The sequence below is a fragment of the Cervus elaphus genome, chromosome 9 (assembly GCF_910594005.1).
Source record: "Cervus elaphus chromosome 9, mCerEla1.1, whole genome shotgun sequence".
Taxonomy (NCBI): Eukaryota; Metazoa; Chordata; class Mammalia; order Artiodactyla; family Cervidae; genus Cervus; species Cervus elaphus.
Window position 1 is genome coordinate 99,557,530 of NC_057823.1, and position 144,179 is coordinate 99,701,708.

Here is a 144,179-nt window from a genome sequence, read left to right on the forward strand (position 1 = left end):
GTAATGGGACTGGATGCCATGATCTTAGTTTTTTGAAGTTGAGTTTTAAGACAGCATTTTCACTATCCTCTTTCACTTTCATCAAGAGGCTCTTTAGTTCTTCTTGATTTTCTGTCGTAAGTGTGGTATCATATGCTTATCTGAGGTTATTGATATTTCTTGACTCCAGCTTGTGCTTCATCCAGCCCTGCATTTCCCATAATATACTCTACATATAAGTTAAATAAGCAGGGTGACAATATACAGCCTTGTCGTACTCCTTTCCCAGTTTGGAACCAGTTGATTGTTCCATGTCAGGTTCTAACTGTTGCTTCCTGACCTGTATACAGATTTCCCAAGAGGCAGGTCAGGTAGTCTGGTAGTCCCATCTCTTTCAGAATTTTCTACAGCTTTTTCTTGTGAACCACACACTCAAAGACTGTGGTATAGTCAATAAAGCAGTAGATGTTTTTCTGGAACTCTCTTGCTTTTTTGATGATCCAGCAGATGTTGGCAATTTGATCTCTGGTTCCTCTTCCTTTTCTAAATCCAGCTTGAACATCTGGAAGTTCTTGTTTCACATACTCTTGAAGCCTCGCTTGGAGAATTTTGAGCATTACTTTGCTAGCCTGTGAGATGAGTGCAATTGTGGAGTAGTTTGAACGTTCTTTGGCATTGCCTTTCTTTGGGATTGGAATGAAAACTGACTTTTTCCAGTCCTGTGGCCACTGCTGAGTTTTCCAAATTTGCTGGCATATTGAGTGCAGCACTTTCACAGCATCATCTTCTAGGACTTGAAATAGCTCAACTGGAATTGCTCACATCCACTAGCTTTCTTTGTACTGATGTTTCCTAAGGCCCTAGACCATTCAGGTGTGACCTAAATCAAATCCCTTATGACTATACAGTGGAAGTGAGAAATAGATTTAAGAGACTAGAACCGATAGACCGAGTGCCTGATGAACTATGGACGGAGGTTCATGACGTTGTACAGGAGACAGGGATCAAGACCATCCCCATGGAAAAGAAATGCAAAAAGGCAAAATGGTTTTCTGAGGAGGTCTTACAAACAGCTGTGAAAAGAAGACAAGCGAAAAGCAAAGGAGAAAAGGAAAGATATTCCCATTTGAATGCAGAGTTCCAAAGAATAGCAAGGAGAGATAAGAAAGCCTTCCTCAGTGATCAATGCAAAGAAATAGAGGAAAACAACAAAATGGGAAAGACTAGCGATCTCTTCAAGAAAAGTAGAGATATCAAGGGAACATTTCAGGCAAAGATGGGTTCGATAAAGGACAGAAATGGTATGGACCTAACAGAAGCAGAAGATATTAAGAAGAGGTGGCAAGAATACACAGAACTGTACAAAAAAGATCTTCACGAACCAGATAATCACGATGGTGTGATCACTCACCTAGACATTCCAGACATTCTGGAATGTGAAGTCGGGTGGGCCATAGAACGCATCACTATGAACAAAGCTAGTGGAGGTGATGGAATTCCAGTTGAGCTATTTCAAATCCTGAAAGATGATACTGTGAAAGTGCTACACTCAATATGCCAGAAAATGTGGAAAACTCAGCAGTGGCCACAGGACTCAAAAAGGAAGTTTGCATTCCAATCCCAAAGAAAGGCAATGCCAAAGAATGCTCAAACTACTGCACAATTGCACTCATCTCACACACTAGTAAAGTAATGCTCAAAATTCTCCAAGCCAGGCTTCAGCAATATGTGAACTGTGAACTTCCAGATGTTCAAGCTGGTTTTAGAAAAGGTAGAGGAACCAGAGATCAAATTGCCAACATCCATTGGATCATTGAAAAAGCAAGAGAGTTCCAGAAAAACATCTATTTTTGCTTTATTGACTATTCCAACCTTTGACTGTGTGGATCACAATAAACTGTGGAAAATTCTGAAAGAGATGGGAATACCAGACCACCTCACCCACCTCTTGAGAAACCTATATGCAGGTCAGGAAGCAACAGTTAGAACTGGACATGGACCTACAGACTGGTTCTAAATAGGAAAAGGAGTACGTCAAGGCTGTATATTGTCACCCTGCTTATTTAACTTATATGCAGAGTACATCATGAAAAACACTGGACTGGATGAAGCACAAGCTGGAATCAAGATTGCTGGGAGAAATATCAGTAACCTCAGATATGCAGATGACACCACCCTTATGGAAGAACGGGAAGAGGAACTAAAAAGCCTCTTGATGAAAGTGAAAGAGGAGAGTGAAAAAGTTGGCTTAAAGCTCAACATTCAGAAAACTAAGATCATGGCATCTGGTCCCATCACTTCTTGGGAAATAGATGGGGAAACAGTGGAAGCAGTGTCAGACTTTATTTTCTTGGGCTCCAAAATCACTGTAGATGGTGATTGCAGCCATGAAATTAAAAGATGCTTACTCCTTGGAAGGAAAGTTATGACCAACCTAGATAGCATATTAAAAAGCAGAGACATTACTTTGCCAACAAAGGTCTGTCTGGTCAAGGCTATGGTTTTTCCAGTGGTCATGTATGGATGTGAGAGTTGGACTGTGAAGAAAGCTGATCACTGAAAAATTGATGCTTTTGAACTGTGGTGTTGGAGAAGACTCTTGAGAGTCCCTTGGACTGCAAGGAGATCCAACCAGTCCATCCTAAAGATCAGTCCCGGGTGTTCATTGGAAGGACTGATGCTGAAGCTGAAACTCCAATACTTTGGCCACCTCATGCGAAGAGTTGACTCACTGGAAAAGACCCTGATGCTGAGAGGGATTGGGGGCAGGAGGAGAAGGGAACAACAGAGGACAAGATGGCTGGATGGCATCACTGACTCAGTGGACATGAGTTTGTGTTAAACTCCGAGATTTGGTGATGGACAGGGAGGCCTGGCCTGCTGTGATTCATGGGGTCGCAAAGAGTCGGATACGACTGAGCAACTGAACTGAACTGAACTGAAGGCCCACTTGACTTAGGACTCCAAGAATGTCTCATTTCTAGGTGAGTGATCACACCATCTTGGTTATCTGCATCATTAAAATCTTTTTTTGTCTCATGCATCCAACCTGGGCTGGTGATCTGTTTCACACTTGATAGTATAGTTGTTTCAATGCTGTTCTCTCAGAACATCCCACCCTTGCCTTCTCCCACAGAGTCTAAAAGTCTGTTCTGTACATCTGTGTCTCTTTTTCTGTTTTGCATATAGGGTTATCATTGCCATCTTTTTAAATTCCATATATATGCGTTAGTATGGAAGACCCAGAGGGATGGGATGGAGAGGGAGGCAGGAGGGGAGATCGGAATGGGGAACACATGTAAATCCATGGCTGATTCATGTCAATGTATGGCAAAAACCACTACAATATTACAAAGTATTTAGCCTCCAACTAATAAAAATAAATGGAAAAAAATCTTTTTTTTTTGTACAGTTCTTTTGTGTATTCTTGCCACCTCTTCTTAATATCTTCCACTTCTGTTAGGTCCATAACATTTCTGTCCTTTATCATGCCCATCTTTGCCTGAAATATTCCCTTGATATATCTAATTTTCTTGAAGAGATCTTTAGTCTTTCCCTTTCTATTGTTTTCCTCTATTTCTTTTCATTGATCACTGAGGAAGGCTTTCTTATCTCTCCTTGCTATTCTTTGGAACTCACCATTCAGATGGGTATATGTTTCTTTTTCTCCTTTGCCTTTAGCATCTCTTATTTTCTCAGCTGTTTGTAAGGCCTCCTCAGCAACCTTTTGCCTTTTTGCATTTCTTCTTCTTGAGGATGGCCTTGATCACTGCCTCCTGTACAATGTCATGAACCTCTGTCCATAGTTCTTCAGGCACTCTTTCTATCAGATCTAATCCCTTGAATCTATTTGTCTCTTCCACTGTATAATCATAAGGGATTGGATTTATGTCATACTTGATCAATTCTGGTAACTAACTGTGACTCAGATCATGAACTTCTTTGCAAAATTCAGGCTTAAATTAAAGAAAGTAGGGAAAACACCAGACTATTCAGGTATTTACAGATATAAATCTCTCTAAAGCGATGATAAGGCTTCACTGGTGGCTCGGTGTTAGAGAATCCACTTGCCAATGCAGACACAGGTTCCATCCCTGGGTTGAGAAGATCCCCTGGAGAAGGAAATGGTAACCCATTACACTGTTCTTGCCTGTGAAATCCCATGGACAGAGGACCTGGTGGGCTACAGTCCATGGGCTGCAAAAGAGTAGAGTACCACTTGGTGACAACAGAACAGAGAGATGACAAGGTTAAATGAGGTCATTCGTGGGCCTAATCCAGTACCGCTGGTGTCCTAATAAGGCTGGAAAGTTAGCGCACACACGTGCACAGAGGGAAGACCACGTGAAGGCTCGGGGAGAAGATAGCCATCTCAACGCAAGGAAGAATGGTCTTAGAACTCAGCACTGCTGACTGCTTGATCTCAGACTTCTCGCTTCCAGAATTGCGAGAACGTAAGCTTCTGTTATCAGTATTTCTGCCATCCAATGTGCAGTAAATTTTTGTTACAACAGCCCTGAAAAGCTAATACAGATTGCAACAAGGCATTTTGATAAATCAAGTAAAAAGATAATTGCCATGTAAGTAATAAACTCTTCTGCCCTAGATCCATTTCTGTCCTTGATATAAATCTGCTAAAATGGAATTGCCAGCCAGGAGTTCTCAATTCTAGACCCAATTTTTACATAAAATTCTAATTCACATTACGTGTTTGTTAAAGGAACATACACATAAAATATACAGCAATTATGCGAGACATGAACATTCTTTGGCCTTAAGTTCCAATTTTCAGATCACTATATACTTCTGAATATTTCTTTCCAGTCTTTATATTTGCATATTATCAACTTCTTTTATATTATCTTTTAGGTCATTCTGTATTTTCACATAGAGATTGTCTTGAAAGTGACACTTTACCATCTGTGGAAAAATACAGAATTACTATTTCTAAAATTCATAATTTGACATGTTTATAAAATAAAAATACAATTCTTCTTTTCTTTTAAAATTTCATATATTTATGAGTATAATACATTTTATTTTTTAAATAGTAAGGGAAGATGGCATACAAACTGTAATAAGACTGAAGATAATAGCAGCACTAGTCATTATACAGGAGAAGGGAAATCATAGAAGCATAAAATCATTAAATCACATAAATTCTACTCTATAACTTTTCCGACTTCCTGAATCCCATTTGATACTATTTTATCCTCCAGCTCAGGAGATATTGGTGAAACAAAGCCTTTGTAAAAGCCTGGAGTTTTGAAATCATGTTGCTGAAACACAGGTTATACATGCATTAAATTAATTTAATTTTTTACTTGTTTTCCCATAAATAAATTTCTGCTCCAGGGACACTAGTCAGTCTACAGAATTCTATGTATATTGGCAACACAGCACTTCATCTAAATCAGAATGCTCCCCACTTCCTCTATCATCTGTCTGAATCCTACTTAACCTTCCAGACTCTGCTAAATTCTTATTTCTTCCAGAAGCTACCCCACCTGGTGTTGAGAACACGTAAGGTTTTCACTCCTCTGACCATCAAGCCTCCAGAGTCTCTAAGGCTTAAAGTAGTGCTAGATGGCTTCATTTGTCACAGAACTTCACCCATGAGCTTCTAAGTAGTCCTGGGAGAGATGAAAAATATCTTTTAAAGAATACATTTCGTGATGCCTCAGAGTGATGTCAGCAAAATGAAGGGGTAGGCAGCTCCCAGCTCTCATCTATTCACAGAAACATTGAAAAACAAATGTAAACTGTCAAAACAAGCTTTGTCAAAACTCTGGAAAATAGTTACAGGGTGTTTTTACTGCTTTTGCCACACCAAGTCCCTGGCGCAGCAGTGCTCTTAAAGGGGCAGCAGCCCATGGTTCTAGTGCTGGTGCTTCATCTCCAGTTCCAGAGAAAGCAGAGCAGACCTCATTAGCAAGTTATTGTGTAAGTCTGTGCTGATTCATCTGGAGGGATTCCTGAATGAATGACAGGCAGTGTTTGTCTCTAGTTTGTATAACTCCGAACTCAGACTGAAAAAGTAATATGGCATTGCTACACAGAGTAATGGACTAACAACAGGTTAATGGAACAGAAGATGTAAGTATTACATGATATAACTTACATACAGATTATAAAAAGCCAAATTCAGACTAACGGAGAGTATAACGGTGGTTACCAGGGACTGGGAGGTGGGGGAAATGGGATGTTGTTGCTCCAAGAGCACATACTTACAGTTACAAAATAAGTAAGTTTGAAGGATATAATATGCATGGTGAATATAGTCAACAACATTGTATCACACACGTGAAAGTATTTATGAGAGCAGATCGTAACTGTTTTCACCAAAAAAAAAAAACCCTCATTTTCACACTTTTTAAACTTGAGAAGAGCTGTTTTGTTGTGGATATGATATATCACATATATATGATCACAATGGAATGAAGCACAAGCTGGAATCAAGATTTCAGGAGAAATATCAATAACTTCAGATATGCAGATGACACCACCCTTATGGCAGAAAGCGAAGAAGAACTAAAGATCCTCTTGATGAAAGTGAAAGAGGAGAGTGAAAAAGTTGGCTGAAAAGTCAACTTCCAGAAAACTAAGATCCTGGCATCTGGTTCCACCACTTCATGGTAAATAGATGGGGAAACAATGGAAACAATGAGAGATGTATTTTCTTGGTCTCCAAAATCATTGCAGATGGTGACTGCAGCCATGAAATTAAAATATTCTTTCTCCTTTAGAGGAAAACTATGACCAACCTAGACAGCATATGAAAAAACAGAGACATTACTTTGCCAACAAAGATCCATCTAGTTAAAATTATGGTTTTTCCAGTAGTCATGTATGGATGTGAGAGTTGGACTATAAAGAAAGCTGAACACTGAAGAATTGATAATTTTGAACTGTGGTGTTGGAGAAGACTCTTGAGAGTCCCTTGGACTGCAAGGAGATTAAGCCAGTCAATCCTAAAGGAAATCCATTCTGAATATTCATTGGAAGGTCTGATGCTAAAGCTGAATTTCTAATCATTTGTCCACCTAATGTGAAGAACTGACTCTGGAAAAGACCCTGATGCTGGGAAAAATTGAGGGCTGGAGGAGAAGTGGATGACAGAGGATGAGATGATTGGATGGCATCACTGACTCGATGGACATGAGTTTGAACAGGTTCTGGGAGTTGGTGATGGACAGGGAAGCCTGGTGTGCTACAGTCCATGGTGTCACAGAGAGTCGGACATGACTGAGCAAATGAACTGAGGTGAAATGTTGATATAGCAGGTAAAAACAAAAAAAATTCAGGGCATCATATGGGTTGATTTTCATGTCATTGGCTTTGCAATTGATTCTTTTGTATGTGTGTGTGTGTACATAGGGTGCTTTATTCTCCACAGAGTGATACATGCTAAGGTGGGTTGGGCTTGGGCTGATGTCCCCATATGTACAGAACTGAATAAAGTGGGTCTCTGAGAAGAAGTCTGATTTGCCTTGATGTGGAGGGGAGCCGGGGAGGATGGAGATGGAGTGACAACCAGGATATGTTCAGTCCTGTGCTGGTTCTGGCCTGGAATGCAGGGAGTTACGGCAGCTCTCAGGGTGGTCACTTCCAGGCAGGGGCAGCCTGCTGGGCTTGGAGGGCCTTCTGTACCACATCTTCCCACTGGGCATCTGATATCTCACGAGCCCAGGCAGGAACCCCTGGTGCAGGCAGGCTTATGCCAGCCATCATCCTTTTCACCAGCTCTACATGTTCTGGGTCCATGGGAATAGAGCTATGGTTGTTCAATGCTGTAGCTCCCTGCTCATCTTCATCCTCACTTTCTAGCGGTGGGTCCGGCAAATGAAGTCCCAGGGCCTGGATCCGATCCTGGATATCAGCAACTACATCTTCTCCATCCCCCACTGGTGCTAGTTCCACCTCCTCTTCTTCAGGATCTTGGTTCAGAGGCTGGTAGGAGTAGCCATCTGGTCCTGCCCCTGTTTCCTCTTGTTCTTCCTCTGGTTCCTCACTGCTCCAATCCCCAGTGCCTTCCGTGGGGCCCTGATGTGGCCCGAGTTCCTCAGTCTGATTGGGGAAGATACGTTCAGGACCCACGGTGTCTCCTCCTAGAACTACTGCTGCCATCGGGCAGGGGCCACTCAGAGCCCGCGACCCTGCAATTGATTCTTATATATGATACCAAGAGCCTGAGCAGCAAAGAAAAAACACCAGATAAATTGGATTTCACAAACTTAAAGACTTAGAAGGAAAACAAAAATATAAAAACTTCTGTGTATCAAAGGGCATTGTCAAGGGAATTAGAAAACAAACTACAGAATAGGAAAATATTTGCATTTCTTATGTCTGAGAAATGCTTATATTCAGAATACTTCTATAGAACTGTTGAACTTTTGTAATTCTCCTTGGTCTTTGAGGTTTCTGTAATATAAGTACCATAGATTGGGTGACTTAAAGAACATTTATTTTCTCATAATTCTGAAGCTCCAGAAGTCAAGATCAAGATTCTGGCAAATTTAATCTCTGGTGAGGTTCCACTTTCTGGTGTTATCAATGTCTTTTCTCTGTGTCATCACATAGATGAAAGGACATTGGAACTCTCTGGGGTTTCTTCTTTAAAGGCAGTAATTGCATTGATGAGGGCTGTATTCTTATGACCTAACCATCTCCCAAAGTCTTATCTCTAAATACCATCGTATAGAGGATTATGCTTCAACATATGTTCTTGCAGATGAGGCACATTCAGTCTGTTTAGCTAACTAAACAACAAAAAAGACAATCTAATTTTAAAAATGAGCAAAGTTGAATGGACAGTTCTTCAAAGAAGATATACAAATGGTTAGTAAGCATATGAAGAGTTGCTAATCACTGTGTGTTGTGTTAAGTCACTTTAGTTGTGCCGGCTCTTTGCGACCCCATGGATTGTAACCCGCTAGGCTACCCTGTCCTTGAGATTCTTCAGGCAAGAATGCTGAAGTGGGTTGCTATTTCCTCCTTCAGGGGATCTTCCCTAATGAAGGATCAAACCCATGTCTTTTATGTCTCCTGCATTGGTGGGTGGGTTCTTTACTAACTATGCCACATGGGAAGTGGAAATGCAAATTAAAGCTGCAGTGAGATAACACTTCATATCCATCAGGATGACTTTTTTACAAAAGCAACAAACAAAATAACAAGTGCTGCTGAATGCCTAAAGAAATTGGAATCCTGGCACAATTTGGTAGAATATTAAATAGGGCAGCCACTGTGGAAGACACTTGAGGAGTTCCTCAAAATTCTTAAAGAGATGGGAAGACCAGACCACCTTACCTGTCTTCTGAGAAACCTGTATGCCGGTCAAGAAGAAACAGTTAGAACTGGACATGGAACAACAGATTGTTTCAGGATTGGGAAAGGAGTACGACATGACTTTAATTGTCACCCTGCTTATTTAACTTATATGCAGAGCCATCATGTGAAATGCCATGCTGGATGAGTTGCAAACTGGACTCAAGATTGCCAAGAGAAATATCAACAATCTCAGATACAGGGATGATACCACTCTAATGGCAGAAAGTGAAGAGGAACTACAGAGCCTCTTGTTGAGAGTGAAGGAGGAGAGTGAAAAAGCCTTCTTAAAACGCAATATTAAAAAAAAAAAAAAAACTAAGATCATGACATCCAGTGCCATCACTTCATGGCAAATAAAAAGGGAAAAGGTGGAAGCAATGACAGATTTCCTCTTCTTGGGCTCTAAACTCACTGCAGATGGTGACTGCAGCCATGAAATTAGAAGACTGCTTCTTGGCAGGAAAGTTTTGACAAACTGAGACAGTGTGTTAAAAAGAAAAGACATCATTTTGCTGACAGAAATCCATGTAATCAAGACTATGGTCTTTCCAGTAGTCATGTACAGATATAAGACCTGGAAAATAAAGAAGGCAGAGCACCAAAGAAATTGATACTTTTGAACTGTGGTGCTGGAGAGACTGTTGAGAGTCTCCTGGAAAGCAAGGAGATCACTACAATCCATCCTAAAGGAAATCAGTCCTGAATATTCATTGGAAGGACTGATGCTGAAGCTGAAGCTCCAATACTTTGGCCACCTGATGCGAAGAGCTGGCTCATTTGAAAATACTCTCATGCTCAGAAAGATTGAAGGCAGAAGGAGAAGAGGGCAACAGTAGATGAGATAGTTAGATGGCATCACTGATTCAATGGAAATGAACGTGGGCAAACTCTACGAGATGGTGAGGGACAAGGAAGTCTTGCGTGCTGCAGTTCATGGCATTGCAGAGAGTCAGACACAATTGGGTGACTTAACAACAGCAACAGATGTTTCTTCCAGTAGTCATGTTTGGATATGAAAGTTGGACCATAAAGAAGGCTAAGCACCTAAGAATGGATGCTTTCAAACTGTGATGCTGGAAAAGACTCTTGTGAGTCCCTTGGATAGCAAGGAGATCAATTAGTCAATTCTAAAGGAATTCAACCCTGAATATTCATTGGAAGGACTCATGCTGAAGCTCCAATACTTTGGTCACCTGATGGCAAGAGTTGACTCACTGGGAAAGACCCTGATTCTAGGAAAGATTGAAGGCAAAAGGAGAAGGAGGTGGCAGAGGATGAGATGGTTTGATAGCATCACTGACACAATGGACATGAGTTTGAGCAAACTCTGGGACACAGTGAAGGGTGGGAAAGCCTGGCATGCTACAGTCTGTGAGTTCTCAGAGTCAGACATGACTTAGTGACAGTAACAGCAATACTCTACAAGCCAAGGAATGCCAAGGATGACTGGCAAACACTAGAAGCTAGGAAAAGGCAAGAAGGGATTCTTCCTTGGAAACTTCAGAGGAAACAGGCCTGCAGACTCCTTAATTCCATACTCTGGCCTCCAGAACTGTGAGAGAATAAATTTCTGTTGTTTTAATGCACTTCATTTGTGGTACTTTGTTATCGCAACCCAAAAAAACTAATAAGGTATATCAAAGTATATATGCCCTTTTTATTAATTAATTTAGAATTCTAAAATTCTTTTAGTTCAACAGTATTACCTTAAAATTAACAGGAACTTTGGAACAAACAAACAGAAAAACTCAACAAACAAGGAAGCAGCGCTGAGTGTCTCCCAGCTGACCTCGCATCAACACCTTGTCTCAGTGCTTCCCAGGGCACAGATTTGAAAAATAAGGAATCCAGTGTAGTGTTCTTATTTGACTTAAGAATAAGTGTGGAAACTGAGGCTTAAAGAAATTTCTTCTCTGATGGACAGTGGTGGCAGACCACTCCCACTCAAATGTGTATTTGATTTCTTATTGCTTCATACTGTCCTATACTCTACTGGGCTTTGATTTTTAAAATAGCTCATTGATTTTCCCGTCATAAAATTAATACATTTTATCACAAAAATTTATTAAATCAAAACAGTAAAAAGATGAAATTACTGGTCTAATGAACACTTTATAAAAGAGCCCTAAACACTTGGTGGATTTACATATAAGCATTTAACTCCCAAATTAAACCCTGTAGCCTCTGCCGGCTACTCTCTGCAGTCAATGGAATAAAATCAATCCAGCAGACAGAAGCTACTTACACAGAAATAATGTTTTCTTTCTTTCTCCTTTAAAAAAAAAAATCTACAACTGTGAAAATTTTCTTTCCCTATCACTCCATTCTTATATTGCTCTCTTACACTCTGTAGCCACTAAGCATCTTTATTCTCCTGTTTTACTTTCCACAACTTATATTATTTCCTCTCAGCACAAACCTTACCCTTTTCCCCCGCCTTTCTCATTTAATGTCTCTCTCTCGTTCTCCAGTTTCTTTATTAGAAGACTTAGGAGATGTCATCATAGAAAATAATTTAAACAGAATATGGAAATAACCTAAGCATACATATTTTATCTGATCCTGTTGTTTATGTACATACACATATACTAGTTTGTCAAACTTCAATGAGAAGAATTTTCTATTTTCACTATTTTCTCCTAAAGATTAGTTGTGTTCATACCTTTATACTTTTTTCTATTATAAAGTTAACAAATATAGACATTATATTTTATATGAAAAATTAAGCAGATGCATTTGTGCTAGATACTTATTTAAAAAATATATATCAAGGTTATTTTAAATAAATAAATGCAGTATATAGTATTTTAAAAAATTAAATCATAGAATACTGAAAAAATGAGACTTCTCTCTTCATGTACTGGCTATAGAAAGCTTTAAGGTGTTTTACTCCCATACTTACAATAAAAAAGAACAAAAATAAACATTCAATTGTGACTTGTTTTGAACCTATTATAAAACTAAGTTCACAGAAAAACCAGTGCTCCAAAATCTAGTAAGAGACAGCAACATGCAAAAAGAAAAGAGGTGAGCACTGATTCATGTGGTACAGATGCAAATGGATACTTGCAACAGTAGTTCAATGTGAGTAACTGATCAACTGCTGAAAGCTGTGTTGGGACCCACGGAACACTGTGATGCCCCTGAGACTGGAGGTCTCAGAGGACTCCACCCTGTTGAAGTCACTTATAACAAATCTCACTGGGCATTCACAGAAAAGATCAGAGCGAGCCCTAAGAAAGTTTCCATGGTAGTGCAATGGAGAAAGGTAACAGCAGTTATATGGGATGGACCCATCTCTTCTATACCCACCATGGAACAAAGGCCTTAATCCGTAACAGAGGTGGACAAAGTTTACAACCAGGAGAAGGAAACACAGGAAAGATTCTACTCCTGAGGAAGTAGAAGACCATGAACTGGGCGCAAAACTAAACTGAGGGAGGAAGAGAAAAAAAAGAAGATAACTTTCCCCAAACTGAGGATAGTGTGACTGCCTAATGCTACAGCTTAGGCACAGAATGTCCCTCAAGTCTCCACATCCAAGAGTTAAGCCCTGAAAAATAACTAATGGCAAAAACCGGAGAAAGAAGGACAGGAGAGCATGAAAAAAGAGCTTTTCTGAGGAACAGAGCAAAAAGAAGATCAAGGCTCAGGGTTGCACAAACATCCTAAACACACAGTATTGTACATGAACTTATAGCCAATTTTGCAGTCATAATACATCACCACAGCCAAAACTCCAAGTTGATTAACTCAAAAACTTGTACTGTAAGGAAATGTGTACCCATTTCAAGGGCTAAAAACTATTGCGTTTCTATTGCTGTATACAATAAGGCAGACTTTCAACAAAAACTATAAGACATAGAACAGTGTATGAGAAAACACACACTTCAGTTATAGAGTAATAATCAAAAGCCAACTAGAAGATAACAGAGATGTCAGAATTAATGATAGGAAATAGAAAATTGCCATAATTAATATATTTAAAGTCTAATGGGAAAGATTGACAACAAGCAGTGTTACACTGGCAATTTCAACAGAAAATGGAAACAAAAAGAATCAAATGAAAACACTACAAGTTAAAAGCACAGAAATGGAGAGATAATGTCTTTGACAGACTCATCTGTAGACTTAACATAGCTGAGCGATCATTCAGTGAACTAGAAAATAGGTCAATAGAAGTTATTCAAATTGAAAGGTAAAGAGGAAAAAAAAAGAAAAATACAGGCATATTGATAGAAACTGTGGATTCAATATCTATCATACTGAATCATATGGGAAATAACAATATGGGAGATACTGTGGATTCAGTTTCAGACCACAGAAATAAGTTGCTATCACAGTAAACTAGATCACAGAAATATTTTGGTTTCCTAGTGCATATAGACGTTTTTGTTTTGTTTTGTTTTGTTTTGCTTTTTGCTGTTATTGAGTCACTAAGTCATGTCCAACTCTTTGTGACTCTATGGACTGCACATGCCAGGCTCCTCTGTCCTCCACTGTCTCCCAGAATTTACTCAAGTTCATGTCTGTTGAGTTGGTGATGCTATCTAACCATCTCATCCTCTGCTGCCCTCTTCTCCTCCTGCCTTCAATCTTTCACAACAGCAGGGTCTTTTCCAATGAGTCAGCTCTTCGCATCAGGTGGCCAAAGTATTGAGAGCTTCAGCTTCATCATCATTCCTTACAATGAATTTCAGGGTTGATTTCCTTTGGGGTTGACTGGTTTGATCTCCTTGCAGTCCAAGGGACTCTTGAGAGTCTCCTCCAGTACTGCAGTTCAAAAGCATCAATTCTTAAGTCCTCAACCTTCTTTGTGGTTCAGCTCTCACATCTGTACATGACTACTAGAAAAACCGTAGCTTTGACTATATCAACCTTTGTCAGCAAAGTGACATCTCTGATTTTTAATATACTGTCTATGTTTCTCATAGCTTTGTTTCCAAGGATCAAGCATCTTTTACTTTCATGGCTCACTTACTGCAGTGATTTTGAGCCCAAGAAAATAAAATCTGTAACTGTTTCCATTTCTCCCCTTCTATTTGCCATGAAGTGATGGAACTGGATGCCACAATCTTAGTTTTTTTAATGGTGAGTTTCAAGGCAACTTTTTCACTCTCCTCTTGAACCTCATCAAGAGGCTCTTTAGTTCCTCTTAACTTTCTGCCATTAGAGTGGTATCATCTGCATATCTAAAGTTACTGGCAATCTTGATTTCAGCTTTTGATTCATCCAGCCCAGTATTTCGCCTAATGTAACCTGCACAGAAGTTAAATAAGCATGTAACAACATATAGTTTTGTGGTACTCCTTTCCCAATTTTGAACCAGTCAGTTGTTCCCTGTCCAGTTTTGTTGCTTCTTGACCTGCATAAAGGTTTCTCAGAAGACAAGTAAGGTAGTTTGGTACTCCCACCTCTTTAAGAATTTTTCTAGAAATGTGAAATGCATTTTTTACTCCCTCAAATGATTGTATACTATCTTATCTCTATGATTAAGATAGCCTAAATTATTGGTATATTGATAGTTAATAAAAATTGGGATGCTAGGAAACACATGATGTAATGACCTAAAATTTTAAAGATAGTTTTCAAAAGAACAGAGATTTTATATAAAATACAAATTTCAAGGAAATAACTCCTATGTTTTAACTTTTCTGTCTTATTGAATCATTAATCACACTTTCAGTGATTCAGCTGATACGAGGCAGATTAGCTACAGAAGTACAACATAAAACTTTCAAAAGTTTATAGACTTTTCTCTGATTCCTGGCAAATGTGAATGTTTGCTTACAGAGGTAGTTTGTTTTCTAGTACCATGACACCAGACAATTTTAACGTGAACATTGGGTCTTAAATTCTGTCTGTAAATACCTTTGACCCATCCCCATCAAGATATTTAGACCATCCCATTCTTTGAATCTGAATGAGTCTTTATGACTGCCATCTCAAATAATACACTATAGAAGTGATACTCAGTGACTTTTGAAGCTAGAATAGAATATGCCTTGTACTTTCTGGGAGCCTCAGTCTTGATATAAGAAGGTCAGTGACTATGTAGCCACTATAAAAAAAGAAAGGGACTACATAGACAAAGAAAGAGAGAGTGAGAACACTACTGAAGAGCTCCAGCTTTCAGTGTCTAGCTGAGATGTTTCTCAGCCAGGTGCAAGATGAGTGAGAGGTGAACCCTTCAGGAGGACTGTAGGCACATCTGACTACAACTGTCTAGGTTAACCACAGAGAACTGCCCATCTGATTCTAGGCAGCATCCAGACAAAATAAGTGATTGATATTGTTTAATGTCACTGACTTGGGTCAGTGTGTTTGGTAGCCATAGATAAGTGAGAGTGAATTTATTTAGAATTATCCCCAGAAGTGTTACTGCATTTGGATACACAATCTTCTGTCCCAACTAAGTTAATAAATAGCCTTGTATCTTAAACTCCTTGAAATGATAATGTTTCTGTGATCTCTTTGTATTTTTTCTGAGATGATCTTTCTGTGTATCTCAGAGCCTTTAGCTTTATTGACAACTAAATTTGTCAAAATTCCTCTTTCTTCATGAATTCAATTGAGTTGCTTATAGCAGTGTAAAACAGCTTTGCATGAATCATCTTTCTGAAGCCTTCAATTAAGCAAGTTTCTGAGTAAATCTCCTTCATTTGCTTGGGTGTCTTGACAGAAGAAATTTGAACTGTGATGTTCAAGTCAATACTGTGCTCTATATTTTAAATAGCAAGAAAAATGTGAATCAAATTTTTAAATAACTATAGACTAGGTGAGAGGATGAGACAGTTGGATGGCATCACCAGCTTGATGGATAAGAGTCTGAGCAAGCTCCAGGAGCTGGTGAGGGACAGGGAAGCCTGGCATGCTGCAGTCCATGGGGTCACAGAGTCGGACACGACTGAGCAACTGAATTGAACTGACTGATAGAATATTATTTTCATTTCTTGGTCATCCTTGTCCTTTCAGAATCTGAGACAAACTTTGTAGTATCAAATTGTTCCTATCAAGCAATAGGGACACCGGAATCCATATTACTAAATTGTGTTTAGAGTCTTACTACTGATCCATTGTAAGAAACTGGAAAAACTGCTTAAACTTTCAGGTCAGGGCATAAAGTAATACATCTAAGAAATATGTCCTTCATTTACACCAGTACTTATTCTTCCAAAATTAACCTCTTAGTATATTTGAGAAATGTTTATAGAAATGCCTAAGAGTTGAAGTATAACTTCAGAAATGTGATATAATCTCAAATCTAGAAAGCTGAAACCGAAGTAGACACTCCAGCCAAGAAGTTCAGGGGAAAAAAAAGTACCAATTGCACATAGGGGCTTTCCAGGTGGCACAGTGGTAAGAACCTGCCTGCCAATGTGGAAGACACAAGAGAGGCGGGTTTGATCCTTGGGTTGGAAGATCACCTAAAGGAAAAAATGGCAACCTGCTCCAGTATTCTTGCTGGAAGTTCCATGGGCAGACGAGTCTGGCGGCTGCAGTCCAAGGGGTCGCAAGAGTCAGGCACGACTGAAGCGGATGAACACACAGGCGCGCACACACATAGAAGTCACTGAGAGCTGCCATTAAACAAACGAGGAGGCAAACTTAGCTCTCCTCCTTTCACCCCGAGGTGACTTGGTTCTCAGAATATTCTCTCCTTACAAGATTTTTTTGTTTTGGCTCTCTCCTGCCTTCTGACATCACAAATTACAGGCAGAAAAGGAGAAAGAATGCTTAAGTAATAGTGTCAGGAAAGGGCAGTAAATTTGTACTTTAACAGATATACGTCATATGCTTAGTCAAATAAAACCCAAATTAAAATAGGAAACATATTTCATAATGTTGCCCTTTATTCTCATATTCCAAATTGATGTTAGATATATTAAGATTTTAAACATTCCTTGATAGATTCATTTAGTGATTTAATCAACCCTCTCCTTAGCCAGTGTGTTAATTATGCCAACTTTTAACAATGGGCTATCTGAAGATTCTAGGAAATGAAAATAGGATGCAAGTAGTTATAGTTATTTCCATCAAATTGTGCTAGTGAGCCTGGGGTGGCTGAGGATGCTAAGAGCTCTATTAAAAAAAAAAATAAAAAATTGTCCTACAAAAATTTTAAACAAGGCAAAAACAATTAAATACCCATAAAGTCATAACAATTACTACTTCATTCTCAAGCGTGAAATTCCTTCAAATTCTGGAAAATCATAAGCAACCTAGAGATCAAACAATTATGACTTAATTAAATTTCAGTATCCAGATGTAATCAAGTAGTCATCCATTAAGTGATTAAACAAATATGCATTCACATGAAATAATATTCATTGCATACAAAGTGAAAAATTTTAACATTTTAAAACAAAAATGAATTATACCACTCTCTGTTATATAATGAAATAGCAGAGACTAGCTTTACTCTCCAACATTAAAATGAAAACCAGAAGCTGTACAAAATATATGAAAGAGCAGTTTTTAGACACTGGACATCATGCAGAAAAGGACTGTGGTATCTAGAGAAAGGCTTAAAGGCAAACCCAAAAACTATTAAACTGATGATTAAGTATTCAAACTTTTGCTTAGTCTGGACATGCCATACAATGTCCAAACTAATTCAAAGAATACAACAGAAACCTGGAACCAACAATGTAAAATCACAAAGTATATTATCCAATCAAAAGTTACCAGGCATGCAAAGAAACAAAAAGAAAAAATATGTGTTTCAAACCAAGAGAAAGTCAATTATTATAATTAGAGTCAAAATGATAGAGATAATAGAGTTATCAAACAAAGATATGTGTACAAAACGCTTTTATAAATATATTCTACATATTTAAGAAGGTAGAGGAAAAGATGAATATGATGATGAGTGACATATAAGGCATGTGAAAAAATTCAAATCAGCTACCATAGATTGAAAATTTATTAAATGAATTATTACACTGTATTGAATTGACAACAGATGAGACACTGCAGAAGAGCTAGTATTATTGAAGACAAGACGATGGAAAATATCCAAAATGAAACATGGATAAAACTGGATTTAAGAAAATAAACAAAACTCTGTTAATCAATGGTACGATATTTCATCATCCAATATCTATATATACTTGCAGTAAAAGAAGAAAGGTATAAGAGGACAAAAATAAAGTTGAAGAAATATAAACTTTAGAAGTTATTTATTTGAAGATAATATGGTGGTCTATATAGAAAGTCTTAGGTAATTTACAAAAAAGCCTTGAAAAATAGTAAATGCTTTAACTGGGTTGTGGGACACAAATAAATGAAACTTTAAATTTACAAAAATCAGCATTAAAAACAGCAGCATCTGAAACATGAGAGAAAATCATAAAGAGAAAATAACATGTGGAGTCTCCTAAAAAATTCAAATGCAAAGAGGATTATCTTAAGCAACATATTTTAATGTCCCATAAAGAAATATGAGACATAAAAGATCTTCTATACAAAAAAGATCTTCAGGACCTAGATAACCATGATGGTGTGATCACTCATCTAGAGCCAGACTTCCTGGAAGGAGAAGTCAAATGGACTTTAGGAAGCATCGCTAAGAACAAAGCTAGTGGAGGTGATGGAATTCCAGCTGAGCTATTTCAAGTCCTAAAAGATGATGCTGTGAAAGTGCTGCACTCAGTATGCCAGCAAATCTTGAAAACTCAGCAGTGGCCACAGGACTGAAGAAGGTCAGTTTTCATCCCAATCCCAAAGAAGGGCAATGCCAAAGAATATTCAAACTACTGCACAATTGCACACATCTCACAGGTTAGCAAATAATGTTCAAAGTTCTCCAAGCCAGGCTTCAACAGTACTTGAACAGATAGTTCAAGCTGGATTTACAAAAATCAGAGGAACCAGGGATCAAATTGCCAACATCTGATGGAGCATCGATAAAGCAAGAGAGTTGCAGAAAAACATCTACTTCTGCCTTATTGATGATGCCAAAGGCTTTGACTGTGTGGATAACAATAAACTGTAGAAAATTCTGAAAGAGATGGGAATGCCAGGCTACCTGACCTGCCTCTTGAGGAATCTGTATGCAGGTCAAGAAACAACACAAAGAACTGTACATGGAACAAGAGACTGGTTCCAAATTGGGAAAGGAGTACGTCAAGGCTGTATATTGTCTCCCTGCTTATTTAACTTTTATACAGAGCACATCATGCTAAACCCCAGGCTGGATGAAGCACAAGCTGGAATCAAGATTGCAAGGAGAAATATTAATAACCTCAGATATGCAGATGACACCACCCTTATGGCAGAAAGTGAAGAAGAACTAAAGAGCCTCTTGATGAAAGTGAAAGAGGAGAGTGAAAAAGTTGGCTTAAAACTCAACATTCAGAAAACTCATCCCATCCTCTCCTTACCCTCCTGCTGTGACCACAGACCTATTCTTTATGTCTGCATCTCTATTTCTGCCCTGCAAAATAGGTTCCATTTTTCTAAATAGATTTCACATATATGTGCTAACATGAGTGCTTTTATTTTATTTTTTTTTTATTTTTTAATTTTTTTTAATTTTTTTTATTAGTTGGAGGCTAATTACTTCACAACATTTCAGTGGGTTTTGTCATACATTGATATGAATCAGCCATAGATTTACACTTATTCCCCATCCCGATCCCCCCTCCCACCTCCCTCTTCACCCGACTCCTCTGGGTCTTCCCAGTGCACCAGGCCCGAGCACTTGTCTCATGCATCCCACCTGGGCTGGTGATCTGTTTCACCATAGATAGTATACATGCTGTTCTTTTGAAACATCCCACCCTCACATTCTCCCACAGAGTTCAAAAGTCTGTTCTGTATTTCTGTGTCTCTTTTTCTGTTTTGCATATAGGGTTATCATTACCATCTTTCTAAATTCCATATATATGTGTTAGTATGCTGTAATGTTCTTTATCTTTCTGGCTTACTTCACTCTGTATAATGGGCTCCAGTTTCATCCATCTCATTAGGACTGATTCAAATGAATTCTTTTTGACAGCTGAGTAATATTCCATGGTGTATATGTACCACAGCTTCCTTATCCATTCATCTGCTGATGGGCATCTAGGTTGCTTCCATGTCCTGGCTATTATAAACAGTGCTGCAATGAACATTGGGGTGCACGTGTCTCTTTCAGATCTGGTTTCCTCAGTGTGTATGCCCAAAAGTGGGATTGCTGGGTCATATGGCAGTTCTATTTCCAGTTTTTTAAGGAATCTCCACACTGTTCTCCATAGTGGCTGTACTAGTTTGCATTCCCACCAACAGTGTAAGAGGGTTCCCTCTTCTCCACACCCTCTCCAGCATTTATTGCTTGTAGTCTTTTGGATAGCAGCCATCCTGACTGGCGTGTAATGGTACCTCATTGTGGTTTTGATTTGCATTTCTCTAATAATGAGTGATGTTGAGCACCTTTTCATGTGTTTGTTAGCCATCTGTATGTCTTCTTTGGAGAAATGTCTGTTTAGTTCTTTGGCCCATTTTTTGATTGGGTCATTTATTTTTCTGGAATTGAGCTTCAGGAGTTGCTTGTATATTTTTGAGATTAATCCTTTGTCTGTTTCTTCATTTGCTATTATTTTCTCCCAATCTGATGGCTGTCTTTTCACCTTACTTATAGTTTCCTTTGTAGTGCAAAAGCTTTTAAGTTTCATTAGATCCCATTTGTTTAGTTTTGCTTTTATTTCCAATATTCTGGGAGGTGGGTCATAGAGGATCTTGCTGTGATTTATGTCAGAGAGTGTTTTGCCTATGTTCTCCTCTAGGAGTTTTATAGTTTCTGGTCTTACATTTAGATCTTTAATCCATTTTGAGTTTATTTTTGTGTATGGTGTTAGAAAGTGTTCTAGTTTCATTCTTTTACAAGTGGTTGACCAGTTTTCCCAGCACCACTTGTTAAAGAGGTTGTCTTTTTTCCATTGTATATCCTTGCCTCCTTTGTCAAAGATAAGGTGTCCATAGGTTCGTGGATTTATCTCTGGGCTTTCTATTCTGTTCCGTTGGTCTATATTTCTGTCTTTGTGCCAGTACCATACTGTCTTGATGACTGTGGCTTTGTAGTAGAGTCTGAAGTCAGGCAGGTTGATTCCTCCAGTTCCATTCTTCTTTCTCAAGATTACTTTGGCTATTCGAGGTTTTTTGTATTTCCATACAAATTGTGAAATTCTTTGGTCTAGTTCTGTGAAAAATACCGTTGGTAGCTTGATAGGGATTGCATTGAATCTATAGATTGCTTTGGGTAGAATAGCCATTTTGACAATATTGATTCTTCCAACCCATGAACACGGTATGTTTCTCCATCTGTTTGTGTCCTCTTTGATTTCTTTCATCAGTGTTTTATAGTTTTCTATGTATAGGTCTTTTGTTTCTTTGGGTAGATATACTCCTAAGTATTTTATTCTTTTTGTTGCAATGGTGAATGGTATTGTTTCCTTAATTTCTCTTTCTGTTTTTTCATTGTTAGTATATAGGAATGCAAGGGATTTCTGTGTGTTAATTTTATATCCTGCAACTTTACTATATTCATTGATTAGTTCTAGTAATTTTCTGGTAGAGTCTTTAGGGTTTTCTATGTAGAGGATCATGTCATCTGCAAAACCTATGGGACACTGTAAAAGCAGTGCTAAGGGGAAAGTTCATAGCATTACAGGCTTACATCAAGAAACAAGAAAAAAGCCAAATAAATAACCTAACTCTACACCTAAAGCAATTAGAGAAGGAAGAAATGAAGAACCCCAGGGTTAGCAGAAGGAAAGAAATCTTAAAAATCAGGGCAGAAATAAATGCAAAAGAAACTAAAGAGACCATAGCAAAAATCAACAAAGCTAAAAGCTGGTTTTTTGAAAAAATAAACAAAATTGACAAACCATTAGCAAGACTCATTAAGAAGCAAAGAGAGAAGAACCAAATTAACAAAATTAGAAATGAAAATGGAGAGATCACAACAGACAACACTGAAATACAAAGGATCATAAGAGACTACTACCAGCAGCTCTATGCCAATAAAATGGACAACTTGGATGAAATGGACAAATTCTTAGAAAAGTATAACTTTCCAAAACTGAACCAGGAAGAAATAGAAAATCTTAACAGACCCATCACAGGCAAGGAAATCGAAAGTGTAATCAAAAATCTTCCAGCAAACAAAAGCCCAGGACCAGATGGCTTCACAGCTGAATTCTACCAAAAATTTAGAGAAGAGCTAACACCTACCTTACTCAAACTCTTCCAGAAAATTGCAGAAGAAGGTAAACTTCCAAACTCATTCTATGAGGCCACCATCACCCTAATTCCAAAACCAGACAAAGATGCCACAAAAAAAGAAAACTACAGGCCAATATCACTGATGAACATAGATGCAAAAATCCTTAACAAAATTCTAGCAAACAGAATCCAACAACATATTAAAAAAATCATACACCACGACCAAGTGGGCTTTATCCCAGGAATGCAAGGATTCTTCAATATCCGCAAATCAATCAACGTAATACACCACATTAACAAATTGAAAGATAAAAACCATATGATTATCTCAATAGATGCAGAGAAAGCCTTTGACAAAATTCAACATCCATTTATGATTAAAACTCTCCAAAAAGCAGGAATAGAAGGAACATACCTCAACATTATAAAAGCCATATATGACAAACCCACAGCAAGCATCACCCTCAATGGTGAAAAATTGAAAGCATTCCCCCTGAAATCAGGAACAAGACAAGGGTGCCCACTGTCACCACTACTGTTCAACATAGTGTTGGAAGTTTTGGCCACAGCAATCAGAGCAGAAAAAGAAGTAAAAGGAATCCAGATAGGAAAAGAAGAAGTGAAACTCTCACTGTTTGCAGATGACGTGATCCTCAACATGAGTGCTTTTAAAAAACGCTCTTCCATTTAGTGAGACTTTCACCTTCCATATACATTTAAGAATAACTGTAACAAACATTCCTCTGAAAATCTTGCTGGAGTGTTTCTTGAAATTGCATTAAATTTATCAATTGGGGAGAACTGACATCTTTAAAATGTTCATATGTTCTTTTCCATATACATTGTTTTCTCTACTTTTAAGGTGTAAAAGTAAAGTGGAAGCTTCACTTAAATAACAGCGTAATTTTAAAATTATATCTTTAAAGATCTTGTGTATTTTTTATTATGTGAATTTCTACATATTAATAAATTCCTCCTATGGTAAAACAAACAAACAAACAAACAAAACTCAACATTCAGTAAACTAAGACCATGGCATCTGGTCCCATCACTCCATGGCAAATAGATGGAGAAATAATGGAAACAGTGAGAGATTTTATTTTGGGGGGCTCCAAAATCACTGCAGCTGGTGACTGCAGCCATGAAATTAAAAGACGCTTGTCCCTTGGAAGAAAAACTATGACCAACTTAGACAGCATATTAAAAAGCAGAGACCTTACTTTGTCGACAAGTGTTGAGACCAACTTGACAAGCAGGGTTTCTGAAAGCGTGATGTGATGGGAGAAGGAGAAACAGGACACAAGAGTTCAGCGAAAAGCGAGGATCAGGGGACCAACACGCTCCAAGGTGAAGGCGCTGAAACTGAATCTAGGCCAGCTTTATTATACTCTCAGCCATGAAGGGAAGAATATGTGGGCAGTTAAGCTATAACTCATGTGGCCTTTAGGGTCAAGAACAAAGTTATCATTAACCACTGAGTAACTAAAAAACAGTAATCAATAATAAATCAGTAACTAAGACTAATATTCTTATCTATAGGTTGTCCTCCAGATGTGTAAAACATGTGACTCTGAGATGCCTGTTGGGAAATAGTCTGGGGTCAGTTTTCTGACCCCAAGATCATATCTTGTTTTCAAGAATATGAACAGATCCCTCTGGACTTGTTCCAAGAGACTCATGCCTTATAGCATCCAGTTTATCAATAATTATAAATTCCTTTTGTGGCCCTTGCTGGGGCCTACTTTTCTTTTATTCTTTCTGTCTCCTGCAGACAAAAGTCCATATAGTCAAAGCCAAAAATAAACTAAAACAAAATAAAAAATAAAACTATCAAAAAATAAAATTATAGTGGAATATCTCTAATTAATATAGATGCAAAAATTCTCAACAACATATTAGCAAATCGAATCCAGCAACACATAAAAAAGACCATACACCAAAACTGTGTTGGATTCATCCCAGGTTCACAAGGATGCTCAACATATGCAAATAAATAAACATGTTATATAACATTAAAAAAAAATGACAAAAGCCACATGACCATCTCAACAGATTCAGAAAACACATTTGATAAAATTCAACATCCATTCATGAAAAAAAACTCTTACAATTGAATGTAGAGTAAACATATCTCAAACTAATAAAAGCTATTTATGACAGACCAACAGCCAACATAATGCTCAATGGTGGAAAGTTGAAAACTTTCCTCTAAAATATGAAATAGAACAAGAATGCCCAATCTCACCATTTCTATTCAACATAGTATTGGAAGACCTACCTACAGCAATCAGACAAGGAAAATAAATAAAAAGTATCCAAACTGGAAAAGAAGAGGTAAAATTGACATTATAAGCAGATGACATGATACAATATACAGAAATTCTGAAAGAGTCTACACATAAAATACTAGAATTGTTAAATTCAGCAAGTTATCAAGATACAAGATTAATATTCAGAAATCTGTTGCTTTTCTTTACATTAACAATGAAATACCAGAAAGCAAAAGTAAAAAAAAAAAAATCTTTTTTAAAAATCACATCAAAAAATAAAATACTTAAAAATAAACCTTACCAAAGAGGTGAAGGATTTACATACTGAGAGCTATAAAACACCGATAAAGGAAACCGAAGGTGATTCAAAAAACTGGAAAGCTATCCCATACTTTTGGATTGGAAGAATTAATATTTTGAAAATGGCCACATTACCCAAAGCAATCTGCATATTTAATGCAATCCCTATTAAATCACCCATGACACTTTTCACAGAACTAGAACAAATAATCCTAAAATTTATGTGGACTCATAAAAGACCCAAAATTGCCAGAGCCAACCTGAGGAAAAAGAACAAAGCAAGAGGCACACACCTCTCAGAATTCAGACAATACTACAAAGCTACAGTAATCAAACAGTGAAGTACTGGCACAAAAACAGATACATGGATCAATGGAACAAAATAAAGACCCCTAGAAATAATCCCACACAACTATGGTCAGCTAACATTGGACAAAGGAGGCAAGAATTTACAATGGAGAAAAGAGAGTCTCTTTAGCAAGTAGTGTTGGGAAAGCTGGACAGCTACATATAAATCAATGAAGTTAGAACATTCCCTCACACCAGATACAAAGATAAACTCAAAATGACTTAAAGACTTAAATATAAGAAAGGACACCATAAAACTTTGAGAAGAGAACACAGGAAAAACATTCTCTGTCATAAATAATACCAATGCTTTCTTAGATCAGCCACCCAAAGACAAAATTAACAAGTGAGACCTAATCAAACTTAGAAGCTTTTGCACCACAAAGGAAACCATAAACAAAATGAAAATATAACATACAGTACAGGAGAAAATATCTTCAATGATAATGACCAACAGGGGCTTACTGTCAAAATATAAAAATAGTTCACACAACTCAATAACAAGGAAAAAAACTAAAATATAGGCAAAAGACCTAAATAGACATTTTTCTAAAGACAAACAGAGGCCAACAAGCACATGAAAAGCTGTTCAACATCACTAATTATTAGAGAAATGCAAATCAAAACTACAATAGAATGTCACCTCACTCCAGTCAGAATTGCCAGCATCAAAAAGTTTACAGACAATAAATGCTGGAGAGGTATGGAGAAAGGGTACCTTCCTAGAGTGTTGGTGGGAACATAAATTGGTGCAGGCAATATGAAAACAGTATGGAGGTTCCTTACAAAACTGAAAATAAGGGTTATTGTATGACCCAGCAATCCCACTACTGGATATGTATCTGGACAAAACTATACTTCAAAAATATATGTGCACCCCTATGTTCACAACAGCTCTGTTACAGTAAGACCCAGAAGCCACCTAAATGTCCATTAACAAGTGAATAAAGGAGAGTTGTTTGTGGGCACACACACGACCCCACAGGAATACTACTCAGTCATGAAAAAGAAACACACAGCAACACGAATTAACTTAAAGATTATCATACTAACTGAAGTCAGTCAGAGAAATAGAAATATATAATGTCACTTACTTGTAAATCTAAAATATGATAGCAATCAACTTATTTAGAGAACAGAAACAGATCTGCAAACAGAAAAAAAAACCAACTCTGGTTACAAGTGGGAAAGCGGAGGTGGGGCTAAATTAAGATTTTGGAATTAGCAGATAAAACCTATCAATAGTATATACAAGATAGATATACAAGGTCAAATTGTACACCACAGCACAGGGATTGGTATTCGGTATCTGCAATGACCTATAGTGGAAAATAATACATATATTTATATATTAAATACACACACACACACATATATATATATATATATATTTATACATGTATATATAAAACTCGATCACTTTGCAGTGTATCAGAAACTAATACAAGCATAAATCAACTATACTTCAATTTAGAAATGAAAAAAATCACTAATTCAGGAAAAAAATAATACTTCAAGGAAAGCTCTAGAGATAACAAAGAAACCTTTGAAATTTGGAAAATACAGCATAAGATTCTAGAAGAATATCACTTCAGTTCAGTCACTCAGTCATGTCCTACTATTTACAACCTCATGGACTAGAGCATGCCAGGCTTCCCTGCCTGTCACCAACATCAGAGGTTGCTCAACTCATGTCCATCAATTTGGTGATGCCATCCAACCATCTCATTCTCTGTCATCCCCTTCTTCTCTGCCTTCAATCTTTCCCAGCATCAGGGTCTTATCAAATGAGTCAGTTCTTTGCATCAGGTGGCCAAAGTATTGGCGATTCAGCTTCAGCATCAGTCCTTCCAATGAGTGTTCAGGACTGATCTCCTTTAGGATGGACTGGTCGGATATCCTTGCAGTCCAAGGGGCTCTCAAGAGTCTTCTCCAACACCACAGTTCAAAAGCATCAATTCTTCAATGCTCAGCTTTCTTTATAGTCCAACTCTCACATCCATACATGACTACTGCAAAAACCATAGCTTTGACTATATGGACCTTTGGTGGGAAAGTAATGTCTCTGCTTTTTAATATGCTGTCTAGGTTGGTCATAGCTTTTCTTCTAAGAGGCAAGCGTCTTTTAATTTCATGGCTGCAGTCACCATCTGCAGTGATTTTGGAGCCTAAAGAAATAAAGCATGTATATTATCTATGGTGAAACAGATCACCAGCCCAGGTGGGATGCATGAGACAAGTGCTCCGACCTGGTGCACTGGGAAGACCCAGAGGAATCGGGTGGAGAGGGAGGTGGGAGGGGGGATCAGGATGGGGAATACGTGTAAATCTATGGCTGATTCATATCAATGTATGACAAAACCCACTGAAATGTTGTGAAGTAATTAGCCTCCAACTAATAAAAAAAAAAAAAAAAAAAAAAAAAACACAACGCACACAAACCCATTAAAAAAAAAATAAAAGAAAGAAAGTCTTCACTGTTTCCATTGTTTCCCCATCTATTTGACATGAAGTGATGGAACCAGATGCCATGAGCTCAGTTTTCTGAATGTTGAGTTTTAGCCAACTTTTTCACTCTCCTCTTTCACTTTCATCAAGAGGCTCTTTAGTTCTTCTTTGCTTTCTGCTGTAAGGGTGGTGTCATCTGCATATCCGAGGTTACTGATATTTCTCTCGGCAATCTTGATTCCAGCTTGTGCTTCATCCAGCCTGGCATTTCTCATGATGTACTCTGAATATAAGTTAAATAAGCAGGGTAACAATATACAGCCTTGAAGTACTCCTTTCCTGATTTCCAACCAGTCTGTTGTTCCATGTCCAGCTCTAACTGTTGCTTCCTTACCAGGATACAGATTTCTCAGGAGGAAGGTCAGGTGGTGTGGTATTCCCATCCCTTTAAGAATTTTCCACAGTTTGTTGTGATTCACACAGTCAAAGATTTTGGCATAATCAATAAAGTAGAAGTAGACATTCTACTGGAACTCTCTTGCTTTTTCTATGATCCAATGGATGTTGGTAGTTTTATCTCTGGTTCCTCTGCTTTTTTCTAAATCCAGTTGGAACATCTGGAAGTTCTCGGTTCATGTACTGTTGAAGCCTGGCTTGGAGAATTTTGAGCATTACTTTGCTAGTGTATGAGATAAGTGCAATCGTGCAGTAGTTTGAACATTCTTTGGCATTGCCTTTCTCCTGGATTGGAATGAAAACTGACCTTTTCCAGTCCTGTCGCCACTGCTGAGTTGTCCAAATTTGCCAGCATATTGAGTGCAGCACTTTCACAGCACCATCTTTTAGAATTTGGAATAGCTCAGCTGGAGTTCTGTCACCATCACTAGCTTTTTCCATAGTGATGCTTCCTAAGGTCCACTTGACTTCACATTCCAGAATGTCTGGCTCTAGATCAGTGATCACACCATCATGATTATCTGGGACATGGAGAACTTTTTTGTATATTCTGTGTATTCTTGCTACCTCTTCTTAATATCTTCTGCTTCTGTTAGGTCCATACCATTTTTGTCCTTTATTGGGCCCATCTTTGCATGAAATTTTCCCTTGATATCTCTAATTTTCTTGAAGAGATCTCTAGTCTTTCCCATTATATTGTTTTCCTGTATTTCTTTGCACTGATACCTGAGGAAAGCTTTCTTATCTCTCCTTGCTATTTTTTGGAACTCTGCATTTAAATGGGTATGTCTTTCATTTTTTTCTTTGCCTTTAGCTTCTCTTATTTTCTCAGCTGTTTGTAAGACCACCTCAGATAACCATTCTGCTCTTTTGCATTTCTTCTTCTTGGGGATGGTCTTGATCACTGCCTCCTGTACAATGTCATGAACCCCCATCTGTAGTTCTTCAGGCACTCTATCAAATCTAGTTCCTTAAATCTATTTCTCACTTCCACTAGGTAATCATAAGGGATTTGATTTAGGTCATACCTGAATGGTCTAGTGGTTTTCCCTACTTTCTTCAATTTAAGTCTGAATTTGGTAATAAGGAGTTCATGAATTGAGCCATAGTCAGCTCCAAGTCTTGTTTTTGCTGACTGTATAGAGCATCTCCATCTTTGGCTGCAAAGAATATAATCAGTCTTATTTTGTTGTTGACCATCTGGTGATGTCCATGTGTAGAGTCTTCTCTTGTGTTGTTGGAAGAGGGTGTTTGCTGTGACCAGTGCATTCTCTTGAAAAAGCTCTGTTAGCCTTTACCCTGTTTCATTTTGTACTCCAAGGCCAAACTTGCTTGTTACTCCAGGTATCTCTTGACTTTCTAGTTGCATTCCTGTCCCTTATAATGAAAAGGACATTTTTGTGGGCGTTAGTTCTAGAATGTCTTGTCAGTCTTCATAGAACCGTACAAATTCAGCTTCTTCAGCATTACTGGTTGGGGCATAGACTTAGATTACTGTGATATTGAATGGTTTGCCTTGGAAATGAACAGAGATCATGCTGTTGTTTTTGAGATTGCAACCAAGTACTGCATTTCAGAATCTTTTGCTGACTATGAGGGCTAGTCCATTTCTTCTAAGGGATTCTTGCCCACAGTAGTAGATATAATGGTCATTTGAGTTAAATTTACCCATTCCAGTCCATTTTAGTTCACTGATTCCTAAAATGTCCACGTTCACTCTTGCTACCTCCCATTTGACCACTTCCTATTTGCCTTGATTCATGGGCCTAATATTCCACGTTCCTGTGCAATATTGCTCTTTACAGCATCAGACTTACTTCCATCACCAGTCACATCCACAACTGGGTGTTGCTTTTGCTTTGGCTCCATCTCTTCTATCTTTCTGGAGTTATTTCTCCACTGTTCTCTAGCAGCATATTGGGCACCTACCAAGCTGAGGAGTTCATCTTTCAGTGTCCTATCTTTTTGCCTTTTCATACTGTTCATGGGGTTCTCAAGGCAAGAATACTGAAGTGGTTTGCTCTTACCTTCTCCAGTGCACCACGTTTTACCATAACTCTCCACCATGGCCTGGCAGTCTTGAGTGGCACTATAGTTTCATTTCCAAATTTCCAAATTTGCTGGCATATTGAGTGCAGCACTTTCACAGCATCATCTATAAGGATTTGAAATAGATCAGCTGGAATTCCATTACATCCACTAGCTTTGTTTGTAGTGATGCTTTCTAAGGCCCACTTGACTCCATATTCCAGGATGTCTGGCTCTAGGTCAGTGATCACACCATTGTGATTACCTGGGTCGTGAAGATCTTTTTTGTACAGTTCTTCTGTGTATTCTTGCCACCTCTTCTTAATATCTTCTGCTTCTGTTAGGTCCATACCATTTCTGTCCTTTATTGAGCCCATTTTTGCATGAAATATTCCCTTGGTATCTCTAATTTTCTTAAAGAGATCACTAGTCTTTCCCATTCTGTTGTTTTCTTCTATTTCTTTGCATTGATTGCTGAGGAAGGCTTTCTTATCTCTCCTGGCTAGTCTTTGGAACTCTGCATTCAAATGGGAATATCTTTCCTTTTCTCCTTTGCTTTTCACTTCTCTTCTTTTCTCAGCTATTTGTAAGGCCTCCTCAGACAATCATTTTGCCTTTTTGCATTTCTTTTCCATGGAAATGGTCTTGATCCCTGTCTCCTGTACAATGTCACAAACCTCCATCCATAGTTCATCACACTCTCTATCAGAGCTAATCCCTTAAATCTATTTCTCACTTCCACTGTATAGTCATTAGGGATTTGATTTATGTCATACCTGAATGGTCTAGTGGTTATCCCTACTTTCTTCAATTGAAGTCTGAATTTGGCAATAAAGGAGTTCATGATCTGAGTCACAGTCAGCTCCCAGTCTTGTTTTTTCTGACTGAATAGAGCTTCTCCATCTTTGGCTGCAAAGAATATAATCAATCTGATTTTGGTGTTTGCCACCTGGTGATGTCCATGTGTAGAGTCTTCTCTTGTGTTGTTGGAAGAGGGTGTTTGCTATGACCAGTGCATTCTCTTGGCAAAACTCTGTTAGCCTTTGCCCTGCTTCATTCCATACTTCAAGGCCAAATTTGCCCGTTTCCAGGTGTTTCTTGACTACCTACTTTTGCATTCCAGTCCCCTATAATGAAAAGGACATCTTTTTTGGGTGTTAGTTCTAAAAGGTCTTGTTGTTCTTCATAGAACCGTTCAACTTCAGCTTCTTCAGCATTACTGGTTGGCGCATAGGCTTGGATTACCGTGATATTGAATGGTTTGCCTTGGAAACAAACAGAGATCATTCTGTCATTTTTGAGATTGCATTCAAGTACTGCATTTCAGACTATTTTGTTGACAATGATGACTACTCCATTTCTTCTAAGGGATTCCTGCCCACAGTTGTAGATATAATGGTCATCTGAGTAAATTCACCCATTCCAGTCCATTTTAGTTCACTGATTCCTAGAATATCGACATTCACTCTTGCCATCTCCTGTTTGACCACTTCCAATTTGCCTTGATTCAAGGACCTAACATTCCAGGTTCCTATGCAATATTGCTCTTTACAGCATCAGACCTTGCTTCTATCACCAGTCCCATCCACAACTGGGTATTGTTTTTGCTTTGGCTCCATCCCTTCATTCTTTCTGGAGTTATTTCTCCACTGATCTCCGGTAGCATATTGGGCACCTACCAACCTGGGGAGTTCCTCTTTCAGTATCCTATCATTTTGCCTTCTCATACTGTTCATGGGGTTCTCAAGGCAAGAATACTGAAGTGGTTTGCCATTCCCTTCTCCAGTGGACCACATTCTGTCATACCTTTCCACCATGACCCGAATGTCTTGGGTGGCCCCACACAGCATGGCTTAGTTTCATTGATTTAGACAAGACTATGGTCCATGTGATCAGATTGGCTAGTTTTCTGTGATTATGGTTTTAGTGTGTCTGCCCTCTGATGCCCTCTCGCAACACCTACCATCTTACTTGGGTTTCTCTTACCTTGAATGTGGGGTATGTCTTCATGGCTACTCCAGCAAAGCACAGCCACTGCAGATGGTGACTGCAGCCATGAAATTTAAAAGATGCTTACTCCTTGGAAGGAAAGTTATGACCAACCGAGATAGCATATTAAAAAGCAGAGACATTACTTTGCCAACAAAGGTCCATCTGGTCAAGGCTATGGTTTTTCCAGTGGTCATGTATGGCTGTGAGAGTTGGACTGTGAAGAAAGCTGAGCGCTGAAAAATTGATGCTTTTGAACTATGGTGTTGGAGAAGACTCTTGAGAGTCCCTTGGACTGCAAGGAGATCCAACCAGTCCATCCTGAAGGAGATAAGTCCTGGGTGTTCATTGGAAGGACTGATGCTGAAGCTGAAACTCCAATACTTTGGGCAGCTCATGCGAAGAATTGACTTGTTGGAAAAGACCCTGATGCTGGGAGGGGTTGGGGGCAGGAGGAGAAGGAGACGGCAGAGGATGAGATGGCTGGATGGCATCACCGACTCAATGGGCATGAGTTTGAGTAAACTCCGGGAATTTGTATTGGACAGGGAGGCCTGGCATGCTGCGATTCATGGGGTCGCAAAGAGTCAGACACGACTGAGCAACTGAACTGAACTGACAGTTTCATTTAGCTAGACAAGGCTGCGGTCCATGTGATCAGTTTGATTAGTTTATTGTGATTGTGGTTTTCATTCTGTCTGCCCTCTGCTGGATAAGCATAAGAGGCTTATGCAATCTCCTGATGGGTGAGACTGACTTAGTAGGAAACTGGGTCTGTTCTGATGGGCAGAGCCATGCTCAGTAAATCTTTAATCCAATTTTCGGTTGATGGGCTGGGCTGTGTTCCCTCCCTTTTGCTTGACTTGAGGCCAAACTCTGGTGGAGGTAATGAAGATAATGGTGACCTCCCTCAAAAGGTCCAGTGCACATTGCTGCCCTTGATGCCCCTGACCCTGCAACAGGCCACTGCCGACCCAAGCTTACACTGGAGACTCCTGGACCCTCACAGGCAAGTCTGGGTTAGTCTCTTTTAGGGTCACTGCTTCTTTCTCGTAGGTCCTGGTATGCAAAATGTTTTGTTTGTGCCCTCCAAGAGTCTGTTTCCCCAGTCGTGTGTAAGTTCTGGCAAGTCTATGGTGGGTTAATGGCGACCTCTTCCAAGAGTGCTTATGCCATACCCAGGTCTGCTGCACCAGAACCCTGCCCCTGCAACAGGCCACTGCTGACCCATACCTCCACAGGAGACACTCAAATACTCAAAGGCATGTCTGACTCAGCCTGTAGGGTCTCTTGGTACCCACAAGGTTTTGTTTGAGCCTTCTGAGCACCTCTGGCAGGTATGGGTTTTGATTCTAAATGCAATTTCACCCCTCCTACCATCTTGCTGGGGTTTCTCCTTTGTCCTTGGGCGTGGCATATCTCTTTTTGGTGGGATCCACATTCTCCTGGTGAAGGTTGTTCAGCAACGAACTGTAATTTTGTAGTTCTCGCAGAAGTTGAGTGCAGGTCCTACTCCACCATCTTATATTCCTAGCAGAAAAGAAAAAAAAGATTGGTGAACTTTTATGCATAAATATTGAAACTACCCAACATGAATTGCAAAGAAAACATATTGAAAGATAAAAAGCATCAGTGAACTGTGGAATAACTTCATATGTGAAATTTATATGTGGATTTCAGACAAGAATAGGTTTTGTTAAATAAATAATGGCTGTTTTTTTTTTTTTGTTTTGTTTTGTTTTTTAATTTTGATAAAAACTACAAATTCAGAATTCTAGGAAGTTCAAGGAATCTCAAGAACAGGAAATGTAAGTAATCACATCAATGTATATTTCCTAAAACAAGTGATAACAAATTTAATTGCATCTACAGCAACACTAGGTGGCTTCTCAGATGGCGCAATGGTAAACAATCTGTCTGCCAATGCAGGAGACACAAGAGACCCAAGTTTGATCCGAGTCCAGAAGATTCCCTGGAGGAGGAAATAGCAACCCATTCCAGTATTCTTACCTAAAAATCCCATGGACAGAGGAGCCTGGTGGGCTATAGTCTGTGGGGTTGAAAAGTCAGACATGACTGAGTGACTGTGCATACACACACACACACACACACACACACACACACAATAATGACAACAGCAGAGGTTTGTTGTCATGAACAATGAAGCAAATATATCTAAAGTAGTGAAGGCAAAAATAGGTCAACTAGCTCACTCTATACTCAACAAAAATGTGTTTTGAAATTTAAGGCAAAATAAAAACTTACCAAATGTACAAAAACTGAAAGAATTCGTTACCAACAGATATTTGCTATCAGAATTGTTAAGGGGAGTAATCCAGTCAGCATCATTAACAATAAGATCAAAATCCAACATAATTAAATATAAAGCTGACAAATTATAAGAATGTCCTGTACACTGAAAACTGCAAAACAATGCACAAAGAAATTAAAAAAAAAATAATAGGACAGTTATATTGTGTTTAGTGATTGGAAGACTATTGTTATTCCCAAATTGATCTATAAATTAAATGTAATTTCAATTCTCACCAGCAGGCAGTTGAAAATTTTTATCTCATTTAAAAACTCACATGGAAATGAAATTAAAATTAAATAGTCAGAGCAACTTTGAAAAAGGAAAGTAAGCCAGGAAGACTTACACTGCCTGATTTCTATACTGAGCTACTCTTAAAAAAAAAAAGAAGAAGAAGAAAGATATACATGTGCTTTTAAATTAATACACTAAAGTCAGGACATGTAAAATGTAGGCTCTATTAGTGGTTATCTCTAAGGAGGAGAATATGATTGCAAGAGGACTCAAAAAAGCTTCCATTTTATTAAGAAGGTCTGACTTTTTTAAATAGGAAATTGTGTGTGCACACTATTTGAGTAATTATAAATACACTTGAAGTAAAATACAATGTCTTAAATGCCATTTTTCTTATCATAATTACTTTGATTTGAAACTGTAGTTATTTAGCAAAGATTGGATAAGGTTTCATATTCATTTGACAGTTGAAAAGGAAAAATACTGATGCCAAAACTTCATATTACTGAAGGTATTGAAGATATTGGGTTATTTTTATTTTATTCTGTAAGTCAGAGTCAACATGCTATGGTAGTTTCTTGAACAGATTGGAAAGCATTTCACAAAACTGTACATGAGAGGATTGCAGTTCTAGGTGGTACTGCATGAATATTTTACCAACTGGAAATTCTTGAGACCTCCATTAATGTATTAGCAATATACTGCAAGTTCCTGTAATATAAAAGGGGATGGGGGAGTCAGGAAAGACTTACCCTAAAATCACAAATAACAATTCAAAGGAATGCACTTTTAATTTCAACTGCTCCCTAACTTTTGTTCTGATGAGTACTGATTATTTAAAGTACTTTCAACCATGTTTGATTTTAATGTATGACAAGTGTTTGATTTTGCTATTCATCTTGCTATATAATAACTTTCTGAAGGCCATAAAATGCATCTATTTTAGAGTCTCAAATATCAGTCATAAACTCAAGTTATTAAAACTCAGAGAGATAAAATTTTCTATATAGATTATTATAATACAAAAGGCAAATGGTTCCATAGCCTGGTTGTAAGATAAGCTCTACATTTGGGAACAGGCTTAGAGGCTTTAGCAGCATTGATGCATTTCACATTGCTTCCCACAGAGGAGAAATTGCCATAGTAAACCTCTGGAAAGTAAATGAGACATAGGCTACATCCATGCATTTTAAAAATGCCAAGTTTAAAAGATGTTAAAAGCTGTTCGATTTAATTAATAATGAAGCAAAATCTTTCTTTTTTGTCTATGATTGCAGCCGGTTTCCTTTCTATTTCCTAGGAGAAGTAAAGCCTAGTGTGATATTCTCACTTTAAGGAGAGAAATTATTACAGGTTCATTAATGTCTGCTTCAGAAAAACTCTTAGAGCTTAGTTTTCTCATCTCCACATTTTACAATTTGGAAATTAAAAATACCTTTTCTTCAAAAGGCAATGATTCCCCTTATTTTACCTAATCATTATTCGGAAAACCTTGGCTAGCTCCAAAAGATTGCATCGTTTTCTTGGTTACACGTACAGGTGACTCACCACTCAGTCCTGAAGTACCGGAAAGGATCAGCTGAAGGACTCTAAGAGCTAGTAAACATGCAGATCATAACTCAATGCAGAATAAGGCTTTTATCATTTTTCTTCTGGGAACAGGTTACCAAGGATCCAGAAAAACAACAACAGCAAAAATAAATAAACAGAGTAACAAAAGAGGAAAGGAGTACTGTTTCCGCAAATAATCCTCAATAGTCAGGACTCTATTGTTCACAGTGAAAAGTATATATTATAGAGGAACATGATATTCTGTGGTTTTGAATGCCATGACCATTTTTTTTTTTTTTTAGATTTTTTAGTTAGATTCCTCTAATGTTGTTGTACCATATATTCTTAGATTCTATGGCAACAGATATTTATGTTCAAGAATGGCATTTGAAAAAAACAATAACAAATACTACAATTAAAGATGTTTTCAGGTGATGCTGAGAAGTGTGAAATATTACACAAGGCTGGATCAAGCATACAGCCACACCATTGATGAGCTGCCTGACCATCACTGAGATCCTCAGAGCGTTGTCTTTGTTAGAACACAGCCATGCTGCATTAAAGCTGGCATAATGAATAAGGGAATGTGAAAGGTGCTAGGCAGGATGCCCACAACTCAACTGCTAGACACCCTCCTAGCCACTGTACAGTCCCAGCCAGTGAGCTACTGTTAATATGACAGACACACCCTTAAATAAAGTAGGAAAGGGAAACTCATTTCTAAAAGAGAACATAATGGAACTCTGTGCTGTTGTCAAGGTAAAAACCCCATGGCAGTATAAAATAGAAAAGATCTAATTAGAATGTGCAGTCTAACTTCTTACTAACTTAAGATGAAGGTCCCAGGGAGGAAACTTAATCCCTAATTTTAGTCAAAGGGCAAATGTACAATTAAGCTAACACAAATGCTTCAGCCAATCATTTGGGAGAATTCTATTAGCCCTGGACTCCCGAACACTCCACAGCTTAATAAGAAGTTCCAGCTGCACCAAATTGCTGTTTGTCAGACTGAAAAGAGCACAACCCAATGCACTGCCCTGCAGACTCGTCGGCCTGATCAGAATGTGAATATGGAGTATGGCATGCATAGTTGCTGGAACTGAACACACACTGTTTTCTCCTTCATGCATGGAAAATATCTCATTATTCCCAATCCCTAAATTCCCTGCCAGGCACTGCTGGAGCCACCACATATAGTGAGGCTTTGCGACCAAATGAATTTGAAAATAAACAAGTATGTGAAATCACAGGCTTAACTGAAAAAGCTTCCAGAATAAGGAAGTTCATAATTATAGGAATGCTTGTGCCAGGAGCTCTGGTGGCCTGAGTCTCCTTTTGTGTTAGCAGAAAGAGGTATTTCTAATCTACAGAATTGCTGAGAGGCTGAGTACTGTCAGTTCACAAAGCTTGCTCAGGTGAATAAGTAGCTTGTCCTGCCTGATGCTGAAGCTTGTCTTTTGACTGGTAAGGGTTCACTAGCCCCTCTTCACCTCTTGCAAAGGGCCCTTCAGGAAAAGACAATAATGAGAGAGCTTTGGAAATGAACCTAATTTAAGAAAATGGTCTGGCCTTAGCTAATATGATACACTGCTTCATATCCTCTACTCAACCATTTAAATTTCAACTCAATTGCACTCAATTACATTTATCCAGTACTTTTAACATCCACAATATTAAGGTTGATCTCATCAAGGTTTCTGGGAATGCACGAGAAAGCAAAACAGACTCTACACTCAAACTCCTAGTTTATTCATGAAACTTAAAAGTTCACAAATAAGAATACTTCAAAAGAAGAATCTAAAACTACAAATGGTAGAAACAACATGTCAAGATGAATAAAAAGACATCAGACCCGCAATCATGCATATCTGACTCCCCCCTCCAAACTGGACACACCGTACTAGAAAAGTTGGTTCCTTGCTCAAAACACGCTACTTTCCCTTGCTTAACATTTGTCACAAAAATCTATCATTTTTCCACATTATCAATGTGAAGGTACCTCTAGAGTTGCACTCATATTTCAGAGACATGGAATTTTAAAAAGTAGTTTTAAAATGTGTCATCATTTGAAGATAATATCATTTACTTAGAAAATCTAAGTGGTGATTACTGACAAACTATAAGAATTGCTCTGGATTTCAAAAAGATGGTAGTTTACAGGTTAATACGCTATGTATTACTGTCAGAATTGTACCTGGAAAAAAAAGTCTAGTTACACAGGCAAGATATTTGTGTGTTTTTTTGGCAAAACTGTCAGGTAGTAACAAACTAATCTTTCCAATGACCATATTAGACAATGGAAGTTATTCAATATTCAACTATTTACCAAGTTTTTGTTGAATGTTTATTCTGTTTTGTTACTTTAGAAGGGCAACAGTAGTTAATTACAATACAATCCAAGAATGAGTTACTGACTCCAAAGGCCAAAGGCCAACTGCTCCTATGCATAGATATATGCTCTGACTAAAATCTACATGAAACCGGTGTGTGTATGTGTGTGTTTCTGTCATTTATAATAGTTTGCATGATACATTTCCTAATCAGGAACTGAAGGAACAAATAAAAAAGAGATGCATTTTTTTCTCATTTAAATTATTCTTGGAAGACTGCTAGAGTGAGATTTTTGTTTTCTTTTTATTTTCTTTGTGATTGGCAAAATTTTGTTACTCAAACTTCAGGTTGTCATATTATTAATTTTAGGCTTCACAAAGATAAAAACAATGATTATCATAAAATTATTGAGTCTTCTATTAATATAGTGGTAAAATAGGCATAGTAGTTATATCACAGGCTTTAGGTATTCTTTAGTGGTTTTTTTGTTTGCTTTCTGGCTGTGGCCTGAGGCATCTGGGATCTTACTTCACTGATGAAGCATCAAATCTGTGCCTCCTATAGTGGAAGCTGAGTCTTAACCACTGGTCCAGGGAAGTATTCACATTAATTTCTAACCTTTTCACACTAATTTCTAAATGGTTTTTGCATTCCTAACTTGACATTTCTAGGCCCTTAGCCAGATATGAAGGGTACAGTCCCTCTGGTCTAGATTTCTCTTCTTGTGCCATCTAGACCATGTCTTCCTTGCCTTTACTTTAAGTACTAAGTTATTGTTACACATGAATCTATGCAAGAATGTTATTTTTTGCAGGGTAATTATTTATTTTTTTTTTAATTTTTTTTATTATTATTATTATTTTTTTCCAGTGGGTTTTGTCATACATTGATATGAATCAGCCATGGATTTACATGTATTCCCAATCCCGATCCCCCCTCCCACCTCCCTCTCCACCCGATTCCTCTGGGTCTTCCCAGTGCACCAGGCCCGAGCACTTGTCTCATGCATCCCACCTGGGCTGGTGATCTGTTTCACCATAGATAGTATACATGCTGTTCTTTTGAAATATCCCACCCTCACATTCTCCCACAAAGTTCAAAAGTCTGTTCTGTATTTCTGTGTCTCTTTTTCTGTTTTGCATATAGGGTTATCGTTATCACCTTTCTAAATTCCATATATATGTGTTAGTATGCTGTAATGTTCTTTATCTTTCTGGCTTACTTCACTCTGTATAATGGGCTCCAGCTTCATCCATCTCATTAGGACTGGTTCAAATGAATTCTTTTTAATGGCTGAGTAATATTCCATGGTGTATATGTACCACAGCTTCCTTATCCATTCATCTGCTGATGGGCATCTAGGTTGCTTCCATGTCCTGGCTATTATAAACAGTGCTGCGATGAACATTGGGGTGCACGTGTCTCTTTCAGATCTGGTTTCCTCAGTGTGTATGCCCAGAAGTGGGATTGCTGGGTCATATGAAGCATAACATTATTTAAAAATCTTGTGTGCAATCAGGTTTCACATTCTTAATTGTTTTATTTTTGAATCAGGTGAATTTTTAAGAGGACACTGCTTCTCTTTATTACCCTATTGAACACCTGCTATTTTCTATTTTAAGAAAAATATTTGTCTCTTGGTTAACCAGCAAACTTTGGTCTTCAGCTGGCTGCTTCTCAGTTTTGTGTCTCTATTCCAATCCCATATTATGTTTGCACATATATGTGAGGGATGATGTAGGGAAGAGAGAGGGACATTTTGTCATGGATTTAGTCCATGGATTTAGTATCCTGGTTTCTAGAAGAAAGTAGAAGTAGGTCTAGAATCCATTCACATTGAATGTAAATCTTTGATCTGGCCAGAACTGAAGACACCATAATGTCACATTATTTTTATTATTATTATTATTATTTGTTGTTGTTGTTCAGTCACCAAGTTGTGTTCAACTCTTCAGGACCCCATGGACTGCAGCATGCAAGGCTTCCCTGCCTCTCACCATCTCCCGGAGTATGCCCAAATTCATGTCCATTGAATTGGTGATGCCATCCAACCATCTCATCCTCCATTGCCCTCTTCTTCTGCCTTCCATCTTTCCCAGCATCAAAGGTCTTTTTCAATAAGTCAGTTTTTCACAACAGGAAGCCAAAGTATTAGAGCTTCAGCTTCAGCATCATTCTCTCAAAGAATATTCAGGGTTGACTTCCTTTAAGACTGACTGGTTTGATCTCCTTGCTTTCCAAGGGACTCTCAAGAGTCCACATTATTATACTTAACATTATTATACATTCTTAGAAGTAAGGGTCAGGTGCTCAGTCAATTTAGTTGTGTCTGACTCTTTGCAATCCTATGAAATGTAGCCCACCAGGTTCCTCTGTTCATGATATTTTCCCAGTAAGAAAACTGGAGTGGGTTGCCATGCCCTCCCCCCGACCCCCACCCCGGGATCTTCCCGACCCAGGGATTGAACCCACCACAACCCAGGGATATCTTCTGCATCCCCTGCATTGCAGGTGGATTTTTTACTTCTGAGCCACTGGGAAAGCCCCAATGGCTAAGATTTGAGGCCAAAGTGAAATTTTCTACTGCTTACTCCTGAATCTAACCTGGTGTTAGATTTGTGGGGTTAGGAATTTACTCACCTGGTCATCTGGAAAAATCTCTGCCTGCTTCACAAACCTGGAATCAGAGCTGCCTTATAACTTCTGTGAGGCCTAGACAGATTGCCTTTATGGCAACATTTGACTGCATCAATATAAATGTAAATATACTATGTGTTCATGTGCTCAGTCATGTCCAACTCTTGTGCAGAATCATAAACTATAGCCCACCAGGCTGTTCTGTCCATGGAATTTTCCAAGCAAGAATACTACAGCAGGTTGCCATTTCCTACTCCAGGAAATGTACTGTACTGTGTGTTAAAATATTTCCTTCAGCTTAAAATTTATTATTTTCTTCCAATTTTAAAAGAAGTGAAGACAGTTTTTTTGCGGGCTCCTAGAAGTACTGTATGCCCTAGACAATGCAACTACTGTGCTTAATAGATAATTCAGTCCTTCCTGGAAGAACAGAGATTTTCAGAGAAGGTTCTTGTTTTGTGTATTGTTTTCCTTTGTGTGTGGGGCGGGGGGGGTGGAGAGGAAACTTTTCATTGATTAACATGGCCCAATGGGTGTCTGGTTCTCATCCTAACATCATAGCTTCTCCTCTGAAAAAAAAAAAAATATGGCTTCCCTTACAGAGAGGAGAAAGTGAGAGGATTGGAAGGACGAAAAATGCTCATTTCTATACTACATTGCCCTGGTAGACAGAGCGAAGTTCCCCTTCTTTCAAAGGGAAGCTCTGCAGCAATGGGTACGCCTCCCCTCAAAGGTAGGATGGTCTACATTTGACCCTCCCCAGTTCATTGGAAGGACTGATGTTGAAGCTGAAACTCCAACACTTTAGCCACCTGATGTGAATAGCTGACTCATTTGAAAAGAACCTGATGCTGGGAAAGATTGAGGGCAGGAGGAGAAGGGGGACAACAGAGGATGAGATGGTTGGATGGCATCACCAACTCGATGGACATGGGTTTGGGTAAACTCTGGGAGTTGGTGATGGACAGGGAGGCCTGGTGTGCTGTGGTTCACGGGGTCGCAAAGAGTCAGATATGACTGAGCGACTGAGCTGGAACTGGAACTTCTATAGAAAACTTTAGACACAGCAGGTTAGACATGGCTATCATTTATGTGAAAATATATGTAAGTCACATTTGATACTTTCAGAGGAATGTGGGGTTTCTGCTTTTTTCTACTTTTAAGAGTGAATGTCTTCCTTCAAATTATTGAATGCTAGTCCCTAACATCATATTTGACACTGTAGTTACTTCAGCTCTCCTGTGAGATTAGTTGTCAAATTATAGAGTCTTTCTTGACCATCTCTAACACCTATATATCTTCATTTTTAAACCCATTAAAATATTTTTCTAATTAATTTATTGTAGATTACAGGTTATTATTTAGTTGCTAAGTTTTGTCCAACTCTTTGTGACCCCATGGACTGTAACCCACCATGTTCCTTTGTCCATAATATTTCACAGGCAAGAATATTGGAGTGAGTTGCCATTTCCTTCTCCAGGGAATCTTCCTGACCCTGGGATCAAACCACATCTCTTGAAATGACAAGCAGATTCTTTGCCACTGAGCCACCTGGGAAGCCCCAAATTGTAAGAACAAGACCAAAAACTCTAATGAATTCTATCAAAGATATCATGTTGTAGGAACAATGTTCACTTCCTTATCATGAGAAAGATATTCTAGATTACAAATCCAAAGTTAGTTGTAAACCAGCCTTCTGGGAGAAACAGTTAGGACCAAAAATTTTCGAAAGGGGGAAAATGAAATGGGATCCCAGTATCAAGATAAAGCCCCTCAAACGAACTTCTTGTTGTCTTAATTATTATCCCTCCAGTAGTCAAATCCTTAAAGAATTGGGAATTCTGGGGAAAACTAGGTGCTATGGTCAAACTGGTAGTGATTTCAAGTTTACAAGGTAACTTAAGGCTGCTTGGATGGCATTGGCCTAGGAACAAACCTGGTCTCATAGCCTAGTAAGGGATTAAACCTACTGCTGGAGGTTAATTAGTTGCACTGTGAAAGGTACAGGAACTTGAGGTAGGAAGTCTGCATCTTTCTGGTCTCTACTTCTATGTCACATTATAAAACAAATACGCCTCAGAAGTTACTCCTGTGTTTTTCATTCTATGAAAGTGAAAGTGAAGTCATTCAGTCGTGTCCGACTCTTGGCAACCCCATAGACTGTAGCCTACCATAGACTGTAGCCTACCATAGACTGTAGCTTACAGGCTTCTACATCCATGGGATTTTCCAGGCAAAGTGCCAGAGTGGGTTGCCATTTCCTTCTCCAGGGGGATCTTCCCAACCCAGGGATCAAACCCAGGTCTCCTGCACTGCAGGCAGATGCTTTACCCTCTGCGCCACCAGGGAAGCCCAGTGAAAGTCACTCAGTCGTGTCAGACTCTTTGCGACCCCATATACTATACAGTCCATGGGATTCTCCAGGCCACAATACTGGAGTGGATAGCCTTTCCCTCCTCCAGAGGATCTTCCCAACCCAGGAATCGAACCCAGGTCTCCTGCATTGCAGGTGGATTCTTTACCAACTGAGCCACAAGAGAAGTCCTCTTATTCTATAGGCCAATATATATTTTTCTTAATTGTGAATAATTATGCTCAGGCAAAAGCCTCCAATTTTATCTCAGTGTTTTAAAAGACTCAACATTGTCCTGCATTTAATGTACATTTCATTGTCTACATTTAATGTATAGTGTTTTGAAAGTATATTTTTAATTTATTAACTTTTTATTCATTCATTTGAGAAATATTTGTTGAGCACATGTTCCTTGTGAATACCACAGTGAGCAAGACTGAGGACCCCTTCCCTTATGGAATTAATAATGGAAATAACTGAAATGGAAACAACTCCCTACTAATCCCATGTCCTGAGATAGGAAGTGCTGCAGCACTTGGTTTTCTTAACCAGGTACCTACAGAAAATAATAATAATAAAAACAGTTATTAGTCACTTTATATTTTGCTTACAATTTCCCAGTCATAATCTTACTTAATTATTTACCACAACCAGGTAATAAATGCAATACAAATCTCTGAGAAATTAACTAACTTGCCTCAACTCAAGAGTCAGGAATTTCCAATGCACAACTGAGATCCAGGCCCCCTGCTTAATTAATACAATATACTTGGCCTATTCATTTTCACACACAGATGTTTGGACAGCATGGACTCTGCTTTATACATCCATTAAGATTATATTGTAAAGTAATTTGGCTCCAACTAATAAAAATAAATGAAAAAAAAAAAACACCAAAAAAAAAAAAAAGATTATATTGACTGAATCATCAGGTAAACAGCACATGTCATAATATGTAGCTCTAAACAAATTCATTACTGTTTGAGGGAGTCCACTTTCAGTTAGGTTACAAACATTTTAGAAATCATAGAAGAAAGTCAAAGGTACAGACATTAATGGTGAATAAAATGTCCCTGGAGAATTAAAGTGGTAATTTACCTTAAAACAAGTAATTTATATTTCCAAATTACCTTTCTCATTACAAAGAACAATTTGTAAAGGGTTCATTCTATGTAACTCAATGGATCCTAACAGTCAAATAAATAAGAGTGATTTTACTACTGAGATTTCTTTTATATTTCTTTATTGCTCCAATAGCACAAAAATTAGGACTTTTCTTTCAATTAAAATCACTGTCTTTATTCATTGAAAAGTCTCTATTGTTGCTTTGATAAAATGTCAAAATTCAACTTTTTGCCTATTAAAAATAACATTTTAGTCCACAGAATGGCTTGTCTCAAATCAGCAGAAAAAATAATGCCTAAAAACACTACCAGGCTTCCCTGGTGGCTCAGTTGGTAAAGAATGTGTCTGCAATGCAGGAGACCTGGGTTCGATTCTTGGGTCAGGAAGATCCCCTGGAGAAGGAAATGGCAACCCACTCCAGGATTCTTGCCTGGAGAATCCCATGGACAGAGGAGCGTGGCAGGCTACAGTCCATGTGGTCAAAAGAGTCAGACACGACTTGGCAACTAAGCCACCCACCACCAGAAACAGTACCAAAAAACTTCCTTTTTCTTGTTAAGCATTTCAAAATAAAAGCCTCAATTTCAAGTGACTAAATTCTTCAAATTTTAGGCGTGAAAAATATGATCCTATATATATAACCTAAACCACCACTTACCCTCTGAATTATTGCTCCTAAACATTTAATTGTGACCCAAATAAATGTTCTAACATTTTAGAAGCCATTTTCTTTTGAACGGTAGCAGCAATAAGATTCAGGTAACTGGAGAACACTCACAATAGATGGCTCCTAATTAAATGCTGGTACCCTTGAAACACAAAACCCTTTTGTGTTTAAGCAGCAGGGTGGAAGTTATTTATTAGTCATACACTGTCCATTCTAAAATGAGGAGGTCAGACCATTGCACAGTACACTCACTGTTAAATTTCTGCTTTTTGAAAACAGGTATGTTGAGCATCAGGACAGTGACAAAGAAAACCATTTATAGGTAATCATCAGGAACCTGGCACCAAATGGGTATAAAATAGACATATTTCATCTGTGGAACTTTACCCCTTATTTCCAGCACAGCTCTCGTTGTTAGGATCTCCATGAATATTGTATGATTACTGCTTTTCACACAGTTCAAAGAAGCAACCGTGTGGCATCACGAAAGCGCTTCTGTGAAGAAACTTAGAAAGAATCCCCAAAGGGGAACACCGATAAAGGGACGGATGAGAATAGGTGTTAGAGGGAGACTTGTCTAGAAAAGCTAAGGTCAGATAACCTTTACTCATGTGGCTAGGAAAAAAAAAATGTGTGCATATCAAAAAGCCATTCAAAGTTTCCCTTTACCATTCTTGACATTTTTCATGTAGACATTTAAGCTCACTGAGACTCAATTAAATAAAAAACTCTGAATTTCTCACCTGGCTTCTCATTCAGAGTAATGGAAAAAAAGCCAACCATGTTCATTATTTGCCCTGTCTGATTCATGCCTAGATAAGTCCATGGGAGTGGGTACATACATAAATTCTTTCTAGCCATAGTTATTTATTTAAAAATATATAGTGATAAATAAAAGGATGCCTTTAGTAGTATAAATATATATTTATGCTGTATGGTGAAATTCTTATTCACTTGATAATTCTAATGAGTTCTCTCATGAACAGTTTTAATAAATTGCTTGAAACTCTCACATGTAACTCATATAACAGAAGTGCTTACAAGGTAGCATAATTTTTATGTTAGTTTTTAGTTATTGACCATATTAGAGTCATGACTAACAACTGTCATGATGATTTGAATGCTGACATTTGATTCCTTTAAGTACCATTGATATCAGGAAATATGGGAAATCCCAGAAGAGTTTAGGCATTCAGAGCACCTGGCAACATTTTCCCACAAACAGTAATTCAAGATGAACTTTCTTATATTAATATAGGTTTGTATTCAGACACGACAACCAGGAAATCAATTAAAGATGTATGAGATAACAGAAACCAGTAAGACCACAAAATAAAGTGACTGTTCCTTCTAAAGGAACATACATGAACCCATACAATTATAACTAAATATCTCTATGTGAAATTCAAGTTACAGACAATAGCAGAGGGAGAAGGGAGAGAGCTGTGAAGGGTGTGAGTGGGGCTTCTTAGAAGCCTAAGAAATAAGTAAGATACATATAAGTGAAGAGCAATGGAATCCCACTGGAAGCAAGTCTAAGAGGTGAAAGTGGATTTGCATATTAAAAAAATCCTATTGACTGCAATGATTGGCAATTAGGAGACAGGAAATTCAGGAAATTTTGAGAAACAAGTTCAAAGTTATCCTGAATACTAAACTAAATAGTACAACCTTTCCTGTCAAAATATGAGGTTGTATTGATGTTGCATGTATGTGTATGTAAGAGAACAGCATGAAGAAATTATTGTCTTCAGTTCAGTTCAGTTCAGTTCAGTTCAGTCACTCAGTCGTGTCCAACTCTTTGCAACCCTATGAACCGCAGCATCCCAGGCCTCCCTGTCCATCACCAACTCCTGGAGTTTACCCAACCTCATGTCCACTGAGTTGGTGATGCCATCCAACCACCTCATCCTCTGTCATCCCCTTTTCCTCCTGTCCTCAATCCCTCCCAGCATCAGGGTCTTTTCAAATGAGTCAGCTCTTCGCATGAGGTGGCCAAAGTATTGGAGTTTCAGCTTCAGCATCAGTCCTTCCAATGAGCACTGAGGACTGATCTCCTTTAGGATGGACTGGTTGGATCTCCTTGCAGTCTAAGGGGCTCTCAAGAGTCTTCTCCAACACCACAGTTCAAAAGCATCAATTTTTCTGTGCTCAGCTTTCTTTATAGTCCAACTGTCACATGCAAATCCATTCTGTTTTGCAGCAAAACAGAATGGATTTGGATGTATGAAGAAACTACTTTGGTGGTTAGGACAGAAGTGATAGGATCTTTACTACAGTGGTTTTCATGCAGAAGGATATTTTAGACAGAGATTATATTAAGAAAAAAAGGGCTTCCCTGGTAGCTTAGCTGGTAAAGAATCTGCCTGCAAAGCAGGAGACTCTGGTTCAATTCCTGGGTTGGGAAGATCCCCTGAAGAAGGGCATTGCAACCCCCTCCTGTATTCTTGCCCGGAGAATCCCCATGGACAGAGGAGCCTGGCAGGCTATAGTCCATGGGGCTGCAGAGAGTTGGACATGACTAAGCAGCTGAGTGGACAGCACATATTAAGAAAGAGGACGATGAAAGACTGTAGGGTTAGTCAGTTATATAGAATAATGGAGGTACATGTTATAGATTTTGCTTGCCTGATTTATGAGCCATTTAATCATGAAAACCAAGAAAAGTGAAGTTGCTCAGTCATGTCTGACTCCTTGCAAACCCCAAGGACTGTAGCCTACCAGGCTCCTCGGTCCATGGAAATTTTCCAGGCAAGAGTACTGGAGTGGGTTGCCATTTCCTTCTCCAGGGCATCTTCCTGACCCAGGGATCAAACCCGGGTCTCCCACATTGCAAATCCATCTTTACCCGTCTTAGACTCACTTTACCATCTAAGCCACCAGGGAAGCCCATGAAAAAACCAAGAGAAAGCTTTATTCATTTTTTCCAGACCATATCTGCCTTAACATAAGGCAAAACTTCCCCATCCACTGCTAATTCAGAAAATAAATAAATAAACTGGACAAATAAAGGAACATCTAAAAAAGAAATAAACAAATAAGCAAACAAACTAAATAAACATCTGAAAAGCATTAACTGTTAAAGTGATAATGGCAATCTATTATGACATATTGCATAAATCATTTGACCCTAACTTTATCCAATGTCTTTCAGTTAATTACTCAATTACAATACATTTCTTTTTGTTGGAAGGTGGCTGGTTACTCATGCTACTACACAACTGGAATCAAGCAAGATGATTTCAGATACTTTTCTAAGTAAGTGTCTAAGTGCTATAAGGCATCTCTCATAGTTTCGTAATATGTAGTTGCTTTGCTTATCCCCCTTCCAAGGAGAGTTTCATTATGTTCAGGTCACTATACACTTGCTAAATCTTAATCTTTTAGCACCTTCAAGGTTATTTAGTCATATGACTTAATATTTAGCCTGGGCAGGGAAATCCCTACTCTGAAGTTACCAACTTCTTTGAGGCCCAATTGTTTCACCTATAAAATGTATACAATGACCTTGAATCTGACATTTCTTAAAGGCAACAAATGAAGGAAAATATGTAAGGAAGAGTTGGCATACCAAGAATGTAGAGGTAATAAATGAGAAAGATAATATTTATCATTAAATGTGTATATTCATTGAGAGAATATATGGATTTAAATTTCTATTGTGCCACTCATTAATTTCATGACTTTAGTAAGTTATCTGTAAATTATTTCAATCTCATCCTTGGGAAAATATAATGCATTGTTTTCTCTGGTATAAGGTATATTTCAGTAAATAGTATTTCATGTTTGTTGTACATACAATTCAGAAGTAAAATGATTCTATCATTGAATCACTTTTTAATGCTGTCCTTGGCACTCATGTGACCATTAGCCATCATTAGCATTAAAGGGATTTCTTAAGGCATCTTGGAAATACACGCTTAGATAGCAACTTGCTTCCTTTAAACATGATATATAAGCAAAAATAAAATTACATTTTTTGCCTTTAAAGATGTGTTTAAAGTTTCTATATCATTAAAATGGCATAACTGAAGAAAGAAATGGCAGCCCATTCCAGTATTCTTGCCTGGGAAATCCCATGGATGGAGGAACCTGGTAGGCTACAGTCCATGGGGTTGCAAAGAGTTGGACACGACTGAGTAACTTCACTCACTCAAAATGGCATAACATTCCTTCACCCCTTGAAATAACAACAGTATTCCATGGACTTTGGTGGTGGTTTAGTCACTAAGTTGTGTCCAACTCTTGCAACCCCATGGACCGTAGCCCACCAGGCTCCTCGTCCATGGGATTCTCCAGGCAATAATACTAGAGTGGGGAGCCTTTCCTTTTTCCAGGTGATCTTCCTGACCCAGGAATAGAACCCAGGTCTCCTGCATTGCAGGCAGATTCTTTATCAACTGAGCTACAGCAGTAAAGCTCCATGGACTTTAGCTTTCCTTGATCATAACTAGGACAGCTGTGTATGAGGTAGCTTTAGTTACTAAAATAGTTGCTTTAGTTTTGTTGCTTTAGTTACTAAAATAGATATATGGAGAGGAGGACAATAGGAAAATATTAAAATTTATGTAACAGATATGTAAAAGATAATACAATAAGGGTAAACAAAAGTATGCATTTAATTTCCAAAATTTGCAAAGTGTTATTCTAAGCAATCTAGAATTTATATTATTGTTACTATTTCATATCAAAAATATTTGCAATTATATGAGCTAGTTAATTGTGTTTACTTTTTCTCACTATTTTATATATTTTGAACCCACAAAGTACAATATAAAATATATCCATTACTATATCAGGAAGAAAAGACAATTTAGAACAAATAGTGTAACTAATTCTTTGCAGACAATAGGGTGTATCTGGGAAGCAAAGTTAAAAAAAGTGCATTCCTCTTTACAAAATGTTGAATTCTAAAATATTTTATATATTACAATGCATATATAAAATGAATTTTTCCAATTATCAATATACTCAAGTAAAGTATGATATAAAATATATATTCTGGTTAACATATTTCCTTTCCATTTTTTGGAGGTACAGTTGTATATAATATCACACACTACACTATTGTCAAAGAAATAAATCAAATATGACCAATACAGATTTATGATGCTGATGAAGACAATAATGTAGTAGGAAAAATAATCTTTTGTACTGTGCAAATAACCAATATTTAATATGTTTGCATCAGTTAAATCATAGCAGTGACAAAAAATCATATAAATTCAAGTTATTAATGAAAACATTGGAAAAACAGAGCTTTGAAAGTTCAAAGGAGAAATCAAGGTGACTATCACAATAAGCAATTCACTTTTAACACAAAAGTTCAATGATATTCAGAAAGAATTAGAAAGAAAAGGACTTCAAAGGTCTCATAAGCATAAAGAAGTCAAAGAAGGTCAATCTTGAAATAGCTGCTGGAAGGGATCACAGAGATAAAACTTAAACCTCATAATTACTGTTAGAAAATTAAAGGAATAAAAATGGCCAACATCAAATCAAAAGCTTTCAAAGTGGAAGAGGAGATTCCTGAGAAATTGCAGTAAAACCCATCTGGACATTATGCTCAGAATTCATATTAAAAGGTGATTAAAGAAAAAGTAGCCTTTATCAATATACTATCAAGAAAGCCCTGAGGAATCATTCAATGTAAATAGTCAGTGACAGAAAACAGAAAAAAATGACTTTTTCTTGAGTCATAGAGAATTGAAAACCTTGAGAAAAATAGTTAAAATTCTGAATTTGAAATCTAACATGACTAACAATGAGCTCCTAAGTGGTGTTAGCAAATTCAACTGAAGCAGCTCTGATTTTGTTGACAAATGGTCCAGTGATAAAGTAGATCAGAAAAATTTTAATATACATGGCTCTTTGAGATAATTTCAGCTTCCCAGGTGGCACCATTGGTAAAGAACCTGCCTGCCACTACAGGAGATGTAAGAAATGAGGATTCAATCCTTGAGTCTGGAAGATCCCCTGGAAAAGAAAATGGCAAGCCACTCCAGTATTCTTGACTGGAAAATTCCAAGGACAGAAGAGCCTGGTGGGCTACAGTCCTTGGGGCTGCAAAGAGTCAGACACTACTGGGCAACTTAGCATGCTTGATTGAGATAATTTGCATACCGTTCTCAGTAATCAAGTTTAGAAACTATGAATCAATATGAGTTTTTCTGCTTTCTGAGTATATTCCATCAAAAAGCATTCATATCAATAGGAAATTATACTTAATAAAAATCTTAAGTAGTGTGAATTCATTTTGATAAAAATTGATTGCTGGGGAACTGTGGTGCTGGAGAAGACTCTTGAGAGTCCCTTGGACAGCAAGGAGATCAAACAAGTCTATCCTAAAGGAAATTAGTCCTGAATATTCATTGGAAGGACTGATGCTGAAGCTAAAGCTCCAATACTCTGGCCACCTGATGCAAAGAAATGACTCCTTGGTAAAGACCCTGATGCTGGGAAAGATTGAAGACAGGAGGAAAAGGGGACCACAGAGGATGAGATGGTTGTATGGCATCACTGACTCAATGGACATGCATTTGAGCAAGCTACGGGAGTTGGTGATGAACAGGGAAGCCTGGCATGTTGCAGTCCATGGTTTCACAAAGAGTCAGACATGACTGAGTGACTGAACTGAACTGAAATCAATAATGGCAGCGAACAGACCTATTTCCTTGTGTACAAGAATAAATTTGCATAATACTTCATATTCAAGGAGGTAGAGCATAATTCTCTATCCTTTTAAGTGTGGGCTGTGCAAAGAGGCTTTCATCCAAAGAGTAAAGTGTGTAATGGGGGACTGGAGAGTCACGTTACAGTGGAGAAACCTAACAATACTACCTGAGTCAGATAATCAAAGTCAACATCATCAGTGGTAAGTTATATTGATAGTGTTTACCCTTGACAGGATGTAATGAGAATGAGGCCTGGCCTCTGTGTTCTTCTTCCCAAAACCATAAATATAGTTTAATCATGAAGAAGACATCAAGCAAATTCCAACTGAGAGACATTCTATAAAATATCTGGCCAGTGTACCTTAAGCTACCAAGATCATCCAAAACAAGTAAAATGTGAAAAATTGTCACAACTTAGAAGAGAAAGTGACACATGGCAATGTACTGCAATGTGCTATCTTGAGTGGGATCCTGGAATAGAAAAAGGAAGAGAGGTAAAATCTAAGGAAAACTGAAGAGTATGGACATCAGTTAATTAAAACAAACAAACAAACATAAACCTTATTAGGGTGATAAAAATTATATAAAATAGCTTCATTGTTTAAAAGCTATTCACATATACAGGCAGTTACCACTGTAAGTCTTAAAGATTAGGCTATAACCAAATGTTCATATTGTAGTGGAAGGGCACAGACATCTCTGATTTCATTCATTCATTTATTCATTCACATTTATTCATTCACTTTAGGTTGTTTGCCATTACTATAATGATAAAGTATATCAGTAGAATGTTGAAACAGAGATTCAAAAATTGAGAGGTCAAAATAGAGTAAATTATAAGCACATAAATTTTATCACCTGTCTTGGGTTTTTCATCAAAATGATTTAAATAGTTTCTAAATAGTAATTAACAAATATACTGGTGGATGCATACATTAGTTAATAGTATTCTTAAAACTTGGTGAGAAAAACTGTTAAGTTTTTACATACAGCCTGTTTAACAGAATTGCTTCTGGAAAGTAACTCAAACTACACACACACACACACTCACACACACACAGCAACTAAACAGCAACAACAACTATATATTGAAACAAGGAAGCCTAAAAGAGTGGTTACATTGCTCCAATAAGAATAACAGATTTCTCTATTTCTCCTTTCAGTTCTATATGTTTTTACTATGAAATATCCTTTTAATGCCTGATAATTTTCCTTGTTCTGAAGTCTTTTTGTTGAAGTATTGCAAAGTAGGCTCAACTATATGTCTACAAAAGACCTCTTTTAAATATAAAGAATCAGATAAGCTAAAAGAAGTATAAACTATACATTTTGTTGTTCAGCGGCTAAGTTGCGTTTAACTCTTGGGACCCCAGGGATCTGGAGCCCACCAGCCCAGTCCATGGGATTTCCAAGGCAAGAATACTGGAGTGTGTTGTCACTTCCTTCTCCAGGGAATATACACAGGTATTTTGTTTTCAATTATTAACACATGATTCTATTAACCATCAGCCACTTGGAGCATCTGGAAAGTATGTTTTATCTTTATCTTTAATGGTGGGTTCTGTGATAGATACACTATTTTACTCTCATGTTGATGCTATTAACCAAGGTGTTAGCACATACCAATAATACTATGGAGATTCCTTAAAAAAACTGGGAGTAAAACTACCGTACGACCCAGGAAACCCACTACTGGACATAAACCCTGAGAAAACTGTAATTCAAAAACACACGTACCCTGATATTCATTGCAGCACTATTTACAATAGCCAGGATATGGAAGCAATCTAGATGTCTATCAACAGATGAACAGATAAAGAAATTGTGGTACACATACACAACGGAATATTACTCAACCATAGAAGGAACAGATATGAGTCAACTGAACTGATGTCGATGAACCTAGATGAACCTGTTACACAGAGTGAAGTAAGTCAGAAAAACCTGTATCGTATATTAATGCATTTATATGGAATCTAGAAAAATAGTACTGATACACTTACTTGCAGGGTAGGAATAGAGATGCAGGCATAGAGAGCAGACTCGTGGACAAAACAGGGTAAGGGATGAGCTGAAAAAGCAGCACTGACATATATGCACTACCGTATGTGAACATGTGTAAACATGTGTAAACATATGTGAGACAGATAGCCGGGAGGAAGCTGCTCTACAACACAGGGAGCCCTGCCTGGTATTCTGTGACGACCAGGAGGGGTGGGCTGGAGGGCGGGGCTGGGAGCCCAGGATACACACACACACACACGTATACACACACACACATGTATACACATACACAAACATGTATACACACACATGTACACACAACGTATACACACACGTATACACACACACACGTATATACACACACACACAGAGTTATGACTGGTTTGCATTGTTTTATGACAGACACCAACACAACACTATAAAGTAATCATCCTCCAATTAAAAATAAATAAATAAAAATAAAATAAGGTCATGTGGAAAAATCTAGTTAAGGTATGTCCAATCTGGTATTGAGTGTAAGAATGACTAAAAGTAGTATCTAAGAAAATGTGCTAGGATAAATTTCTGTAAACATTTTAAAACTGAAAGTTATAAATGCTCTTCTAATACAAAAACACTGAAAAATTTTATAGACGTGAAATTTAGTTTTGAAGAAAACACTCTAATCAACTATTATAAAATAAAGTGGTCAACAAATTGAAAGTTATTTGTAAACATGTGATCAAATATAACTATATCCTCAGAAAGTATTAAGAAATACTAACAATTCAAATGCGACTTCTCTATCAAGCCAGCCTCACCCTTCAAATGATTTACTGTGGTAGCATTCCAAATGTTCTTCTTACTTCCACGTTTGCCTTCCTGAAACTATTTTCACGAAAGAGCCCTGAGTGATCTTGGTAAAATACTAGTTGGATCATCTCACATCTCTGCTGACAGCTCTCTGATAGCTGCTGGCTTCTCTCAGCTGTGTTGTGCTCAGTCATGTCTGACTCTCTGCAGCCCCATGGACTGTAGCCCGCCAGGCTCTTCTGTCCACAGAATTTTTCAGGCAGGAATACTGGAGTGGGTTGCCATTTCCTGCCCCAGGGGATATTCTCCACCCAGAGATGGAACCTGCATCTCTCACATCTCTGGCACTGGCAGGCAGATTCTTTACCACTAGATTCTTTACAACCTGGGAAGCCCACTTCTCTCAGAGTGGAGGCCAAAATCCTAACAAAGTTTAGAAGGCCCAGTGGACACCAGCCGTTAATGAACTCAGAGGTAACTACTCTCCCTCTTTCTAGTCCCCTTACTCTAAGTCGTTTTACTCCATCCATGCGGAACATCTCACTTGAATCTGGTCCTTTTTCATTTATATGCTCAGAAATCTAAAATGGAAGTTATTAGAACCTTGAAAAGGAAACTGAATGGAGTCATGCAATAAGGTAAAAGAGTCATTAAAGAACATGTATCTAAGATCCTACTAAAATGGAAGGTAACTTGGCAACCAAAGAAGAACTAAGGGAACTTTATAACTAGGATACGCTGATGTCTACGCAGTAAAACAGGAAAGGAATCTTTCAGGCCCTACACTCTACCCATGAAAACTAGAGCATTTAAAGCAAACCTGATGAGATGACAGGTTCTGGACCCGTACTTCCTGGCTTGGAATTCCTGCTTCTTTGCTTTAAGAACAAGATATTTTACTCATATTGCTTCAGTGACTCCATGTGTAGAATGGAAATGGAGCTTTAAACATTTGTATAGTGATTCCAATGGTGCCTATCTTTGCCAGATTTTTCTATCTTTCTTAGAATTACTTCAGAAAAGGACTAGAATATTTTCTTTACACTTTCTGAAAGTTGTCCCATCATCTCCTGGCTTGCTGAAATTCATCTTATCTAGTCTTCTTGATTAGGGATTAGCAAAAATATTTTCTCTGTTTGCATAGATTCAGGACTGTTGTCATAGCAATTTTGTGTAAAAGATAAGCCAAATATGAAATAATATTCTTGCTTTGTCTTTCTTTCCTTGAGTGAGTTTGCAGATGTTTCAATAATTGAATGTGTTTACTGAGAACTCTGAAACTCAAATTGATATCTTTTATTTTATAAGTGAAAAAATTTTGTTTTATTATGTAAGCAATTTGATGTTCTAAAAACACAATAGGTTATGCCAAGGTGTTGACTTTTTATTGAGACTCCAAACAATTTGTTTTGTAACACACCATGCCCTTCTAATAAGTCTAATAATTATCCTTTTTATTGCAGAGAACTTCTTTAAAAATACATCTTTAGTACTTGGTTACTTTAAGTATTCTGGTTTTCTCTATTTATGTACTCATATTAAATTCCCTTTAGGTTGACTGCATTTTAAAATATTTTTAACCCATCATTTATTTCTGATGCATGAATTTGAGTCCCTCCTGTACTGTTTCTGGGCTAGCAACAAGACAGGATAGAAATATCAACCTGTCAATAAAATCAAATGTTAGAAACAAACTCAAAAGTGATCCAAATAATTATGCTTAGTAGATGACTAAGTAGATTAGTAGATTAGCTTAGTAGATTAACTAAGTCAATATGTTAAAAAACAAATAATTCAAAATATTTAAAGCAAAAACTTGACAGAATTGAAAGGAGGAAAAAGGGTATATTCATCATTAATATAGGAGACTTTAGCACTTCTCAATATGTAATAGAAAAAAAAAGTCAAAGAATAAGAGTGCAGTAGGTAAGAAAAATAGAATATATTAGAAAAATATATTATTAAAACCTAACCTATTAGATAAGAAGAGAGATTAAAATTCAGTTATTTAAGTTGAAAGTAAGTTTAGAAATGACCAAGAAATCAGTCAGAAGAAAGTAGAAGAAAACAGAAATCAAACAATAGAAATCAGTAAATTAAAAATAGATACACACAATATACAGCGCAATAGACACAAATCACCCAAAAGTTTATGTCAATTCTTCAGAAATAATACAATTGCTAAACCCCTATAAATATTGATCCAAAAGAGATGTAAAACACAAGTTCTTAATATTAATAATGAAAAAAGTGGACTTTAAATCATACGCTCATGAGAACAACGATAGAATAAAATAGTTACAACTTGGTGTAAATGACTTTGGTAATATAATGAAATGTGAAAATTTCTTGAAAACCAGGATTTATAAAAGCTAACAACTGTCTCCTGCATTGCAGGCGGATTCTTTACCGACTGAGCCACAAGGGAAGCCCAAGGACACTGGAGTGGGTAGCCTATCCCTTCTCCAGGGGATCTTCCCGACTCAGGAATCAAACCAGGGTCTCCTGCATTGCAAGCAGATTCTTTACCAACTGAGCTATCAGGGAAGACTCTAAATGAAATGGGAAAATTGCTTGAAAACCAGAATTTATAAAAGCTAACAATAGAAAAATCACAATAGCATTACACTCTTTAAAGATATAAGTACTGTTTCCATTTTTGTTGAGTTTCTTGATCATTTTTCAGTCTGTTCAGTTCAGTTGCTCAGCCGTATCCGAATTTTTGCAATCCCATGGACTGCAGCATGCCAGGCTTCCCTGTCCATCATCATATCTTAGAGTTTACTCAAACTCATGTCCATGGAGTCAGTGAAGCCATCCAATCATCTCATCCTCAGTCGTCCCCTTCTCCTCCAGCCTTCCATCTTTCCCAGCATCAAGGTCTTTTCTAAGGAGTCAGTTCTTTGCATCAGGTGGCCAAAATATTGGAGCTTTAGCCTCAGCTTCAGTCCTTCCAATGAATATTCAGGACTGATCTCCTTTAGGATGGACTGGTTGGGTCTCCTTGCAGTCCAAGGGACCCTCATGAGTCTTCTCCAACACCACAGTTCAAAAGCATCAGTTCTTTGGCACTCAGCCTTCTATCTGGTCAACTCTAACATCCATACGTGACTACTGGAAAAACCATAGGTTTGACTAGATGGAACTGTGTCAGCAAAGTAACGTCTCTGCTTTTTAATATGCTCTCTAGTTCGGTCATAGTTCGCCCCCCCCCCCCCAAGAAGTAAGTGTCTTTTAATTTCATGGCTGCAGTCATCATCTGCAGTGATTTTGGAGCCCAAAAAATAAAGTCTCTCACTGTTTCCATTGTTTCCCCATCTATTTGCCATGAAGGGATGGTACCGGATGCCATGATCTTAGTTTTATGAATGTTGAGTTTTAAGCCAACATTTTCACTCTTTTTCATTTTCATCAAGAGGCTCCTTAGTTCTTCTTCTCTTTCTGCCATAACGGTGGTGTCATCTGCATGTCTGAGGCTACTGATATTTCTCCCAGCAATCTTGATTCCAGCTTCTGCTTCATAGAACTCAGCATTTCTCATGATGTTCTCTGCATGTAAGTTAAATAAGCAGGGTGACAATATACAGCCTTCACGTACTCCTTTCCCAATTTGGAACCAGTCTGTTGTTCCATATCCAATTCCAACAGTTGCTTCTTGACCTGCATGCAGATTTCTCAGGAGGCAGGTCAGGGGGTCTCATATTCCCATCTCTTGAAAAATTTTCAAGTTTGTTGTGATCCACACAGTCAAAGGCTTTAGCTTAGTTAATGAAGCAGAAGTAGATGTTTTTCTGTAGATCATTCCTATTGCTGTGTAATTTATTTACAATAAACTACAACCCTATGAAGTTTACAATGGATTGAACTTTGAGAATTGTATGTAGCTACAGATCTCTTTTCAGAATTAAGAACAGCTTGATCATCCCTAAAGTTTCCTCATTTCCCTTTGCATTCCATCATTTACTCTCCTCCTGGCTTCAAACAAGCAGTGATCTCATTTTGTCACAATAGATTAATTTTATTTTCTAGAAGTTTATATAAATGGAACCCAAGTTAATATATTCTTCTTGTCTGGATTATTTCACTCAGCATAATAACTTTTAGATTCATCCATATTATATCAGTAGTTTGTTCCTTTGTCACTAAAGAATATCATTCAACTGTGGTAAATGTCACAAAGTCCTTATGAATTCAGCTATGGTTGGTTTAGTTATTTCTAATTTGGAGCTGCTGTGTATAAAGCTTCTAACAGTTGTATTTGAGTCATTCCCTGGAATGTATTCCTTTTCTTTGCTACAAGTGTACCTAAGAGAAGAATGGATGGTATGGTGGATATAAGCTTAACTTTTAAAAATTCGGTCAATTTTTCAGTGTTTATAGCATCCGTAGTCACACTAGCAGTCTGAGGGTTTCATTATATTATACAAACTGTTAATACTTTAAAAAAGCTTTTCTATTTATATTCATTTTAAAGAGTTTTAGTGAAATTTTATTATGATTTTAACTTTAATATCCCTGATGATAATGAGGGATATTGTCGAGCATCTCTGTATGTGTTATTGGCTTGCTGTACACCTACTCAGTAAGTTTCTGTTCAAATATTTTGCAATTTTAAAATTGGGTTGTTTACTTTCTTAATAAGTTGTATGAGTTCTTATACATTCTGGATTCTGTCCTCTGACAAAGTATTTCTCTTGCAGTAATTTTCTCTTTCTTTCTTTGGCTTTTCTTTCTATTTGACTAAGAAAACAAAATCCATAGGTCATTATAAGTAACAAAAGTCCATTATCAATGATAATCAGAGCAAGAGTGCAGGTAAAATATAATAAAATGCAGGTAAAAATATATTAAATATGTATTTCTACCTCAGTTGTCAAGACTAATTATTTTTAATTAAATGTTTCTATCATTTCAAAGTTCAAGGAAAACTAGAGTTGCCAAGAGATTAAAAAATTGTGCATAGTATCAGCATGCATGGGATGATAGGAAAGCAGATGATAATTTTATATTCGTTTAATATATGAAAAGAATGTTCTAGTATCAGAATTATCCAAAGACTAATCTTTTTAAAATAATTCATTCACTACCTATTAAAAAACTCACTCTTAAAATATTCAAAATATTTTCAGAAACAAAATAATTTTTTGAGAACAGTAACCTTGTTTTAGTTTTATTTTTTTTTCTTTGATCTGGTTTACTGTAAGACAGTGGTATTTTCATATAAGGATCTACATTAATATGTTATAGTACATGGTTCCAGTTGAAATGTACAATGAAAATCCATCATGACTTTTCAGATAATTGTGGATATTCCTCTTTGATACTTCCCCAATATGTTAGGTGCAATGTGGTGCTTCCTGCAATAATGTTTAACTCTGAGGAAAGAATGGAGGGAAATAGAAAGGGAAGAATAGCAGGGAGTGAAAGTAGATTCAAAGATCTTATACTTACCTGTAATATTCTGTATATTTTACTTTAAAAATCTGGAGAATATCTGAAAAAAATACTGATGAAGTCTCAAAAATCAGTGTCATAGATCTCTGTGTAAATCTTCTCAAAATAATGTTTTAAAACATGACCCAGAGGGAGGAGATGGGGAGGGATGTAGGAGGGGGGTTCAGGATGGGGAACACATGTAAATCCATGGCTGATTCTGATTCATGTCAATGTATGGCAAAAACCACTATAATATTGTAAAGTAATTAGCCTCCAACTAATAAAAATAAATGAAAAAAAAAACATGACTGTTATTTCAAAGGTAAATCAGTAATTATTTCAGAAAAATGTTCCTTGAATTTTAATATTGACAATTTACATAAGAAATTTACCCTGTTTTGTAATAATAAAGAAAGTTAATTGCAATGAATTAAAAACAAAACCCTGAGGTAATGAAAATACAGGTAAGTATAATAGCATTGACAAAAGAAGTTTAAATTCTGAATATGAAAACATGGAGAGATACAGATTAATGTACATATATATATATATAAATTGAAAACACCACAAAACTGAAAATAAGATTTTCTTTTAGATGATATATACAAGAGCAATTGATAAAATTAAATTTTAACACTATATGAAAAACCAACCAGTAGGAAGAACAGGACCAGCTGTAATGAAATGACTGTCCAACTTTCAGGGCTGGCTAGGTGTGTGACTTGGATGACCTGTCGTCTGCTTCTAACAGGTTCTGAAGCAATTGGGACAAATCATTGGAGTTATGAGTCCTTATGTGTCCAGGAGTAAGTTGATCACTGCTAGATCTAAATAATGAATTAATTTCACAGTGTTATGTGCACCTGGAATTTATGCACCCTGGAATCCTAATTTATTTTCCTCTTTCCCCTTTAACAAAGGAGAATAAAAACGTTGATTAGTTTGTTAAAAGTTCACATCCCTACACCAGAGCCAGACAGGCAGTTTAAGAGTGAGGCCTACTCCCACAAGCTCCTCCCCCTTGCACATTAATTCCTTATCCCCAATACCAGAATTGTATCTGTGTCTATTCTATGAAATTGGTGTGCAATGCTTCTGGGAGAACACTTACCCTATACGTAGGCAAGAAATCTTTGAAAATTGTTATTTTTTGTATCTCTCTTCTCATTGTTACTTGACAGGTAGAAGGATTTGAGGCATTTACCTATTTTGGTGGAGAACTTAAGCGATCACTTCGATTAACGATGTCAATAGAATTTCACTTTTGTTAACATTTTAATGCTTTCAAGTGCTTTTACCTACATTATTTCATTTGCTTTTTATCACATCTCTGGGGTGGAGATGAATTTATTTTAAAATTTAGGAGAATAAGACATTTAGAGACTTGCAGAAGCTCCTAAGGAAACACTAACAAAAGAAGAACTTGAATCTCAGTTATTCTGACCCTTTTCAAACACTCTACCTAAGATACCTTGTTTCTCATGATAAGCAGTGCCAGGGGCACTTGAAATAATACTTCTTAAAAATAATAACTCCAGTAGAATGTTGCTCTAGAAACATCACTTGTAAACAAAGACATTAATTCAGAATTTATCTTTCAATAGACAATCACATCAAATCATAATTAATGAATCTGTATATTAAATTTCCCCTGTTTAATCTAGTGTGTGGTTTCTACTTCTTGATTAGACAGACCCAGACTGCTAGAGCTCTCAATTCACATAGTGTGGATGTGTCAAACTTGTCAAATAAGGGTAATTCCAGGCACTTGTTTAAATCCAAAAATATAGAATTTTTTTCAATAAATTCATTGCTTTCTCTCTCTCCTTTGCTCCAGGGGTACTATCTACACACGAGGCATACTAATGGATTCTCATAGCTTAAGAGCAAATACTCTGTTTGATATTAGCATCTGTTTAAACTTAGGCATCTATTCAATTATGCACTTTCAAGAAATTCCAAATTCTTCTTTTACTGTCTTACTTTTCTTTCTCTGCAGGAAACATTCAGCAAATATGTGTGGAAAGAATACATAATGAACCATTGAACTCTATTGTGTATGCTTGGGCCCACCTTCCATAGTCATTAAAAATGATAGAAATTGCAGGAAAACCGTTACAGATTCTCATTAAATACTTAAAGAATTTTCCTAATAACTGACCATATTAATGATTTGAAAGAGAATACATATACCCTAGGTTTATTCTTTCCTTGATCATCCTCCATGACACGTATTTATCTTTTTACTTGAAAAGAAATTATTTTTTGAAAAAAATGAAAGAACATACTTTTTGTTCATGTCCCATACTACATGCACACACTTAAGGTACCTAGAAAAAATGCAATGCTAAAATAACAATGCATTTGATGTGTGTATATATTTAGCCACCTCCCATAGTTTTGACTAGCTTATTGACTACTTTAAATCAAACCACTTAAATCATTTAACAAACATCCACCTACCTACTCACTTGAACTATGTTACTATGTATTTGTGTTCTAAGAATTAAGCTACTGAATTCACTGAGTTATTTGAAATTTTTCAGAATTAGAAGGTATTAAAACAATTTTAATTTATTTTAATTGATTTATTTCAACACTGGCTTTATGTTTGTATCAAACAATATTTCCCTTTAAAACATTCTTTTATTAACATTGAAATTTTCGACTAAATAAGAGATAGAAACTTCATTACTCCCTTATAAGAACTCCTTTCCTCATCTTAATGTTTAAGGATGACAATATTGCTTTGATAAGATTTTAATCAAACCTACATACATGAGACTCATGTCTGGTACTCAGAAGAGATGGCCATATCTAAATTTTTCCTTGAACAACTACTTCCATGATATGTGCCCTTAAGATGGGTGTCAATGTTTTAGATATAGAAATTAGTGTTTCTCTTGGCCTGGAAATGTCCAATTATATTAAAATAGTATACATGAGGTTTAAAATACCCTGTGGTGTGTGTGTGTGTGTGTGTGTATGTGTGTTCAGTTGCTCAGTTTTGTCTGACTTCTGTTACCCCATCGACTGTAGCCTGCCAGGTTTCCCTGTCCATGGAATTTTCCAGGCAACAATAGTGTAATGAGTTGCCATTTCCTATTCCAAGGGATATTCCCAACCCAGAAACTGAACTGCATCTCTTGTGTCTACTGCATTGGCAGGCAAATTCTTTACCACTAGCGCCACCTGGGAGTCCTAAGATTTCATTAAATAGTTCAATATTTATTCTTTATGTATATTCATGAAAAGAGTAGGTTACTTTTAGAATGCTGTATATCATTTACATGATTTATCAAAGGTATATATGTCTGTAATATGTAGACTAATTTTCTTGCTTGGAATATTCCATGTGAAAAATTATAGCGGAAAATTGATATATCAATACATTAACATCACTAAGACTGAGACTTTACATTTTAAATGATCTAATCAGCTAAATTCTCCAGTAAATCACTTAAAGCTTGGAGTAAGTCACTTAAGTCATCCTGTTAGTTCTTTTAAGCCATTACAGGTTCCATTTCTGCTCAACAGGCTTATTAGAAGAAATAGTAGAATTCTTTTATGATTAAGTTTTTGCTGCCTATGCCTCTTCACTGTTTGTTCTTGCTCTCTACTTGACTGTGAACTATGGAGGACATGGAAGACCCCCCAAGAATACTTCACTAAAATCTTAGGTGTGAACCCAATTCAACATAAAGAAAAACAACAACAACAAAAAATAGGCAAAAGACCTGAACAGACATTTTTCCAAGAAGACAGACAGCCAACAGGAACATAAAAAAAGTTCATATCACTAATCATCAGAAAAATGTAAACCAAAACCACAATGAGTTATCACCTCACAGCTGTTAGAATTCCCATCATTAAAAAGTCTACAAATAACAAACATTGGCAAGGATATGGAGTACAAAGTATCTTTGTATACTGTTGGTGGGAATGTAAATTAGTGCAACCACTGGGGAAAGTAATAGGGAGGTTCCTCACAAAGCTAAAATTATAACTAACATATAGTCCAGCGATTCCTCTCAGAATATATACCCAAAGGAATCAAAAACACCAATTCAAAAAGATACATGCATTGCAATATTCATAACAGTGTTATTTACAATAAGCAAGATACAGAAGCAGCCTAAATGTCCATCAACAGATGAATGGATAAAGGAGGTGGTGTGTGTGTGTGTGTGTGTGTGTATTTATACAATGAAATAGTACTCATTCATAAAAAAGAATGAAAGTTTGCCATTTGCAACAACATGGATGGACCTGGAGGATATTATGCTTTGTGAAAGAAGTCAGACCAAGGAAGATGAATATTGAATGTTATCACTGGTATGTGGAATCTAAAATATAAAATAAACTGGTGAATATAACAAAAAAAGAAACAAATTTGCAGATATAGAGAACAGACTAGTGGTTACCAGTTGGGGGAGAAAAGTGGAGAGAAGCAGGATAGGGGTAGGGAATTAAGAGACACAAACAACTGTATACAAAATAAATTCATTACAGGGATATATTGTATAACACAGAGCAAACAATATTTTATTAAAAAATATTTAAACGGAGTAAAAACTATAAAAACTTTGAATCGCTATTTTATACAAATGAAATTAGTATTGTAAGTCAACTACACCTCAATAAAAAATAAAAAAATTATATATATATTATATTACACATATATATGGCATGGCTGGTATGCTGCTGTCCATGGAGTCACAAAGAGTCGGACACGACTGGGCAACTGAACAACAAAAATAACATACAACAGCAACAAAAAACTTAACAATCTTAGGTGTTAAGTTTTTCATGCTGGATTTCCAAAGTCTTCCTACCATGTTACCAGATAAATGTAAATTTCACTTTTCCCTTATATAACCTATTTACAGTACTGGTACACAGCACATTTTAGTAAGAGGCCTAAATTTTTCATGAAGAGGTTTGCTCCTTTTAATTAGAAGGTCCTTGAAATGGAGAGAGTAAATTGTAGTAATAAAGTATACTGCATTATAAACCCATCTGTGCTTTAAGGTGTGTGTGTGAAAGTCGCTCAGTCATGTCTGACTCTTTGTGACCCCATGGACTGTAGCCCACCAGGCTCCTCTGTCCACAGAATTCTCCAGGCCAGAGTAATGGAGTGAGTTGCCATTCCCTTCACCAGGGGATCTTCCCAACCTGGGGATCGAATCCAGGTCTCCTGCATTGCAGGTTGACTCTTTACCAGCTGAGCCACCAGGGAAGCCTAAGAATACTGGAGTGGGTAGCCTATCCCTTCTCCAGGGGATCTTCCTGACCCAGGAATTGAACCGGGGTCTCCTGCATTGCAGGTGGATTCTTTACCAGCTGAGCTAGCAAGTTCTTTATCTAGATCTACCTTGGCTTTTTCTGTCATTCCCTTCAGATATTTGCTCAAATACTACCTTTCCAGTGAAGTCTTCCATAACTAACTTACCTAAAATTATAATCCCTTCTCCCTGATATTTCCTATTCTGATTACTGAATATATTTTTCTCCATTGCATTTGCCATGTTCCAATACAGTTTGTGTGTGCGTGTGTGTGTGTGTGTATGTGTGAGTGTTAATGTTACCAGATAAAAAGGAGGATTCATGTTAAATTTTATTTTGAGATATAAGTATGTCCAAATACTGCCTGGGATATAATCATAACATTATTTGTTGTTTATCAAAATTCATATTTAGATGCATTTTAATATGTAATATATGGAACATACATTTAAAACAATATATTGTATATTCTTTAACTACACAATATTTTGGATGTATTTATACTAAAATTTATTTGCTATTTATCTGAAATTAAAATTTAACTGGGTATTTTGAATATTTTAAATAAATTTAGCCATCTGTGGGTGCATGTGTGTTACTAACATAGTGTTATGAACTAGAATGTAATTTCTACAAAGGAATTTTTGCTGTTTTGTTCTCTGATGAAGTGAACAAATAAACAGAGGTGCTCAGGAATACCTATTTAAGAGTGAATTAAGTTTCTTAACCCTTTATAATCTATATTTTAATATATGTTAAATTAGAACATTAATATCTACCTACAGGTATTTTGTATTATTTGAAAGAAATAATTTATGCAAATAGTTTTTCACAATATCTAGCAAGGTATTAAGTAACTTTTCTTTTTTTTTTTTTCATTCAGGTTTGCATTTATTTCCACGTTCAGCCTTTCAAAAGCCTTCTGAGAGAATGGTAGTAAGTATCTGATGATTTTTCCTTCTTTTGTATTTAAAGAATGCATTATTATTTAATGAATTAATAGATAGTCATTATTTTTGCCATTGTTCTCAATCCCAACAAGGACCCCTGAATATTCAGGGTAAAGTTTTCTCAAAATCTTAATTTTTTTTTTGTATTAAAAATGTAATTAACTGCTTTCTGTAACATTGAGCTCAATGGAGATTCACTTTGCTTTTGAAGGACATATTTAGCATTTATTAAGTCACTGTTGGAGTTCAAGAATTTTTGTATTTTTTTGAAGAATGTAAAAATAACATATTTATTTTATTTTGTCATTTGTGAAAAAATAAGATTGGCCAAAGAAATCTATAAAGGTCTGGACTGAACCTATAAAATGACACTCTCAAATGTAGTTTTTCTATTTCAAGCAGAAGTCTGTTATAGACAGGAGGAAGGTATAGGTGGCGGGAATGGCTTAAAAAGCAACTGCAAACTATTTTTAAACAGCACCATGTCAAAACTTTCAATTTCCTTGTTCTCTGAAATAAGTCTGATAAGAGATCAACACATCAAATGCACTTTAATACATTAAGTGCTGGTTCTCTTTTATAAGGACACTCATCTAAAGAGCTGAGAGTCCTGTGATGGGGCAGGGTTGGGTCCTCTGGAAAACAGAGTGCCACCTCCTCTTTCACTAATAATATAGAGGCATGGGCTTGTATATCTGACAGACATTTTGGCTTTTTTTTTTCAGCTCATCATTTGTGGCTTCTTCAGAAATCTGGTTTACATAAGTTTAAGCAATAGGCACATGATGGAAAATAAGAAATATTCTGGGATTTCATAACTTAAATGTTTTGTAAATCTGGACATTCACAAAGTGATTTTATTTTTCATGATTGGAATACAACTGGTAAGCATCAGAAAGAGTTAAAGCCAGATATGACAATTTTGTTGTGATTATATCATTAATAAAATTAAACAGATATTTAATGTCCCATTTGGTAACATGCATCATTAATAATATTCTATTGAACAAAAGATACCAAATTAAAAAGGGATATACTACACCCTGTTGGCTCAGGCAGTAAAGAATCTGCCTGCAATGTGGGAGACCCAGGTTGATCCCTGGGTCAGGATTATCCCTTGGCGGAGCAAATGGCAACCCACTCCAGTATTTTTGCCTGGGAAATCCCAAGGACAGAGGAGCCTGGTGGGTTATAATCCATGGGATTGCAAAGAGTCAGACATAATTGAGCAGCTAACACTTTGACTTTGATACTATAAAGACTCATTTTTGCATTTTTACAAGTACACTTACATATCAGAATCCTCATGGTCCCTAATTTGGTATAAAAATAAATATACACTTGAGTTCTCACACAAATGACCTTAATAACAGACATTCAGAAGCACCCTATTCCTGAATTTTCCAGTACCTAGTCCCTGTGGTCGAAGCAAATGAACAGAGGTTATGAGCATGCACTTCAGACTCCTGTTTAGTCCCTTCCTACTCATATAATTCTGCAAAAGCCACTTATTATCAAAATCTGACGTTATGGGGGAGTATAACAGTATCAGACTCAAAGACATTTTGTGACGATAGAGTGATGTAGTTCATGCAGGGTGCTTACCACCAAACTTCTTATGTAGTATGTGTGCAGGCGTGCTGAGTCGCTTCAGTTGTGTTCGACTCTTTGCCAACCTATGGACTGTAGCCTGCCAGGCTCCTCTGTCCATGGGGATTCTCCAGGCAAGAACACTGGGTGGGTTGCCATGCTCTTCCCCAGGGGATCTTCCTGGCCCAGGGATCGAACCTGTGTCTCTTACGCCCCTTGCATTGGTAGGCAGGTTCTTTACCACTAGTGCCACCTGGGAAGCCCTTTATATAGTATAAAGAACAATTGCAATTCTTAGTATCATTTTACATCATATGTACATAACCCCTGTAGGGGAGCAAAATTTAACACCCAAAAATATCTCGTTGGTATGAGAATTATTTCAATCGGAAACAACCAAGGCCCCAAGAGACTCAGGAAGAAACTTTGGCCTTCCCCTTAAATGTCTGAAAGAATGTAGCTGCCGCTGCTGCTAAGTCGCTTCAGTCGTGTCCGACTCTGTGCGACCCCATAGACGGCAGCCCACCAGGCTCCCCCGTCCCTGGGGTTCTCCGGGCAAGAACACTGGAGTGGGCTGCCATTTCCTTCTCCAATGCATGCATGCATGCTGAGTCGCTTCAGTCATGTCTGACTCTGTGCGACCCCATGGACTGGTGTAGCCCACCAAGCTCCTCTGTGCACAGGATTCTCTAGGCAAGAGTACTGGAGTGGGCTGCCATTTCCTTCTCCAGAAACAATGCAGATGGAGCCCCGATTCCAGGGAGGGGGTTGTCACTACAGACAAGGACAGTATGAACTAGGTGTGACAACAGGGAACCCCGAGCAGTCTGTGTGCTGTGAGGCCTCTCTGAGTTCATTGCCCCACCTGGCTCAGCAAACTTCCCTTCACCAGATACTTCCTTTTCCGTCTCTATGTGGATTGCCTATTTCCTCTTTGAAGTCCTAAACCACTGTCCCCAGCATCCTCTTTTGTCTTTAGCTCAAGATGATATTCAAGGTGAGGATCTGGGCCATTTTGGCAAGTATTCAGTTCTCCTGGGTCTCTCTCATGTATGCGTGTTATAAACTTTCATTTGATTTTCTCCTCTTAAAGTGTCCCATGCTAAATTAATACTTTGACCAGCAAGTAAAACCTAGAATGGTCTTCCTCCCAACCCCACTCTGAGTATGAACTCATGACCCCTTTGGCAGTTATTACTATTACTTTTATCTCACTAGTTTAGTTATTATTAAAGATACTAATGTTTTCATGTTACAGATGATCCTTCACACTACACAAATATATATGTATATGTTCCATTCTACACACACATATCTTTTACATGCCATGCTTACATTTTTGAGATGAGAATTGTCATAGATTTTAATAGCATTTTCATATTTTAAAGTAGGACAAATAGACTGTTTAAAATTACTTATATCCATGTAGTTTGCAGAATGGTGAGTCCTACTCTTTAGTGAGTAGAAGTTTTATACTTTGTGTAACTTTACTGTGCTTACAAAAACTTGTGATTTAAGTAACATATGTAAATGAACTTAAGTGGTATTTGCATACTATGACTCATTTAATCATAATATTCATAATCAAGTAAAAATCACTTTAGGTAAGTGAGGCTTTAATGAATGTAGTAAATTAGCTTTAATTTTCAAATGAAGGCTTTTAAAATTTCAGTAGGAAATAGAAAAAAATCATTGATCATTCTTTTCCAATTTTAAAGAAAATATTGGAAGCTGACTAGTTTAGTTCAACCACTCTTTGTCTCTGAACATAAAGTTTTATAATACCTTACTGACCTAATGTATAATAAATAACAGTGTAATAAATAATATTGATAGTCTGTGTTAATTAGTCAAATGACTGACAGCCTTTTAAAATGATAAAATTTTAACTTCCAGTTAGTAACCATCTGATATATAAAAGCACATTCAACTGAAAATAAATCATACAACTTACATTTCCTGGAAAAATGGATCAAGCATATGCATGAATATAATGTATATTGGTTTCTTATACTCAGTTCATCAAGAAAATTAGTAATATGAACTCACAGTTTCTAATTCTTTTTGAAACAAAGCAAAGATTTAAAAAATAATTCAACTTAATAAGGCATAACTCATTTTATTGTACTTCACCTTATTGCTTTTTTCCAGACACTGCATTTTTAAAACAAATTTAATGTTTGTGGCACTCTGCTCAAGCAAATCTATTGATGTTATTTTTCCAACAGCATTTGCTTACTTCCTGTCTCTGCCACATTTTGGTAACCCTTGCAATATTTCAAACCTTTTCATTATTATTTTATTTCATATAGTGGTCTGTGATAAGTAATATTTGATGCCACTACTGTAACTGTTGGGGGCGCCATGAACCATGTTCTTATAAGACAACAAACTTAATTAATAAATGTGTGTATTCTGACTGCTCCACCAACCAACCAGTCATTCCTCTCTCTCTTTCTGCATGGGCCTCTGTATTCCCTGAGACACATTATCAAAAGTAGGCTAGTAACCAACCATACAGCGACCTCTAAGATTTCAAGTGAAAGGAGGAATCACACATCTCACTTTAAATCAAAAGCTGGGAAAGATTAAGTTTTGTAAGAAAGGCATGTCAAAAGCCAAGATAGACCAAAGTCTAGGCTTCTTGTGACAAACGGTTGGTCAAGCTGTGAATGCAAAAGTAAAGTTCTTAAGAAAATTTAAAGTGTTACTCCAGTGAACAAACAAATGATTAAAAAAAATAATTGAAACACCTTATTGCTGATATGGGGAAAGTTTCAGTTGTCTGAATAGAATATCAAACCAGACACAACATCTCTGTAAGCCAAAGCATAGTCCACAGCAAGGCCCTAACTCCTTTCAACTATAGGAAGGCACAGAGAGGTTAGGAAAAAACCTGCAGAAGAAAAGTTAGAAGCTGGCATAGACTGACTTATGAGGTTTGAAGAAAAATGCCAACACCAGAACACCAAAGTGCAAGGTGAAACAGTATGAATTGGTGTGAAAATTGCAGCAAGTTATTCAGAAGATCAAGCTAAAATAATGAATAATAGTGGCTACACTAAAAAAAAAAAAAAAAAAAAAAAAGATTTTCAATGTAGATAAAATAACCCTCTGTTTGAAGAAGATGCCATCCAGGACTTTCATGGTGAGAGAGAAGCCAATGCCTGGCTTCACAGTTTCAAAGGACAGACTAACTGTTTTGTTACGGGCTAATGTAACTGGTGACTTAAAGCTGAAGCCAAAATTTCTGGGGTTCCTAAGGATGCTAGTAAATGTATTCTGCCTCTGGTCTAAAAATGAAACAACAAAGCCTGGATCACAGCACATCTGTTTACAACATGATTTACTAAGTATTTTAAGTCTACTATTGAGATCTACAACTCAAAAAAGAAGTATTTCAAAAGATTACTGTTCATTGAAAATGCACCTGGTCACTCAAGAGCTCTGATGGAGCTATACGATAAGATTCATGTTATTTTCATGCCTGCACACAACATCCATTCTGCAGCCCATGGATCAAGTAGTAATTTTGACTTTGAAGTCTCATGACTTAAGAAATACATTTCATAAGGCTATAGCTGCCATAGATCATGACTCCTCTGATGGATCTGGCCAAAGTCAATTGAAAACCTTCTGAGAAGGCTTCACCATTCCAGATGCCATGAAGATCATTGGTGATGCAAGGTAAGATGTCAAAATAGCAACATAAACAGAAGTTTGGAAAAAGTTGATTCCAGTTCTCGTGAATGACTTTCAGGAGTTTAACACTTACTTCAGTGAAGGAAGTCATTACAGATGTGGTAGAAGCAGCAAGACAAATAGAAGTGGAGCTTGAAGATGTGACTGAATCACGGCAATCTCACGATAAAACCTTAATGGATGAGGAGTTGCTTCTTACGGATGAGCAAAGAAAGCAGTTTCTTGAGATAGAATCTACTCCTGGTGAAGACGCTATAAAGACTATTGAAATGACAACAAAAGATCTCGAATACTACATAAACTTAGGTGATAAAACAGCAGCAGATTTTGAAAGAACTGACTTCAATTCTGAAAGAAGTTCTGAGGGCAAAATGCTATCAAACAGAACTGCACATTACAGAGAAATTGTTCTCGAAAGGAACAATTGATTGATGTATAGGAGACTTATTGTTGTCTTATTTTAAGAAATTGCCATAGTCTCCCCAACCTTCAGCAACTACCACCCTGATCAGGCCACAGCCATCAATACTGAGGCAAGACCCTTCTCCAACAAAAAGATTCTGACTCACTGACGGCTCAAATGATGATTAGCAATTTTTAGCAATAAAACATTTTTAAATTAAGGTTTGTACATTTTGTAGGCATAATGCTATTTCATACTTAATAGACTACAATATTATGTACTCATAACTTTTATAGGCAATAAGAAACTGAAAAATTAGTGTTACTTATTTTATAGCAACATTAAATGTATTAAAATATTAGATTTATTGCAGTGCCATGCCCAATCCACAGTACTTCCAAGGTATGCCTATATATTGTAGCCACCTGTCTATATGTGGTGGTAAGAATATAATTTTTAAGAATATGGATAGCTGAGTCAGAAGACATGTTTCAATTCTGGAAACACAGTTGCTCTGTGAGCTTGAGTAAATTATTTAACTTATTTAATACCCACTTTTCTCATCTTCAAAATAGCAATGATAACAGTACCTAACTCATAGATTGATTGAATTATGTAATATCATGCTTGACGATCTTTTAAAAAAATAAAAGTACGTAAAACACATTAGCTATTGTCATTATCAGTACTATTATTTGCTGGAAGGAAAAGCATATCTTTATGAATATACTTCTTGTTATTTTGTGCACTAATATGGGACTTGTTTAAGAAAAGAATTACAGGGTATGGAGAACCTCCCATATCAACCACAAGTAGATAAATAATCTCCTTTATATCCACTCCACAAAAGTCATATAAACCCTGTAGCTTCCAAACTTGAGACTGCTGGCTTGTCACAGATTAAATTATAGGTGCCTAGAGTTCTTAGCTAACAAACATGTGTCCCATAAAACTATTGTGGCTCTCTACCACCTCTAACTTCCTCACTGTGAAACCTAATTTTCATACCCGTATTTAGATGTTACTCTAGTCCAGTGGTCAATCCACTCTGCAAAAAAGCAGATACCTGTAAGGAGACAACCCAGTTTCCTATACTTTTTTTTTTTTTTTAAATTTTTTTTATTAGTTGGAGGCTAATTACTTCACAACATTTCAGTGGGTTTTGTCATACATTGATATGAATCAGCCATAGATTTACACTTATTCCCCATCCCGATCCCCCCTCCCATCTCCCTCTCCACCCGATTCCTCTGGGTCTTCCCAGTGCACCAGGCCCAAGCACTTGTCTCATGCATCCCACCTGGGCTGGTGATCTGTTTCACCATAGATAGTATACATGGTGTTCTTTTGAAACATCCCACCCTCACCTTCTCCCACAGAGTTCAAAAGTCTGTTCTGTATTTCTGTGTCTCTTTTTCTGTTTTGCATATAGGGTTATCGTTACCATCTTTCTAAATTCCATATATATGTGTTAGTATGCTGTAATGTTCTTTATCTTTCTGGCTTACTTCACTCTGTATAAGGGGCTCCAGTTTCATCCATCTCATTAGGACTGGTTCAAATGAATTCTTTTTGACGGCTGAGTAAAATTCCATGGTGTATATGTACCACAGCTTCCTTATCCATTCATCTGCTGATGGGCATCTAGGTTGCTTCCATGTCCTGGCTATTATAAACAGTGCTGCGATGAACATTGGGGTGCACGTGTCTCTTTCAGATCTGGTTTCCTCAGTGTGTATGCCCAGAAGTGGTATTGCTGGGTCATATGGCAGTTCTACTTCCAGTTTTTTAAGGAATCTCCACACTGTTTTCCATAGTGGCTGTACTAGTTTGCATTCCCACCAACAGTGTAAGAGGGTTCCCTTTTCTCCACAGCCTCTCCAGCATTTATTGCTTGTAGACTTTTGGATAGCAGCCATCCTGACTGGCGAGTAATGGTACCTCATTGTGGTTTTGATTTGCATTTCTCTAATAATGAGTGATGTTGAGCACCTTTTCATGTGTTTGTTAGCCATCTGTATGTCTTCTTTGGAGAAATGTCTGTTTAGTTCTCTGGCCCATTTTTTGATTGGGTCATTTATTTTTCTGGAATTGAGCTGCAGGAGTTGCTTGTATATTTTTGAGATTAATCCTTTGTCTGTTTCTTCATTTGCTATTATTTTCTCCCAATCTGACGGCTGTCTTTTCACCTTACTTATAGTTTCTTTTGTAGTGCAAAAGCTTTTAAGTTTCATTAGATCCCATTTGTTTAGTTTTGCTTTTATTTCCAATATTCTGGGAGGTGGGTCATAGAGGATCTTGCTGTGATTTATGTCGGAGAGTGTTTTGCCTATGTTCTCCTCTAGGAGTTTTATAGTTTCTGGTCTTACATTTAGATCTTTAATCCATTTTGAGTTTATTTTTGTGTATGGTGTTAGAAAGTGTTCTAGTTTCATTCTTTTGCAAGTGGTTGACCAGTTTTCCCAGCACCACTTGTTAAAGAGGTTGTCTTTTTTCCATTGTATATCCTTGCCTCCTTTGTCAAAGATAAGGTGTCCATAGGTTCGTGGATTTATCTCTGGGCTTTCTATTCTGTTCCATTGATCTATAGTTCTGTCTTTGTGCCAGTACCACACTGTCTTGATGACTGTGGCTTTGTAGTAGAGTCTGAAGTCAGGCAGGTTGATTCCTCCAGTTCCATTCTTCTTTTTCAAGATTACTTTGGCTATTCGAGGTTTTTTATACTTTGAAACAAGTTAAAAGTGGTTTATGCTTCTAGATTTGTGCAGTGTCACGATTAAACTGAGCCAAAGTATAAACCCATTTCAAAGTGACTTACTGTCATTCAAATTAGTTTCAACTAGCTTAGACTATGAGTGTACTTTCTTATTCTATTTAAAAACATATTACAATATAAACTATTTCAACAGTTAATGTTGTTACACATGAAAGTTTTTAAATTAACTTATTTTAAAAGTTTCCGCATCACATTGGCATATTTGTCTCTTCCAAAAACCTTGTCAAGAGACAGTACGTAACCAACCGTTAATTACATTTTATAAATGAAGCTCAAAGGATGAGAAGATACTGAGGTACAGAGGAAACAAAACTCAAAAAGTTGGATTATAAATAAAGAATTTCTGTTTTTGGACCACTAGGTGCACACGTGTGCATGCACAAACACACATACATATCTAAAACGAGGATAATAAATACGTGGTAGGCAAGTAACATTCTCTGCCAATCAAAAGTTTAATTTTCAACCTGTTACCAATTTCTGTCTTTACAGGAATCATGAAATCACAAAAAACTCTATAGATTTGTCCACTAACCTGAAGCCCAAGTCACAAGGTTCTCAAACCATCCCAAGTTTTTCTCATATTTGCAGTGAAAATATTTTTAACATTTTACCTAAGATATTTATAAATATTGATGGTAGAAATACAGTCTACAGGCTTAATGAATGTGAATAATGAGAAATTTTTTCTTTGGGCAACAGATCATAGTGACCCTTCACGTCAAAGTCAGCTTTACAAAGACTCATTATTATATTGAGCAGTAGAAGAGCTGTTAATGACCAAACAAATATACACAGCACCTCATACACAGAGAAAGACAGACATGGGAGCTTGCTTGATTCTTCCAGCCTGACATCTATATAGACCAATAACTCTGAAGTAGGAAACAATTTTGAATTTTAATAAGTATGATTAAAAAAGATTTTAGGGTTATTAATTTAAAGGACACTTAATGTCAGTTTTTAATTTTTTACATTATATGAATTTCACAAGGTTTTTTTTTTTTTGTCTTGTTCAAATTTGATTCTTGGGATAAAGATACCAGGTATGCTTTATTTTCAAAATGTTACAAAACAGAAAATGCAGGCATAGGGAAAGCATGCACAATTAAATGGATAAAATTAGTTAAAATCATTGCTTTAAGCAAGAGGAAGACTTTAGTTAATATGGATCAGAACCGTCTTCAGTTATTTCTTGCAAATATGACATTTCTAACATCAAACGAATTCTAGGAGCAAAATAAAAACATTTTATCTTTCTCATTTAAGAAACATTGTCCGTGTTGCTAGGTATGGTACATAAATATTATTCCTTCTTTACTTAAAATTTGTTGATAGAGAAAAAAATCTCCAAAATGCTGCCAAATACCACTTTCATAGTTAAAGCAATTATCTATAAACTGTGGTATTATAAGTGTTATCATACTGAAGATGTAAATTTGATTGTTATACAGGTTGTTGCTGAGGGAGAATTTGTATATGGGACTTTCAATATTTTTCCCCCATCACACATATAAGTTAGTCAAATAATTTATAATTAAAGTTGAAGAAACATATTTAAACCAATCAGTGTTATTAAAACTCTGAGAAACTACTGATAAAATTGAATGGACCTTTAATTTATGACCAGGAAGCCACCTTTCAGGATAACAAAACATACAGACAAGAAGATTAATTAATGCAATAGTGAATAGCTCTCTTGGTTGTTTTAAGCATTGCTGGCTTGAAGGCAGAGATATGGGCTCATGATTTCAGAGTCTCTTCAAATTCTTAAATATAGTCACCTTTGAAAAGTTGTATTGTGAGTTATTATCTATACTTCATTGGGACATACAGAGAAAACAGAAACTTTCTTTTAAGAACTTCCAAGTTAAAATTTTAAGAATGTAACACTTTATTGTATATTATACATAATGAGTCTCTAATTTTTGTAACTTGAATATTTATTGATTGCACATAAGGATAGAAGTGCCTAATCTAAACATGCTTACTCTAAACACACTTACCATCATCCAAATCATAAAACAGACCCATATATAAGCCAATGAGCCTGGATGAGATTTAATGAGTTGGGGGATGGGGAGCAGAGAAGAAAAATGAACCCAAAGTAAATTTCTATGAATAATAAGGGTCCAATTTATTTTTATTGTTATGGAAGTGAATATACAGATGAAAGAGACCAAAAAAGATCTTCAAGACCCAGATAATCATGATGGTGTGATCACTCACCTAGAGCCAGACATCCTGGAATGCGAAGTCATGTGGGCCTTAGGAGGCATCACCATGAACAAAGCAAGTGGAAGTGTTGGAATTCCAGTTGAGCTATTTCAAATCCCAAAAGATGATGCTGTGAAAATGCTACACTCAATATGCCAGCAAATTTGGAAAACTCAGCAGTGGCCACAGGACTCAAAAAGGTCAGTTTTCATTCCAATCCCTAAGAAAGGCAATGCCAAAGAATGCTCAAACTACCACACAATTGCACTCATCTCACACACTTGCGAAGTGATGCTCAAAATTCTCCAAGACAGGCTTCAACAGTATCTGAACTGTGAACTTCCAGATGTTCAAACTGGATTTAGAAAAGGCAGAGAAACTTGAAATCTAATTGCCAACATCTGTTGTATCATTGAAAATGCAAGATAGTTCCAGAAAAACATCTACTTCTGCTTTATTGACTATGCCAAAGCCTTTGACTGTGTGGATCACAACAAACTGTGGAAAACTCTTAAAGAGATGGGAATAGCAGACCACCTGACCTGCCTCCTGAGAAATCTGTATGCAGGTCAGGAAGCAACAGTTACAACTGGACATGAAACAAAAGACTGGTTCTAAATTGGGAAAGGAGTACGTCAAGGCTGTATGTTGTCACCCTGCTTATTTAACTTATATGCAGAGTACATCATGAGAAACGCTGGGCTGGAGGAAGCACAAGCTGGAATCAAGATTGCTGGGAGCAAAAAAAAAAAAAGATTGCTGGGAGAAATATCAATAGCCTCAGATATGCAGATGACACCACCCTATGGCAGAAAGTGAAGAAAGACTAAAGAACCTCTTGATGAAAGTGAAAGAGAAGAGCGAAAAAGTTGGCTTAAAACTCAACATTCAGAAAACTAAGATAATGGCATCTGGTCCCATCACTTCATGGAAAATAGATGGGGAAACAGTGGAAACGCTTTATTTTGTGGGTTCCAGAATCAGTGCAGATAGTGACTGTAGCCATGAAATTAAAAGATGCTTGTTCCTTGGAAGGAAAGTTATGACCAACCTAGACAGCATATTACAAAGCAGAGACATTACTTTGCCAACAAAGGTCCATCTGGTCAAGGCTATGGTTTTTCCAGTGGTCATGTATGGATGTGAGAGTTGCACTATAAAGAAAGCTGAGCACAGAAGAATTGATGGTTTTGAACTGTGGTGTTGGAGAAGACTCTTGAGAGTCCCTTGGACTGCAAGGAGATCCAACCAGTCCATCCTGAAAGAAATCTGTCATAGGTGTTCATTGGAAGGACTAATGCTGAAGCTGAAATGCCAATACTTTGGCCATCTGATGTGAAGAGCTGACTCATTTGAAAAGACTCTGATGCTGGGAAAGATTGAGGGCAGGAGGAGAAGGGGACAACTGAGGATGAGATGGATGGATGGCATCACCAACTTCAATGGATATGAGTTTGGATGGACTCCAGGAGTTGGTGATGGACAGGGAAGCCTGGCGTGCTGCGGTCCATGGGGTCGCAAAGAGTCGGACACGACTGAGTGACTAAACTGAACTGAACTGAACCCTGATGCATCACATCCTAGAAACTTGAGGGTAACTGAAGACAAGTTATTGAAGCTGCTTACAGAATGGTTCTCTAAAAACAAAAGACTATGAAACAATAAGGGTTTTTTAGTCAGACTGACCTTGATTTCCTGTTTTCCTCAAGCCTGTAGCAACTATATTCTATAAAACTCTACTCCCAAATCACTTTCTGACCACATGTCTCAACTGCAAAGATAACTCCTTAAGAGGAACACTAAGTCCTGGTTTTCAGAGAGGAACACAGCCATTATGAAACAGCTTGTCATATATTATGAGAAACATGTTAAAGAAGACCAGATGGTCTAGTGTTCAGCATGCAACCTCTGTAGCCAGATAGCTCAAGCTTGTATGTGAGCTCCACCACCAAATAAGCCAGAGCACTGAGCAACTTACTCAGTCCCTCTGTGACTAGATTTCCTTATCTGCACAATGGGGATAATGAGATGACCTATCTCAAGTTGCCATGAGGGTTAACTGAGTCAGTACTCATACAGTACTTAGGATAATACCTGGAAGATAATATAAAACTGTTTTTTTTGTTGTTGTTCAAAAACCCACTAGTTATTAACCAGTGGGAAGAAATAAAGAAACTTGGGAGTCAAGATCATTATTTTGAAAAGTCTAAATTGCCTTTCTACAAATAAGGACCTGGTCTAAACTAGATAAGATTCAGGACCATATATACAGGGATTTTTAAATCTGTTTCTCCATACTGGTCTCCCACTCTACCTTTATCTAGGTAACTACTTTAATGTGTTTAATTAAAATTTTACTTTGCAAAATTGACATCACTGTTTTATGTGTATGTCTTTAATTTGCAAAATGTTGTTGTATCATATACCTCATTACGTGTCATATTTTTTTTCAATAAGCAGCATGCTATGGATATTTACCAATGTTGTTTGCTGTACCGCTAAACCACTTCCTTCAAACATTGAGTAATACCTCATGGGGTGCATTCATTTTATCCATTTTGGTCTTCAAGTGACAGACACACAGTTTGACCGGCAGACATTTTGGAAAAAAGTGTGTTTATCCTTCATAAAAACTGTAGGGACATCTATACGCTGCTAGGTAAAGGACAGATACATGCATATGACATATGCATTTTGGAAAGCAATCTTCTACCAACTATACAGTTTAAGTAATAGCTCCTTGTGTTAATGTACATGTTTCTCACAAATGATTCTTTTATGATTTGTTTATACACGTACTTCTAGATTTTTTACTTTATTTCTAAGGAGTTTACTCATGTCACTTAACAAACTTTTCAACTAAAATTTCCCCTTTGGAAACAGGTTGCTGAATGTTTTACAGAATAATCCCCAACTTACTTTAGACACTGAAAGATCTCTTATCAGTCAGTCATCTATTTCTTAACTTGGTCTGTAGTATCCTTGGTTAAGAAGGTATTGATTTTCTTAACTGTGAATTTTCTTAACTGTGAAATTTCTTAACTGTGAATTTTCAAATTCACAAAGTTGCAATAGAACTCAAATTACCTCATATGCCATCCACAAATATACATTGGTTGTTTACAATTTGCTTTTGCTAAATTATATATAAATCTACATATATGCACACATACTGTAAATACATATTTGTATTTTTTTCTGAATCACTTGAGAGGAGGCTGCAGAAACTATGCCCCTGTGTATGTGTATTTCACTGTGTATGCCCTAAGGGCAAACAAATGATCTTATATAACTACAGTAAAATTTTCAAAGTCAGAGAATAACATTGATTCAATATTTTCTAACCTACAATCCATTTTTAAACACTGTAAGCTATCCTGATAGTATTCTTTAAATGTCTTACCATTCCCAATCTGGGATCACACACTGCATTTTGTTATTGTGCCAAATGACAAAAATAATACAGTTAAGTCATGTGCTTGATGTCCTTTATTCAAGAGAAAACAACCCATGGTTGGGGAAGTGTGGTACCTCACAAGCATGGAGCACTGTTCCTGAGGGGGCATCCCACCCATCTAACTACATTATCTTCACTTTGCTTCTTTAATTCTGAGGCAAGATTTTCAATTAAAACAGAAATCAATAGATTCTTGTATTCTAGCTTTACAGCTGTTTGTCTCTGGAATGCTTTTCTTTCCCTTTGAGTCCATGGTTTCAGTTAGCTTAGCGGAGAAAACTTAAAACAAAAAGCTCTTATCAGGGGCTTCCCTGGCAGTCCAGTGGTTAAGACTTAGCCTTCTAATTCAAAGGATGTGGGTTTGAATCCTGGTCAGTGAGCTAAGATCCCACATGGATCCCAGCCAAAACAACAACAACAAAAAATCCAAAGCATAAAACAGAAGCAATATTGTAACAACTCAAGAAATACTTTTAAAAATTTGTCCACATCAAAAACTTATCTTTAAAAAAAATTGTTCTTATCAGGTTCTGAGTATCAGCCCCCGATCTGGCAAATTTCTGACCACACAACTACTTAGAAAAACCTTCCCAGTCTTTTGACAGGTTTCAGCTGGTACAAATAACAAATATACCTGGTGGTACTGAATAAACACGTGGAGGAAAAAGGCATCTCCACTACCCTCCAAAGATCCAGAGCCACTCCCAAAGGTAGCAAAAGACAGACTCAGACAAGTCCCCCAGAACTGGCCACAGCTGGTAAGACCCTGCCTGCAAATGGAGTACAACCCACATTTCTGTCCAGCCGTGTTTTGGGGGCTCCAGACCTGATGCTGAGCTGCCTGCATATGTATGAGCCCGACAACCTGTGTGCCCCGGGCCGGGAGAAAACCAGGCCAAGCTCTCAGAACACAGAAGGGAGGCAAACACGAAGGAAACTGCGGTTTCTGGGAGAGGAAGAAGCAGCAACGGGCACCCCAAACCGAATCCGTGAGAGTACGAATCTGGAAAGGAAGAGACGGTGTGAAAAGTCACCTTTTCTAGGTTCTCCAGAAGCTCAGAAGAGCTGACTCTGGTAAGAATTCTCACCCTGCACAGGCTTCTGCCAATTTTCCCAGGATGCCATTGATAGGCTCTGGAGTGGCTGGTGCCTAAAGAATAGAGGGTAGCTCTCGTATCTACCAAAATTTGACAAGGTTTTCTATTAACTTTAGTTTTATTTTCATCTTGGTTGCTTAAGGGAATAACTGGTAGCAGTTTACCACAGAAACCCAGGGATTCCCACCAACCCATAAACTTTCAAGGACAAGCTTATATATATATATATATATATACATACACACACACACACAGAGAGTATTCTGGTTGATGACAAATAAGACAATTTCTGTGTCAAGGTTTTGATGATGGACCCTTTGGAGGGTAGAACAGGGAAGACTGTACCATGCTTGTTTCTTTGAAAATTGAAGACTATGTTTCTTTAGCTAAGTCTTGGATTTCTCAGAGTCAAATTAATACCTAATAGGGATATACCACTGGGTTGGAGATTTTATGATGTTCTATTGTGTATCTTATTACACAGAAGTTTTCTTGAGGTTGGTAGGTGATCTAGCATCCATTTACCCCATTCCATGACCAATTTATTTTAGCATGGGAGTCTTACAATTAGGTAGCAAGAGTTCTAGCAACTTTTAAGCACAAGAGTTCTAACAGCTTTTAAACACAAAATCCATGCCTACCAATTTTGTGAGATGTGGCTTCCCAGATTCTCATTAGCAATATATCTCTTACTTTTCCCATGGGAATGTTTATTTATAGTGGCAGATACCCTAATAGTGGTCTTGAATAGTCTGACTTGTCCATTGTTAGATTCTGATGTTCCATTGGGCAAATAAGTTTGGACTTTTTGTCTTATTTCCACATGTTTTGCAGTGGTTTATACTATGGACTTACCTCCAGGCTTTATGAGTCTCCTAAAGGCTGCCAGCTTGCTTTGTTAGCTTGAAGGGTAGACATCATTTTCCCTTGAAACAGTCCTCTGTAATTCAAACAGACCTGCCTTTTCTGTATGCCTATGCACAGGTCTTGAGAACTGTAAATGTCAGATGAGAATCTGGAGTCTCTCCCACACTAATGTACACCCTGTGAACATGTGGGATTTCTCACACCCCAGTTTTCCACCCAGAAGGATGAGGAAGGACAAACTCGAAGAGCTCAGAATGCAAAATAAGCGGAACTCAATTCAAGAGAAACTTACCAGAGGTGCTGGAGAATAGTCAAAGGGGTTCTGTAGTTATCTTCACCAGCATCAACTGTCCCTGAAATCTTCACCAGCTGTCTTTGAACATCACTTCATCCCCCAAACTATCAAAAGACAAAAATACTACAATTAAGAGTGAGTTTGACATCCTCCATTTAAGGGAAAACAATCTATGGATGGGAGCAATACAGAGCCCCACAGGCAGAGGAGCTGAGTTCCTGAGGAATTCGGGGCAAAAGTAAGTTTTATAGAGTAGTGGAAGCGGAAACAGAAAGAGAATGGTTGACTAGTAAGCTGAAGATTTCCTTCTAGAGCTAGCAGGTCCCATTTTCCAGGGGAAGGTAAGCTAACTGAAGCTGAGTTGGAGAATTATCATTGGTGTATGTTAGGATTCCTTCACAGGTGTTTCCCATAATAGGCTGTCATAGAGTTTAGATTTGCCATGTGACCTGGGTCACTGGGGCAGCCGCCATTCTATGGGTCCGGATATATGAATTAACGGTATCAGTCTACTATTCTTCTTTAATATACAATATTTCCTAAACTTTTCTCTGTGTTTTGATTTGATGCTTTTGAAGAGTATGGGCTACTTGTTTTTGTAAAATGTTCTAATTTGGATTGGATTGCTATTTCTTCATGATTGGAGTTATGTTATGCACTTTTGCAGGAATAACACAGAAGTGACATTGTACCCTCCTACTGCCTTGAATCGGGGGACATAATGTTGTCCCAGTATTTTGATGCTAGCTTCATTGTCTTCAGAAAGGAGGTCTCAAGTCAAATCCTCCTCTATAAATTTATCAGTTTCTTATTTACAATTGAAAACTAGTTTGTAAAGAGATACTTTGAGTTCACACTACCCTTTTCAGAGTCAATATTCTTTCCACCAGTTTTAGCATCATTGGATGATTCTGTTTTAGCCATACAATTCTTTATTAGTTAGCATTAAAAGGTAAAAGAGCTTAGACTTATTCCCTAATTATTTATTCACTTTTATATCTGTATGGATGCATAGATTTTTATTTTGTTCCATAGTCTATAATATATTGCTAATTTTATTTATTTTGATGCTCAAACTGTCCCAGATTTGGCCAGTGGAGGCCCCTTTGAGAAGCTTCCTCTGTTGCTTTGACATGTGCCTATTTAACCCTGTCTGTGCCCTGAAATTAGCCATTCCTCCGAGAAGTACTAGATTCTTATAGTTGAAAATAATATTGAGAAACTAAGATCTGTAAACTAGGTGTACTCACTGTGACTGACAGATCATAGCATCTAGCCCTATCATGTATATTAAACATATATATGTATATATGAAAGTGAGAATGAAGTTGCTCAGTCATGTCCGACTCTGCAAACCCATGGGCCGTAGTCTGCCAGGTTCCTTCATCCATGGGATTTTCCAGGCAAGCGTACTGGAGTGGGTTGCCATTTCCTTCTCTAGGAGATCTTCCTGACCCAGAGATTGAACCCGGGTCTCCCACATTGTAGGCAGACGCTTTATTGTCTGAGCCACCAGGGAAGTCCAATATATATATATATATATATATATATATATATATATATATATATATAAATGTATATACATATATATAAATGAAAGCCAAGCTCCTCACTGTTTGATGAAAGAATTTCAAATATAAAAATAAGAAAGAAATGGTAGAATCCTGCAGTAATGGAACTAAACTACAGGTTTCAATAAAAACTCATCAAGTTATAGTTTAATGGGAAATACAAAAATAGATAAAAGTAACAAATATACTTTAAGCACACATATATATTCACATATACGTGTATCTATTTTTATATCTTTCCATTGATCCATTCAATAATAGTATTTTACAATGTGTTAAAACAAGTCCTTCCCTCTTTCCTTTAGAATGAATGGACTCTTTGCAGTTCTTATTCTCTCTGATTAAATCTTAGAGTAAGTTTACTGTGTCCCTCAAAAATATTCAACAGGAATTTTGATTGGGATTGCTTGAGTTTGTTTGTAACTATATGAAAGTAGAGTTAGATAAGTCCTGAGACAAGAAGTCCAAAGATCAGGATCTTAATACTGGCTACATAATTAGATAAATAAATCATCAAGGGTAGATTACATTCTAAATAAACTGTACTCTTCTCACCTGTAAAATGAGTATAATAATATATGTTACAAAATATTGTCAAAATAAACAAATGAAAATTATGGTTGTTACTGATAAATATATTTTTCTCCTCCTTCAAATTATTTTCCAGTTATTTCCTATATATCACAAAAAAACCCAAATCCCAATTAGCTGGAGCTAAATAAATCTAAATAAACACACTCACAGGATGATGATCTCATTATTATTTAACTGATATGGACTGTGACATCCAAATTACAGAGCAACTCTATATTCAGATCCTTATCCTTATATTTTAATTAAAAAAAAAACTTTAGCATCTTTAAATTATACTATATATAGTGTGGATTTTATCTATATATCTGTGCTTTATAAATCTAGAGAAAGCATGAATTATCTAACCATATCATTATTTTAACAATTTTAGAAACTAAAATAATGGAGAAGTAACAGACGAGACAAACAGACCTACTAAAATAAAAATAACGAATAGAATATGTACGTGCTTTTTAAGTGTTCCAAGCAACCATTTTCTGAAGTTTTTAGTGACTAAGAAATTTTGTCCTTCACATTGCTGGGTCATTTTTGTTATGGTAATGAATGCATTTAGTCCTCAAATTGAAAAAAATGTATACTGTTTCTTTTTATAATAAGATTTATTTTTACTATGTAATCCTTTGTTAATCTTAACTGGGAGATGGTTTTCTTCAAATATTATTGCATCTACATTTAGAAAGGCCTGCTTTACAAAGCACTGACTGATAATGCTTTCTAATCAACAAAGCCCTTGAAACTGTTCAGCGTGTTAGACATCTGCTATTGAAGAGTGCATCCATCTCTGAAAACAAGATGCAAGGAAACACAGTCCTCATTTTCTCCAGCAGTTAGTTGCTCAAAAGACTATAGCCATTTCAAGAGGTGCTAGATGTGCATGCATAAGGCTTGATCATGCTAACAATGAAGAACTATAATGAGCATTTATGATTTGAAGAGTTTCAAAAGGATGCAAATCAGTATCCTATCTACAAGGATAAAAATATCCCATCAAGTTAAAGAGCAATTTTGTAGATTTTAAGCTTATCATGAGCATTAAAAAAAAACCAAAAACCAAAAAAAAAAAAAACCACAGTGTTTACTACCCTTGCTGAGAGTATATCACATCAGTTAATTTCCCCAATGGAAGAATACTTCAGAAATATCAAGGACTCTTATAACTCTTAACAGAGTACCCAAGTAGGGCAGAGAGTCATGATAACAGTTGGGAAATGTTATCCGAGAAAACAGGGTATACATTTAACTATCAGAGTTAAGAGAAAGGAGATGCCATTCATATTATCTTTATTCATTTTCTACCGCTGTGTAACAAACTACCGCAAACCTAGCTACCCAAAACAAGGTCCAACAATTCTAATTCAGTTCTGCTGGTGAGAAGCCGGGGCGGGTGTGTCTGGGATCCCTGCTCAGAGGGTCCCAAGGCCAGAGTCAAGAGGCTGGCTGGGCACAGCTCTTATCTGGACACTCTGGGGAAGAATCCATTTCCATGCTGACTCCCAACTGGGTCAGAATTCAGTTCCTTACAGCTGTAGGACTGAGGAGGAACACAAGAGAAAGAAGTCACCAAATCTCTCCATAAGAAGACAGGATAAGTAAATGGTAGCAAAGTACACCACCCAAAATATGCCTCATTGGCATCCTGAGTATTTTTAACTGGTTATAAAGAAACAACAGACAAGAAAGAAGCTCTGAAAATCTAGTAAAAATTGCCCTTTTGTAAGAGACACTTACATTTATAAGGGAAGTACCCATTTGTAGAAGTATCTCTCTCTGTACCAGGAAGAAGATGATGACAAAAATCTCAAGAAACTCGTATTGGTAGAAAAGCAAGACTTAAATCTGTCTTGGAGGAGGAAATGGCAACCCACTCTAGTATTATTGCTGGAAATTCCATGGACAGAGGAGCCTGGTGGGTTATGGTCCATGGCGTCAGAAAGAGTTGGACACAACTGCATACATGCACGCATGTGTGCATGCACACACACACACACACAGAGACAAACCTGCCTAAGGACCCATACCTTTTTTTACTGTGCTTTTCCAATAACTGACCTCCCACACCCTTAATAGATTTCTTTTGTCTTTAGCTGGACATGGTATTTAAGATGGCGTCTTGGGCCATTTTGGGGAGCCACTCTGTTTTCCTGAGTCTCTCTTCTGTACACAAGAGATAGGCAGGTTATTAAACTTCTGTTTATTTTTCTCCTCTTATGTGTCTTTTATTACAAGCCATCTCAGCCTACCTAGAAGGGTAGATGGCAAGCTATTTTCCTCCCTTATAATATAAATTTCTTATTCTTCCCTCGCTCTTCCATCCTAACTTTATTTACCTCAGATGCTCCATTTTCCACCTCTACAGAAGCATCTGAGTGAATGACACTCAATAATTTTCTTTAAAGTGAAGGACAAGACTATAAACCCACCTTCCAATCCAGGCGTCTACTCAGGCAGGCACATACTGAGCTGCTGCAATGAAAATGCCTGCTACTCTTATATACCATGTCTATTTTTAGTGACACAAGGCAACATCATTTCAGGAGTTGATAAAAGTTAAATAACTTCCTACTACGTTACCATTAAAGCATTTTATCCTACCATAAAAGAGGCACTAATGAGCACATGAAATCAGGGATGGTTTTTGTCTTTCTGTTATAAAAATCATGAAAAATGTCATATTTAGCATCATTCTTAACATGTGTTCTTTAGAGAGAACTACAGACCACTCATAAACTAATTTTGCAAAGCCCACAGATTCACAGATCATTAATGACATGTATTTACACTAAGTATTTTTCAAAAGGATATACTGAAGTTATATTTTTTCATTTTTGCCTCATAATTATAGAATCATAATCATAAGTTCCATAAGTGGGCTTCCGGTTTTCTACAAATATTTCACATCAGTAACAATTAAGCTTTTCTGCAAAAGTAAATGATTTTTTAGAATGACAGTTTCCAAGGGGAATGATAGTAAGTCCTCATTAGTTACCTATTTTATACATAGACATACACACACACACACACATATATATATATATATGTCAACCCCAATCTCCCCACTCATCCTACGCTACTCCTGTTCCCCTTGGGTATCTACAAGTTTGTTCTCAATGTCTGTGTCTCTATTTCTGTGTTGTAAATGACATCATCTTTACCATTTTTCTAGATTCCACACAGATATGTTAATCAGTGATATTTGTTTTTCTGACTTACTTCACTTTGTATGACAGTCTCCAGGCCCATCCACATCTCTGAAAATGACATAAGTTAGGTCCTTTTTATGAATACATCTGAGTAATATTCCATCGTATATACATTCACCACACCTTCTTAATCCATTACTTTTTTGATGGGCATGTAGGTTCCTTCTTCCACGTCCTCGCTATTGTAAATAGTGCTCAAATGAACATTGGGGTGTATGTATCTTTTTGGATTATAGTTTTCTCTGGGTATGTGCTCAGAAGTGAGATTGCTGGGTCATTTGGTAGCTCTATTTTTAGCTTTTTAAGAAACTTCCATACGATTCTTCATAGTGGCTATACCAATTTACATTCCAAGCAAGAGGGTTCCCTTTCCTCAAGTAAAGATGCATTTATTCTTCATAGATTTTTTGATGATGGTCATTCTGACTGGTGCCATGAAATTTAAAAAAAAGTCTGATCCTTGGAAGAAAAGTTATGTCCAACCTAGACAGCATATTAAAAAGCAGAGACATTACTTTACTGACAAAGATCTGTCTAGTCAAAGCTATGGTTTTTCCAATAGTCATGTATGGATGTGAGAGTTGGACTATAAAGAAAGCTGAGCACTGAAGAATTGGTGCTTTTGAACTGTGGTGTTGGAGAAGACTCTTGAGAGTCCCTTGGACTGCAAGGAGATCCAACCAGCCCATCTTAAAGGAAATCAGTCCTGAATATTTTTTGGAAGGACTGATGCTGAAGCTGAAGCTCCAATTCTTTGGCCACCTGATGCAAAGAACTGACTCACTGGAAAAGACACTGATGCTGGGAAATATTGAAGGCTGGAGGAGAAGGGCACGACAGAGGATGAGATGGTTGGATGGCATCACAGACTCGATGGACATGAGTTTGAGCAAACTCCGGGAGTTGTTGATGGATAGGGAGGCCTGGCGTGCTGTAGTCCATGGGGTCACAAACAATGGGACATGACTAAGTGGCTAAGCTGAACTGAAGGTGCAATAGACAGGGAGGAACGTATCAAAGTCTGTTTGTTAAAATTTCACTGTATCCTGTTATCTCTGTATAACTCAGAAAACACATTTTTCCAAGCATTTGCCTTTCCATCTCCATGTCACGTGAATTGTCTTCCTCCTCCCTGAAGTTCCAAACCAGTAACTCCAACATTATCACTTGTCTTTAGGTGAAAATTCTATTTAAGTGAGGGTTTTGGCCATTTTGGCCAGTTACTCAGTTTTCCTGGGTTTCTCCCATGTATAAACATTAAAGGCTTTTGATTTTTCTCCTGTTAATTGACTTCATGTTGATCTAATTCTTAGACCAGCTAGAAGAACCTAGAAGGATAAAATGTCCTCCTCAGAACATCTTAAAGATAATAAGCACTGGAAACATATTTATTGAAATAATAATTTCTTTACTTAAAAATAACATCCCTAGCCTTCCCAAAGCCAACCTGCTCCCAAGTGTGTGCGTGCTCAGTCACTTCGGTTGTGTCTGAATCTTTGTGACCCTATGAATTGTAGCCCGCTGAGCTCCTCTGTCCATGGGATTCTCCAGGCAAGAATACTGGAGTGGGTTGCCATGCCCCCTCCTCAGGGATCAAACTCCCAACTCTTATGTCTTCTACACTGGCAAGCAGGTTCTTTACCACTAGAGCCACCTATGAAGCCCCAAAGTATAAATACTTCAAATTCCTATGGAAGAAAACAGAAAATATTAATTCAAGATCCTTTGACTACATGCTAGAAAACACCCATGGAAGAGGCTATAGACACTTTCTTAAGAACCTCTTACGAGCCTCAGGCCAGTTCTCTAGACTCTAAGCTCACGCTCTGCCATGTGGGGTGATCCTCTTTGTCTAACTTGAGGACACAGGCTGAAGTCTTTCTCAGAAGTCACACTGAGTGGCAAATCCAGGTTAACCCCAATCTTGCCAAGATTTTGTCCCAGATCATTAATGATCAAACTATATTTCTCACCCCCCCCTTTTTTTCCCCCGTTATAGGATTCCCATCTTGACCAAATCCAACATATTTTATACTGGAAAGGAAAAATCAGATCTCATTATGCTGTAACAAATTTATCCCTGACAGGTCATTTAAAATACAAAGGAATGTTTGAAGGAGGAAATTTTAGAAGTGTCAATTATAGTCATACTCACAGAGTTCTTAATAAGAAAAAAAGGTTGATTAAAAATAGTCCCAGCTTGGAATCACAAAAGAAAGGAGTAATACCTAATAAATCTGATAATTTTTAAAGACAGAGCAGAAAGAATCAGCAGGAGAAATCTGAGGACTAATTTGCTTCTGGTCTGAGGGTACCTCAACACAGTACACCACCCAAAAGACTAATTCAGGGGGTCAGGAAGTATAGCATGCATGCAGTGAGCACTGAGAACAATCTAGGAAAATGTAGGTGGTACCGGGCTGCAGGCAGACAAATGCTTTGAAATGAACAGTGTCCGAGAGAACTGTAACTCAGATAGGTATCTAGGTTTTAGGCAATTTAACTATCAGTAGCATAAGAAAGAAGAAATATGGCATGAGATAACAAAATAAACAATTTATACAAAAGTCAGAATACTGGTAAATCCACAAACAACAACAACAACAACAAAAACCTGAATAGCCTGACTAGAACATCAGAGGAAAGTTTAGTTACAATTCTTTTTTAAAGTAAATATCTACCTAGCACAAAAACTGATGTAATATAGTAAGGATAAGTATAAACAGATAAGGAAAAATAATGCTTACAAGTTCAGGCAAAGATGTCAGTGAAGTATTAAAAAGGTATTAACAGTTAAGACACGAAGACCTTGTTTATAATACGGATTGACCATAAAACTGAATATAATACTCAAATGTGAGTAACTGATTACAATCAATTCAAATTAAATAGATAATATTTTTGAGCAAGAACACAGTTGCCTCTTACCCAAAATGAAATTTACATTATTTTGAACCTATAATTTCTGTATTTTAAAAACTTAGTCCATTTCTTTACTTTTGTTCTGGTCACAGCAGATCTAAGGCTACACATCCATGACTTCTATGCTTTCAACTCCCACACCCCCACATACACACACACACTCAAGGCTTCTATGTATTCCTCAGAATGTGTGAATTCTACTGCAACTACATAAGCATAGAGGCGGGTCTAAACACAATGCTGTTCTCTGTAAGACCTATCTCAGATATTCCCATTTTCCCCACTTTAGTCTGCATGTCTTAAGTCACTGGTGGTATCGATTAGGCAGGACTCGTCTACTAAAGTCTTGCTTCACATGTGAAATTTATCACAAAGTTTTAGACATAATCATATTTCTCACTAGCTGTGCCATCAGAATAAGTGAAGGGGTATGAAAGTGTGAATAGCCTATAATGGCATAGTAGGATATTTCATCAGAGCATTTGTGTGGCATTATATTGAAGATTCCTATAGCTAAGAAGCAGCTATTTTTGAGTGTCTGTGATTGTACAGAGGAGCTCTTCTGATATTTTACACAAATTACTGAATTTAATGCTCACAAAAAAAGCTATTAGGTAAAAATTATTATTCCTACTTTACAGCTAGAAATTTGAGGAACAGAGAAGTAACTTCCACAAAATCATCATATTCAAGAACATATTTTGTCTTAGCTAGGGTACAAGCCCTATTTATCTTTCTTTAAAACTTAAACTTGGAACCACTTTTATACTGTGTACACAGAAATAGGATAGCAGAAAAGGAAGTGGCTCACAACATAATTTTACCTAAGATCAGTCTCCTCCTAATTGGGTGTTAGTTAAAGCCAAGATAATTATCATTACTGGAAAATATATTTAAAATATTTTAATCTTGATATGACTCAAAAATAAGGGGGACTTTGGGATATTCTGAAAGAGGGCAACTGTCACTTGCCAGTAGGTCTAAGTGATAATAAGTAAACCGCAGTTCTTTAAAACAATGGGACAAGTCCCTCACTCAACTGGGCTCATTTACACCTCACTAAATGGGTGAGAGTCCCTGGGACTGCAAGGAGATCCAACCAGTCCATCCTAAAGGAGATCAGTCCGGGGCGTTCACTGGAAGGACTGATGCTGAAGCTGAAACTCCAATACTTTGGCCACCTGGGTGTTCATTGGAAGGACTGATGCTGAAGCTGAAACTCCAATACTTTGGCCACCTGATGTGACGAGCTGACTCACTGGAAAAGACCCTGATGCTGAGAAAGATTGAGGGCAGGAGGAGAAGGGGACGACAGAGGATGAGATGGCTGGATGGTATCACCGACTCGATGGGCATGAGTTTGAGTAAACTCCGGGAGTTGGTGATGGACAGGGAGGCCTGGCGTGCTGCAGTCCATGGGGTCGCAAAGCGTCGGACACGACTGAGCAACTGAACTGAACTGAAACTGGCTTTGGGGCTTCCCTGGTGGCTCAGAGGTTAAAGCGTCTGCCTGCAATGAGGGAGACCCGGGTTTGATCCCTGGGTGGGGAAGATTCCCTGGAGAAGGAAATGGCAACCCACTCCAGTACTCTTGCGGGAGAATCCCATGGACAGAGGAGCCTGGTGGGCTACATTCGCCCATGGGGTCGCAAAGAGTCGGACACGACTGAGCGACTTCACTTCCACTTTCCCTTTCAAACTGAGTTTCCGATAAGGTGGTGGTGGTGTAGTCGCTCAGTCGTGTCTGACTCTTACAATGCTATGGACTGTATGTAGCCTGTCAGGCTCCTCTGTCCGTGAGATTCTCCAGACAAGAATATTGGAGTGGGTTGTCATTTCCTTCTCCAGGGGATCTTTCCGATCCAGAAACCTAACCCCAGTCTCCTTCATTGCAAGTGGATTCTTTACCAATTGAGCTACCAGCAAAGCCCTCAGACAGGGCATCAAAAGATAATAATTAATTCATATTACCAAGCACACAATTCAAGAAACAGATTCATGAACATTTTAAGAGAGAACACCTTCTTAAGAGAACACTGTGTACCTTAAACTGATTTTATTTGTGCATTTCAGGCAGATTAAGAAAAGGCATAGTATAAATACACTCTTAAATATAATAGTGAACTAAGATCTGATTATATTCTGCGGTTGTTGCATTGCATGATAAAAATAAAAAGTGGCTGGTTGAGTGAAGGAGACAAAGGGAAATCAAAGGGTACAACAAAGAATAACAGAGCAAAACAATAAGGAGAAAGTGGAAAATTCAATCTGCTACTTGCGAGGCAAACAATAAATACCAAGGAAGACCTTCATACAACAGCATTCTTAAAGGGAAAAGTCAAGAGATATTAAATGCCAGAAGGAGGAATTCATAATCCTGGTTTTAATTAATTTTTTAAAACTAGCCCTCCATATAGGACAGAATTAATTACTCATCCATATATATGTATGTATGCTTATATATATATATTTTAGAGGGTTTCCCTCTCAAATATGGCACTAGGGGTAAAGAACCTGCCTGCCAATGCAGGAATTGTAAGAGACTTGGGTTCAATCCCTGGGTTGGGAAGATCCTCTGGAGGAGCACATGGCAACCCACTCCAGTATTCTTCCTGGAAAATCCCATGGACAGAGGAGTCTGGCGAGCTACAGTCCACAGGGTCACACAGTCAGACATGACTAAATTGACTTAGCATGCACAGCACGCACGCATATATTTGAGTAAAGGAGTCTGGTTGCTCAATGGAAAGCATTTGCAGTTCAGGTCAGTAAAGATTCCCAAGATGATGTTACTCAGAACCAGTTAAAATGAAGTAAAATTTTCAGGACTTTTAAAAATTAGTAAGCTTTTAAAAATGATATATACTAGTTTAAGATTTTCATAAAATTTGTGAAAACTGTAGAGTTCCAACAGAACCAAAATCCAGTTTTCCTTATTAATGAAATCTTACATTAGGATAGTGTAGTTGTCACAAGTAATAGTTAACTAAAGTTTATACTTTATCCAGATTTCATTAGAACCCCACACAGGACACCACCCTACACTTGGTGATCCCGTCTCCTTTGTCTGCTCTTGGCCATGACACTTTCTCAGATACTCCTTGTTATGAATGAATGGCATTGACAGCAATGAGTACAAATCATATATATTTTTAGAATGAACCTTAACTGGAGTTTCACTGATGTTTTTCTCTCATGGTTAGGACTGAAGTTAGGTTATGTTTGTGATCGTAGTTACAGAGACAAATGTCACTCTTGTCATACTCTATCAAATGAACACAATTTCGTATCACTTTTGAGGTTAATCTTGACCACCTGGCTGAAATAGTGTTTGTCAGATTTCTCTGCTGCATAATTAGTCTTTTATTCTTCAATGCCATATGGTACTCTTTGAAGCATAGCCTATGCATAGACCCCGTTTAAGGAGTAGGGAGATAAAGACTACTTCCTTGACAGCACAGTACCTGCACAGATTCTTTTGAATTCTTCTAACTGGAAGAATAGTCTATTTTCTTTGTTTATTTATTTATCCAAACATTTATTTAAATCTATGGACTTACATATTTTATACTATAGCTTATAATTCAGTATTATTTTATTCATTTTGTTGCTCAATTTGCTTTAGGTTTAGGTTTTGGGAGCTCTTTCAGTTGGCTCCTGTGTCTTTTTGAAACACTGGTTTGTTTTTCTGAGCACTTCCTTACCTTTCTATTAATATAAAATACTGCTGGCTCATCTTATGTATCTGCAGTCAGTAATTTCTCCAAGGATATTTATTTTTTAATAAATAATATAAAAGTTTAAAGATATATACAGTAAATATAATACATATGAATAGATAGATTTTAGATACTCTATAGCTCAGTTCAGTTCAGTTGGTCAGTTGTGTCCGACTCTCTGTGACCCCATGGGCTACAGCATGCCAGAATTCCCTGTCCATCACAAATTCCCAGAGCTTGCTCAAACTCTATCGAGTTGACGATGCCATCCAACCATCTCATCCCCAGTCATCCCCATCTCCTCCTGCCTTCAATCTTTTTCAGCATCAGGGTCTTTTCAAATCAGGTGGCCAAAGTATTGGAGTTTCAGCTTCAGCATCAGTCCTTCCAATGAATATTCAGGACTGATTTCCTTTAGGGTGGACTGGTTGTATCTCTGCAGTCCAAGGGATTCTCAAGAGTCTTTTCCAACACCACAGTTCGAAAGCATCAGTTCCTCAGCACTCCACTTTCTTCTAGACGGACCTTTGTCAGCAAAGTAATGTCACTTCTTTTTAACATACTGTGTAGGTTGGTCATAGTTTTTCTTCCAAGGACCAAGCATGTTTTACTTTCATGGCTGCAGCCACCATCTGCAGTTTTCGGAACAAAAAAAAAAAAAAGAAAGAAAAAATGTTTGTAACTTTTTCCATTGTTTTGCCATCTATTTACCATGAAGTGATGGGACCAGATGCCATGATCTTAGTTGTTTGAATGTTGGGTTTTAAGCCAACTTTTTCCACTCTCTTCTTTCATTAAGAGGCTCTTAATTCTTCTTTGCCTTTTGCCATAAGGGTAACCTCATCTTCATATTTGAGGTTATTGATATTTCTCCCGGAAATCTTAAATCCAGCTGGTGCTTCATTCATCCTGGCATTTTGCTTGATACACTCTGCATATAAGTTAAATAAGCAGCTGACAATATACAGCCTTGACGTACTCCTTTCTCAATTCTATAGCTCCACTTGTAAAGAATCCACCTGCAACACAGAAGACACCGTTTCGATTCCTGTGTCAGGAAGATCCCCTGGAGAAGGGATAGGCTACCCGCTCCAGTATTCTTGGGCTTCCCTTGTGGCTCAGCTGGTAAAGAATCTGCGTGCAATGCAGGAGGCCTGGGTTCGATCCCTGGGTTGGGAAGAACCCCTGGAGAAGGGAAAGGCTACCCACTCCAGTATTCTGGCCTAGAGAATTCCATGGGCTGTACAGTCCACGGGTCACAAAGAATCAGACACGACTGTGTGACTTTCACTTCCACTTACATATGTAATTTCATGTATATATGTATATATATATATATATTCAGTTTATGTATATTAAAAACAAAAACTGGACACTGTTGTACAGGTTGCTACTGGGATTTAGTCTTTCTAGGCCCTTTCAGTGGACAGAGAAAGGAAATACTATGTGTGTATTTTTACACACACACATAAACATTCTACATATCAACACGTATCTACATAACATTAAACATGAGTTCACATGATGTCTCCAACTCGAAGCAGTTACTACATGGACTGTTCTAACCTTTTCCCCTTCATGGTCTCTAACTTCTCACGGCCACAATAAGGCACCTGATCCTAGCATCTGCCATTTATTTAATTAATTGTTCAGTTCCATTATATGTGTATATTGGTTTCAGAATCATTAACCCTACTCTCATAGGATATGGCTTTAGCAACTAAAGTAGAGCGCTTATGTATAGTCCTTTTACCTTTAGTCTTATAGCTGCAACTCATTTCCAAAGTTATATAGATCAGCATGTTTTTCTCCCTGCCCCCATTTAGTGAGACTGCTTCACTCACTTGTATTATGATTAGATTGTTAAGTTTTGTCACTTTTTACAAAACGGGGTCCTCCATTCTCCCAAATGATTTTTGTTTAACTAGTATACATTAAGGTTCTCTCTTTGTGCTACAAAGTTCTATAGGTTTTGATAAAGGCATAATGTCATATATTCACCAGCATCATTCTTACCAAATAATTTCAACCTCCTAAAATATTCAAAATACTTCAAATACTCAACCCCACCTCCAAACACCAGAAAACAACTCATCTCTTTACAAATTCATGTAGTTTTAGTTTTCCAAATGTCATATAATCGGAATCATGCAATGTGTAACCTAGCTTCTTTCACTCAGCATTTAGATTCAAGTCTTCACACAGACTAACAAATCATTATTTTTATCTCTGAATAGCAGTCCATTGAATTGACATATTAAAATATATCCATTCATTTATTGAAGGATATCTTATTTTTTGTGATTATGAATACAGTTACTTTTATTATTCATATGCAGGATTTTGGAAGAACATAAATTTTCAAGCCAATTTAGTAAGAATGTAGGGGAATGACTGTTAGATCATGTGATAAAACTGTGGTTTGCTTGGGAAGAAACTTCCATACTGTGTTTCAAAGCCCTGAATCATTTTGAGTTTCCACCAGTACCAAATGAAAGGTTCTGATGTCCTATATCCTTGGCAGGGATTCGTATTGTCTATTTTTGGAATTTAAGCATTCTAATAAGAGTGTAGTAGTATTTCATTCCTGTGTAAATTTGCAATTCCCTGATAAGAAATGATGTTAAACATCTTTTTAAATATCTACATGTCAGCTACATACTTCCTTTGGTGACCTGTCTGGTAAGATCTTGTATCCATTTCTTAATGGCCTGTTCAATATTTTTTGTTGAGTTATAAGAGTTCTTTGTGTACTGTGGGCATGCATTCTTTATCAGAGATGTCTTATGAAAGTTTATCCATTCACTTACTGAAGGATATCTTGGTTAATTCCATATTTTTGTAATTATCAGTAAGGTTACTAAAAATAATCACATGCAGGATTTTGTAAGGACATGTCTTTTCCAGTATGTAGCTTGTCTTTTCCTATTCTAACAGTGTATTTTGTAGAACAGTGGCTTTATTTTACTAAAGCCCAAGTTATTTTTTCTTTCATGAGTCAGGCTTTTGGTGTGGTAGCTAAAAGCTTATTGACAGACATCCTGGCAGTACAGTGGTTAGGACTCCACTTTCCACTGCAGGGGGCACTGGTGTGGACCCTGGTCAGGGAACTAAGATCCCACCAGCTGTGTGACATGGCCTAAAAAGTAAAAACTCACTGACAAAAACAAACCAGATTTTTCTCCAATGTTTTTTTCTGCAAGTTTTAATATCTCTGTATTTTATATTTAGGTTTACTATCTAAATTTATCACAACTTTTGTGTATTATGTAAGATATATTTTATATACAATTGTCTTAATTTTTCCAGTACCATTTATTGAAAATCTGTATTTCCTCCATTAAATTGTCTCTGTGCTTTTTTTATTATCACTTCTTTGTTGAAGTAGAGTTGAATTACAATATTATAATAACTTCAAGTGTACAGCATATTGATTCAGTATTTTTACAAATTGTACTCCATTAAAAGTTATGACAAAATAATGGCTATGATTTCCTGTGCTGTACAATATGTCTTTGTTGCTTATCTCTTTTATGTATGATAGTCTGTATCTCTTACCCCTCTAATTTGTCCCTCCACACCTGCCTCTCCACTTCAGTAAGCACTAGTTTGTGTCCTGTATTTGTGAGTCTGTTCTGCATACTCACTCATTTGCATTATTTTTTAGTTTCCACATATAAGTAATATCATACAGTACTTGTTTTTCTTTTGTCTGACTTTTTTCATGAAGCATAATATTCTTTAGGTCCATCTATGTTGCTGTAAATGGCAAAACTTCATTTTTTAGGGCTGAATAATTTTATATATATTATATATAATACATATATATATACATATATATATATATATGTATAAGCATGGGGCTTCCCAGGTGGTGCTAGTTGTAAAGAATCTGCCAGTCAATGATGGAAATATAAGAGACATAGGTTCGATCCCTGGGTTGGGAAGTTCCCTGGTTTGGGAAGTTCCCCTGGAGGAGGACAAGGCAGCCCACTCCAGTATTCTTGCCTGGAGAAACCCATGGACAGAGGAGTCTGGTGGGCCATGGTCCATAGTGTCACAAAGAATCAGACACGACTGAAGTGACTTAGCAGGCATATATATAGATAAACAGACACAAACATAAAAATATCTTCTTTCTCAATTTGTCTGTTTATGGGTACTTGGATTCCTTCCATATCTTGGCTGTTGTAAATAATGCTGCTCTGAACATTAGGGTGCATGTACTTTTTCAACTTAGGTTTTCTAGATATGTGTGTTTGTGGGTGTACATTAGGGGTGCAATTACTGGATCAAAGTTTAGTGCTAATTTTAATTTTCTGAGGAACCTCCATAGTGGCTGCCCCAGTTTATACTCCCATCAACAATGCAGAAGGATTCCCTTTAATCCACATCCTCTCTAACATTTTATATTTGAAGACATTTTGATGATAGTCATTCTGATAGATGCAAGGTGATACCTCATTGTAGTTCTGATTTGGATTTCTTGAATAATTAGCGATGTTGAGCATCTTTTCATGTTTGTTAGCCATTTGTGTGTCTTACCTGGAGAAATGTCTATTCAGGTTTTTGGGCCAATTGATTATTTTTTATTTGTTTTAATATTGAACTGTATAGGCTGTTTATATCTTTTGGATATTGACTTTTCATCAGTCATTCCATTTACAAACCCATTCTAGTAGGCTGTTTTTTGTTTTGTTGATAGGCTCCTTTATTTGAAAAAGCATTTAAGTTTAATAAGGTCTAATTTGTTTTTTTGTTTTTTGTTTTTTTTTTGCTTTTATTTCTCTCGCATTTGGAGACACATCTAAAAACAATATTGCCATGATTTATATAAAAGAGTACTCTGTTTCTCTCCTAAGAATTTTATGGTTTCAGGTCTTATATATAGATCTTTTCACAGTGTTCATGGGGTTCTTAAGGCAAGAATACTGAAGTGGTTTGCATTTCCTTCTCCAGTGAACCAAGTTTTATCAGAATACACAGAAGCATACATAAAAGGTCTTAATTATCTGGATAACTATGATGGTGCAGTCACTCACCTGGAGCCAGACATCCTGGAGGGTGAAGGGGCCTTAGGAAGCATTACTATGAACAAAGCTAGAGGAGGTGATGGAATTCCAGCTGAGCTATTCCAAATCCTAAAAGATGATGCTGTTAAAGTGCTGCACTCAATATGCTAGCAAATCTGGAAAACTCAGCAGTGGCCACAGGACTGGAAAAGGTCAGTTTTCATTCCAATTCCAAAGAAGGGCAATGCCAAAGAATGTTCAAACTACCACACAATTGCCTTCATTTCACATGTTACCAAGGTAAAGCTCAAAATTCTTCAAGCTGAACTTCAATAGTATGTGGACCATGGACTTCCAGATACACAAGCTGGATTTAGAAAATGCAGAGGAACCAGAGATCACATTGCCAACATCCTCTGGATCATAGAAAATGCAAAAGAATTCCAGAAAAAACATCTACTTCTGTTTCATTGACTACTCTAAAGCCTTTGACTATGTGTGTCACCACAGACTGGAAAATTCTTCAAGAGGTGGGAATACCAGACCACTTTACCTGCCTTTTGAGAAACGTATGCAGGTCAAGAAGAAACAGTTCAAACTGGACAAGGAACAAAAGGAGTATGTCAAGGCTGTTTGTTGTCACCCTTACACGAAAGCTTATGCAACTTTTATGCAGAGTAAATCATGAGAAACGCTGGGCTGGATGACTCACAAGGTGGAATTTAGATTGCTGGGAGAAATATCAACACTCTCAGATATGCAGATGATGGCAGAGAGTAAAGAGGAACTAAAGAGCCTCTTGATAAAGGTGAAAATGGAGAGGGAAAAAGATGGATTAAAACTCAACATTCAAAAAACGAAGGTAATAACATCCAGTCCCATCACTTCATGGAAAATAGATAGGGAAAAATATGGGAACAGTCACAGATTTTGTTTTCTTAGTCACCAAGATCACTGTGGACAGTGCCTGCAGCCATGAAATTTAAAACAAACAAAACAAAAAACACTTGCTCCTTGGAAGAAAAGCTATGACAAATCCTAGACAGGTATTAAAAAGCAGAGACATCGCTTTGGTGACAAAAGTGCATATAGTCAAAGCCATGGTTTTTCCAGTAGTCATGTATGGGTGTGAGAGTGGGACCATAAAGAAAGCTGAGCACCAAAGAATTGATGGTTTCTTATTGTGGTGCTGGAGAAGACTCTTGAGTGTTCCTTGGACAGCAAGGAGATCAACCAGTCAACCCTAATGTAAATCAACCCTGTATATTCATTGAAGAAAGGATGCTGAAGCTGAAGCTCCAATACTGTGGCTACCTGATGCAAAGAGCCAACTCACTGGAAGAAATCTTGACTCTGGGAAACATTGAAAGCAAGACGAGATGGGGCAAGAGAGGATGAGATGGTCGGATGGCATCACCACCTCAATGGACATGAGTCTGAGCAAACTCTGGGCGATAGTAAAGGACAGGGAAGCTTGGTGTATTGCAGTCCATGGGGTCGCCAAGAGTCAGACATGACTTGGTGACTAAACAACAAGAGTAATCTAAGTTTTGGATGAATCCATTTTGAGCTCATTTTTGTGTGTGGTATGAGAAAATGTTCTAATTTCATTCTTTTACATTTAGCTGTCCAGTTTTCCCAGCACCACTTGTTGAAGGGACTGTTCTTTGTTCATTGTATATTCTTGCCTCCTCTGTTTTATTAATTTACTGTAAGCATGGGGGTTTATTTTTGAGCTCTCTAGTCTGTTCTATCAATCTATGTGTCTATGTTTTTGTGCCAGTACCATACTGTTTTGACCACTGTAGCTTTGTAATATATAATTTAAAGTCTGGGAGTTTAATGGTATTTCCAGCTTGGTTTTCTCAAGACTGCTTTGGCAATTTGGGGTCTTTTGTGGTTCCATGTGAATTTTAGATTTTTTTTTCTGGTTCTGTGAAAAATGCCATGAGTATTTTGATAGGGATTGCATTAAATCTATAGATTGCCTTAGGTAGCATGGCCATGTTAACATTAATTCTTCCAATCCAAGAGTACAGGATATCTTTCCCTTTCTCTGTATCATTTTCAATTTTCTTCATCAATGTCTTACTGTTTTTAAATCATAGGTCTTTCACCTTCTGCCTTTGTAAGAATCAATTAATTATATTTGTATAAGTCTCCATCTGAGTTCTTTGTTATATTCCATTGACCTATATATCTATTTTGTTATCAGTAACATGCTACCTTGATTACTAAAGATTTACATTAAGTATTGAAATCATGCTGTGTGAGTCTTCCAACTTTGTTTCCATCTACCACACTGTGTTGACTCTTCTAGGTCTTTTTCTTTTCCATAGGAAGCTCAGGATCAGTTTGTTAAGACCTCTAAAATAACTTTCTAGAACTTTGGCTGAGATATTTTTCAATACATATCAAGCATGAGAGAACTTATGTCTTAAAAATATTGAGTTTTTCTAATAATGAACATGTAATAACTCAGTATATAAAGACGCCCTTGATTTATTTTCCCAATGTTTTGTACTTTCCAGCAGACAGATCCTGTACACATTTCATTAGATTGACACGCAGGTTCCAGTTACACTGGTGTCACTGTAAATGATCTCTTTTTTAAAATAATTTTATCCGTTTCTGTCTGCGCTGCGTCTGTGTTGCTCTGTAGACTTTTCTCTAGTTGCGGTGAGGGGCCTGCTCTCGGTTTGCAGTATGCAGCTCTCTCCTTGCCACGGTCTCACTGCGGAGCACAGGCTCCAGGCGTGCGGGCTTCCGTAGCTGCGGCACGTGGGCTCAGCAGTTGGGGCACGTGGGCTCAGCAGTTGGGGCACGTGGGCTCAGCAGTTGGGGCACGTGGGCTCAGTAGTTGGGGCACGTGGGCTCAGAAGTTGGGGCACGTGGGCTCAGCAGTTGGGGCACGTGGGCTCAGCAGTTGGGGCACGTGCTCAGCAGTTGGGGCACGTGGGCTCAGCAGTTGGGGCACGTGGGCTCAGCAGTTGGGGCACGTGGGCTCAGCAGTTGGGGCACGTGCTCAGCAGTTGGGGCACGTGGGCTCAGAAGTTGCGGCACGTGCTCAGCAGTTGGGGCACGTGGGCTCAGCATTTGGAGCACGTGGGCTCAGAAGTTGCGGCTCCCAGGCTCTAGAGAGCCGGCGCAGTAGCTGTGGCACGCAGCCTTAGCTGCCCCGCAGCACGCGGGAGCTTCCTGGACCAGGGAAACGAACCCACGTCTCCTGCAGTGGCAGGTGGATTCTTCACCAGAGACACCGCGGAAGCCCAGTGATGTCTTTGTAAATTACACATTCTGATTGGGTATTGCTGACCTATAGGAAAACAAGGCATTTGTATAGTAACCGTATGTTTCCTGCGACTGTGCTGTAATTACTTGTTAGTTCCAAGAGACTTCTGTCAGATTCTCTATTTTCCACAACGTTGATCATCCTCTCAGAAAATAGTTTTATTTCTACCTTTTGAATGTGTGTGTGTGTATTTCTCCTTCTTTATGAAATTTTTGTCCTACTGTACTAACTAGAACTTCCAACAAAATGTTAAATAGGCATGCTAATTTCAGGAGGAAAGTTTCCAGTCTCAAACCATTTAGAATCATCTTAGTGATAGGTGTTCTGGAGGCAGAGCTTTTTCTGTGTTTGCTTGTTTTGATCAAGTGAGGAAGTTTCCACTTAATTCTTAGTTTGCTGAGAGTTACTATCATGAATGAGTATTGGCTTTTGCTAAATATTATTTCTAAATCAATTGATATTTATGAGTTTTCCTCTTTAGCCAGTTACTGTGGTGAATTACATTGATTTTTTTTTTTTTTTAATGCTGAAACTGCTTAATTTCCCCAACATATATTCCATTTGGTGTATAGTTTTTTCTTACATTTTTGGATTCATTTGCAAATATTTTATTTAGAATTTTTTGTTCTCTGTTTATGAGAATTTCTGGATGATAGTTTTCTTTCTATGTAATGTCTTTATCTGGTTTAGTTTATGGTAGCGCTACCCTGACAGAATAAAGCATTGGATGGAATATTCCATAAATGTCAATTAAATCAAGTGGATTGAAAGTGCTGTTCAGGTCATCTATATCTTTAATGATTTCCTGCCTGCCTTACAATTCATTACCAACTATTATAGTGTATTCTGTCTCACAATAAAAGTTAAAAAGTAAATTGAAAGGAAAACAGTTATTTAAAAAATCAGCAACTACAAATAAAATAAAATAAAAGATCAGCAACTAAATATCAGAATATGGAGCATAGAAAGAGTAAAAATCCATCGCCACTGTGTTCTGAGTATTGTGGAAAGTGTGTCCATGAACATTTAGTGCTTAGAGACCAACTGTGGCAGGTTCACATTTCCTCTTTGCAGGAACAAATCTGGGGAAGGAATTGCTCGCTTGACATCACATTACCCAGCCTTCCCCCAGCTTGAATTTAGGGAGACTCATGTGACCTGTTCTAAACCACAGAATGCCTGGAGAAGTGCAGTAAATACATTTCAAGCCGTTGTGTGAGAAAGGTCTGTGACTTCCTCACCTTTTCTGTTTCCATTTCATTTCTGATGGCAGAAACTCAGGGCAGTTTGGGCAGTTACTTTTCTAGACGGCACATCTTTTGTAGCTGGAACCCCAAAGACTGTGGAGCAGAATGTGGCTCACCTGCCCCTGGAATGTTACAGAAGTAAGAACTGTTTTGTTTTTTACTATGTTCAGCCACTGATTTTATCATATACGATATAGTGCATATTGTTCCAATAACAAATACAATAATCTGTCCTTCTTTCCCACAAGACCTGGAGGGACAGCAAAAAGGACAACAGACAGGTGCAGAAAATGACAGGCAACTTACAAAAGCAAAATAAAACAAAGTTACAACAACAATAGCAAAAGTTTAAAATGCAGGCTTATTTAGGACTGTCATTTAAAGAGAATATTATTTTTTGCCAGCCACGTGCATTAATAATTAGAATCTAGTCATTTATGTGATGTTATAACTACTTACCTAATTAACTTTCAAGTTTTTGAAGGGACCATAGATGAAAAACTGCCTAACTAAATGTGAGAAATAAATAATATGTTCTCACCTGAATGCACAGTGTTCTGGTCATGTCATCCCCATACCCACAAAATAAGACAAGTAAACATACAAATTCTTTTTCATTAAAGTAAAATTATGCACTTTAAAATTTTCAGTGTTATTTTTTAAAAGCATTAACCATGAGTTGACATTTAAAATTGCCTAAGTTCATTTTCAAGTAATTGGGAAAAATTATCTCTGAAACACACACACTCACACATATACAAAAATTTTCCTTCTTTTCTAGGAAATAAAAACAAGTAATGGAAGATAACTCTTCATGTATTCCCATATTTTAACAATATATTCATCATATAAAACACGAAAGATTAAAAGCAGATTGAAAACTGACAGTGTAGCTGCTTTAGCATATCAAAGCATAACTGATAAAAACTGTGAAAATAAAATTACAGGCTAAGAATTTTCTCAGATGGGTAAAAATGACCAAAGGAAATGAATAAGAGTAACAGATTTTAAAAAAATAGCTGCCCTGAATCACACAGTCCTTCATAAGCTCTGTTAGCATTTAATAACCTCTCTCAAATTACAAAGTTTCCATTTAGTATTTAGAAAAGAGTATTTGCCTTTAAATTTTATATGATATACCTGTGTTCAAATTCAGAGCTCTAATTTAATTCATATTATAATATGTTAAACAACTATTTTGGAAAGTTTTATTAATAAGGATGAGTCTATTTTCAGCCAATGCTTATGAGTAAATTTCTCTGAGCATGCTAGACAAGAACATTATTACACACAATTCTAGTCCTCAGCATTCATCTGTGAGAAGGTTTCTGGACAGAACCTCAAGAAATTGACTTCACTCAAGTAAGTAATATATGAAATAATGATAAAAAGATAGCAAGAGCTAACATTTATTAAATGCTATCTGCATATAAAGAACTTTACTATTTTTTGTTTATTATTCATGGTCTTGAATTTTAAAAACAGGATGGGTGCAAATCATTATTTTAGTTTAACAGATGAGGAAACTTTACCACTAAAAGACTTAGCAAAGTGGCCAAATAACTCAAAACGAGAGCTGAGACAGACTGAGGTATTACTCCAATTCCATGTTCTTTACCCACGCTTTGCACTAAACTTCAACCATTTTCTCTCTCCTTTTTAACCAGATGACACACAGGTCATAGCCTACTTCAGTGTCTTTTTTAAGTCCCCCTCTCCCCCTCAATGCCTTTTTTGATCTCTTCCTGCTTTTCCCCTTCACTGCCCCTCTCATGTCTCTTTCTCCCTGCTGGACTTGTGTTTTAAACATTACTCATGTTTCTATGATCGTGATTTTACTATTTAGATCAATGTAATTACTGCATCCCCAAGATAAAAATGTGTGTGACGGTACTTACAGGAACTGGGCGACAGTTGTGACTGGGCGACAGAGACAGTAGGACCACCTCTGTTAGCTGTGATAGACCATCAGAGAATACAGGATCAGGACTGTCAGCAAGGCAAGAATAGGATCCAAGGTCTGGCTGGGTGTATCAGTTTTCTGTGGTTGCTTCGAGGAGCTCCCACAAACTGGGTGGCTCTAAACAACAGAACTTTTTTTCTTTCCCTCGTAGTTCTTGAAGTCAGGGTCTAATATCTGCGGTGACAGGGTTACATTCCCTCTGGGCAATCGAACAGAGAGTCCTTCCTTGACTGTTACCGTTTTTGATGGATTTTGGCAACCCTGATTTTTCTCTGCTCACGGCCACATCACTGCAGCCTCTGCCTCAGTCTTCGCGTCACCTTCCCTGGATTCTCAGAAAACTCCCTCATGCCCCTTGCTAGTTAGTAGTCTCCAAGAACCGCTCCTCTCATGTCTATCTCTAGATTAACTTCAAACGAATCCATAACTGAAATAAATGGAGTAAATTATACATTAAATTTATACAAATTCATATAAATAGTATTTATATAAGAGGTATCACCGAAAGATTATCCACTAAGCTCCAAAGAAATAGTGAAAGTGAAAGTCGCTCAGTTGTGTCTGACTCTTTGTGACCCCATTCTTGGGGCCAGAATACTGGAGTGGGTAGCCTCTCCCTTCTCCAGGGGATCTTCCTGACCTAGGAATTGAACCAGGGTCTCCTGCATGGCAGGTGGATTCTTCACCAATTGCACTATCAGGGAAGCCCATAGAAATAACCCTAATGATAAATGATGGGGTTTCAATTCAACTGACTCATCAGACCACTGAAATCACACACGATGGGCAATCATCCTTTCAAAATGCCAGTTAAGAGACAGAAATCATTCAAAATGTCATTTATAAATTTCATGAGCAATAAGATTGTAAGGAAAACTACCATGAATGGGCATTTTATATATTTAACTTATTACCTGAATATGTGCATTTTGAGAAAATGAGGGACACGTTATAACTCAGTAAAATCATGTAACCTACTAAAACTTGGCAGAAAACTGAGATGTAGAAGTACTAAGTCTAGGACTCCTAGTAACTTAGTATATGACATTAAAAAGTTATTTTAATTTTGTATCACCCAGTGCCCTAATAGAAAATAAATATTAAAAAGTTATGTCTGCCAGACCTAGATAAATGCTTCAAGAATATTAATATAACATGTTATGCAAAACATTAAGCACCACATAATTAATAATATTATAATCAACTTGAATTTTTAAATTATTTTCACTGTTAAAGATAAGGGTGCCACCTTACCCTGTGTGCATACCTTTAAGTTACCACCATATCAGATTATATGAAAATCTGTCTCTATGAATAGAAAGTGCTTTAAAAAAAAAAAGTTAGTTTAAAAATAGAACTTCTGGTAAAACTATCTCCTTGGCAAGGAGACAATCTTTCACAGTGGCTGACAGCATATTGACCTAAATATTAAACTATGCATTGTCCTGAAAATATTTTGTATCTTTAAATTTCTGAAAAGCAAGTTTTAAGTGGTTTTATATAAATGTAGTTGTATGTAGATAGCTCTTTTCAAAGAACTATATGGATGCAAATTTATACAATTTTTCTTTGTAATTTCAAAGACCAATAAGCTATTCTTTTGATCTCCTAATCTAATAGTAAGTGTCCTGACAGTATGATGCCTGTGAAGTTCTGGAAGCCTGGAGAACTTCCTACTTTCCCTCACATCTCAGCGCATCCACCAGCTCTACAAGGCCGAGCTTGTAATATTGCCCTCTGTTACACTCTGTTGCCCACTATGACCACTTAAGAAAGAAAGTTAGTTGTCCAGCTCTCTGCGACCCTGCAGACTCTAGCCCGCCAGGCTCCTAGGTTCATAGAATTCTCCAGGCAAGAATACTTGAGTGGGTTGCCCTTTCCTTCTCCATCTATGACTATTTGGCATCACTTTTTTTTTTTTTTTTAAATTTTGGAGTCAGAATTTTTGTATGTATATATGGGTCACAAAGAGTCAGACATGACTGAGTGACTAACACTTTCACTTCATGCATAAATGTATTGAACTACAGTTGATTTACAGTATTATATTAGTTTCAGGTATATAGCATAGAGATCCAACCAGTCCATCCTAAAGGAAATCAGTCCTGAATATTCATTGGAAGGACTGACGCTGAAGCTGAAACTCCAATACTTTGGCCACCTGATGGGAAGAACTGACTCATTTGAAAAGACCCTGATGCTGGAAAAGATTGAAGGTGGGAGGAGAAGGGGACGACAGAGGATGGGATGGTTGGATGGCATCACCGACTCAATGGACATGAGTTTGAGTAAACTCCAAAAGTTGGTGATGGACAGGGAAGCCTGGCGTGCTGCAGTCCATGGGGTTGCAAAGAGTTGGACACAACTGAGTGACTGAACTGAACTGATATAGCATAGTGATTCAGTATTTTTACAGATTATGCTCCCTTAAAACATATTATAGGATAATGGCTATAATTCTTTGTGCTAAACAAAATATGTTGGTTGATTATCTGCTTCATACATACTAGTTTGTATCTCTTAATGCCATATGCTTATTAACATGCCCCTCCCTCTCTCCCCTCCCCACTGGTAACCACTAATTTGCTTTCTATATCTACTGAGTCCATTTCTGTTACTTTTCAAATTCTACATATAAGTGATATTGTACAGTATTCCTCATTCTCTGTCTCACTTATTTACACTAAGCATAATCTCTAGGTCCATCCATGTTTCTTAAAATGCAGAATCTCATTCATTTTTAAAGCTAAGTAATATTCCATTGTATGCATCAACCATATCTTCTTTATTCATTCATCTTTGATGGTCACTTGGGTTGCTTTCACATTTTAGATTTAAATTCTGTCTCACTGCTTAGTTACTCAGTTACCTTGGGCAATTTTATTTATTCTTTTATTCTTTAGTGCTATCATATATAAATAGGAACATCAAAAGTAAAATTGCTGTGATGATTCAATGAGTTAAAGGAGTTCTTAGAAGAGTGCCTGGAAACTTATAAATATTTAACAAAGATGAGTGAATAATGGTGATGATGATGATTCAAATCTGCCTCAACTTTCTATACAACCACACATTGTGGCAAGAGTCTACAAATTACAGTTAATATGTGCTATTTGCACAGATAATGCTAAAGGCCAGAGTTGGGAGAGAAATTGTCCTATATACTGCCCTGTGACAGGAGCTAAGCTCAACACTGGAGATGGAGGTGAAACTGTGGACAAAATATGTAAGTAAAAATAAGAGTTAACCATCTAGTATATACAAAAGAAGTGTATAGGATATGATATGAACACAGTACATAATAATTACTTGTGCATACACGTTATGTCCGTGTCTTCTCTGATCTCTTACATACCTTATAAAATTTATTCAATTCACTCATTTTCATATATGAGCTACAATATCTTATTTATAAGTTTAATTCTAGGAGCACAGTTCCATGCTGTCTGTATTTCTACCACCCTGTACCTAACTATATCTCAACTTCGGACCTAGGCATTTTAGAAAGTGGATAAATCCTGTAATTTTCATAATGTTTAGCTAATGTTAAGATTTTATTCATGACTCTGAGAACCTTGAGAAGATACTCCTGTATAACTTAGCACAACCACAAAATAAAAGTTATAGGAATTATATCATATTGTAATGATTAGGGACTAAACTGTTGACCCTCAAGCTCTGCAGGAGCTTCTTGAACTGAAACCTATTTCTTTCTTAAAAAAGACATATGTAGCCCAACACTTCTCCCTCAGGAACCTGGCAGCAAAGCAGCAAATCTCTGTAGGGTATTTTAATCTTCAGGGAATGGCAGGATTCATTCTCCCATGAATAGGAGAAAAAGATTCCTGGCTGAATACAGCTTCAGAAGCTGCTACAGAAAACATGGCTTTGAAAAAGTTGTCAACCAAATGTGGGAGAAATGAGTAGACTGTGGTAGAATGGATGGGAATGCAAAAGAGGGAATAATGATCTATTACCATCAAGTGATGGTGCTATAGATGGTACTATGCTGAAATTAGTGAATACAGCTGTCCATTCACTCTCACTGATTACTAATTCCAGTGCAATCACTACCACTGCAGAAGCAAAAACCAAAGAGCAACACTGGATGATTTAAATATGGAAATATTTTAGGCTGATGAACTTTTTGCAACAAGTGATCTGCTTAACTAAACACATAAAATAGCTAACACCCACAGATCACTTCATAGGTGAAATGTATTATTCCAATATTGCAAATACTGCACATATTAAGTAATTTAATGCTCACATCTCTTTGAGGTGGTGCTGTTTATCTTCACTTTATCCTCACTTTACAGATGAGAGACTGAGGCACACGGAAATTAAGTGACTTGCCTTCAAGAAGTCAGACCTTAGAATCTGGTCACTGACCCCGCATGGTGACTCAACAGTTATTTTTCCATTCACCTGCTAACCATGGCCCCGAATTAAAATCGATTAAAAAGTACAGCAAGAGACCTACAAGTACACTTACAGGAAGCCCAGAGGTAATGAGACTCCTGAAGAAGCTGAAGAGCTAATGAGTCATCTGTGAATAAACTACAAATTTCTTTTTCAGTGTCTTTCTCAATCTGGCATCTTTCACAACCACTAAATAAATGTTCAGAAGCAACGAACAGCAGAAATAATAAAGCCTGGGGCAAGTGTTGGTTTATTTGCCTGCTAAGCAGTAGCTGTAAATTTATACAGCTTTCCTTCATAACTGAATTTAGAATTCCAGCCACCATGAATGAGACGTTCTCATTCATGTCTCTACAGATGACATGAATGCAGATACTGCCACTCTCTTGAAGCTCTTGAACCTACTTCACACCCACTGAGGCACGGTGTCCACTGTCGGACATAGAGCCCCCGCAAACCAGGCTGCACCCCTGTATCTGCCCTGATCATGAGGTTCCACAGATATAATAGCACTTCAGTTTTACTATTCTTCCTACACACTCTACGAGGCTCTGATTCCTCAGAAATATTGAGGAACTGAATGTGGGCAAGAGAGATAAATAAATATTATGGTCACTGATTAATGAGCCAAGAAAGAACATTATGAGCTTGTCACGAGGCTGGTGATGTTCTGCCCTGCAACACAGGCACATATACATATGTGTGTATCCATACATGCATATACTCTGCTTTGCCTTTTTGGCAATTCCAATTCATCTCTATTTCTCTCAGTTACTACAAAATCTGCCAGGTTTTGGCACTGAGCTTCCCTGTGGCTCAGAGGGTAAAGCTTCTGCCTCCAATGCGGGAAACCCAGGTTCGATCCCTGGGTTGGAAAGATCCTCTGGAGAAGGAAATGGCAACCCACTCCAGTATTTTTGCCTGGAGAATCCCATGGATGGAGGAGCCTGGTCCATGGGGTCGAAAAGAGTCAGACACGACTGAGCGACTTCACTTCACTTCCACCTGTATGAGTTAGGTTTAATTATTTATGTTTGGGCTCCCCTTGTGGCTCAGTAGTAAAGAATCTGAGCACAAGCTTGATCTCCGGGGTGGGAACATGGCCTGGAGAAGGAAATGGCAACCCACTGCAGTATTCTTGTCTGGAGAATTGCAAGAATGGCAGGCTACCGTCCATGGGGTGGCAAAGAGGTGGACATGACTCAGCAACTAGACAACAAAAATTCATATGTTCATGTCTGTTTTCCTCTTCTTTGAAAGAAAAATTGAAATAACACAATGCAGGGTTTGAAGGAGGATTAAGGGAAATAAAATACATAATTACCAGAACCTTTTAATCTATCAGTAAATATTATGTTATTATTTCATCAGTTTGTTTGAACTTCATGTTAACCCTTGAGAGAGCTAAAGACTATCTCTGAAAGATAAAGAGACGGTCTCAGAAAGGCCAACTTAATTGCTAAAATTCTTACCTGTAATAAGCAGAAGACTGATGATTCTTTTATTGAGTAGTTGTTTTTTTTTTTTTAACTGAACTTGATTTAGAAGTTAATAGTTCATTTTTCATGATCATCTGACATGAACAGATGACTTATTTGGTCATCTGATGTGAACAGATGACTCACTGGAAAAGTCCCTGATGCTGGGAAAGATCGAGGGCAGAAGGAGAAGAGCATGTCAGAGGATGAGATGGCTGGACGGCATACCGATACAATGAACATGAACTTGGGCAAACTCCAGGAGATGGTGAGGGACAGGGAGGCCTGGCGTGCTGCAGTCTGCAAAGAGTTGGACACAGCTGGGTGACTGAAAAATAACAAGAAGAAGATCATTTTTCATACCTGAGCCTCAACCAATCCTATTCTGGCCATCATTTTACAGTTTTAAAAACATGTAAAAAAGGCTATGATGGAGCTTCCCTGATGGCTCAGGGGCAGTCTGCCTGCCAATGTAGGAGATGTGAGTTTGATCCCTGATCCAGGAGGATCCCACACACAGTGGAGCAACTAAGCCAGGACACCACAAGTATTTTGCCCGTGCTCTAGAACCAGGGAACCGCAACAGCTGAGCTCACAAGCCGCGACTACTGAAGCCCGCCCACCCTACCGCCAGGCTCCGCAGCAAGTCACCGGAATGAGAAGCCGCACACCACAACTAGAGTAGCTCCCGCTCATCACAGCTCGAGAAAAGCTCCCATAGTAGTGAAGAGCCAGCACGGCCAAAAATAAATATTAATAAACAAATCAAATTATACACATAAAAGGCTATGGTCAAGTCCGCATTTTCCAAATTATCTGGGACATATGTATCCTCCTTCCTCCCTAAACAAAAAGGATTAGAAGTTTCCAGTTTACACAGATAAAGAGCTCAAGAGCCATCACTCCCATCCTGTCAATACAGAAAAAGCTGAACAAAGTGAAAATCAACCACTCTGCTTAAATCCATCAGAGAATTGAGGGTAAACTTCTGACCAGAAAACTGGAGATAAAGGAGATGTAGTGAATCACAGATTACTTGGAGTAGGAGGAGCTGAAGCCTGTAACTGCCTGGAAAAAAAAAATAATAATAACTGATTAATTGCTGGAGGCTGATTGTGAACTAGGTTTCGGACAAAAAAGAAGGCCAGTTTTACGGGGACCCTCACATTTGACAAGGTTTACCTCCAAAAGCCCCAGGGTTAGACTGCACTTGGGTCAAGAGGAGGAGAAAGGAAGCCATTTTGAAATCTGCCCAGAGCTTTTTTCTCTAAAACAAAAGCCTGACCTGAAGAGAAACAACTTTATCAGAACCTTCAATTATTCAGGAGAAGAGGAACACAAAACATGACTCCCTTCAAGACTTCCTATATCTACTAAGAGAAGGATAAAATGCTAAACAACTCTTCTGAAGGCCAAAGCCAAGGGACTCTGGTCCTGTAAATATGGAGATTTAGTCATAAGATTACAGAAACATCCCTTTCCTTAAATGTCTTATCACCACATCAGCAGTATAACATGGATTGTTAATCAAAGAACTGAAAGCCACAGGCTCTAATTTAGATGTAGTTTCTAGGGAAATTCAAAGACAAAGGGGAAGCCAAAATAAGGACAGGAGCGGAGACCAAACCCTCTGACACACACATTAAACACAGCTTAACTCCAGTCAAATAAACATAAATCTTCACACTAAAGGCCTATTTAACTAACTACATATTAGCTGATACATCGTGTCTGGGTTTAAACAAAAAATTAAAAGTCATGCCAAAAGGCAAGGAGAAAATACAGTCTAAAAATAAAAAGCAAGCAAGAGGACTGGACACACACAGATACTGTGGCAATTTGGGAATTATCAGATATGAAATCTTAACTAACCATAATTAAGGACATTAACAGAAAAAGGGGGCAACATGCAAGAAAAGATGTATAATGAAAGCTGAGAGATGGCCACTCTATGAAAGATTTTTTTTAATAGTAGACATAAAAAAAACACTGTAACAAAAATAAAGGATGCCTATGATCTGTGATGAGTTCATTAGTAAAATGGACATAACTGAGGAAAGATTCAGGACACTTGAAGATATTCTAATGAAAACTTACCAAATTGAAAAGCAAAGAGAGAAATTAATGAAAAAAAAAATGGAACAGAATATCCAGGAATAATAAGGAAACCAAATATCAATAAACAACCCATAATAAAAGTAGAAAAGGGTTTATTTGAGCCAAACTGAGGACGATGGCCCAGGAGACACAGAATCAATAACACTTGAATTGTGGTCTGTTTGACTACAAAGTGGGAAATTCTTTTAAAGGCAAACCCCACAAAATTACGTAAGTTGTTTGCCAAGAATTAGGACTGGAACTGGCAAGAAGCAACAGTGCTTATTAAAAGTAAGGACTGGCTTGGATTGGAAATGGCAGCCTTGTTGCAAGGGGACACCATAAGACCATAAGGTTGCTGCTGGCAGATGCTGGCAGATATTGTTTTTAGAAAGACATGGATGACCTTGAGTCTGATACAGTTCAGAAAGTTCTCAGTGAAGCAGGAACATGTCTGAAACCATATCCATAATGGCCACCTGGCTCCATTCTGGATATCTGAACCACCGTTACTCCATTCTGTTCTTTTCTTTAATAGGGCTTCCCAGGTGGCTCAGATGGTAAAGAATCCACGTGCAATGCAGGAGGCCTGGGTTCGATCCCTGGGTTGGGAAGATCCCCTGGAGAAGGAAATGGGAACCCACTCCCGTATGCTTGCCTGAGAGTTCCATGGACGGAGGAGCCTGGTGGGCTACAGTCCACAGTGTCGCAAAGAGTTGGACACGACTGAGCGACTTCACTTTCACTTTTCACTTTAATAGTTAAAGCAGATATATAATGTATTTTTGACAGGCCATAAACAGGCTATTCTGGTTAATGTAAATTCAAGTAAAATTACATAGAATCTAGAATAACTTCCTCATGCCTCAGTATATCAAAATTTCATCCACCAGAAAGAAGCAGAGGATATCTGAAATAACAATGAATAAGACTTTTCCAAAATAAATAACAGATAACAAATCACAGATCCAAGAAGCTCTGAAAAAATTAAGCAGGATAAGTATGAAAAATGTACAACGAGGCATATCCCTTTTCAAACCACAGAACATCAAAGGTAAATAAAAAACCTAGAAAGAAGTCAGAGGTGGGTAGGGGATGGGATACATTACCTACAGAGAAACGAAGATATATATTACACTGGACTTGTCTTTAGAAGACTTGCATACAAGCAGAGGATGAAGTGAAATATCTGAAGTGTTGAAGAAAAAATACAGTAAAACATAATTCTGTATCCAACATAATTGTCATTCAAAAGTGAAGAGAAAAAAGTCTTTCTCAAATAAACAAAAGATAACAGAATTTGGTCACTATTGAAACAACCTGTGGAAAATTTTTAAAGATATGGGAATACCAGACCATCTTACCTGCCTCCTGAGAAATTGGTAAGCAGTTCAAGAAGCAACAGTTATAATGGGACATGTAATAACAGACTGGCTCCAAATTCAAAAAGGAGAATGTCAAGGCTGTATATTGTCACCCTACTTATTTAACTTATATACAGAGTACTTCATGTGAAATGCCTGGCTGGATGAAGCACAAGCTGAAATCAAGACTGCCAGGAGAAATATCAATAACCTCAGAAATGCAGATGACACCACCTTTATGGCAGAAAGCAAAGAAGAACAAAAGAGCCTCTTGAGAAAAGTGAAAGAGAAGAGTGAAAAAGTTAACTTAAAACTCAGCATTCAGAAAACTAAGATCATGGCATCTGGGCCCATCAGTTCAGTTCAGTTCAGTCACTCAGCCATGACTGACTCTTTGCAACCCCATGGACTACAGCACTCCAGGCCTCCCTGTCCATCACCAACTCCAGCTTGGTCAAACTCATGTCCATTGATTCGGTGATACCATCCAACCATCTCATCCTCTGTCGTCCCCTTCTCATCCCACCTTCAATCTTTCCCAGCATTATTGTCTTTTCAAATGAGTCAGTTCTTCGCTTCGGGTGGCCAAAGTATTGGAGTTTCAGCTTCAGCATCAATCCTTCCAATGAATATTCAGGACTGATTGCCTTTAGGATGGACTGGTCGGATTTCATGGCAAATAGATGGGGAAACAATGGAAACAGTGACAGACTTTATCTTCTTCGGCTCCAAAATCATTGCAGATGTTGACTGCAGAAATGAAATTTAAAGATGCTTGCTCCCTGGAAGAAAAGCTATGACCAACCTAGACAGCATATTACAAAGCAGAGACATTACTTTGCCAACAAAGGTCCATCTAGTCAAGGCTATGGTTTTTCCAGAGGTCATGTATGGATGTGAGAGTTGGACTATGAAGAAAGCTAAGCACTGAAGAATTGATGCTTTTGAACTGTAGTGCTGGAAAAGACTTTTGAGAGTCCCTTGGACTACGAGGAGATTAAACCAGGCAGAACAACAGAACAATCCTACAGAACCAACAAAACAATCCTAAAGGAAATCAGTCCTGAAAATTCAATGGAAGGACTAATGCTGAAGCTGAAGCTCCAATACTCTGGCCACCTGATGCAAAGAACAGACTCATTGGAAAAGACCCTGATGCTGGTAAAAAATGAAGGCAGGAGTTGAAGGGGATAACAGAGGATGAGATGGTTGGATGGCATCACCAACTCGATGGAAATGAGTTTGAGCAAGCTCTGGGAGTTGGTGATGGACAGGGAAGCGTGGTGTGCTCCAAGTCCACAGAGTCGTAAAGAGTCAGACACAATGGAGTGCCTGAACTGAACTGAACTGAAGAAACCTTGCAAAACAATGTTAACAGAAGTCCTTCAGAAGGACAGACTTTTGTACACTAAGAGAGACACTTGAGGGCAGATAAGAACAAAGCAAAAGGGTGGGTGGTTTACTACTCTGGGACTGCTCTATGAGGCTGACAGGAGGCATGGAACCCACGGTTTCTCCACCAGGCGGGAGAGAGGGAACCAGAGAATGACTCCAGATCCCAGCCTTTGGGTGTGCCTCCCAAGTCTCGTTTTTGTCTTGCCTCAATTGAAGCACACATGGAGCCCTCACAGTCTCATGGAGGCAACTAAGCATAAAAGAAAAGAAAAGAAAAGTGGGGGCAGCTGCGCCCAGCCCAGCTCAGCATATGTGAAAGAGGGCACAGAACTCAAGGCTTCTCCCCGGGTAAGGAGGAAGGGAAGTGAGATGTGACTGGAAGGTCCTAGCCAGAGGTAAAGCAGTGAGATATCCCAGAAAGTAAGAGATTGTGGACTCCTTAAGAAAGGGAGAGAGAGGGAAAGCAGAAAAGTCCACTCTAGGAATCCGAATGAATGACTCCAGAGACTACACACCCATAGGAAAGATTAGAGAGACTCCTAGAATCTCTAGGGATTTAGTAAAGGTCTTCTCTGTCAAAGCCAGTCTGTAAAGACTGAGAGGTGGTGATTTCTTCAAATGCAGTTACCAAAACAAAACTAGAGGGAACACAAAGGATCAGGGAAGCACGACTCAGTCAACGGAACAAAAGTCTACAAACAATAAACGCTAGAGAAAAGGGACCCCTCCCACACTGTTGGTGGGAATGTAAATTGGTGCAGCCACTACCGAAAACAATGTGAATGTTCCTTAAAAAAATAAAAATAGAGCAACCATATGATCCAGCAATGCCATTCCTGGGCATGTATCTGGAAAACATGAAAACTCTTAATTCAAAAAGATAAATGCACAGCAATGTTCATAGAAGCACTATTTAAAATAGCTAAGACAAGGAATCAACATGTGTCCATATATAAAACTCAGCCATAAAAGAAGGAAATATTGCCATTTGCATCAGTATGGATGGACCTAGAGATTATCATATGAAGTGAACTCAGAAAGAGAAAGACAAATATAAAGATGGTATCACATGCAGAATCTAAAAAATTATACAAGTGAAATTATTTACAAGTAGAAACAAACTCAGACATAGAAAACAAATTTATGGTTACCAAATGAAAAGGAGAAGAGGGATAAATTAGGAGCTTAGATTAACAGATGCACATTACTATATAAAATATAAACAATAAGGACCTACTGTATAACAGAGGGAACTGTACTCAATATCTTATAATAACTTATAATGGAAAAATATGAAAAACTGAATCAATTTGGTATATACCTGAAACTAGCACAAAATTATAAATCAACTATAGTTCAATAAAAAAAATTTTTAAAAATCAAGTACACAAGCAACAGAACAAAATAAATCTCAAATAACTGACCATTAAGAAATTGAGATTGAGGAATGACAATATCATTCTGATGAAATAAACCTGGGAAAGCAAGGAGGGATCCTCCCCTAGAGGTTTCAGTGTGACCACAGCCTTGCCAACAACTTGAATTTGAACTTTTATCATCCCACAGTGAGAGAAAAGCTTCTGTTGTTTTAAACCATTCAGTTCATAGCAATTTGTTATTGCAGTCCTGGAAGGCTAAGAAAGCTCTGTTTGATTATAGCTGGGGATCTTAGCTCCCCAACCAGGGATCAAACCCATGTCTCTTGCAGTGGAAACATGGTATCCTAACCACAGGACCACCACTAGTTCCCTAAGACAGTTTATTTAGCAACAAAAGCAGAAGGAACAATTCCTACCTCACTCTATGAGGCCAACCTTGTCATAATACCCAATTGGATAAAGACCCTACAAGGAAAAAAAATCTATAAACCAATAATTTCATCAACAAAGAACCAAAAAATCCTAAATAAAATATATGCAAATGAGTCAAAAATTTAAGAAAAGAATTACATACCATGACCATGTCAAATTTATGCCAGGGAATCAAGGAAGAATCAACACATACACACACAAATCAATGTAATTCACTGTATCAACTTGCTAGAGGAAAAAAAAAAATCATATCAACTAACATAGAATAATTACTTGACAGAATACAACACCTATTCATGATAAAACTCTCAACAAAACAGCAGTAAAGAGAAACTTACTTCCTTGTTAAAGAATGCCTGCAAAACACCTAGAGCTCATATGATTCTTAGTGGTGAGAGACTGGAAGTCTTTCCCCTGAAGATGGGAAACGAGGCAAAGATGCCCCCTCTCATCATTCTTATTTAATATTTTATTGGAAGTTTCAGCTAGCACAATAGGACTACAGGAAAAGAAAAAGAAAGGAAGAAAAGAAATACAGAAAGAAAAGAATAGAAATACACAGCATACACGTTGAAAACAAAGAAAGCTTCCTTTGTTTCAGAGGGAGTGAGTATCTATTTAGACAACTGAAAAGAAAGTGAAAGTGAAGTCACTCAGTCGTGTCTGACTCTTTGGGACCCCATGGACTGTAGCCTACCAGGCTCCTCCGTCCATGGGATTCTCCAGGCAAGAATTCTGGAGTGGGTTGCCATTTCCTTGGGGATCTTCCCGACCCAGGCATCAGACCTGTGTCTCCTGCATTGCAGGCAGATGGTTTAACCTCTGAGCCACCAGGGAACTGAGGATCTACCAAAAAACTCTTTTAATAATAGGTCTTAATAAGCTCACAGGAAACATACACAATAAAGATACAAAACAAAATCTTTCCTGTATACCAGCAATGCAGAATTAAATGTGAAATGAAAAATTATCTATAGCAGTACCAAAATAAATATATTCTAGGAATAAACCTAGTAAAATATGTACAGGTTTTATATGTTGAAAACTACAAAGCTCTGATGAAATAACTCAAAGGGGATTTACATATATTGAGTTACTTCGTATTCACTACTAGAAGATTCAAAATGTTAAGATGCCAGTTCTTTCCAAGTTTATTCATTGGTTCAACGCAATGCCAGTGAAAATCTCATCCAAATGAAAATCCCAGAAGTAATTCTGAGTATATTGACAAATGTATCACACAGTTTATATGGGAAGGCAAGACTCAGCAGAGCCAACACAACACTGAAAAAAATAAAGTCAGAAGACTAACTCCCCCCAACTTTAAGAGTCACTATAAAAATACAGAATGAAGGCATTGTGGCATTTGCCAAAGAAGAAACAAATAGATCAGTGGAACGAAATAAAGAGACCATAAATGCATGCATGCATGCATGCTAAGTCACTTCAGTCCTGTCTGACTCTGTGCGACCCTATGGACAGCAGCCCATCAGGCTCGTCCATCCACAGGATTCTCTAGGCAGGAATACTGGAGTGGGTTACCATTTCCTTCTCCAAGTAACAGTGGTAACGCAACAGATAGCACAACATTTTGAACAACTGATGCTGAAATAACTGGATACACACAATCCAAAAAAAAAAGACCCCAAATAACTTAGACACAACTCAAACTGAATCACAGACCTAAATATGGAACACAAATATAAAATATATATATATATATAACATGGGGGAAAAAATTCTAGGTGTTAAATTCGTTAGTTTAATAATGAATTTTTAGATACAACACTGAACACACAGTCTATGAAAGAAAAAAATCTGATCAGTTGTACTTTATTAAAATTAAAAACTTCTCCTCTGAAAACTGTTCAGAGAATAAGAAGACAACCACAGACTGGAGGAAGATAAATGGAAAAAATATATATCTGATAAAAATATTTTAGCCAAAATATACACAAGCCCCTTAAAACTCAGCAATAGGAAAACAGACAACTCCAAAAGCAGGGAAAATATTTTAACAGACAACTTCCCCAAAATATATACAGACAGTAAAGAAGCATATGAAAACTGTCTAATACTGTACACCATTAGGACATTTCAAATAAAAACAAAATGAGATGTCACAGCACATATACTTGAAAGGCTAAAATCCAAAACACTGCTCACACCAAATGCTGGTGCTGATTAACTTTTATTCATTGCTGGTGGGAACGCAAAATGGTACAGCCACTTGGAGGACTTTTGGGCAGTTTCTTGCAGAGCTAAATGCAGTCTTATCCATGTGATCCAGCAATTGCGTGCCTAAGTGTTTAACCAAATGGGATGGAAACTTTATGTACACACAAAAACCTGCATATGGATGTTCATGGCAGCTTGATTTATAATTTCCAAAACCTGGAAGCAACCTAGATGCCCCTCAGTAGTAAACGTATGAACAAACTATAGTATATTCATACTATGGTATATTGTGCTTAGACCCTCAGTTGTGTTCGACTCTCTGTGACCCAATGGACTGTGGCCCTCCAGGCTCCTGTTTCCATGGGGATTCTCCAGGCAAGAACACTGGAGTGGGTTGCCAAGCCCTCCTCCAGAGGATCTTCCCAACCCACGGACTGAACCCAGGTCTCCTGCATTGCAGGCGGATTCTTGACTGACTGAGCCACCAGGGAAGCCCATTACTCAATGACAAAAATAAGCAAGTTATCAAGCCACAAAAAGATATGAGGAAAACGTAAGTACATGTTTCAGAGTGCAATAAACCAGTATGAAAATGTTACATATTATATGATACCAACCATGTTACATTTTGAAAAAGGCCAGTGGAAAAGATCAGTAAATTGTCAGCTATCTGGGGGATGGAGGGAGGTGGGATGAATCATTGAAGTATAAGGAATTTTTAGGACAGTAAACTATTCTGTATGATAATATAATGTGTATACATGACATCATATTATCAAAACTCAGAACTGAGGTAAATTTGTTAACGGATTACAATTTCTATCTATGAAAGTAGATAGAAATATAGGATAATTGCAAAGGTCTTGGGGCAGCTCTTGACTTTAGAATGTCAGTAACCACTGCATGAGACATACCTCACTCAGCAAGATGCCTGAGTGAAGAGAAAAATGTAACTGACCATCTCTTATTTTTCTTGATGCTGGTTGTTCCATTTAGGGATGTGTGAATGTGAGTGAAGAAGCAAATAATGATTTTCAATATATATTGCATCATACAAGAATATCTTTCTTATAAATGCTCTTTCTACTTTGTGACCCTATGGATTGTAGCCTGTAGTCAAGAGCTGCCCCAAGACCTTTGCAATCATTCCTTCTCGTCCTTTGCCTATAAATATTTAGCCTCCAAAAATACCACTTCCACTTACCATTACTGACTATCTATGACTATTTCCAATTATCCTATATTTCTATCTACTTTCATAGATAGAAATTGTAATCCGTTAACAAATTCACCTCATAGTAAATGGAATAGTAAAACATTTCAATTCATTAAAAATGGCATAAATGAATAAACTATTTCAATCTACCCACACACACTTGTTACCCTCAGTTCAGTTCAGTTCAGTTCAATCGCTCAGTCGTATCCGACTCTTTGTGACCCCATGAATCACAGCACGCCAGGCCTCCCAGTCCATCACCAACTCCTGGTGTTTACCCAAACTCATGTCCATCAAGATGGTGATTCCATCCAGCCATCTCATCCTCTGTCGTCCCCTTCTCCTCCTGCTCCCAATCCCTCCCAGCATCAGGGTATTTTCCAATGAGTCAACTCTTCGCATGAGGTGGCCAAAGTATTGGAGTTTCAGCTTCAGCATCAGTCCTTCCAATGAACAGCCAGGATTGATTTCCTTTAGGATGGACTGGTTGGATCTCCTTGCAGTCCAAGGGACTCTCAAGAGTCTTCTCCAACACCGCAGTTCAAAAGCATCAATTCTTCGGCGCTCAGCATTCTTCATAGTCCAACCCTCACATCCACACATGACCACTGGAAAAACCATAGCCTTGACCAGATGGACCTTTGTTGACAAAGTAATGTCTCTGCTTTTTAATATGCTATCTAGGTTGGTCATAACTTTCCTTCCAAGGAGTAAGCATCTTTTAATTTCATGGCTGCAGTCACCATCTGCATTGATTTTGGAGCTCAGAAAAATACAGTCTGACACTATTTCCACTGTTTCCCCATCTATTTGCCATGAAGTGATGGGACCAGATGCCATGATCCTAGTTTTCTGAATGTTGAGCCTTAAGCTAACTTTTTCACTCTCCTCTTTCACTTTCATCAAGAGGCTTTTTAGTTCCTCTTTACTTTCTGCCATAAGGGCGGTGTCATCTGCATATCTGAGGTTATTGATATTTCTCCCAGCAGTCTTGATTCCAGCTTGTCCTTCTTCCAGCCCAGCATTTCTCATGATGTACTCTGCATATAAGTTAAATAAGCAGGGTGACAATATACAGCCTTGACGTACTCCTTTTACTATTTGGAACCAGTCTGTTGTTCCATGTCCAGTTCTAACTGCTGCTTCCTGACGTGCATACAGGTTTCTCAAAAGGTAGGTCAGGTGGTCTGGTATTCCCATCTCCTTCAGAATTTTCCACAGTTAATCGTGATCCACACAGTCAAAGGCTTTGGCATAGTCAATAAAGCAGAAATAGATGTTTTCCTGGAACTCTCTTGATTTTTTGATGATCCAGCGGATGTTGGCAATTTGATCTCTGGTTCCTCTGCCTTTTCTTTTTTTTTTTTATTTTTTTTTTCCAGTGGGTTTTGTCATACATTGATATGAATCAGCCATGGATTTACATGTATTCCCAATCCCGATCCCCCCTCCCACCTCCCTCTCCACCCGATTCCTCTGGGTCTTCCCAGTGCACCAGGCCGGAGCACTTGTCTCATGCATCCCACCTGGGCTGGTGATCTGTTTCACCATAGATAGTATACATGCTGTTCTTTTGAAATATCCCACCCTCACATTCTCCCACAAAGTTCAAAAGTCTGTTCTGTATTTCTGTGTCTCTTTTTCTGTTTTGCATATAGGGTTATCGTTATCACCTTTCTAAATTCCATATATATGTGTTAGTATGCTGTAATGTTCTTTATCTTTCTGGCTTACTTCACTCTGTATAATGGGCTCCATCTTCATCCATCTCATTAGGACTGGTTCAAATGAATTCTTTTTAATGGCTGAGTAATATTCCATGGTGTATATGTACCACAGCTTCCTTATCCATTCATCTGCTGATGGGCATCTAGGTTGCTTCCATGTCCTGGCTATTATAAACAGTGCTGCGATGAACATTGGGGTGCACGTGTCTCTTTCAGATCTGGTTTCCTCAGTGTGTATGCCCAGAAGTGGGATTGCTGGGTCATATGGCAGTTCTATTTCCAGTTTTTTAAGAAATCTCCACACTGTTTTCCATAGCGGCTGTACTAGTTTGCATTCCCACCAACAGTGTAAGAGGGTCCCCTTTTCTCCACACCCTCTCCAGCATTTATTGCTTGTAGACTTTTGGATAGCAGCCATCCTGACTGGCGAGTAATGGTACCTCATTGTGGTTTTGATTTGCATTTCTCTGATAATGAGTGATGTTGAGCATCTTTTCATGTGTTTGTTAGCCATCTGTATGTCTTCTTTGGAGAAATGTCTGTTTAGTTCTTTGGCCCATTTTTTGATTGGGTCATTTATTTTTCTGGAATTGAGCTGCAGGAGTTGCTTGTATATTTTTGAGATTAATCCTTTGTCTGTTTCTTCATTTGCTATTATTTTCTCCCAATCTGAGGGCTGTCTTTTCACCTTGCTTATAGTTTCCTCTGCCTTTTCTAAAACCAGATTGAACATCTGGAAGTTCACAGTTCACGTATTGCTGAAGCCTGGCTTGGAGAATTTTGAGCATTATGTTACTAGTGTGTGAGATGAGTGTAATTGTGTGGTGGTTTGAGCATTCTTTGGCATTGCCTTTCTTAGGGATTGGAATGAAAACTGACCTTTTTGAGTCCTGTGGCCACTGCTGAGTTTTCCAAATTTGCTGGCATATTGAGTGTAGCACTTTCACAGCATCATCTTTCAGGATTTGAAATAGCTCAACTGGAATTCCATCACCTCCACTAGCTTTGCTCATAGTGATGCTTTCTAAGGCCCACTTGACTTCACATTCCAGGATGTCTGGCTCTAAGTGAGTGATCACACCATTGTGATTATCTGGGTTGTGAAGATCTTTTTTGTACAGTTCTTCTGTGTATTCTTGCCACCTCTTCTTAATATCTTCTGCTTCTGTTAGGTCCATACCATTTCTGTCCTTTATCGAACTCATCTTTGCATGAAATGTTCCCTTGGTATCTCTAATTTTCTTGAAGAGATCTCTAGTCTTTCCCATTCTGTTGTTTTCCTCTATTTCTTTACATTGATCGCTGAGGAAGGCTTTCTTATCTCTCCTTGCTATTCTTTGGAACTCTGCATTCTGATGGGAATATCTTTCCTTTTCTCCTTCGCTTTTCACTTCTCTTCTTTTCTCAGCTTTTGTAAGGCCTCCTCAGACAGCTATTTTTCAGCCCTGTCTGAAACCTTACCAATAAGTAACTTGTATATCACTTGTGTTTCTCTATAACTGCTAACATCACTCTAATAGTCTGCTGACTGCAGTATGCTTCTCTCTTAAGCTCCAAACCATTATTTACATGTAAAAGGTTTGTCTTTGCTGTTCAGTCTCACAGGTGTGTCCAACTCTTTGTGACCCCATGGACTGCAGCACTCCAGGCTTCCCTCTCCTTTATTATCTCCCAGAGTTTGCTCAAACTCATGTCCATTGAGTCGATGAAGCCATCCAATCATCTCAACCCTCTGTCACCCCCTTCTTTTCCTGCCCTCAGTATTTCCCAGCATCAAGGTCTTTTCCAATGAATATTGGAGCCTCAGCTTCACCATCTGTCTTTCCAATGAATATTCAGAGTTGATTTCCTTTAGGACTGGCTGGCTTGGTCTCCTAGGAGTTCAAGAGTCTTCTCCAGCACCACACTTTGAAAGCATCAATTCTTTGGCACTCAGCCTTCTTTATGGTCCAACTCTCACATGCGTACATGACTACTGGAAAGACCACACTGTATTTTCAGTGTCAGAAATCCCGATTCCAGTATGCTTAGTAAGGCATTCTATAACCTTTGTGTAAATGACTCACTCTTCTCTCATGAACTTTCTCCTAGGGTAGTCAGGTATATGACACAAGCACATAAAGACTGAATTTCCTCTCATTCTAAGGTCAAAATTTATTGATCCCTGAGAATTGAGAGGATTTGTAACTAACAGAACTATACGGCTTAATCACCATTAGGATTCAAACCAATCTTAGTTATTTTCATTAGAGTACACAGCTCCCCCGTGAACATGCTGGCATATTACTATTGTGGTCAAACTTAATTGAACAGCTTCCCCAACATTTTAAGACTCCATACTAAGTTGATCTTTAACAACTGAGACAGTAAAAATAAAAAATAAAAAATAAGGAAAGAAAGAAAGAAATCCACTAACTTCATTTCATTCTGATGAACACATTCAAATTACTTGGGGAATCAACCTGGTGATTAGAAAAGAAAATGGGCTAGCCAGATATCTGAATTGAGAATACAGAGGCAAATGTATAATTAAAGGCAAGGAGAACAGCAAAACAATTCAAAACCATCCAATATATGACATAATTCCACCCAGTCCTATCCTTCAAGTATCTACTTCAAAACTTCATTCTCTCATATTATTTGGTTTGAGTAAATATGTGTGGGTAATGGCTAATCAAGTTCAGGAAGAAATGACCCACTTGAAGCAGCCAGTTGTCTGACAGTATAGTTTTTTTTTTTTTTTTTTCTGGAGTAGGCTGCTCACCCTAAAAGTAAACACAGACATATCAGTGGATATAAAAGAATACTATAAGCGCATTGTGAAGAAAATGCTTATGCCTTTAAATCTGGCCTTTTCTCATATTTCCAAGATAACATTTTTTTTTTTTGCCTAAAAAATATTTTGTTAGTTTAACTTTAAGTCACACCGTAAACATCCTTACTCACTAATATCCTGTGTACAATGAACTTTCAAGAACCAGGCATACTATAAGTAATCTTCCCAAGTATTTCATCACCCTCCTTACCATCATAATTAATGTCTACTGATTTTCCCCATATCTGTTTCATTAAACTCCTGTTTATTTATCTACTGGGTTACAGCTGCCAATGTGTTCCAATATTTGAAAAATTTTGAGATAAAATCTGTCCTTGATCATGGCCATATTCTCTTTGCATCTATTTGAAAAGAAATAGAGACTACTATTATCTTTTAAGATTGCTCTACACAGTGAAAGGACAGATGGCTAAATCAAAATAGTAATAGTCAAAATAGAAATAACAATAGAAATGATCTCATGGGGTGCTCATATATACTACTCATTTTGTGTTTTTACATCATCTTGTTTACCTTCATAGCAGCACTAAAAAGTAGAAATATATGCCAAAAGTCAAAGTGAAATTCACTCAGTTGTGTCTGACTCTTTGCAACCCCATGGACTATAAAGTCCACGGAATTCTCCAGACCAGAATACTGGAGTGGATACCCTTTCCCTTCTCCAGGGCATCTTACCAACCCAGGGATCAAACCCAGGTCTCCCACATTGCAGGCAGATTCTTTACCAGCTGAGTCATCAAATATATGAGGACTAAGTAAATTTTGCCATGAACACACATAGCAAATCAGAAGTAAAACAGGCATTATTAAACAGATCTTTGTTTCTTTTAAAGTTATAAACATTACCTAAAAAAGTGGACACTAACATTTTTATTGAAACCCACAATTTTCCAAAATATAATAAATTCTGTCACAAACAGGCTACAAAACCATAAGATGGATGAATATTACCATATCCACAGTATGAACCTACTAGTTCATTTTTAAGAAAACCCAAATGCAAACTGGTAAAGGCAGCATTTTCAAATCATGACTTACAGATTGAAATTTATGAAGCAATATATCCAATGATTACACAAAGAAGTTGATTAAAATTTGTATTTATGTTTTTTAAATGCAATGTTTTTTGCAATAATGGATCAACTTGATCAACAATTTCTTTCATGTTTCTTTCTTTGTCTTTGGCTTCAGATTTTTAGGTGACTATATTCTTGTCCTGATGTAATATAAATTATTCCTATACTTGAGCCTTTCAACTAGGTTTATTCTTATTAAATAAGTTTTCTTTGGTAACAATAAATTTTATATTTGGAATTTCTATAGCAGTAACTGTAGCAGAGACAAATACTCACAGTGTAAGCAAACAGGACCCAATGGAGTCTTCCCAGGACAGACCCTCTCCCATATCCTCTGCTTTAGCTCCTCCCTGAAGTACCTAGATAACAGTATCTGGTGTACATTTCCTGGGTTGTTTTACAGAAGCTAAACCATCACCAGATGGAAGAAATTAACTACTTGATGATCATGGGCATGTAGCCCCCAGAACTACCAGTGTCTAAAGATTGATAATGTCCTCTGGGACATTACCCTGTTACCTCACCATCAACCAATCAGAGAATGGTGCACAAAATCTTCATAAACCCTAGGATGCTCCTCCCTCCCCTTACCTTTAAAAATGCTTTGCTGAAACCCATTAGAGAGTTCAGCTGTCCTGGACTCCTTCCTTGATGCCCACAATCATCACTGCATTTTCCTCACCATAACCAGGGGTCAGTAGATTAGCTTTACTATGCGTGGGTGAGGAGTCCACTGGGTTTGGTAACAGTAGCACCATTACAGGCTCAAGAGAAATATTATCATAATCAAGTGTATAAGTTGGGTATGTAAAGGTCCCATTATATCATCTGTAACAGACAGCCATATCACAAATTACAACTCACCTATGGGAATTCAATTATTTGCTTGATAGGGAAATATGTTGTTTGATCCCAAGGGAGAAATGATACCAAATGACTTCTTCTTACTCACTCAGAGAGCGTAAAAGCTCATCTTTATGTAAGGGATAGCTTTACTGCCCATGATAGCTCTAAACTTCATTACAATGTGTGATGCAAGCTCTTAAGTATGGATTGGATGGTGTCATGAGAATAATCAAATCCAGTTCTCTGTGGGCTATATACCTTATCTCACTCCTAAGTCTTCCTGACCTGAAATACCTTCATCCATCTTCAACATCTGGATTCATTCTGAGAAAGCTAGTTCTCCATCATGACTGCCCATGAGTTACTTAGAAATCATTGTTATGGTAGTAACATAATCACTGAAGAGATTATGTTAGACCCTGTATTTGGAGAAGACACCACTGTTTGAAAAGGTCAGAAAAAAAAAAAAAGCATTTTGCTTTGACACAATGCAATGAGAAACCACCATGGATCCTTAAGCAGGATTAAAAACGGTTCGGGGAAACAACCCACTATCTGTATCTCAGTCTCACAATAATTTTTTCCCCTAAATTTCTTCACCTGTAAAAGTAACACTGACTATGTAATCTTCCCTGCAGTGACTTTGTGAGGTATAACTAATGATGCTAAATCATGCTAGCAAAAAAAGTTTTATATTTAGTATAAGTTGTAACAATAAGACACGGGCATCTGCAAAGCCCCTGAATAATCCCACACCTTTCCACTTTCATGGTTTGGATTATTGAAAATCTCTTTTTGAACATACATAAAATTGGCCAAGATAAAGGGTTATTGGAGCATTTTCTTGTGACCATAAAACATCCAGGATGAAGCTTGTTTTTCAGCTCCACAAAAGAAAAACAACATTCCCTTGATTCATTAATTTAAAAATAGGACTACAGAAGTTGAATTACCTGACAGACGAGGGAAGAATTACAGGATACTCTGCAGATGTCAATTAGAAACATTTGGCACAGTGTTATTTCCTGCCAATACAAAGTGTTAGAACTGAAGACCAAAATTAAACTGTAAGGGTTTGAAGAAAGATTGGGAACTTTTAAGTGAAATACTTGATGGAAGAAAAACATCTGTGACAAGATCATTTGGCTACTTGTAAGGGAAATACTGTTTACCTGAAAAATGTTAATTTTATTTTCATTAGCGGGAAGAAACAGAGGATGCTTACAACAATAGAATTTATAAGCAGAATGCAATTAATTGTATTCTGCATGAGAGGCTTTTTATTATTCTGGATCTAGGACAAAGTAGTTTGTACCTTAAAGAGATTTCCTCAAGGACTTTCAAGAAATCAAAATAGCATGCATTCATGCTGGCTTTTACAAAGTTAGATTATTTTTCATCTTTGTGGTTCTTTTCAGTATAAATCACTCTTACTTCATTTCCTATTTTTCCATGGAACATACAAAGTTCATTAAATTTTATAATCTCTTGAAAGTGAAGAGAAAGTGAAGTCACTCAGTCGTGTCCAACTCTTTGCGATTCCATTGACTGTAGCCTACCAGACTCCTCCATCCATGGGATTTAGAATACTGGAGAGTGGGTTACCATTTCCTTCTAGGGGATCTTCCCGACCCAGGGATCAAGCCCAGGTCTCCCGCATTGCAGGCAGACACTTTACCCTCTGAGCCACCAGGGAATCCCAGTATTAGCTTTAAATGATTTCCATTATACCCAATGTTCTACTCCAGATTTTGTAGAAATAATATAGTTAGGTAGATGGGGAGGAAATATAGTCGTATTTTCTCCTGTGATATTAAAGGAAAATAATTCTAATAAGAAAAAATGAGTTTTGCTCACTCACTTGAGGTTCTTTAACTACAGATAACCAGCTTTGTAATCCTCTCAAGACAATGAGTTTCTGCTCGCATACATATAGGGGTAAGATCTGTTCCCACGGCATAATTATCACTAATATTTGAAAGTTGTCAGCCCTCTTCTTCTGGTTTTAAAGGAAGGTTCGGGTCAAGAGGTTTGAGTAACCAAGAAGGGTCATTTATGAAAAGTGGAACAGAAGACTCCTCCCACGTAACTGGTCTTAATAGGGGAGGATTGGGCACATATGCCCAATAAGTATGATTGGCACTTACCATGGTAGTTACCACAGATAACAGCCAAGAACAAGGTAGCTGAGGTCAAAGGCTGTCCCTGTTCTTTGACCAATTTTTCCCCTTCAATGGTCAATTTCTTCAATTGACCCCAAGTGGGCGGTTTGGCTTTGTTGGTCCTTGGAGCCTGTTCAGGACAGTTGCTGATTGTCAGTCTTGTTATCCCCATCACTGGCGGCTCTCCGGGAGGATGGGTGTCGAACTATGTCCTCTGCTTTCCTTTCTTTGACATGCCTTCCTGGTATCCAATGGTGTTGTCCATCATCTGAAATGACAAGAGCATAACCTCTTCAGTTTTTAAGTCTAAGGCCCTTACACCAATTGTTCATCACATTTTTCCACCATACCGGAGTATTATCTGCAATCATTTGACCAGGAGTGTAATTCTTGCTAAGAATGGTGTTCTGAAAATGCAATATTGTTGCTGGCATCGTATGATCCAATTGTAAATCCAAAAAATTTAAAGTAAATAAAGCTTGGGGTAGTTTCTCTTTTGGTCTCATCAATATGCCATACTTTTCTCCCCCTTTCTATTTAAATACCATATTTTCGGAGTAGGATGAGTGCACTCAATAATAGCCTGGCCTTGAGAATTATATGGCCTTGAGAGATTATAATCTCTTAGGTATCATTATTAAGTAGTTATAGCAGCTTCCCACCTGATAATTATCAAATTAGCCAATAAGTATAAGAAAAACAAGCGTATAAATATAAATAAATATGAACTTTCTAAGAATTGGTGGATATATATTTAAAAGTCAGAATTTCCTAATACTTTGTATGGATAGTGAGAGTAGGTTGATTTTCAAATGTATCTATAACATGTCATGGTTCTTCCCTTCATATTCATCCTCTCCCTCTTTTTCTCTCCCTCATAGATAGGGATATTATATGAGAAAGCATAAATATCATACAGTGTTTTGTTTCAAGGTCAGAGGTATCCAGGCAAATGGTCTTATTTCCTACCAGATAGCACTGGTATCATTATCAGAGCTTAGAAGCCAGAAAGGTTCATTTCTTACATTACTCCATATCACGTATTTAGTTACATGACAAAGGGAAAATAAGGTGGCAGATGAAATTAAGTTTAGCAATCAATTGATCCTAAGATAGGGAAATTATTCTATATTATTTGTTTGTGCCCAGTATAGTCAAAAGAGTCTAAAAAATGAGGGGGAAATTCAGAATAAGAGTCAATGTGGGTGTAATATGATGTGAACAAGAATGAACTGCCCATTGCTGCCTTTGCAGACAGAAAAGAGACCATGAGTCAAGGATTGTGAGCAGCCTCTAGAAGCTGGTAACGGCCAGGAAACAGATTTTCCCTTAGAGGCTCCAGAAAGGAATCCAACCCTGCCAATACCTTGATTTTTATCTCAAACGATTTGTGTTGGACTCCCAAGGGACATGACTATAGATAAACAAATCTGTGTTCTTGTAAGCCACTAACTTTGTGGTAATTTGTCATAGCAGCAACAGAAACTAACACCATGGCCAGTATGGTATGATAACTGCTCTAAACTATAGAGCTGAACGCTGTTTCAGGCTGACGGATACCACAACTTAGTATAAAGAGAGGTGCGTCAGATCTTTCAGCAAGTAACAAACCAGTTTTCATGAATTCTAATCATTTCTGTTTATCAAGAAGGGTGTGCATGTAAGCGCAAGGGTGCGCACACGCGCGCGCACACACACACACACACACACACACACACACACTCTCCCAGGATGTAGAGCTTGAATAAATGACCATAGTTTTCTGGTGTGAATTTCACCTGATTCCTCCTTCTGTGTTACCATGTAAATGTAAAGTCCTTGCAGGGAGGAAACACACACACACACACACACACACACACACACACCCCACATCTTCCTTATCCTTCATTAATATCAGCTGCTGCAGTTTAGTCGTTCAGTTGTGTCCCAGATCTTTGTGATGCCAAGGACTGTTGCCCGCTAGGCTCCTTTGTCCATGGGGTTTTCCAGGCATGAATACTGGAGTGGGTTGGCATTTCCTTTTCCATGGGATCTTTCCAATCCAGGGGTCAAACCTGCATCTCCTGCTTGGTAGATGGGTTCTTTACCATCTAGCCACCTGGGAAATCCTATTAATGTCTAGAAATTGTTAAAAATACAGTTGAATGTCTCTTCCTGGTAATTTGAAACAAATAATAGCCCTCTTTTCCTGTCATCTTTATCTCTGTGGTATTTGCTTTATCATTTTTCTTGAGGGCAGGGGCTAGTTGTCTCTGTCCATCTTTAGACACTTTTCCCATTCTGCTTTGTATTCTTTCAGAAATCACCAAAATATGATGACTGGGTTTATCTACTTAAATAGTTCTAGCTAATAAAAACCAGGCTTCCCTGATAGCTCAGCTGGTAAAGAATCTGCCTGCAGTGCAGGAGACCTGGATTTGATCCCCGGGTTGGGAAGATCCTCTGGAGAAGGGAAAGGCTATCCATTACAGTATTCTGGCCTGGAGAATTCCATGGACTGTATAATCCATGGGGTCGCAAAGAGTCGGACATGACTGAGTGACTTTCACTTTCAATAAAAACCAAAGCAAAAATGGTTTTACTGCTTAACATTTAAATAATTCAAACTCTTTTCAGAGTTAAAAAGAGGAAGAATTATATAGTATGCAAATTCCTTTTAATATAGTCATAGATGTAAATGTACCAAATATTTAAACTGTTCTCATTTTAACTAAACCTAATGAAGCAAAGAAAGTTAACCTCCTAATCCCTAATTAGAAGACTCTCCATTATTAGGTAGTTGTGATTTATATCCTCATACAAGAGTGATACATTGCTGACATTTACTCACATTACTCACTACTGTTGCCTATTTCTAAAAATAAGCACTTTTATGTTTCCCTGGGCAATTCTTTACAGATCATTAGGAATACTCTCAGAATAACTAAGACGTATTAAATCTAAACAACATGTAAAGAAAAGAATTAGCAAGACTTCCTTATCAAAAAATTGCAGAATTTAGGCCAATACTTTATGATTTTATTCTAGAGCAATGAAAGTTAAATACATTGTTTAGGATGCAACACTCATGAGGTCAAAAGTAATCAGGAACAAACATGTTTTTAAAAGTATCTTAATGGATACCATGTGCAGTTCTTAAATTTATAAAGGCCAAAATAATGATAATTTCCAATGAAAATAAACATTTAGCATAGTTTTCAATGAGTGACAATGAAAATTTCTAGAAATACTTATAAAAGAATTTTGACAATTTATGTTTTAAAGGCATGAAACATATTTATGTATTACATTATACTGTTAAGGGTAATTATCTGCAGGTGGTAAATCACTTCTATGTTTTTCCTATTTTTTATATATTTTCTGATTTTTCTATATTGAAGAGTTATTACTAATATTTAGAGATTATTATGATTTTAAAGAACAACAATGTCCCAAACATTAAAAACTCTTTATAAACTTTTTTCTCCTGTTTTATAGAATTTATATTAAGTTCTGGAAAAACATATAAGATAAAATTTATTTTCAATAATGATGCATTAAAAATCTATTTATAAACTTTTTCTCTTGCATTTTTCTTGAGTCAATCAGGTAAAATAAAATAAAATATGCATTAATTTTTTTTTCCCCAGATAGTATACCCTTGCAAAATGGCCAGAGTTCATGCCTTTTATCACCAACATCCTCAAGCGCTGCAAAGGGTTGTAAGACGGAGTTCTGAAAAACTGAATCTGGAATTCATAATGAATGGAATAAGCCACATTTAAAGAAAATTATCTAGAAAATATATTCTATTTAACTTATGGGAAAGCAGTTAATTTTATAATAAGAATGAAAGAGAAAATTTATGCTCCTCCACCTCAGGAAAAAAAAAATGTATCCCAAATTAACTACTGCTGATGAAGACTGAATATTAATTCACATTATTTGCTCTAAATCTATTTATTTGGAAAAAATCGGTTAACAATGTCATTTTCCCCATTCACCTCACTTTCTGCTTTCTTTTTAATTGTACAATGTTGCCTTTGGATTTGAATAGTGATGCTCTTAAGAAAGCATCTATCCATAACAACAACAAAAAATCAGTCTTGACAAATTTTCAATGAGTAAACATATACTTTACCCAGGGCCCTACAATTAAAAAAATAAAATGTATATTTAGAGATAACTGTCTTATATGCAAAAAATGCATTATGACTACAATGTTCTTCTCTCAGAAATTAAACAGTCTTTCCAAGTTAAATGTTGCCTTCTAGATTTTGCTTTATACCTAAGAAAAATAACTGCCTCAGTAGCCTGATAGACTCTATGTAAAAGAAAAGTTTTTGATATTTGTTGGGAGCATAGTAATGACTAAGGGCAACAGCAATAACAGAAAGTTAAAGGGTCAGCTTTCAGCACTCTAATGATTTAGTGGAGAACACTAGAGGAAGGTTAAAGCTTGTCAGAGAGCCAGCCATGACCTCTAGAAGCCAGGGCACGTGGTCTCCTGCACCGCTGCACCGCAGAACTGAAAAGACACCTTGTGCTCATTGAAAACACACTTGATATTCAAGGCCAGACGCTGATGAGTCAAGCGTGTCCTGTTTCCTGAAGAGACTGCCAAGGAGATCCTAAGGTCATCTTGGTCAACACACACAGTGTGTGGGCAGAGGGCAGACAAGCTCAGGATGAAGACTCACTTTCTCTGACATCAACCATCTCAGCCTATCCAGTTTGCAAAGGAGCAAGAGTTTCAGCACAAATACTGTAATCAGAGTGAAAAAGCACTAAATCTGAATAAAAAAAGAAGTTAATTAAACTGTCTTCTTTTCCCAGTGAAATCCATAATAATCTTGAATGGTTTGAAGATTTAGTATTCTGAATTCATTTTAGTTTTGGATAAATGACTAAGTGGCAACTAAATCTACATACTGATTTATTTTAATTCCCCAAATTTTGTGTGATCTGTGTATTATGCAGAAAACTGAGAATGTGTAAGACTTAAATTCATCACCCAAGATCATCATACAACAATTACATGCTGGGGTTAGGAGACAAAGAAAGGTATTACTGACTCTAAACCAAACACACCACATTACCTCACTTACTGAAAACTATCTTTGACACAAAAATCTTCTACCACATCACCTCTTTTCCCTGCATAACTTTTTGGCTGGAAGTCTAGCTTTAGGCAGGTGGGAGAAATAGCACAGAGGCTGCTTTCCTCAGTTCTTGTTTATCTCTGTAGCAATGGCAATGACCCTTAGTCAAACACAGCACTCAACGGTAAAGATCTCCTAGGAACCGTGTAACATGATGGGTCAAGAAGAATCAGCTGTCATCATATTGAAAGAAAACAAGAAGAGTCACAATATATTTGCTCCTTGTTCAAGTCTGCGTGTTTAGGAATTCTAGCCCCCAAGACTCAGGTGGGCCTCTTTGGGTAGAAATATCTCACAGGAGAAATCTGCATCCTAAGCTACAGTGTCAGAGAAAGAGGGAGAACTTGGAAACCTTTGTGTGACTCCTTTGCTACGTCTCTCTATTTCCTGTTCTTCCTACAATAATTTTTTTGGATATAACAAATCTTAGCCATCATTATAACCTTATGTGGAAGCGTGTTAGTCCTTCCAGCAAATCGTCAAATGAGTTGGGTACCCCCCTCCCTTGAAGAACAGTGATTAAATACATGGTGATGGAGCTAACAGATTATATCATTTTGCTTTCATTACATAACAAAACTTCCAGATTTATTGACTTCATTATTTAGTGACTTTATTACTTCCCAATTTATTGACTTCTTTAGTCAATTAATATTAGTGACTTTTTAAAGGGTGGCTCTTCAAGGTTTCCAAGTTAGAAGACCAAGATTTTCCAAGTAAAATGGATCATCTATGAGCCTTCTTTAATGTGAATATTCAGATTAATTAATGACAAGTAAGTAGTTAAAGATCTTCTAGTATAGCCAACAGTATAGGAAATAAGTTTCCTCAAGCCCAGTTCCACTGGGCAGAAAAGATGACCATGGGCCAGTAAAGCAATCTGAAGCTTAAGCAGCTCTTTCCACAAACGGGTATTGGGGAAGCATGTTCTAAGGGGACGCACTAAAGATACAGTCCAATATGGAGAGAGGGCTGAGGCTTGCAGACTATCACACCAGTTGACTACTGAATTGTCAGCTTACCAATAAGGGTGGCTTCTGTTTAGAAGGGCTTCCCTTGTGGCTCAGCTGGTAAAGAATCCGCCTGCAGTGTAGGAGACCTGGTTTCGATCCCTGGGTTGGGAAGATCCCCTGGAGAAGGGAAAGGCTACCCACTCCAGTATTCTGGCCTGGAGAATTCCATGGACTGTATAGTCCATGGGGTTGCAAAGAGTTGGACATCTAAGCGACTTTCACTCACTGTTTGGAAAGAAAACAGAACTGTCTTTCAAGGTTCCATAAGCCTTGTGAAAAGTTTATAAGATAACCAGTGAATCAAGAAATTGGAGTTCTAGGCTGTCTGTTTTTATAATAGGGAGGAACGAATCTGTTTTGTTTATTCCAACCTTTGTATTCTTATTACTTGTGCTTCAAGTTAATCACTAAAGGCATGTTGCCTATAAGCTTAAGTATACAGGATAGTCTATCTCTGGGAAGCCAGCCTGCCATGGCAGAGCTAAAGTTACAGTGCGTTTGTTTAACTCACAGGAAACATCCTGACCAGGTTCACTTGAGAGTGTTTGCAGGAAAGAAGAAATGAACACATCCTCTCTACAGTCTGGCTGGAACCGGGAAACATTTCCAACGATGTATGGCCTTTTTCCCTTTCTCTCCTCACCTCTCCCTCCTTGTTCTATAAAAGAGAAAGAAACTCGTGCCCAGACCCTGGCAAGCTGGTTCTTTGGAACACTAGCCACCATCTTCCTGGTCAGCAGGCTTTCCAAATACAGTCAGTCATATTCCTTGCCCTAACAAGTCATCTTGATTTATTGGCTTACCTAGCAGACAGTGAGACTTCCCAGATGGTCCTAGTGATAAAGTGTGAAAGCATCAGTCATTCAGTTGTGTCTGACTCTTTGTGACCCCACAGATTGTAGCCCACCAGCTCCTCCATCCATGGAATTCTTCAGGCAAGAATACTGGAGTGGGTAGACATTCCCTTCTCCAGGGGATCTTCCTGGCTCCCCTCCTGCTAATCCAGGAGTTGTAAGAGATGAGGGTTCAATCCCCTGGGTTTGGGAAGATCCCATGAAGTAGGAAATGGCAACCTGGTCCTGTACCTGGAAAATTCCATGGACAGAGGAGCCTGGTGGACTACAGTCCATGGAGCTGCAAAGAGTCAGACACAACTGAGCAACTAAGCGTGCTTGGGGTGGGGGTGGGTAGTGGAAGGCCGGTTCTGATAAAATTTTCTGGCATAAAACTTCTGATCATTCATTGCTTCTCAAATACACTTCTCCAAAACAGGCATGCTATTTCCTACAGTTTTCAAATATAACATGCCGTGTCCTATCAAAGAGAAAAAGTATATCTATCTCATAAGTATAGATATTAATAAATAGATTTCTCCCAGAGTCTGAAGTCCTTTATGTGGAAATTTTATAAACTATCACTTACAAACACAAAGTTTTCAGAACTGTTGGCAAAAATGGATACAGATTTTCTAACAGCTAGGGTTATTAATATTCTTTTTCATAATTCTAAAGGGCATTATGATTATTCCCAACTGGATTTGTTACCAATGTATCATTCCTCATGCATCTAAGTGGGCTATTAATTAGTTGTTCCACTTATTAACCTCTTGTTTGTCCTTTGGCAGTGACTCAAGATTCATGCATAAGTACATTCTAGAACAAACATTAAGCAGTTTGTAACATCCCAATGAGGTCAGAAAAATACATCACAGTGAATACAATTCATTCATTCATATCCAACATACCAATAAGTTTTAACTCTCTGGTGATGCATAATGGCCTTACATCAAGTGAATGACAACTTTTGGGTTAAAAGCAAGCAATCTTCCCACTAGGAAGAAAAGACTGGACATAAGTCAGTAAGGGGGAAGAAAAAACAAGGGGAAAGGAACTGAAAGAGGAGAAAAGCCAAGTTATTTCAATTCAAAAAAATGTTAATGTATTGAATATATATGAAAATATAAGTATAAACAATAGAGTATCAATTCTCAAAGCTCAGTAATATAGCCACACTGCCCTCTGGTTCAGAGAAGGCGTTGGCACCCCACTCCAGTCCTCTTGCCTGAAAATCCCATTGATGGAGGAGCCTGGTGGGCTGCAGTCCATGGGGTCGCGAAGAGTCAGACACGACTGAGCGACTTCACTTTCACTTTTCACTTTCTTGCATTGGAGAAGGAAATGGCAACCCACTCCAGTGTTCTTGCCTGGAGAATCCCAGGGACGGGGGACCCTGGTGGGCTGCCGTCTATGGGGTCGCACAGAGTCGGACACGACTGGAGCGACTTAGCAGCAGCAGCAGCAGCCCTCTGGTTTTCAATTTCTGAGTAATCTTACCAAAGTCATTCTATCAATGTCTTTAATGAATGTTACATCAGCGGTGTTAATCAAAATTTCAGAAACGGAGACCTGATTGAAAACTAAGAGGCATTTATTTGAGGTTTCTTAGGACTGCAGCTATGGCAGACACAGGTTCAAGAAGTCCTTGAATTGTGCTCCTCTGGACTACAAAGTGGAGGAAGTTTATGGAGGCAAAAACCGCAAGGCCAGTTACTTACATGAGTTGTTTATAAAGAATTGTAATTGGAGTTGACAAGCAGTGAGGGTGCTTGTTAAGCATGTATCGGCTATGATCCAAAATGGCTGAATAGTTTGTAGTTGAGTCGGTAAGTCCTGTGCAACTCTTGAGAGGGCATGGACTGTAGCCCACCAGACTCCTCCATCCATGGGATTTCCCAGGCAAGAATACTGAAGGGGGTTGCCATTTCCTTTTCCAGGGGATCTTCCCAACTCAGGAATTGAACCCACATCTCCTGCATTGTCAGGAGGATTCTTATCCACCGAGCCATCAGCGAAGCCACCCGGGAAGTTTGGCTGCATAGTTACCAGAGGGAAAAACCTTCAGACAATGGTGCAGAGACTTATCCATGACCTGGTCCTCAGTGGCTCCCCAACTCCATTTCGTATGCCTGAACTATCATTTCAATTGATCCATTATCATTTCAATTTATCATCAGTTGGCATCTTTAAAATTATCTCATTAGTAATCATATAAATATTCTATGATATTATAGACATGCTTGTTTGCATTGGGTCTTTTCAATGTCAGAAACATTTAACTTTTGTATTAGATAGTTTACCTTCCATTATATTTAGGGACTATATAATGGATTTAGAATCTTTCTTTTAATGTTTTGTTTTTCTTGTTTGATTTAACTTCTAATATATGTTGCTTTTTACCGAAAACATTTTTTTCATTTTACTTTAAGAAAGAGTGCATATTTATGCTAATCAAAGACCTATAATGTTATCCATGAGAATATGATGCCAGATTAGAAATGAAATAAACTAACATGTACATTATGTTGATATATTCTTAATTTACAATTTTCACATCTAAAGTAGTATTCCTAACCATCATTAAGCCCATTTGGTATGATTAAGTTACAACAGTTTTATTCTAATCAGGGAATCACTAATCCATAGATGATTTTAAATACTTAGTTTTCAGAAAAAGATAGAAATTATATATAAACTTCAAATATGTACTTTGGTACTAGATAAATGATCATCGCCTCTATAGATATGTCCATTAATGGATGAATGGATAGAGGAAATGTACTATATACATCCAATGGAACAGATTTAGCTCTAAAAATGAAGGAAATCCTGCCACATGTGAAAAAAATGAATGAAACTTGGGGACATTAGACTTAAGTGAAATAAGCCAGTCACAAATACAGCATGATTCCAGGACTGTGGGGGAAAGGAGAGGCTGCTAATCAATGGACCTAACGTTTCAGTAACGCAAGATGAGTAAGTTCTAGAGATCTCCTGTACAACAATTGTGCCTATAGTTAACAATACAGTTAAAAAAAAAAAACAACCTGGCAAGTGGGTAGATATCATGTTGGTGCTTTTACTACAATAAATAAAAATTTTGATTCAAGAAAAGAAGGTAACTTAACTACATCCTGTGGGGTTCCAGGGAGTCTGGCATGGACCCCGAAGCTGCAGCAGGTCCCAGCATGGTGATAGAGCCGCCCCGCTTTTAGGGAGCGAGTCCACACTCCTGGGCACTGCAGAGCTCCAGGTCACCGCTCTCCGGAGGACCCCTCAACCCACAAGGTCCCTCTCAGGCAGCTGTTTCAGGGCCACTCACTTCGGGATTTGCTCCAGCCGCGGCTTGTGCAGTGCAGGGCCCCTGACTTGCCCCCTTCTCTCCAGTTACCCCAGGGGACCTTGGGGTCCCATCCACCTGGGGACTGGCCCCCACCTGGGCCAAGGCCTCCATCCAGAACATGTTCTCCACGTAACTCTTGCAGGTGACCGGCCACTCGACTTGACAGGTGCGGAGCTTAAGAAGGAGGCTGGGCTTCAACCTGGAGACAGGCTGCCGGTGGGGCGTGCGCTCCTGACCTAGGGCCAGCTGCAGGCGAGCGCGCCGCGCCGGGTGGCGGCATCTCAGCAGAACCACTCTCTGCGCTCCCCGGGAAGGGCAGGGACGTGATGGGCGTCGTCAGCATCCGCCTCGGGGTTTGCGTCCGGCTTTTCCTGTGTGGGGCCTCTTGGCAGCTGGTGAAGCCCTTGCTAAGCAAGTAAGTGGGAGGCAAAGAGCTTGTGGAAAGTGAGGGCCTGGAAGGGCGAGTGGTGCGGATACTGGAATCTCCTGAGGTCATAGGTGGCCTGAACCAGCAGGTTGTGGAAGGCTGGCCAATTGAGGGCGCACGTACGGTACCCAGGCTCCAGGCTGACCTGCAGCCACTGCCGGAGGGGGTGTGTGTGTGTGTGTGTGTGTGTGTGTGTGTGTGTGTACTTTATCCACTGGTTCATAGACACATAGGTTTTTCCGTGTGTGTGTGTGTGTGTGTGTGTGTGTGTGTGTGTGTGTGTGTGTGTGTGTGTGTACTTTATCCACTGGTTCATAGACACATAGGTTTTTCCGTGTGTGTGTGTATATGTGTGTATCTACTTTATCCACTGGCATAGACACATAGGGTTTTCCGTATGTGTGTATGTGTGTTTATGTGTATCTCCTTTATGCATTGGTTCATAGACACATAGGTTTTTTCCCATGACCTGAAAATTGTGAATAAAGCTGCAATTAACATGAAACTGGAAACATATCTTCAAAATTCTTATTTATTTTCCTTTGGGTATATGACCAGAGTGTTATTACAGGATCATAAGCTTTTTTTTTAATTTTGGGGGGAACTGCCATACAGTTTTCCATGGTGACTGTACCAGTTTATAGTCTCAACAACTTCCCTTTTCTGCACATCCTCTCCAACTCTTGTCTTTTTAATGACAGCCATTCTAACAAGGCTGAAGGTGATACCGCATTGTGGTATGGTTTTGATTTTCACTGCCCTGGTTATTAGTGATAGTAAGCACCTTTCTTTGTGCCTGTTGGTCGTTTGTATTTCTTCTTCTCAAAAATGTCTATTCAGTCACTCTGTACAATTTTTTAACCAAATTGTTTCTTTCATTGTTGTTGACTTGTATGGCTTATTTATATATTTTGGGTATTAACTGCTTGTCCAAGAGGGCATTCCCAAATATTTTCTCCCATTCCATAGGCTAACTTTTATTTCATTGATTGCTTCTTTTGCTCTGCTGAACCTTTTCAGTTTGATATAGTACAACTTATTAATTGTTTGCTTTTACTGCTTGTGCTCTGGTGTTATATCCAAAAACCATTGCCAAGACCAGTCAGGGTGCTTTTCTCCTTTGTTTTCTCCCAGGAGTTTTATGGTTTCAGGTCTATGCTTAGGCCTTTAATACATAGCAAATTAAATTTTTAATGGTGTAAAATAGAGGCCAAGCTTCATTCTTCAGCATGGGATTTTTCAGTTTCCCCAACACCATTTATTAAACTATTCTTTCCCCACTGAATGTTCTTGGTTCTCTTGTCAAATATAAGTTGACCGTATACGTGAGTTTATTCCAGGGCTCTCAATTCTGTTCCACTGGTCTCTGTGTCCCCTTTTCAGTTCAGTCACTCAGTTGCCCGACTCTGCAACCCCATGGACTGCAGCACGCCAGGCTTCCCTGTCCATCACCAACTCCCGGAGTTTACTCAAACTCATGTCCATCGAGTCGGTGATGCCATCTAACCATCTCATCCTCTGTCACCCCCTTCTACTCCTGCCTTCAATTTTTCCCAGCATCAGGGTCTTTTCAAATGAGTCAGCTCTTCACATCAGGTGGCCAAAGTACTGGAGTTTCGGCTTCAGCATCAGTCATTCCAATGAACACCCAGGGGTGATCTCCTTTAGGATGGACTGGTTGGATCTCCTTGCAGTCCAGGGACTCTCAAGAGTCTTCTCCAACACCACAGTTCAAAAGCATCTATTATTCAGCACTCAGCTTTCTTTATAGTTCAGCTCTCACATCCATACATAACCACTGGAAAAACCATAGCTTTGACTTGATGGACCTTTGTTGGCAAAGTAATGTCTCTGCCTTTTAATATGTTGTCTAGGTTGGTCATAACTTTTCTTCCAAGGGGCGAGTGTATTTTAATTTCATGGCTGCAGTCACCATCTGCAGTGATTTTGGAGCCCAAACAACCTTTTATGTCAGTACTATACTACTTTGATTACCATAGCTTGGTAGTATAGCTTGAATTCAGAAGTGTGATGCTTCTGACTTTGCTTTTGTTTCTCAGGATTGCTTTGGGTATTTGGAGTCTTTTATGGCCCAGGTCAATTTTAAGATTTTTTTTTTTTCATTGCTGAAATATTCCATTAGAATTCTATTAAGAACTGTTTTGAAGCTATAGATGTCTTT

General features: G+C 37.8%; 1 protein-coding gene and 2 long non-coding RNA genes across 3 annotated transcripts; 1 reads left to right on the forward strand and 2 right to left on the reverse strand.

Annotated features, from left to right (window-relative positions):
• Nucleotides 1–5,040: 5,040 nt before the first annotated feature.
• On the reverse strand, nucleotides 5,041–106,890 carry LOC122700655. The gene is made up of 5 exons (XR_006342853.1): nucleotides 106,565–106,890; nucleotides 83,107–83,213; nucleotides 33,732–33,884; nucleotides 26,528–26,580; nucleotides 5,041–5,708 (listed from the first exon to the last, which is right to left on the reverse strand). It is a non-coding gene; the product is annotated as an uncharacterized LOC122700655 (long non-coding RNA).
• LOC122700653 (male-enhanced antigen 1-like) lies at nucleotides 7,346–8,153 on the reverse strand. Its single transcript, XM_043913694.1, has one exon. The coding sequence runs from the start codon at nucleotides 8,104–8,106 to the stop codon at nucleotides 7,582–7,584; it is 525 nt and encodes a 174-aa protein (XP_043769629.1). The 5' UTR covers nucleotides 8,107–8,153; the 3' UTR covers nucleotides 7,346–7,581.
• On the forward strand, nucleotides 105,877–111,207 carry LOC122700654. The gene is made up of 3 exons (XR_006342852.1): nucleotides 105,877–106,028; nucleotides 109,751–109,855; nucleotides 110,949–111,207. It is a non-coding gene; the product is annotated as an uncharacterized LOC122700654 (long non-coding RNA).
• Nucleotides 111,208–144,179: the final 32,972 nt, after the last annotated feature.

What these genes read in the sequence shown, in the direction of transcription:
- LOC122700653 (XM_043913694.1), bottom strand. Translation starts at nt 8,106, where the DNA reads ATGGCAGCAGTAGTTCTAGGAGGAGACACCGTGGGTCCTGAACGTATC.